Source organism: Strix aluco, chromosome 29 (assembly GCF_031877795.1).
Source record: "Strix aluco isolate bStrAlu1 chromosome 29, bStrAlu1.hap1, whole genome shotgun sequence".
Classification (NCBI taxonomy): domain Eukaryota; kingdom Metazoa; phylum Chordata; class Aves; order Strigiformes; family Strigidae; genus Strix; species Strix aluco.
This window is the reverse complement of record NC_133959.1, coordinates 1,834,467-1,935,914: the sequence shown is the minus strand read 5'-3', so window position 1 is coordinate 1,935,914 and position 101,448 is coordinate 1,834,467. Positions and strand designations below refer to the sequence as shown.

At 53.7% G+C, this 101,448-nt stretch overlaps 8 protein-coding genes across 12 annotated transcripts in view; 4 read left to right on the top strand and 4 right to left on the bottom strand.

Annotated features, from left to right (window-relative positions):
* The window catches only part of ISYNA1 (inositol-3-phosphate synthase 1), a 23,327-nt gene extending 20,106 nt beyond the window's left edge, over positions 1-3,221 (bottom strand). Inside the window, exons 1-9 of the mRNA XM_074808731.1 lie at positions 3,094-3,221; positions 2,107-2,231; positions 1,861-2,022; positions 1,289-1,418; positions 1,003-1,196; positions 760-909; positions 464-679; positions 216-380; positions 5-143 (exon numbers count right to left, since the gene is read on the bottom strand). Of these exons, the coding sequence (XP_074664832.1) occupies positions 5-143; positions 216-380; positions 464-679; positions 760-909; positions 1,003-1,196; positions 1,289-1,418; positions 1,861-2,022; positions 2,107-2,220 (1,270 nt within the window). The 5' untranslated portion in view covers positions 2,221-2,231; positions 3,094-3,221. The remainder of the gene's footprint in view (positions 1-4; positions 144-215; positions 381-463; positions 680-759; positions 910-1,002; positions 1,197-1,288; positions 1,419-1,860; positions 2,023-2,106; positions 2,232-3,093) is intronic.
* Positions 3,222-8,406: 5,185 nt separating this feature from the next.
* ELL (elongation factor for RNA polymerase II) lies at positions 8,407-64,384 on the bottom strand. Of its 2 annotated transcripts, XR_012621104.1 has the most exons (13): positions 64,218-64,384; positions 38,495-38,542; positions 32,858-32,979; positions 32,398-32,561; positions 29,224-29,477; positions 26,034-26,158; positions 22,570-22,666; positions 19,053-19,548; positions 15,949-16,015; positions 13,799-13,970; positions 12,849-12,893; positions 11,145-11,811; positions 8,407-10,259 (listed from the first exon to the last, which is right to left on the bottom strand). XR_012621104.1 is itself a non-coding variant. In XM_074808710.1 (12 exons), exons 1-12 carry the CDS (start codon positions 64,350-64,352, stop codon positions 11,707-11,709), a joined length of 1,830 nt encoding a protein of 609 aa, XP_074664811.1. In that variant the 5' UTR covers positions 64,353-64,384; the 3' UTR covers positions 8,407-11,706. The 2 variants fall into 2 exon arrangements, 1 of the variants encoding a protein (XP_074664811.1); XM_074808710.1 differs by having other exon boundaries at positions 8,407-11,811.
* Positions 64,385-65,039: 655 nt separating this feature from the next.
* Positions 65,040-71,005, bottom strand: FKBP8 (FKBP prolyl isomerase 8). Its single transcript, XM_074808711.1, has 8 exons — positions 70,521-71,005; positions 70,179-70,348; positions 69,911-69,999; positions 69,395-69,612; positions 69,148-69,320; positions 68,967-69,044; positions 66,503-66,640; positions 65,040-65,960 (listed from the first exon to the last, which is right to left on the bottom strand). Exons 1-8 carry the CDS (start codon positions 70,798-70,800, stop codon positions 65,874-65,876), a joined length of 1,233 nt encoding a protein of 410 aa, XP_074664812.1. The 5' UTR covers positions 70,801-71,005; the 3' UTR covers positions 65,040-65,873.
* A 240-nt stretch (positions 71,006-71,245) lies between these two features.
* Positions 71,246-73,603, top strand: KXD1 (KxDL motif containing 1). 3 transcript variants are annotated; one of them, XM_074808714.1, is made up of 5 exons: positions 71,246-71,572; positions 71,908-72,008; positions 72,104-72,256; positions 72,739-72,785; positions 73,155-73,603. In XM_074808714.1, exons 2-5 carry the CDS (start codon positions 71,914-71,916, stop codon positions 73,388-73,390), a joined length of 531 nt encoding a protein of 176 aa, XP_074664815.1. In that variant the 5' UTR covers positions 71,246-71,572; positions 71,908-71,913; the 3' UTR covers positions 73,391-73,603. The 3 variants fall into 3 exon arrangements, with proteins under 3 accessions (XP_074664815.1, XP_074664816.1, XP_074664817.1); XM_074808715.1 differs by having other exon boundaries at positions 71,246-71,652; XM_074808716.1 differs by lacking the exon at positions 71,246-71,572 and having other exon boundaries at positions 71,875-72,008.
* Positions 73,604-74,134: 531 nt separating this feature from the next.
* Positions 74,135-75,228, top strand: UBA52 (ubiquitin A-52 residue ribosomal protein fusion product 1). The gene is made up of 5 exons (XM_074808718.1): positions 74,135-74,208; positions 74,429-74,548; positions 74,632-74,718; positions 74,850-74,952; positions 75,059-75,228. The coding sequence occupies exons 2-5, from the start codon at positions 74,446-74,448 to the stop codon at positions 75,150-75,152; spliced, it is 387 nt and encodes a 128-aa protein (XP_074664819.1). The 5' UTR covers positions 74,135-74,208; positions 74,429-74,445; the 3' UTR covers positions 75,153-75,228.
* Positions 75,229-75,376: 148 nt separating this feature from the next.
* REX1BD (required for excision 1-B domain containing) lies at positions 75,377-77,834 on the top strand. The gene is made up of 5 exons (XM_074808717.1): positions 75,377-75,424; positions 76,022-76,104; positions 76,584-76,788; positions 76,895-76,983; positions 77,270-77,834. Exons 1-5 carry the CDS (start codon positions 75,422-75,424, stop codon positions 77,340-77,342), a joined length of 453 nt encoding a protein of 150 aa, XP_074664818.1. The 5' UTR covers positions 75,377-75,421; the 3' UTR covers positions 77,343-77,834.
* Positions 77,835-78,014: 180 nt separating this feature from the next.
* On the bottom strand, positions 78,015-86,147 carry CRLF1 (cytokine receptor like factor 1). Of its 2 annotated transcripts, none has more exons than XM_074808713.1 (8): positions 86,015-86,147; positions 81,314-81,592; positions 80,521-80,650; positions 79,944-80,113; positions 79,511-79,668; positions 79,251-79,419; positions 78,795-78,977; positions 78,015-78,640 (listed from the first exon to the last, which is right to left on the bottom strand). In XM_074808713.1, the coding sequence occupies exons 1-8, from the start codon at positions 86,085-86,087 to the stop codon at positions 78,624-78,626; spliced, it is 1,179 nt and encodes a 392-aa protein (XP_074664814.1). In that variant the 5' UTR covers positions 86,088-86,147; the 3' UTR covers positions 78,015-78,623. The 2 variants fall into 2 exon arrangements, with proteins under 2 accessions (XP_074664814.1, XP_074664813.1); XM_074808712.1 differs by having other exon boundaries at positions 78,799-78,977.
* A 5,245-nt stretch (positions 86,148-91,392) lies between these two features.
* On the top strand, positions 91,393-98,764 carry TMEM59L (transmembrane protein 59 like). The gene is made up of 8 exons (XM_074808755.1): positions 91,393-91,607; positions 93,289-93,394; positions 93,672-93,766; positions 95,564-95,710; positions 95,806-95,899; positions 96,258-96,372; positions 96,532-96,649; positions 96,917-98,764. Exons 1-8 carry the CDS (start codon positions 91,452-91,454, stop codon positions 97,076-97,078), a joined length of 993 nt encoding a protein of 330 aa, XP_074664856.1. The 5' UTR covers positions 91,393-91,451; the 3' UTR covers positions 97,079-98,764.
* Positions 98,765-101,448: the final 2,684 nt, after the last annotated feature.

Genomic DNA, 101,448 nt, shown 5'->3' with positions numbered 1-101,448 from the left:
TAACACCCCCCGCTCGCCCCCCCACGCACCTCACACGTGTTGTGGATGACGATGGTGTTGGTGCCACCCATCATGATCTCCGACGTGTACTCGTCCAGCGCCCGTTTGCTGTCCCCCACGTAGGGCACGTACTTGATCACCACCTGCGAAGCCACGTCCCCGTCACGCCCCATCGTCACCGCGTGTCCCCCCCCACACCCCAACCCCCAACTCACGCAGTGGTCGGGCTTGTCCTGGGGGCCGTAGAGGACGGGGTTGGCCTGGACCGTGTCATCCACCACGTTGCTCTTGGAGATCTCCTTGGAGCGGAACTGCTGCGGGGCCGAGAGGTTCTTCCCGTCGTTGTTGCCCAGGTGGTTGTAGCTCACGATGGACTTGGTCTGGGCAGGGGGCACAGGCAGGTCACACCCCCCCACATCGCAGTCAGGTCCTCCCCTCCCCACCCTGCCCCGTCCCTACATACCTTCAGTCCAGCGCCCACCAAAAAATCCACCAGCACCGACTTGAGTTTGGTTTGACCCGACTTAAAGTCGTCGCCGCAGATGAAGACGCGGCGCTGGGCGGCCAATTCCACCGCCCCCGGCACGAAGGTGTTCTGGGGGGAGCCGTTGATGTAGGCGCAGCCCTCCAGGATGCTGGCCACGGCGAAGAGCGTGGACGGGGACACCTCCAGGCCTCGCTGCGGGGACACGGGGCGGCTCAGCACCAGCAGGGCAGTGGTGTCACCCCCCCTCCGGTGCCCTCCCCTTGTCCCCTGACCTCGATGGCCCGCAGCAGGTTGTCGGCGGTGTCGTTGAGCCCCGGCACGACGTCGCAGAAGCGCTCCGTGTTGGCCGTCCAGAGGACGATGACTTTATCCACCCCACTGCTCTCCCTGAAGTCCCGGATGTCCCTGCGGATCTGCTCCACCTGCGACAGCACCGAGGGGGACACATCAGCGCGATGGCATCCCCCGTGACCCCCCCCCACTACCGCTGCCACCACCACTGTCCCCCCCAGGACCTGCTCAGCCATGGAACCCCGGAGGACGTTGTCCGCCCGCTCCTCCTGGTTGGCGGCGATGAACTCGGGGATGTAGATGGAGGGTCGGGGCTTCATCTTCTCCAGGTGGGGCCAGAGCTGCTCCTGCAGCGGCCAGTCCAGCACCTCCGCCCGCTGCATGGCCTCCGCCAGGTTCAGCGAGGAGATGTCCCAGCCTGGGGGACAAGGGGTGACCCAAACTGCTCAGGGTCCCCTGCCCCATTGCGGGGTTCCCCCCCCACCTCCGACTCCTCCGTGTCCCACCTACCATCAAAAACGATGTCGTTGGGGTGCACCATGGGCAGCAGGTCCCGGAAAGGCACGTAGACGTCACCGCTGGGACCGGTGCCCAGGCAGACGGTGGAGGCTTGGAGCAGGGAGCCGTAGTAGTTGGCTTTCTGGGATGGAGAATGCAAGGATGAGCTGCCAGCATGAGGAGGGGGGGTCCCCAGCACCCCCAAACCTCACCCGCCGTGCTGGGGAACCCGCTTGCGCTCCCCACGCCACGTGCAGGCGTGTGCGTGCCCTTAGTGTGTGCACACGTGTGTGCATGCAGCCGGGGGGGTGTTACACGAGCTGGGGGCCCCCCCACACCGTGCCACAGCCAGATCCACGCCCCCCCGCCCCCGGTGCTGCCCCCTCCCCAGCCTGGCGCCAGCCCCATGCCCCCCCCAACACCCCCAAACCAGGGGGCTGAGGCTGCAGCCCACCTCCGCAGGGGCAGGGAGAGGGGGTGCAGCACCCGGGTGCAGATGGGAGCAGCTGAGCTCCGTGTCCTCATATCCCTGTGGGACACCGGGGCCCTGGGACCTCGCTGGGGTCCCAGGGGGTGACACCCACCTTGCGCCCCGTCTTGGTCATCCAGGACAGCCCCAGCTTGTTGGCCAGCACGGCCGCTGTCACCGTCGTGCCGTTGTTGCCCCCCCAACCCACCAGCATCACCCCCAGGCGAGGGACCTGCCGCCCCGTCCGGAAGGTGAAACGGGTCGAGCACGGCCGCACCTACGGGACAGAGACGGGACACATGGGGACGAGCAGAGCCACCACCAAGCCCCCCTGCCAGCCCCCTGCCCGCCCTGCCCCTACCTTGGTGACGCCGTTCTCCTTGCAGACGTGCACGGTGCTGTACGTGTACTTGGCCTCGATGAAATCTTTGCTGTACGTGACGTCGGGGCTCTCCACAAGGAATGTCTCTGCCATTGTTCCTGGAGCTGGAATTGGAGGAAATGGGTGTCAGCCCCGCAGGCCTGGCACGCTGGGGCCCCCCTGGTGTCCCCCCCCCCCTCTGCTCCGGCACCGCTCCCTGCCAGGCTGTGCCGCCGGTGGGGACCGTTGGCTCCCTGCCCCACGGCCCCCCAGCGTGGCGGTGGCGGAGGGGCTGTCACTGCTGCCCCTTCCCACGCGAGCCCCGGCACTGGTCGCTGCCCCCACGACAGGCGGGGATCGGGGGGGGGGTGTCATCGGGCCTCCCCCTACCCAGACACCCCCCCCCCCCCGGTCCAACCCAGGCCCAGGAGCTCCCTGAGCCCCCAGCAAGCCGGGAGGGTGCAGGGTCCCCGTTCTGCTCAGGGCAGGCAGGAGGTTGTCCCTGCTGTCCCCTCCCTGGGGGTGGCAGGGGGCACAAGGAGGGCATGGGGGACTTGGGATGATCCCAGGGGACATGGGGACAAGGGCTGTCGCCCCTCCCTGGGGTGGCAGGGGGTACAGGGGACATGCGGTGTCCCCTCTCTCTGGGGTGGCAGAGGGTGCAGGGGACATGGGGACAGGGGCTGTCCCCCCTCCCTGGGGTGGCAGGGGGTGCAGGGACTCCCCAGGGACTCCCAGGCTGTCCCCACTCCTTGGGGTGCAGGGGACATAGGGAGTCCTTGCACCCCAGGGCGGCACAGGGGACATGGGGACAAGGGCTGTCCCCGCTCTCCCCGGGGACACGAGGGCCAGGGCTGACCCTGCCGCCCCCAGCGTGTCCGGGGGCACGGGGGGACACGGACACGGCCCCGGGGCCGCCCCCACTCCCCGGGACCGAAGGACCAAACCCCTTCCCGGGCCGCCCCCGCCCTCCCCGCGGGCACTCACCGGGCCGGGCCGGGCCGGGCGCGCTGGAGGCGGCGGAGCCGGTGCCGGTGCTGCCCCGCGGGGGATGATGCGATCGCGGCTGCGGCCGCCCCGGCTCCCGCCGCTTAATCGGCTCCCAGGACCCGCCCCCCCCCCGCCGGCCCCGCCCCCCCCCGGCCCCCGCGCGACCCCCCCCCCCCCCCCCCCCCGCACGTGCCCCGCCGCCCCCGGCACCGGCGCCCCCGGGACCCCCCCCCCCCAAACCCACCCCCGGTCCCGGCCCCGCGGCAGGTGCGGGGCGGCCCCGGGGCCCCGCCGGCGGCTTTTACCGGGGCGGGGGGGAGCGGGGGGGGGGGGGAGGCGGAGGGGAGCGGCCGGTGACCCGGGAAGGGGAAGTGGCGCCGGGGCCGGGGCTCGGGCCGGGGCCGGGGGTCCCGCCGCCGCCTTCCGGGTATTGAGTGTCCCGGGCCGGCGGCTTCCTGCGCTGCCGGGGCCCTGCGCCTTCCCACGGGCCCCGGCCCAGCCGCCGCTCCCACGGTGCTGCCAGCCCCGGCCCGGCGTCCTGCAGCCACCGGCTCCCCGCAGCCCCCCAACAGGGGCACCCCGGCACCCTGCAGCCCCCCACATGGGCACCACGCAGTCCCCGGCACCCCGCAGCCCCCGGCACGGGGACCCCAGAGTCCCCAGCACAGGCACCCCCGAGCTCCCGGCACCCCACAACCCCCGGCAGGGGCACCCCAAAGCTCCCGGCACCCCACAACCCCCGGCAGGGGCACCCCCGAGCTCCCGGCACCCCACAACCCCCGGCAGGGGCACCCCAGAGCTCCCGGCACCCCACAACCCCCGGCAGGGGCACCCCAGAGCTCCTGGCACCCCACAGCCCCCAGCATGGGCACCCCAAAAGCCCTGGCATCAGCACCCTGCAGCCCCCCAACGTGGGGACCCCAGAACCCCTGGCACTGACACCCCAGCATCCTGCCGTCCTCAACATGGGCACCCCAGAGCCCCCCAGCGTGGGTACCCCAAAGGCTGTGGCACCACCACCCTGCCGCCCCCCAACACGGGCACCCCAAAGCCCCCAGCACCCCAGAGCCCCCAGCATGGGCACCCCAAAGGCACCACCACCCTGCAGCCTCTGGCATGGGCACCCCAGAACCCCTGGCACTGGCACCCCGGCATCCTGCAGTCCCCCACACGGGCACCCCAGAGCCCCCACACCCCGCAGTCCCCAGCATGGGCACCCCCAAAAGCCCTGGCACCAGCACCCTGCAGCCCCCCAACACGGGCACCCCTGAACCCCTGACACTGGCACCCCATCACCCTGCACTCCCCAACATGGGGACCCTGCAGCCCCCCAGATGGGCACCCCAAAAGCCCTGGCACCAGCACCCTGCAGCCCCCCAACACGGGCACCCCGGCATTCCGCACCCCATGGGCATGGGCACCCCAAAGGCCTTGACAGTGTCACCCTAGAGCCCCCCCATGTGCACCCCACAGCCCCTCCTGCTCCCCCCCTCCCCGGTAGCCACCGGCGGTGATGCCGGGGGGCAGCCAGGCCCCGTGTGAGGCCGCACCCCACATGTCGGCCATGGCAGCGCGGGGGTTGCCCGGGGGCCGCTCCCGGCCGCCGCAGAGAAAAGGGCAAAGCGCAGCAGCGAGGGGGCCGTGGCTGGCACCCCGCTCGGTGGCCCCCCCCAGGGACCCGGTTGCCTTTCAATGGCCAGGCCCCGCTTCAAAGGAGCCCCCGGAGCAGGAGCAACGCCCGGGTGGGCCCCGGCCCCTTCCCCACCCTCGCTCCCCGCAGACGTGGCGAGGACACAGCTCAGCTCCGCTGCCACCCACCCACGGGGACACGCTGCCACCAGCCTCCCAGCACCGAGCAGGATGGGACCCACCGAGGCCAACCCCGGGGGGCACCTGCCGGGAGCGGTGGTGGCAGACATGGCGGTGCTGGGGTTTAGGGGGGGGGGGGGGTCTGGGGGTGCCGCGTCCGGCCCCTCGGCCATGGAGGAACAATGATCCCTTGGTGCTGGGCTGGAGGACAAAACGAGCCCCGCGCTGGAATGCCAGTGCCTCAGCAAATTATTGAAACAAAAATAACATTTCTTTGTACAATAATCCTGGGGCGGGGAGGGTCTGGGCAGCGCTGCCAGGGGCCTAGAACTGGTATTTTTCCACTGCTTTCCTTTTTTTTTTTTTTTTTCTTTCCTTTTTTTTTTTTTTTTTTTGCCCCCCTCCCATAACTCCCACCATTGTTCCTTCCCCCCACTCCCTTCCCACTCCTCCCACGCTCGGCACCGCATGAGCGGGGCTCCCTTGTTCCCGCTCGCCCAACGCGTCCATGGGCCGGGAGCCCGGGCCGGCGGCCCAGCGCCTTCGCTCCCCAGCTGCCGGGGGCTGGCGGGGGGCCAGGCGAGCCACGGAGCCATAGCGACCGGCCCGCTCCCCCAGCAATGGTGCCCACCCGCCCTGTTCCACCAGACACCCCCCCCAAACCTTTTTTTTTTTTCCCTCCAGGGACGGGCATCCGGGGCCACAAAGCGCCCCCCCTGCCCTGGGACCCCCCTGCCCTGGGACCCCCCTGTTGTGGGATTTGGTCCAGCACAAACTCCCCGGTGGTTCATTATCAGCAGGTTCAGGGCCTGATTCTGCGCGAGCCGGCGGTGCTGGCAGAGATGCTCTGTGCACGGGGAAGGGCTCGGCGGCGGGGGGACGCAGGCAGGAGCCCCCCCCTCAGCCCCCCCATCCCTCCCAGCAGGTCCAGGCCAACCCAAGCAGCCCCAGATTTATGTGTTACAGACACAAACAGCCCCAGCGCTCCCTGGCTGCGTTTTCCTCCCTTCGCATTTGGGTTTTTTCCCCTCGTTTAAAACAATCCCCAGGCTCTGAGGCTTCGTTATCTCGGCCTGCGCCAGCTGCTCGCAGCTCCTTGTCCTCCTCTCCCTCCCCTGATGCCGTCACCCACCGGGTGCTACGTGCCCAAGGACAGACCCACGCATGGAAAGGGACGGACGGACACGGCCAAGACGGGCGATTGGGGGTGGTTGTGCTGGGCGGTGGAGGTGCAGCAGCTGCTCTGCAAGAAGGACCAGCACCATCGGACCGTGTCGAGGACAAATTATTCTAATGAGCTTGCTCCTGTCAACGAGCCACAAGCAAAAGGTGCACAGGAAAAACCCACCGCGCTTTCACCGCGTTTCAAGCAGTTTCAACCCCGAGCGAGGCCGCCAGGACGCTGCGGGGTCACCTCTGCCTTCCCACATGTGCGTGACCCTAATTTAAGGGCAGCTTGTGCTTGGTGCGGTGTAAAGTGACACTTTTCCCAGGTGTGAGCTGAGTTATCAGAGGTCAGGGCTCCTCTGGAACCTTCCTGGGGGGCTCAGCTTTGGCACGGACAGAGCGTGACCCCGATGCTGCCCTGTGTCCCCCTGGGAGGGCTGGCAGCCGCGCTCCTGCCGGGGTGCAGATAAGGAAGCAGCAGCAGGAGCTGGGCTGGCTCTGGCACAACAGCCACAGCCAGTAAATTTCCACTGGGGCAGCTCCGAGTTAATGAGCTCAGTGCGTGACCCCGGCCAGGGCCGGAGCTGCCAGCGGTTGAGAGGAATTCCCCAGGAAAGCGGGGACAGGAGGGGACGGGGACCCATCCTGGGTGAGCGTCCCCACGCACGTCCCCGGGGACAGGAGCTTTCATCAGCCCCAAGGGGGGAAGCTCGCACAAGTGAGGAAGTAAAAGATGGTAAAACAGGGGCCGAGGGCGTGGAGCTTGGCTCAGAGGCGGTATTTGTAACTAAAAACCTGATGATTTGGGGATTTACAAGAGCATCAGCTCGCCCAACGTGTCTCGGCTCTTGCTCTGTAACCGAGGGCCTCGTGGGAGCAAACCCAGGGTGGCCGTGGGAGCATCACCGCCCCGCACGGGTGCTCGGGCTGTTGTGTCAACTCCAAGGTCACGGCTGGTGAGACAGGGCCGAGCAGAGCACTCCCTGTTCCCCCCAACCTTCAAAAAAAAAAAAAAAACAACAAAACAACAAAACCACAAAACAAAACCCAAGACATCCCTAAGACGTTATTTGATTGCTGGATTCTTTTTACCTTCTCTATATCTTGTTATTTTGGAGGTTGAATCCGAAATCCTGCGCTAAAGCAAAGCGAGCGGCAGACGAACGCGGGCTCGTTACGTACAGGGGTGGATCAGGCAAGACCTGCCAGCACTTTAGTCTCCAGACCAGTGAACCTGTGCCTGTCATCCACTGCTGGAGGAAGGGATCCCCAGGCAGGCAGCACGGCAACTACTGAAGGAAAACAGAAGCTATTCAGAGGATATTACGCTACTGAGCAGTTACTGCAGCGTTTTTATACTCTGTTTTATTCTGCCCCCTCCAGCCACAGCGAGCAGCAGACCCAGGGATGCTGCAGAAGCCAGGGCCAGAGCAAGCAGCCATTGTGACAGCAAAAAAAAAAAAATAAAGTAAAAGGACAGTCTCAATACAACCCAGACTGTTTGATTCCTGAGCTTTAGGTGGATGATTCAGGCTGCGGGTAGAGGTGGGAGCTCCAGCAGCGTGGACAGGCAGCATTGACGCCAGGCTCGTCCCCACCTCGCTGCTCTGGCAGCAGCAGTGTCCCTGCTCCAGCTCCCCCCCGGGACGCGACTCACCCCCACGTGAGCCAGCTCAGACGTCAAAACCAGCTCAGCTCGTGGGGAGAAACACAGCAGCCCCTTCTGCAAAGGCAGAGCTGGCGAGGGGAGGCACCTGCACCAGGTCTGGACTCTGGCCAGGAGCCCCAGAGCAGGGCTGGGGCTGTCGGGAAGAGCCACCACAACCCAGCGCGAGGGACGCAGCGAGGACCTCGCTTGCCGACACCCCCTCCGAGCCCTCCTGCTGCTCCTGCCGAGCCCCCGGCTCCTGGGACTCCCCTCTACACCTCCACGCTGGCACCAGCAGTGGGTGCCTCTTCAAAAAGCAGCTTTTCCCCCCGAAAAAAAAAACCACCTGGGCGCTAATGCCATTGGAGGGGGAAGCCCCCCAGCTCCTGCCGCTGGACGGAGAGGCCGATCCCACCGGAGCACCAAAGGCCTCCCCACGGGCAAGGCTGCTCCGCCGCAGCGCTTCTGGGCCAGAGCTCTTCCCAGAGCAGCAGCAAGCAGCTGGAAAATGCAACAGCGATCACCTCTCCCTCCTAACACTCCTTACCTACAGCTCTGATACTTGAACTCACTCAACTGACTCGGTTCCTTTAACTCTCCTGCTTTCAAACTCCACGCCAACCATTTATCACCTTTCCCTTTTGAGTTTTCTTGCAGTAAGAAGCACTGAAAAGAAACATACAACCTTATTGTTTGCTTGTTTTCCAATACAGTGAATTTATTATATGTTGCAAAATCAGCATTCAGCTTTTTAGTGTACAAAAAAGACACTAGCTCTTAAGAAAAGATTAGGAAAGCTGAAGACTATGCTGCCTTTAAATTGTAACATTTTGGCAAAGTGAAAAGCTCTTTTGTAAACTCCAACTCCATGGCTCAATATAGTTTTATCCACAGTACAATATTACAAAGTAAAACACAGTATCAATAAGTTAAGATCATACTTAATCACCTAGAACTGGTTTCTATTAACCCAAAAAGCACAAAATTTGCCTAGCTTCATAATCCCTAAAAAGAAAAAAAAAAAAAAGGCAGATTCGACTACAATTCTTTAACACAGTCCAAAAGAAAAAGTGAAGCAGAAAGTTGTTGAATGCTAATTGGGTCTCACAGTTTGGATATTCATTAAATATTTTCAGTTTTTATATTCAAATTTTAGAAGTTCCAGAATATACATGTAAATGTACACAATACATCTTTGTATACAACTCTGTTTGCAAAAATATCTTATAGCAGATGTATAAAGATTGAGATCCATCTCTATCCCCCTGCCCCCCCAAAGCAACAAAAAAACCCCATTCAAAATATTAAGGATCAGAAGGAGAAGTGTTTCCATGGAAGAATTTACTCATCCTGGGTTTGTAGCTGCTGCCTCTTCTGCCATCCGAGTCTCGGGCTCCTCGCGCACCGCAGTGGGACACGAAGCCCCCCCCGAGCCCCGCGGCTCGGCGCTGGGAAGTTCAGCCTTGCCACCGAGTCGGTCACCGCCGCTCTGGCACCGACGGGGGTTTGCAGTGACACAGTGAGAGCGGGTCCGAGGGAACGTGGCGTCCCGGTTCCTCCACGCAGCCCAAGGCCCCCTCCCCGATCCCGGCGGCTCCGGTGAAATCCACCTCGGTGCACAAATCCACAGCGATGGGAGGTTGGTTGGAATCGGGGCCTAAGCCAGGCTTGAGCTCGGACATCGCCCCCAGCCACCGCTTACTGCTTAGACTCCCGCACCGACCAGGTGCAAGACCCCACCGAGCAGGAGGACAAAGTTTTCTGGACAAAAGCTCCTCGTGCCTTTAACTCTCGTGTATTTTCCAGCTTTCCCTGACGAGCAGAAGCACCGGAGGCCGGCAACGTCACACAAACGGACGCCCACAAGGGAAACGCTGCCCTCGCCTCCAGTTGTCTTCATCTGGAGAAGGAGAGGTGGGACCCAAGTGTTCCCCGAGCCCCGCGATGCTCGCTGGGGCTCTCCGGGTGCTCGCCCTGCGGGCCACGGCGCTGCTTGGACATCACATCTCTTCCCCCCCACACTCCTCCACCGCTCCGCTTCCGAACAGGTCTGGGTTCTGCAGAAAAGCGTGGCTGTCCGGGGGCAGTGCGCGGCCCGAGGGTCGGTGGGCGGGTAACACGCAGCTCAGCCGCGTCCCTTCAGCCGCAGGTTTTCGTTTGAAGAAGGGGATGGCAAAGTCCTGGTGAGCGCTGGGTGCAACGCGGCAGGGAGAGAAACTCAGAACATTGCAAGTGACAAAGCAAAGCGGTGGCCCTGGCCAGACGATGCAGCAAAACCAATCTAGCCAGAATGGAATTATTATTAATTTTTTTTTTTCTTCTTTTTTTTTTTTAATACAGCAGATGGACCCACTTTTTTTTGGGCGGAAAAAAAAAAATACTCCTTGTATAAGAACTGTTTCCCTCCTTAACTCTGCCATTCCGCTCCTTCAAAGGGTGAAAGACTCTTCAGTGCAACCTCCAAGGGAAGGAGACGCCACAGGAAAGTAATCCTTTACTTTGAGATAAACGGAAGCGGGAAGAAGTCAAATCACACAGGCTGGCAGGATTAAAAGGGGAGAGGGGAGAGAAAGAAATAGCAGAGTTAAAGGACACCTTTGTGCTTTTTGGCGTGTTTCTCACACCCTGGCCATACTCTAAAAATGTTCCCTTCAAGTCCAAAAAAAAAAAAAAAAAAAAAAAATCAAGAAGAAAGACCGCACCAAGAAGCTGGCTAGATAAAGCACAACAGTGGAAGTGACCCGCATGGGAAAACGCTACCTAACTTCTCTCACACTCAGGCGCCTGTTCTGAGAATGATTTTCTGCTGCTGCTTCTTTGGAAATACACAAAAAACAGGAGAAGAAAGCATCGCATCCCCCGCCCCCCCACCCCCTCCTCTCTTACGGGTCAGTACAGGTAATAAAATAACTTCTCTGGGTAACTATCTGATAAGCTTCAGTAATACTGCAGTTATAAGACAAGAAAGGTTCTGAAACACTTGGCCTAAAAGGAAAAAAGGGAGGCACAGTTTTAGAAAAAGATGCTTTTTTTTTTTTTTTATACAAAAATAGACCATAGTCTCATTAGCAATTAATAAAATTGGCTGCCTTGGTATAAAATTATAAAAGTCAAAGACAGACAGGTCTCAATCTTCCCAGCACTGGTACGTGAAGGTTAACGCAGGCAGGCTGGACCGCGCATGCTGGAGAGGCCACTGCAAAACGTTTACACCCGCTGCCTCCAAACGCACAAGCGGATTTAAAAAAAAAAAAAGAAAAATTGGTGTGGGGTTTTTTTTGTTGTTTTTGGGGTTTTTTTTGTTTTTTTTTTTTTTTTGTTTTTTAACATGAAGGATCCACCTCTGCACTGCACAAGGCACTCAGTGCAGCTCCCCGGGGCTGCTCCCCTCCTCCTGACACAACCACCTCAAGAGAGCACACACCGGAGATGACAAAAGCAGGAACAAACAACGAGAGCTCTGGGTACTTGGTGTATTTAACGCGGTGCCATGTAGAGCAGACAGCTTGCATATGAACAGTCGCAGGTGCCAGAGAAGGAGGTAACCTAGCAGCATTCCAGTTCCTCACCATTTGAAGGACAATTTGTAACCCAGTGGACCTGGGCCAGGGGTAATTACACTTCATGCCAAACTTTAATCCATGAAAACTACTGATTCTTAACCTTTGGGAGCTTCGTTCACTTTAGGCAACTTTTCCCTTAAGTGTCAAACGCTGGCTTCAAATAAGCAGATTTTTTTTTTTTTTTTTTCTCATTTGTTACATTCCGACATTCAGAGAGGCTAAAACTCAAGAGGACCGTGCGGGGCACTGGGCTCGTGACCCAGCTCAGACACGGACATGACAGATTCGGCATCGTAAGGAATCCCCGAGTTCTTCAACGAAGATGAATTAATGCTCGTCTCTGAAAGGAATCTAGTTGTATAAAAGGGAACGTAACGTCCAGGTGACTTTTTTTTTGCCCTACCCAGTCCAGATTAGTGCCAGCTAAAACTGCTGTTGGTCATACTCTGCTATCAGTTTTTTAATATGAGCCAGTTTGTTGTGGAGGTATTCGCAGCGGTTCTTCTCTTGGCTGTAATTGGGGTTAGTCTGTAAAGAAAAATGAAAATGCAGTGACAGAAGGCAATTCTCCAGAACTCGGCAACAGCTATGCTGAACCCAGACAAGGCCGTCAGACCTCATAGCCTAAATGAATGACCAAGGAGTGAAACTTTTCTAGCTGGAAGAGGAGATACCCATTTAAAATGGACCTACTCTGTTCAAACAAGGCAAAGAACAAAATCTCTTTTCATCAATAACCAGCTCCAGGAGCCTCAGCACAGGGAAAGGAGTGTACCTTGAGCAAGGCTCAGCCTAACTGGGAGCAGCTGGGCCAGGCACATTGGCTTCCAGCAAGCATCACCTGCCCTTTGCCCCCACGTCAGCAGCGAGTTGTGCAAGTTTGGGAGCTTTAAAACAAAGATGAACTTGCAACACGCAAGGAATCTCTTCAAAAAGCTCCTAAATCCCTCAGCGACAACAGGGCTCAGGGACGTATTTGTAGATTTAAAGGCCAAACCCACTCTTAAGTGTCTGGATGCCCCAGCCCGCCTCAGCCTTTCTACCTCATCCAGCTAAGTCATAAATCCCACCAGTCAACAACTCTCACTTTACGTGCACACGAAGAGATGTAAAATATTCTGTGTGCCCCACACACCAAAAAGCCCCGCTGAGCCCTGCAGGACTGTGCACCCAAGGGATTCCTACTAGAGACTGCGCCCAAATCATCCCAAACACACCAGCACACCCCAAAACCCGGAGGATCCCGTTATCACTCAGCCTGGGCATCTGAAACACAATCAGTTCTTTCCTCGAGGGGATAAAGGCACTAATCTAACATGTTTCATTCCTGCGCTAGCATCACACTAACACAGCGGAATGCTCTCGGGGATGCAAGGAGCAGCCTCAACTCCCCCCAGACCCCTTCTGATCCAGGAAGGCACCACTTGTTGGGCGAGCTCGAGCTGAACAAAGATCTGCCAGAATGCTTCAGAGACTGGGTTTTTCCACTTGGCAACTACCCATCTCTTTCAGTCACTACAGGCATCACTCAAAAGCCTTTTTTGTGGCTGATTATTTTTACTCACCTTTTTAATTTTCCGATATTCCTGTAAAATTTGATCATGGATGGTCTAAAAAAGGAAAATACAGCTCATTAATTTCAGAAGAGCCAACAGTCCTGCAACCTACTGCAGTAGGCAAGCATTTACTGACGGCTCAACATACACATTTCCTCCAAATACCAACCAAACTCTACTCCCTCCGCGACCTCCCCCGTGAGATCTGATGGCTACGACCAGCCTCGCTGACTCCATTCCTGTCCTGGTGCTGACACCAGAACCACTGGAAGGATCAGGCCCTGTTCCCCAGCCATGAGAACTACCTGTAACGGGCACTTGGGCTGGCAGGATAATTGACATTTTCTCCACACCTCAGACTAATTTTTCCCCGAGATATAAAAATTATTCAGTGAGGAATCACTGAATTTCTCAGAGAGAGGGGAAGGGTGTTTGAGGGAGGGACCAGTGCTTAGTACAATAGGTGCTCTGTAAAAATCTGCTTATTATACTCAAGGAGACTTACTTTCTCAAGATAATGAATAGTTAAAGCTCTTTTAAAATCAGTCTGACAAGTTGAATAATGCTACATTATTAAGATCAAAGATTCCAGAGAAACAGATGACCCCACACTAACTCCCCTTCCAGCCCCGATACGCTACCATATGTGCGAGTATGAGTTTTCTGGCTGGGATACACTAATAGCTTCCAGCAGCTTTTGGCTAAAGACACCAATTGTCTCACTGAGGCCTTTCCTTGTCAACAAGTACCATGATGTGTGCTCCAGCTTGAAAACGAAAGAACACAGAGCTGTTTTAAGAACAGTCTACAAAGCAGTCAGCTGTGTGCGCGTTCTGCCTCCGCCACTTTTGGGCTCTGGGCAGTATGTTTTAGACACCAACCCATCCCAAACAGCCCCGCAGACAGAGCGACTGAAGCTTGCAGAACTAGCTTTTCAGAAGATATATTTCTGTTTCTACCTTATATTCTTCAGAGCCCTGCAAAAGCTGCTTCAGCTTGGCGTCTAACTGCGTAAATCGTCGAGTTATCCTCTCTATCCGGGCGTGCAAGTCTCTGTACTCGTTGTATTCGGCATTGAAGTCATTTTTGTAACTCTGACGCTGCTCCGAAGAGGAAATGGCTGCGTATTTTCTGCAGGGAGAATAATTTAGTTAATTGGTTTATTAAGTCTTCTCTCCAGACAGCGCGAATATTGCAATGCCAAAACCAGGTGACTGCATTTGAAAACAGTCTCTTGTGATTTGCATTATAATAGCACGGAGGCAACTGTCAGGATTATTGCCTTGACCTCTGTGTAAAACAAGACAGTGTTTGCTCCCAAAATTTCTTATCTATGCCAGATAGGGTGGAATATGCAGGTACAGCAAAGCCTGGGAGCAGCTGAGGGTGTAGGAGGACATTCAGATAGTACTGCTACAGCTTTTCTAACTCCTGCTGTCCCGCAGAACATGGAGTTCTGCATCTGTGCCAGACCTTGGAACAGCAGGAATACGATTCTTCCAGTGTTAGAGTCTTTAAAGGCACACAAAAAGCATTCAGCTATCGTTGCAAAACGCTCACAGTACGATTATGTGGCAAGCGCACGACACGAAACCACGTTGAATAGCCCGACTGTATTTCCACCACCTCCTGAAGATACCCAACGTGAACCGAACACGAGAGCCCACGTTTAACAGCTGCGCCTTCTGAGGCCCTTTCAAAGTTATTCCGCTCAACAAAAAGCCATTAAACCTGGCATTTTGCAGAAAGCCCAGCAGCCAGTCCTCTCTGATAGTAAAACTCATCTTTCTGTAGGTGATGACTCTAATTTGCCACCTTACTGTCTGCAGCAGTGCCAGCGCCGTGCATGAACACGTATAAACTACCTTAGGTATCAGATTAAGGGAAAACTTTTACTCCGTTAACCTAAATAGGCTCTAGCCTTCAAGAACTGACTCCTTGCTGGTATAAATAAGCATCTACACAGGATATGCTGCTATGAGATAAGGAAGCTGCCCTCACTAGTATGAAACACAGGCCTCCATGATCACAACAGCAGTGACAGCTCTTGTCATTTAAGGAGCTGACCATCAAAACAGTCAGGTCGTACCAAAAGGTGAGGCAACGGACCTCAGAGGAGTTCATAAACTTTACACTATTTCTGTGGAGATGGACTGAGCAGCTGTAATATCCCTCTGTAGGGCGGATCAGCACATCTGTTGCAAGAAGAAAACCAGCCCAGCCATCTGCATTCTTGTGAAGGGCACTGGAAACACCAGCCCGAAGCGGTCGGTTGTACGGTCCATGCAGCCCAGCAAACCGCAGCTTTGTAACCATGCAGGGACCCTTTATATCCTCCAGTCAGCTCCAGGGACTGCTCCTGCAGAGCCAAGAGCCAACACCACCTCCTTCTCCTCTTCCCTCTGAGTGATCACAGCGTGGCCAAACCAGATCCGATGGCACTAAAAGCCCAGGCTGAGACGTGCACAGGGAATATCACCCACAGCCACGCTTCTCCGCTACCGAAGAGCTTTGTCTGTAACAGGTTGGGGTTTATGCAGATTTTTGGCTTTATGCACAGGGATTTTTGTGCTTCAGCAGACAAGTATATTGTTTAATTAACCTCAAGGGGATCTGATTAAAAAGTCAAGAGGTGAAACAACTCACATCCTAACCCACGGGTTATAACCTCCCCATGAAGAATATTTCGCTGGTTTATGTAGATGATCTTGGCTCTGAACAGGGGAAGAATTAGCTAACCTCTCAAAATCCTTTCTTGCCCTGTCTTCCATAACATTAAAGCAGATAATTTCCTTTCAAAGTTTCCAACTGTAACGTGGAGATGTTTAATCCTTTCAAACCCCTTCAAGCTATGCAATGTTTCTTGAAGTACTTGAACAATCTGTTTATAAGAAGATAACCTTGAACTCCACGAGGAGGTAAAGAACAGATTAAGTTTAGTCTCAGAAACTATCTGCAAAGTTGGGTTTAGTCTTTTTTTTTTTTTTTAAGGCCACCTTACAAAGTTCTACCCAGTAACAACAAAGTCCAACAAAAAACCCCAGCACATTGTGATTTTTAGCTTGAAACACGATCCCAAAGTGATGAAGCAACTGATAAATATACTTACAATAAATAATCTGGCATTTCTGAAGTTGATGTTGGTACACTAGAATTATTGCATGTTCCATTTAAACCTGAAAAAATAAAAACTTGTTTATAGCTCTATGCAATTAAATTGCAAATTCATAAACTTATCTGCAATATACAGGTTATTGAATTCTGAAGGATTCCTGTTTTGCTCTGAACTGACAAACACAGAAGATCCACAATAAGGTGGTTGAAACTTCAAGGCTCCTCTAACATTTTTGTCTGTCAGCAAAACACTATCAACATCAGCCAATGCACTGAGTAGCAAAAAAAAAACCTTAATTTAATTGGTTTATAAACATTGCCTGCAGGGAGGGATAACACTGATATCACCACTGCTACAGTGCGAGACACATTTATGAGTCCAGATGAGCAGAACAGAGGCTGAGCAAGGTGCACATTCTTTTCCCCTGATTCTACACTATATAGACTCCTACTATTAATGCTGCAGGTTCAGACTCCTACTATTAATACTCCAGACTCCCACAGGGTACCAGAGAGGTTTAGAAGACATGCAGCTTTTTCCTCACATAGCCCCACCGCCCTGTAGATGAATCAAAGTGAACTCTGCTCTATGAAGTTGAAGAAACATGAATCAAGCAAGGCTCAGCTAAGAACGTTAAGCAAAGGGACCTTTGGTCTTTGGTCCCCCTTAAGCAAAGGGACCAAAGACCTCAGGAGGAACGGGATTCTGAACATGAGCCTGAAACAGACCTCACCCTCACCCTAAACCAAACACTGCATTACTAGTTTGGAAGGTGAAAGCAGTCGGATACAGGTTGGAAAGGGGATATTTCTCATAAACTGTGTATTACATTGAAAGCCCTAATCAGAAAGTCAACTGCATCCATGGGAAGGCAGCAAAACAAGAGGCAAGTGGAGAAGGCTGTGAAGGATTTAACTCAACCCTTTGCAAAAGTGTATTTCTTCTTCCATCTTCTTTCCAAGTCTGTTACGTAGAGCAAGAGTGTCTCGGCTGCACAATTCCCCCAGATGCACAGCAAAGGGACGTGCAACCCCCACGACCCACCTGTCCCTACACTCACCTACACCAGTTCACAGTTATTGCCCCAGACAAACTGCAGGGAGCAGGAAATGCCCCAGTAATAAACACAGGCATATAAAAGCAATAACCTAATTATATATTTTTAAAAATCGATTTTTCTCTGGATTTCCGCGGAAAGGCTTTCCTGAGCAGAGTGGAAGAATGGCAGAAAAGACAGTGTCATTAACACCCCAGTCTCAAATTCCTACTGCAGACAATTCTGCTTTCATCCTTACGTGACCACCAGCGTGAAAGATGCTGAATGTGGGTAAGGCAGATCGTGGAAGAAAACGGGAGAAAAGAAAGTTTATTCTGCCTATGAGTGCCACCTACTGACTGCTGAAAGGACCCCAAAGGTCCCTCCACCACCTCTTGAACAAACCTCCCTGGAGAAAAAAACCTCTGCTTCCCCGCAGCCCCTGGCCCAAGGGGGACTTAGGGGAGGCTGTCAGCCATTTGCTGCGGACAAAAGGAGCAGGATGAGGCCTGTGCTGTCCGTATGAAGTAAGGTGGAGAAGGAGAGATCCCAGTTCAGATGTGAGCTGGCTGTACACGCTCCAAGCAGCCACTGACCACATCCTGTTTATGATTACTCCCAAGTCCAGCTCGGATTCGTTACCTCGCATACATCAGCTGTGCACCAGGAACAAAACCGACTCCTACTAATTAACAAAAAGCCAGTCATTAAACTGTTTTTAAAGCAAAGCAGAAAAAGATGGTAAAGGGTCAGCAACTTCATGAAGAAAGAATTCAGGGTATTTTGGTTTTTTATAAGAAACACTGACAAAAATATACATCTAGAGAGAGAATGTGTGCGTATCTATCTGCTACCACTCAAGACACAAGGTACATGGGGAAGAAAAACAACGTTCACAAAAAACCTACAAAAGTAAGATCAAAGGAGAAGAAGTATCTGAAGAGTGTGGTTCTGCAGTGCCACACGATGATCAGAACTACGGAGCGTCATTAAAAATCACCGGTGAGCAATCAAAATGCATTCTGCAGGTGCTACAAAGGCTGTGGGGAAGGAGAGAACTAGCATCATCATAACAACCCCAATGCCCTACAGAGCTCTCCCTTTCCAGGAATTCAACAAATTAGTTTCCAGTTCAAGTTCGTGTCCCTTTTGGGCCAAAACTGGATGATTTTCCAGCACCAAGCATGAAGAGGAACTTTGAAAGTAGTAATGGGGCAAAGGAAAACAAGATGGATGCAAAAAAATTTTAACAACAGATCAAGACTGCAATATTACTGAAGGCTGCAGGGAAGCTCCACTGCTCTGGGGAGTTGTAACAAATCCCGACAAAACAGCAGAAAACAGGAAAGCTGCAGACACTGGCAAGGGAACGGATCGCATCAGCCGACCTGTATTCCCTGCTCTAAGAGTACGTAGAACTGACTTAGAAATACACTGGTTTGATGGAAAACGTTTTCATTGCATCTCAACAGGTAACAGCTTCGCCGTTGTGTTAGTCCTTGAAGAAAGAAATTCAGAGTAATAGTGGGATACAACAGGGAAGCTCTTTAAGCCTGAAGGAGCTGGTTGTGTACTGCTCTAACAGCATTTGTCACAAGACTTATCTATCATTTCTTTTGTATCCAGTATTAAAAGCTTTTGTGACTAACTTTTCATTACCGAGTTAAAAATCAATACAACAGTCATCACAATACCCAACACGAGCAGAAGAGCTGTAAGTAATCAAGCAGCACTGCTTTTTCCAACAGATCTTGATGTCTGCCTTTCATCCCCATATATTAATACAGCTTTTAATTTAACAAGGAGAAACATGACACGGTCTGAGGCAGTTCCAAACAGCATGAAAGGTTAAACAGGAAAAACCTGATATCCTCTTGTGAGAGGAAGCGCATTTGTTGATTTGTAGGTAGGGACAGCGATATTATTTCGTTAACCACAGAGCCTCTGCGAGTGGACACACAACCTCTTTCCTCAAATAGATCTGGGGCAGAAACCATACGCAGCCGATACCAATATTATCTTAGCACGAGCCGTACAGGAGGACCTCTCGGACCATACGTACCTGTGACCTGTTCCTGGGGAACACTAACTAAGTCAGCATTTTTTATTACTTCACAGTCCTGCTTCTCCTCTTTGCATTTCTCTTCACTTTTCTTCTCCTTTCTCTCCTTTTCCTTGTCTTTGTGCTTTTTGGATTTTTTCTTGGTTTTTACATACGAGCTGCAATTGTGCTTGCTCGTTTGGGGACAGTCTGTTGACAAAGGATGAGTCAGTCTGTCAGCCGTCTCCGGGTTCTCACAGTCTCTGCCGTTGTGAGTCAGGTCATTGCTGACATCCGAAAGGGGATCGTGAGGCCTCGGCAGCTCCAGCACCGGGAGGCTGGAGCTGGAGCTCACCGACTCCGGCAGAGCCGGCGGCAGGGCAGGGGCAGGAGTGTCCTTCCCGTTGGAGGAATTCAGTTTCCCGTTGAAAGTGGGCTGAGTTCTGTGAGCCAAATGCGAGATCCTGGGCTTTTTGTTGGCCAGGGGATCAATAAATTCCAGAGGCTGGGATCGTTTCTGGGGAGGAAAAAGGATAAAAAAAAATCTTGAAGTCTTGAGGCCTCAATTTTGATGCTGTTACCACTAGGTGGTGGTGCAATACCAGAGAACAGGGGAATATCCCCAGAAAAAGAGCTCTGCTATCAACGAGAGCTGCCAGCCAGTGTCCCAGCTCAGAGGCTGGTCCTGGACACAGGCTCCAGGACCGCCAGGTCCTACAGAAGCTGATCCATCCCAAGCTGCTTCCCGACTGACACCGCTCCGGAGCTCACGGCTCGGTGGGGAGCTCAGAGAAACCCACCATCACATCAGCAATTACTGATCTGCACTACTCCTGCACAGGCCATGCAACCCAGTCTACTCTCGTGGCACCCTATTTCGAATCGAGCCCTTTAGAAGTAAAACCCCGTCCTTCACCCTCCTCCTGCCCCAGACACTTAAAAAATTGGAACAACCATAAAAACATCCGTCCTTCTAGTCCTGGCATGTCATTTAGAGCACCTCAAAGTCCCTGCGAAGGAAAGATGTGTTCAGACCTCTGGAGCAGGGAGGGATTCACAAGTTCTGCATTTTATTCCCAACTGATTTTACCAACTCTGTGGTCAACAGCTTTACCCTTGCAATACCACTCCTTCCTCTTCTCAAGAAAGAGACATTTCCTGGAAGAGGTGAGACAATGTCAACTGTTAAGTTCTCAGAATTTAAGGCAAAAGAGGACATTCGCAAGCAGTTTTAAAAGCCACGTCACACAGGCCAACATGACCTGAGTATCCCTTTTTTAAATAAGAAACAGAGAGAGAGAGAAGCGGTTCCCAACTGCCGCCATCAGCCCTACCCGGACAGTCACGGGCAGGGCTTGGAGAAGCTCTGGGTGCCCACACCTCCGAGCAAGCAGCTGCCTACAGACTGCGGGTTAGCCTGGGGAAGCTGCACTGTGGAAGGACCCGTCCGTCAGTCAGCAGAGAGCAGAGCTCAATGCAGAGCCAGAACTACGGCTGTCGGGCTCAGTCCGGCCTGAGCCAGCCAAAATTACCTTGGACAGCCATCAGTGCAGCGGTGTGTGCCCGCCTGGCAGCACAGGGCTGCACAAACTCTGAGGAAAGATTATTTAGTGCGCAGAGGGAAACAAGCGACAGTTCTGGTTATTTCTTTTGGCTATTTTATTGTTTTCTTTATGTCTCAGGCAGGACTGCGACGTGTTTGTAAATGGAAATTTTATTCCGTCACAGAAGTGCAGCTGGATGCACGGCTGCTTTGCCAGGGAGCCACCAATTCGCTCCTTTTCCCCGCAGTTATTATTTCTCTTCGCTAACTCCAGGGGTCTCAAGGCCACCGTTCAGTGGCACGAATCCTTTCCACCTGTCAAGGTAATTATGAAGAGGAGCTGCTCACAGTGCCGCAGAGCTCAAGGGGCAAAGACAGCATGTCGAACCGGCTTTGCAACATCCCCGACTGCCTTTCCAGCTCAGCACGAGCAGTGTCCATCTCCAACAGGAGGGGCCGTTCGCTGTGACTACAGGTCTCAGAACAGAGCTAAGAACTGCCATCTTTTACCAGCCTTTCTCTAAAGCCAACACACACCAGCTCCACCAGCTCTGGTTAGGAGGTGGGAAATGCATGCGATACCTGCTCTGCCATGCTTCCTCAGAATCACCAGACTAATCTTTTTTTTCTCCTTCGTTCTACAACTGAACTTTCCCAAAATGTTTTGCATTCCAGACTACCAGATCCCAGTCCTCTGCTGGGACTGCAACCATGAACAGGCATCCCTTCTCTAAATAGGGACTACAGCTATAGACTATCAAAAAAAATGACTGCTCACAATAAAAAGCTGTCTGTGGTTTGCTGTCTGACACAAGCCATGTCAGAAGCACTGCTGGAAGCATTTGTATTCCATGTTCGTTGCCCCTGTTTCACCAGCCTTTTCTAGATCCAATCAACCACCCAAAGCTTCGATTGGGTCATCTCAAGAGACCAGAAACATCCCCGACAGACTTTTGCGTCTTTCAAAATATGTACAGCCAGAAGCCAGATGAATTTTCAACCTACATTTTTTCAGAAGCAGGTTGAGAAAAAGACCAGCCTCATAACAGCATTGTGTCTTTCCAAGCTAACTCGAAGGGGATCATTCTTTATTCACCAGGAACATGCCCACAGCAGAGCAGGAGAGGATTTGGAATTAGCTACCTGGCAAACAAGTTGCACAGTTCTTGTTCTCAATAAAAAAATTGCCTCCCTCTCACTTCCAGAAAGCACATAATTTCTTTACCTGCTAATATTCTTTGCCACTAATCCTCAGTGCGTCTGTCCAGACAAGTAGGCATTACACATTCCACTGGCAGGAGGAGAATAAATACTCAACTTGTCTGGGCTGACCCACAGCAGAGAAGGGAAGCCGGCATTTCACAATGCTAGGGAGAAGTGCCTGTGCTAAGAGATACTGAGAAGAGTGGGGAAAGACTCTGCTTCACACACGAGCAAACACAGCTCCTTCGCAGTTTTTATCATCATGGAAAACCAGTCAAAAGGTACTTTTCACAGCTCAACAAATCCAAGAGCAGACCAACCTGCTTCTGACCTGTCACGGCAATTAGGTTGCAAAAGGTCAGGGTTTTTAATAACTCAACCGTGTTTGGGAGCTACTTATTACTGCTTCGTTCCAGTCAATTATTAGTAATGAGTAAAACACAAGCTCATTCTCCCAGGAACTCCAAGGGGGATGTAGGCACCGTGAAAAAAAATTTAGCCCTTAAAACTAAACCTAAGACGCACTGTCAGAGATCCTCCCCATAGGCCGTCACTGAATCGCATCCAGAGCAGAAACAGATGCTGAGGAAACCCAGAATTAGACTCTAACTTAATAAAATAGAAAAAAAAGCCCCAACAACCTACTGACCTAACAGCCTCCAGCAGCAGGCGATTACAGTGTGCAGACAGGCTGAGCAGCTCAGCCTGGACCTACGTCCATCAGGAGCAGACGGAGCCGGTTGCTGGCTCCGTGCTAACCAGACCCAACACCCTTGGAGAGGGATCACCCACCTGAGGAGGAGAGCTGGAGTTCACATTGTCTTTTGGTGGACTCAGGGAAGGCGCTTCTCCTTGAAAACCGCTACTGTTCTGGGGCTGACAGAGTTTCCTGAAAAACAGAATTTAGGGCTGTTCAAATCCCACGCTTGAAAAGCCAACAAATGGTATTTCAAATCTTCCTGCAGAGCAAAGAGCCCTTTTCTAGGCTCAAATTCCAACTGCTTGAAGATGCCATTAAAGTAGCTTGTTCGGAAACTTTCAGTTTCGATCTCGGACAAAATCTAGGAAGAAGAAATTACTACAGGAAAATATCAATCAACATATGGCAATTGCTTATCTCTTTCTTGCCTTCCCATGATTCTGTAATTCTCTGTGAATGGAGGTAACACCTTGGACTGACAGTGCTGGTGGTGTGGCAGGGAGGGAGGAGGCAGGCTGAGCTGTCAGGCACGAGAGGATTCCCCACCGAGGATGGAACTTAATTTCCAACAGTTTTACCTCTTTCCTCTTGAGCTGGTGACGTTAAGTATTACAACAAATTAATTACAACCTTAGAAGAACAATCCATATACACATTAGTAAAAACTGGCATTGAACTTTAGAGTGTATAGGATAAATATATTCTTGCTATTGACTGAAATACAGCTCAATAAGCAAGACATTATTTAAACTAATTTCTGCTGAGTTTGCCTCAGTTACAATTGACTTCAGGAGACAATTCAGAAAGCAAGCGCACCAAAAAGGGGCCGAAACTCAAGTTCAGATGTTGAGGATTAAGTTCTCCCACTCATTAGCACCATTAAAACAACATTTTACAGGAACAGCAGTCCTCTTCCAGAAGCTAGCCCCTCCGGGTGAAGGAAAAGCAGGATTGTAACAGGAACTGTTACAGTATTATGGGTTCACTAGGATTTACATTTAGGGCTTCATAATAATACTTCTAAATTGCATCATGCAGAACAGCGGTCTGTATTTGAGGTATTCGACAAACAATAGAAACCTCTCGTAGCAAAAAAGCACAACGCGAGTCATTCTGATCACGTAAGCGCGTTAATTCACATTCACGCGGGGTCTCTCCGCTCCCCAGCGCCCAAGGGGCTCTCCAGAGCTCGGAGTGAAGTCTCCCAGCACACCAGCTTTGCCCTACTCTTCCGACACCAGCCAGATTGCCCGTCTATTAATCACCCAGGAAAAACCACTGTTGCATCAAGTTGCAGCTGTCAAGCTGAAAAAAAAATTTCAGGGTTAAAGGTTTTAATAAACTAGCTCTGCAGTCATTTTGTCACCAGCTGTACAGCCCAAATAACCAACGTCTAAATTCTTCCACAAGAGGCTATAATCAGCTTTAAAGCACACACATAATCTTCCCAGTGTTTGAAAAATATTTCACATATAGCCCCCACGACTTTTACAAGATTTTAACCTGAGCTTGAACCTTCGGCCGTATTGCAGCAACATTTAGACACCTGCAGTTTTGCCTTCCGCTGCTGCTTTGTTTGATTTTATTTAGAACAATCTCAACAGCCACGGATCAACTCAAGACAAGTACTCAGAGACTGCGAAAACAGGAAGGGGAACAGTGATATTCCGTAAACACCACAGTGAAAGTGGCTTTTCGGATGCCATTTGACTAGACTGAGCAACCTTGTCACATGCCCTAACATGTTAATTATGGATTTCAAAAAAAAAAGTGAATGAAAGACGACTACTTTCAATTCAGCAGCTCTTGTAAGAGCAGAAAACCATTTCCCTACAAAGTGAAAGGATGGGAAACACAGACAACAGGAGGAGAAGCCCAACATGAGCACTGTTAGATACGGTTTTAATATTTGCAGATGTGCTAATTATTGCAGCCGTTGAACCATCAAGTGGCAACTGGACCTGAAAACAGAGAGAACATTTAACAATTGGCTGGATCCAGGCAACCACGCAAACTACCGCAGCCAGCTACGTAAAGTCCTACGTCTGGTGCCTGTGCCCTTTTTGTGAATGTTTTTCTACTGTCTTCAACCCTACATGTTTTTTCCATTTTGTAGCCTCATTACCTGCATTGGCTGAGTGGGTCTTTGTTTGTACAGTTGAATACATCCTTTCCAAGGTCTATTTTTAGACCTTCGCATAACTGAATGCCACAATTCTAGAAAAAGCAGTAAACATTGCTTTCTGCAGGGAGAAATTAACTTTTTTGAAAGCCATAAAGACTGCACAGCAGTTGTATTTTTTCCTTTTAATTATAATTCAACATCAAGGCCATTTAAATGAGTCTGATTTTTCCTTTAGCACGCCAAAGCACTTTAAGTGCAAGTTTCTGTTGGTTTAACAAAGCCTCATCTCCAAGCCAACTGTGCTTTCAAATCATGGAAACCGTTCAAACGGAGCATGCTCTACTTCATCTTAACCAAAAGTGCAATAAAGTAAGTCTCAAAATCAAGTCAAGTAAAATCTCTATCTGCATCTCAAAATCTGTACCAAGGCAGTAGAAACACGCTGAAAACCATGAGAGGGAAATAAAAACACTCAGAGCAGAATTCTCCTTTAGGAACTGGGAGATACGTTCTCTTTTCCTGCTGCCTGCCAGCCAAAAGCTTCCAAGCTTGGAGGCTTCACCTAAAGAAAAAATATCTGTAGAGGAAAAAAAATCTTTAGGAACCAGTGAGACAAAGCTATGATCTCAACCAACTCAGAGTTAATAAGGGCTATTTTCAGGAAGGAACGTCAGAACAGGTATCCCCTGGACAGTGATTATTACACTGTGTGGGCAGCAGGACAACCAGCACGTGTTTTAGGGGACTTCTCTCTCCCGAACGGCCTTGTGTTTTTTCACGCATCCTTTACTCCAATCAAATCTTAATCTTGCAGGGCAACGGTGATACTAACCGAATTTGCAACACAGGAAAAATGCAGTAAACAAACACCCAAACAACACTACAGAAATGAAGCAGCAAAGTCCAAAGCAAACAGCTCAAGGGGACGGGGACATCCACAGGAAGAGAGCACAAAGCGGCTGAGCATGACAGCTTAGGGGACGTGGCGGCACCGTAACGTCCCTCTCCCTGTCTTCAAACACGAAGCCTGCGCAGGAAGCCGTGTACCAGGTACAGAAAAAGGAAAGGAGAGTTTCAGTGGAGAGTTGAGCTGGACACATCTGCCCTAATCCATTCATCTCCCTGGATTTTAAACCACCGTTAACTTGTAACTGTAATAGCCTGTGTTCCCCGTTCAGATTCTTCTCCTAGGTTTTAGTATCATGACTTATAGGCAGCTTAGGATGGTCTGAAGAGTGCATTCACTCCGATAGTCAAGTTTAGTCAACATCTACAGCTGCCTGGATGATAAACAGATTTACTTTATGTTAAAACAAGTCAAACACTCAACTTACCATAGTTCTACTGACTTTGGTTACCCTGATTTATAGCAACTGACCTGGTTCAGTATTTTCAAGCTCCAGATGTTATTAACAAAGACGGAATAATTACCGAACAAGTATCCTCTTCAACAACTGCTGATCTCCTTCAGAGTAGCCAGGCCAGTCCTTCTGCACTTCTTTGTATACACAATCTTTCAGTGTGAAAGTGCTGTCCTTGGCACTCAAATTTGCCACCTGAAACAAAAGTAATTTGCAAAAAAACCTGTTAGGGTTTAATTTTCTCACTTGTTCTAACAAAAAAGATGTAGACAAAAATCTCAGGCCTGGTAGAAGTTAATAGTGTCAGAGAACAAGGAGAGAATTAATGCTTCATTTCCCAATTATTTGGATTATTTAATCAAACGGTGCCTTTCTTTTTGCCTCGTCACTGCAACAGTTTATTATGAGTTTCCAAAGCATATCCACTTTACTGGGAAACAAGTCATATCTAAACAGATTATTCAGCCTGCATAGTCTGGAATGGTACAACATCAGTTTATGGAAATATCTGGAAATAAAGCCTAATGGGAACAGGCCGTTCACTTATCATACCTGTCCGATAGCTAAAACGGTGCAGTTTATTAGCTGATAGAGGAACTCTTGTGGCAATAGCTTAGTTAACAATTGCCAGAAGATAATTTCTCACTAACAAGCCAGTAAAACAGGCGACAGAAAGCTACTTTCTCAAGGAGCAGTGAAGAGAATGCCTTATAGATAGAACGCATCAGGGACTTGCAGATGACACTGTGCGTCCGGATCATCTGCTGGATTTCACGGAGCAGAACTTTCCCGAGGACTGCTTCAGGGCAAGAACAAAACCTGTGATTACCAGCTTATAACCCAGGGTTTTACAATAAGGCACTGCACCTAAATCACGTGCTGCAGTTAGCTCAGTACACTTGCATGAGAAGCTTTCTGACATTTTATCCAATTCTGTCATGTGTAGTTTCCCCACAAAACTCTGTGTGGTGCCTACACGGATAGGAAACACTGCTGGAACCAGCAGAATTGTATTAGAATGGAAACAACTTGTTAAGAGTTATCCCACTTTAATCAGTCTTTCCACAGCTTGACTGAGAATTTAACTTCTTGCTGCTGGTTACAAATCTGAAAAATACAACGTTAGCACAAACCAAAAAGCCTCAATTAAGCCCTCGCAGATACTTAGTGACCCCTTCTTAGGTGACTGTAGAGCACTGCAAGTTTAAAAAGAAAACAAAGCCTTAAATTTGTTTTTACAGAAGGGACACGGAGGCAGAGGTGCCAAACGCTATGCCCACAGCAGGCTGATCAACCGGCAAAGCCAGCAACCACGTCCCAAATTCACCGCTTTAGCCGCTCAGTTTGACAACTGTATTACACTTGAAACTGGAAGATGCTTTTATTCAGTCAGTGGAGATATTGTGCATCTGTTTAAGGATTAGCGTTCTCCATTGCTCGCTCCATTCAGGAGACTGTGGTGCTTATGAATTTTTATTATCCATGCAGCAGCAAGCACAGCCTCAGAAAATCAAGTGGAGGAGTGGAAAGTCTTGAATTAACTGAAGATGCTGTTGATTCTTCTGCTTTTGCTTTAGGAAGACTACGACCTAATAATAAAACCCTAAGAATTTAAAAGCAAAAAGCTGCAGAACTAATACAGCAAAGCTCTCCTGATAAGCGAAAAATAGAAAGCAGAGTTATCAGTTTACATGACGAACACTTTGTTTTTCCTTTCAGTTCTGTCAGCTTTCCAAAATCCTGAGCCAAAATACAAGAAGAATTTGAGCTGTGTTTTACATTTAGATATCCCAGTAAACATGCCCAAGAGACAAAAGCAGAGCCAGGTTGTTTTTCAAAAACTCTGAGAATCTCTCTGGTTACTGCCTCTTTCTGCAGCGGGAGCCACGCTGCTCGGCAAGGCTTGTAGCCCAGGCAGAAGAACGACGCAGATTTTTCTCTGCGCAGAGGCTGAGAGCTGCTACCTCCTTGTTTTGCTGGTGTGGGGCTCCGCAAGCTCCACCCCAGGCCTCCCAAAAATAGAAGCCTTGCAAAATGAGGCAAAAAGGCCAGCAGGAACACAGAGTCCTATGAGATGCAAGAGTACAATGAAACCCACACCTAGACGTATTTAGACATGTAGCTTTAATGCAGCCTGTAATTTTTAGCTTATCTGTGTCTGCCTGTGGATGGGAGCCCTGGTAGTGCTGAAAGGAGATTAAGTTTACGAGCAATACATTTACAGCCAAATCAGCATTTAGCCCAATCAGGCTGACACTGTGGACACTGCCGAACACACCACCTGCCTGCCAGGGGGTTTTGAGAGCATCAATAAAAGGTGGTTATCAGAAACAGTATTTCTAATATTAAAATCTACTTATAGCATTCAAAAGGGTGCTCAAAAGAATTCAAGCGCTGCTGGAAAATTAAGGGCTACAGGATTAAAATCTAGGGAAGAAGGAAGTTGTGCCAGCAATAACTCCGTTTTCAGTATGACCTGCCCTGTGCCCTTGGGCAAGCTAACTCCTCGCTGTCTCATTCTTTTCAGCTCTGAAAAGGAGTAAAAAAAAAAAAATTCAATACAGAAGAGGGTAGCTGCAGCATTTAAATAAATATCCATGATGTGTTTTGCACCGTGAGAGCAATAAAGGTATTTACTGCAATTCCTAAAATGGCACCTTCAACATGACTCAAAGTGTTAAGAACTGATTCAGCTTGGAGACAGCTTTCACACTTGACATACAAATAATATGCTTTGCAAGAAGCTGCATGATCTTCACACCTAACAAGTTACACTTCTAAGCAGGAAAGGCATGGTCTGAACAATACAAAGATGTAAAGCTCAGGGGAGAGGAACGTATTTTTTCCTTCACATAGGAAACATTACTTGTATCAATACAGAACACGTTCCTTTCTGTCTACGTTAATAAAAATATAAAGAATAGATTTATAGGTTATAAATCAAACAGCTCGTAGATTCTCCGTTAGACAATTCTCCCCATGACCAACCAAAAGCGTTCCTCTTAAGTGACTGATGTGGTGAACCGAAATCATACAGCTTAGTTGCAAACACCTAAACCAAGGCTCACACCCGAGAGGGGCTTCTGCTGTGCCCAGAACAGTAACGTCGACTGCAAACTTCTGTCGGACACGGCCTTTAGAGAAACATTCAGCTGCAGCTCTGAGACACACAGGTTACGTTCAGACTAATACAGAAGGTACTGCCCTTCTGAGAGGACGTTTCCCTTTACCTAAATTGTTGCCTTCATCAGAGTACAAACCTGCTGCAGAAGGTTGTCCAGCAAATCCTTGTCCTGCTGAGAAAGTCCATCCTTCTGCAATCTGAGAATAAGTTCAGGTTTCTTATAAGGCTTTAGTGCCAGTAAGTGCACAACCCTATCTTTGAAGGGTCTCTGAGAAATCGCACTATTGCCTCTCTTTATTGCACTGGCAAGGTTGACTGGCGTTGGGCGCTTCCTGGAGGGAACAGCATCGGAAGCTCCTGGTGCAGGTTTACGCACCTGAACCTTTTTGCCTAAAATGAGATGAGAATAGTGAACTGCAGCAGTCACCTTGCAAAGGCCAGTGGTCTGTCAACACGTATATGGAGTTCATTACACCACCTGAAGTGCCAGAAGATGACAATGAAGGACAAACACAACCAGCACACCCCATCCGTTCTGATGCACCGCCGGAACGAGCACCCCGTGAGTTTTATGATTCATGACAAGCTTGTAACAAGTAAACAGCAACACCAAGCTCTCGAAACCTGAGTATTATTGGCCACAAGCTTACATAAAGCTCTCTTTGTTCGCCAGCTTTTCATTTATCCCAAGTGCGTGTATCCCCATGGTTAATCTAACCATTTTTTCCCTCCCTATGAGAAGAAAATTCTGCATTATTATGCAGAAGAGTCGAAATATGGAGTGGAAAGACCAGAACTGGTCAACGAGCGGCTCCCTGCTGCTGATCTCAGCAAAAACGCTACTCCAGCAGATGTTTCTGCTTTTAGAACAATAGGAACTTTATGGAGCTGAGTCCACCTCCCTTCCCCCCGCCAAACACAGCCACATGAATGGGGTCTAACGCTGCTGCATTGGCCTATTCATTAGTGTGCTGTCTATTCTAATAGAAAAACCCCTTCTACATTGTAGTAATAACTGCTCTGCCCTCCAATTGCATTTACGTGTACATGAGAACATAAAGCTGTCTCAAAAGTTCATCTCAAGCCCTCAGAGGCAGCTCCCTCAACTCCATCCCAAATGTGGTTCTTGGTTTCTGACGGCATTACACAAGAACTCATTTTTCCCATTCCTATCGAAAAACAGCTTTAACTAGAACCCTCACACAAGTCCCACATCACTTAAAGCGCACACCAGAGCATTTTACTATTCTGAATACAGAAACAGGTCACAAAGCCAGGTTCCTGCTACCAAAGGTGAAACCAGCAAATCACAAAGGAAAATAGTAGGTTCCAAGGTCTAAAACATGGAAATGCAATCGATAATCACTTCGGTTCAAGCAAGTGACCTTCACTAGGACAAACAACGTCCAGCATTTACTGCAAGAATTTTGGAGGTTTATTTCAGCATGGCAGCTCTCCACTGCTAGGAAGCAATGTTTTCAACTGAGTCATCTGAAGATACTGGTGATTGTCTGCCGTGTTTATTTTACTGAAATGTAGATTGCATAACTGAGTCCCCACTTCCTGGCTTCTTATTACGCACCATGCTGATGCAAGTAAGTACGACCCATCGTCGGCAGGGCTGAGTTAAGATGAGAGGGAGAAAAACAACAATTCACATGTTAAACATCCCAAAATTCAGAGGTCAACTGGACTTCATTTCCAGAAATGGGACAAGAGAAGATTCGTCAGCTTTCTAGAACTCCCTTAACTCTTGCCAGGTCATGAAGAGCAGAAACACATTGGGACATTTCCACTTAGGGCTGGAGCCAAAACGTGCAATGATAGGAAAAGAAAAAACCTAAGTTAAGCCAGAACATGAAGTCTTTTAAAATATTTATACATGTGCATATATATAGATGTACACATACACATTTAGTGTATATGTAAGCACACACATCCCCCTGCAGACATATCAGCTATCTATTTACATATATATTTGTTCAAGTGTTAGTTCACATCTATACTATTCCGTTCATCTCCAATTTCAACTTTTCATATAAATTCTTCCACATCTGAGCTGCCTGGAATGACTCCACTGACGTTTAAGTGCTGAGCTCCGTGTTCTCATGGAAATGTGAGCCAGCCTTCTCCCCCCAGAGCAGCCTGCAAGCGAATCAGCTGATGGTGCTGGCACACCGAGGCCATGTGTATCCCACAGGAGGACTGGCCTTACCCAGGCTCTTCTTTCTTGGACCAGAGCTTTCCTCCTGTCTTAAACACTGACATCTTACACATGCAGCACACACTCCACTGCTTTTTACATGGTTGCTCCTCCATTTCAGAGGTAAACGTTTCAGCAAGAGTATTTTTAAATCAAAAGTTTTGCTCTATCTTTCCGGGAAGCAGTTTGCTTTGAGAATCTTCTCCCCCACAAGCCTAACAACTTCATCCACTTACTGTAATGTTCTCAAATGTAGGCTAAACAAAATAATCTTCTAGTCTACAGGAAATCAATGCATTTCCTTCCTGATTACTATCTTATTTCTCAGCTTTGAGCACTTGGCTGATAAAACAATGAGTCAGGGTCAGTTCTACATTTTGCAACTCACCATTCTCATCACAGACATCCTCTGAGAAGAGACTGGCTACAGATCACATGGGCTGCAGAAAAAACAGCTGGCTCAAAAAACCAAAAAGAAACTCTGCTTTTCTGGTTAGCGTTTGGTCCTAAGTTTGTGACCAGACTGAGGTTAAGCAGGGACCTGAGCCCAAAGCTAGGTCTCTGCAGGCTCCTCCTGGAGCCCACTGATATTTGCCACGGTTTTATTTCCTCCCCAAGATTCTCCTTTCATTGTTTAAGATGGTTTAAGGCTGCAGTCAGCAGCACCACTTTAGTCTCTTTGTGTACGAACACAAGGGCTCTGCTATCCACATCCTAGACGTTGTGAGTTACGGTCTCAAGTGCAGGCACACACCAGATGCGTGTCAGCAGCAGTGGTAGGTTGTAGCTGCCTTGGCAAGGAGCACAGCCACTCCTGACGGATCGGCAGCGTGGTCTCAGCATCGCCGCATGACAAACACGGAATAATGCCAGAGAGAGATGTGACTGCACACAGACGATCCTCAGAGGCCACGCAAACATCACCACGCGTGTCCCAGGGTGAAGATGAAAGCCATGAAGTCTACAAGGAGAGCAGCACCCTAACAAATCACACACCCATAAGGAACTACCAGGCACTTATTAAAGATCTCAATGGTCAAGCAAACAAATACCAGCATTTGACTTCACAAGCTAGTGAAGACACCCCCAAATCAAGTTGCTGCTTACCTACGTATCTCCCCCCAGGTTTAATGACTATAGCGCTCCGGCTGCGAGTCTCCTCCTCGGCCTGTGCCATGCTTTGCCTCGCCTTCTGGTAGGAATCATCAGTAGCACACACGGTGATTTTATCCTGTATGCTTCCAAGGCAATCCAAATGGATATTGCCGTTGCTGCAAAAGAAAGGCAACGGAAAAGATAGTCCCAACACTGCAAAGGGGCACATCTGTCACTGGTGAACAACTGAGGGTGCGTTATCTAATTCATAAGAGGGAACAGAAGGAAGCTGAGCAGTAAACAGATTCTTCTGCGAGTGCCTCCTTACTCAAATACACACACGCACACAGATTAGAAAGTCTGTAAAAAAGGATGAGCACATATTAAGTTTTGTTCAGGTTTGCTAGGGAAAAGAGCCTACAGAAGATACAAAAAAAAAAAGGGCTAGATTTTCTTTTGCTGTACCACTCACCTAGATACATACTGCTGGATACAGTCAAAGCTCCCTTGGGGGCTGTCTTTGCCAATATTTGAAAGATAAAATGTGAAAGTCCGCACTTCCGCAGGTCGATCAGGCCTTGGAATTGTGATGTGCTGTTTGGAAGGAGAAAAATATTGGTCACTCGGGTAGTCCACACTAACACAAAATTCAATTCTTCAGCAGTCACCATGCTTTTAGCCATTTTGCAACCCATTACAAGTAAAGCATATGGATTACTGCATAGGAGACTATGAAGAGCAAGAAGCTACAAGAAGAATTCAAGTTAGCAAAACCGTATGCACTGAAAAGATAAGGTAACAGAGGTAGACAGATGTAAAGAACAGCTAAAGAGACAGCTATGTCTAACAAAACAGATCTGAGTTGCCAGCTCGCTGCCTTTCAAAGCGGAGCCCACAATAATCTTGTTCTAGGAATCTGACCCAATTCTATTGATCCAGGCTCAAACCAGACTTGCTACCACTGTTTATATTCAATTTAAAGCACTTGAGATTTGTTTCTTTAGAATTAGTGATCCAGCACTAAACATAGTACAAGCCAGGTCACTAGGTAGCATGCTTATTCTTTTTTAAGAGATTATAATTCCATAACGAGATTTCATGGCTCACAGTAGAGTGTGACGCTGCTGCTAAATTAAATATTTAATCAAGCATTAAGTGTGCTCCGCAGACAACTCTACAGCGATCTGCACTGTTTTTCTCCCCCCAGCCATTCATTTTTCAAAAGGGAAACTGTTTCCCCTCTGTGTTCAAGATCCAACACAAATCTCACCATCTGAGCTCTACTATCCCATCAATATTTGATAATTAAGATGGCTTCCAGAAAATGAGACAGAAAGAACATCAGCTTCAACCTATTTTAGGCTACTCTCTACCACACGGATTTATATTTAACCAGATTGCCACATATAAGCACAAAATATACATGCCCAGCAAACCACCTCGTGGCATCCACATGTGCCTGTGCTCCGTGAAAGATCACTGCTGGTACAGAAGGGTTTCTAGGTGGTTTCCCTTTGACCTCAGACGTCTACAGCAGCCTGGAAACCCAGTGCATCTGTGTCACTTTGCTAAACCACAGGGATGTTCTCAGCAGCAGTAAGAGACGCTTGTGTGACCGGCATCGAGCTGAGCCAGTGCAGCATTTTCCATTTACTCTCTGTCAAGACCAGCTCTCCTCCAGCCAGCCCTCAAACAGACTTCCCTTCTTTCGAAACGGCAAGCCAAGACACCCAGACTCGAGCGATACAGAAGGGCAAGTTATCCCCTGCACAGTCCCAGGATCCGGATCTAAAAATACTCGGAGCAGATTTGGTGGCGATCCGGGCGCTGACGGGCAGCGCTGACCCCCCAGCAGCAGCAGCTGAGCCCTGTTATCTCCCCTGCCAAACATGCGCCGGCAGCCTTGAGCCCTTAATCTGTCCCAGCACCCTCTGCCCCCACCCATCCAGAACAAATAAAATTCTCTTCTGCTTTACAAGCGAGCCGAGAATATGCACGAAGTCAAAGTTATGTAAACAGTAGATTGTGGGTATTTTACAGTTGGCACCGTTCACCCCCTAGTTAATTTGCTGGGAACGGGGCAAGAAGGTAAATGCAACGGGACTGTTCAGCTCCTAGTGCCGTTTGTTGGGGGAGCGAGGTGTGCTGCAGGCAAGGGTTTGTAAAATAAAACCCGGAGGATGTAACCAAATCATGTATTCACATACTAAAATAACCTGCTTCTAGCTCCTCATTTACCATTGTAAAAACCAGCTGCTCTGAGCGCCCCGACTTCGGCATTTTTGTAGTTTCTGCAGCTTCTTCAAAGGATGTAAAATGAGACAGGAGCGAGAGAGTCACTTAAGCGTTGAATGTTGCTCGTTCCAGTACTGAAAAGTGTAGCATATGCAAACTGGCCGTTATCTAGGAATTATTTTTAGCTGAAACAGAAGCTTTCTCAAGCCACCAAATCAGCATGGTAACTGCTTTGAGGGAGCCCTAATTTTGGTGCTGAGTATTACACCAGTAACCATAGACACTTAAAAATAGCTCGGTACAGATGTGACTTCTGTTTTTTTTTTTTCTTTCAAGTAATATTCATCCATGTACAGCTCACTCTGAATGGCAATTTCACCTTCTTCTATTAATACCAGCAGAAGTTCATCCCAAGAAACAGAGGAAAACATCATATTTTCCAATCACATCAAGTTAAGACATTTTGTTCCTAGCAGTCATGTTTAGGAAAGCTGCATGAACATACATGTATTTGGCACCCAAAGGTGTTTTTTTTTTTTCCCCAGTTCAGTTCCTTTCCCTACTCCCCCCACCCCAGTAAGCACCTGCAAATTTGACCCAACTTAAGCTCTAATTCTGCACATGCTCTTACCGAAATAGAAGCATCTTCAGCCTTTCTTGTACACTTATGGACACCAACTACCACCATTTGCAACGCTTTGGTACTCAAGCTCTTAAATTCTAATTTACGCGCCCGTTGAAACAAGCAAAATGCTCAGGACTCCACATAAACTTATAAAACTATCCAAGAAAACCCAGTTCACAATGAAAAACTAACAAAGAGGTGCTGCTCAAAGAATATCCAGAGAGTTCCACTTTAGCAACTCAACGCAGAGTAACACTCTGCTACTTATGACCAAGTGACTACTATTGAAATTCTGATTATTACATGGATTATTGCACCGAAAAAGTAATTAACAAGACTAGCATTGCTATCAAGAAATGCATCCCAAGGCAAAGATCATTTACAGTCCATAGTTTACAAAAACTCTCATGAAGATCAATGCAGAGCAGGATCCATCCAGGATGTTTCACCCCCTGTCACTGAAACATCCCTTTTATTTTGGGCTAGAAGCACCAACATCCTCCTTTCAGCACCTGCCTGACAGAGCTGCCACCTTGCTGACCCTGTGTTTTATTCCTGGCCAGTTCCATTCTTCAGTTAATTAGAGTGTTAAACATGAAAGTTTTCTTCTGTGTATTAGAAGCTGAGAGTATCCTTGACAGCATTCATTAGACTAACACTGGGAATTGGCAAAAGAGACATGGACACCATAATTTAAAGGTTTCTAGAGAATTAAGGAAGCAGCAGTTTGTTTTAAACTCTTATGTCCTGCCTCCCACAATCACCGAGTACTTCCAAGTTTTTCCTGCTTGTGAGAGGGATATTTACACAAAAAAAAAAATCACACTATTAAAATCTGATATAACTGGACGCTGCTTTAAATCATGCTCTGACATTTGTGCTACACAAAACCCACCACCCTCAAAAGTTAATGGGAAATCTCCATAGCAACATTTATTAGAAGGCAACAAATTGGGGAATTAAGGTATAGTGGAAGAAAGCGTATTTAAAAAAAAAAATAGTTAAACAAGTACGTTTTAATGTCATCATCTGAATTTGAGAACTTGTTAAATTACTGAAATTATCTTTTCAGTCCAACTGATAGAAGGCTCACTAGAAAGCCTTTAAAGCCCTGCCGTCAATCCCTTAAAGCAGGGCACAATCGTGACATGTATGAATCCTACACTTAAAAACAGATGGTTTCGCAGCTGCCAGCTTCTTGTCATACCCAGTAAAAATAATAATAAAAAGACAAAGAGCTCTTTCTATCTGCCCCAATTGAACTGGATCTCGCTTTCTTCAAAGCTCTACCTTTGGCCTTTACTCGACAGTGCAATTAATTAAACAGCTGAAAACGAGGCAAGCAGAGGTCAGCTCTGTGCCGCCAACATCCTCCTTCACCCGCAACGCCCCGGCGCTGCTCACACCGTGCAGGGCTCCACGCTTCGCTCTTTAAACGGCAACCTCAGAGGCAAGCGTGCTGCTTCGCTGCTTCTCCACGCGACCCCGACCGTAATTACAGGTGACTGGCAGCTCTTTCACCAAAAACTCTTCTCTGGAAGTTAAGGGCTCAAACACAATTAAGTGCATTAAATATTTATTTTTAATTTTTACAAGGAGCTGCATCATTTGGAAGTATGTTTAATTATTATAAGGAGCTGCATCATTTGAAAATAAGGTCTTTTTTCATTATTACAAGGAACTGCATCATTTGAAAATAAAGTGTCTTTTCATTATTATAAGGAACTGCATCATTAAGGTCTTTTTTTATTATAAGGAACCGCATCATTTGAAAATGGGTTTTGTTTCGGTTAACCTGAAAAAGCCCAGGTCCCTGCGCATCAGAGCCACATGAAACCCACTGCAAGGAGAGCACAGAGGCTGAGGGCAGTGGAGCGTTTTTAAGCTGTTCTGATTCATTTTGCTACATTTCCTTCCAGGAAGAAGATTAAGTAAGAGAAGGGGCATTTCTAGAACTTCAGCAGCTTTACAGGAACAGTTAGGTGCAGACCCTCACAAGGTGCTCTTCAAAGGGAAAGGAAAGCCTTTGCAGTCTTTTTAGCTTCTTTATTACATGCAAAGCTGTTTGCTCATCTCACAGCAACAAATCACGCACCCTTAAAAGTTTTCCTTGTCACTGGCTTCTAGTTTTGCCAAACTTCAGTTGCAGATTTTTATCTAAGCTTTCATGCTGAGCTTTCTGGGAAGTTTAATTGTAAACACAGTAAAAAAACCTGGAAATTACCTCTTTCTTTATTTCCCAGGACAAAAAGGTTTGTATTTTTCTTCTTAACTTATGATAACAATCATGTCTTTCCTGCTACATTTTGTTAGAGTACTACGTACTAATAGTGAGACTAATACCACAAGGTAAAATATGGGCAAGGAGAAATGTGCTGGACTTTAATGCCTACTTAATTCAAGCCTTTTTGAAAGTTTTATTGCACCACCACAAAGAATTAAGACATTATTTACAGCTGAGTTCAGATTCTTGAAAAAAAAATTAAATCCTTATGCAGGGCACCAAAGTTAAACACACACCTTCTTGTATCTAAAAGATATATAAATGACATTTTTAAAGTTCACTGAAGAGTTGCATTACTTTACCAGAAACACTACCAATTAAATCTCAACGTTGTCAGTAACTGGCATGACAGACGGTTTCAAGCGTCTATAAATACCCTGGAGGAGTTCAGTCATCGGAACAGAAGTTAAAGAAATAAAACTCCTAAATATAAAAAACTTTTGGTGCTCACAGAAACTGCACAGTTGTTTAGACATGCATATTAAATAAAGCTTCGGTACATTCGTAGCAGCCTCCAAGCGCTGCTACTGTAAATAACTGGTACCCATAAAGTCTTGCACCCAGTTTACCCGGCTTGGCGTGACGTTCCCTGGGGACACAGGCAGGTCTCCAGGGGCTGCTGCACCCACCACAGTACTGCCATTGGTGAACTTTCCCTTTCCTTGTTCTACCCACCAGCATGGCCTTATAAAACTAAATTTCACCACTGGCAACACCGGTGCTATGGATTTATCAAGGTTAGAAAATAAGAGGGGGGGGGGAGGTTTTTATGGAGAGATAACCCATGCGATCGATGAGCAAACACTCCTTCCTGGACCACATCTGGACATCACATCTCTCACTCCCAGAAATCAGAGCAGCATTCCCTGAACTGGAACAGGACAGGCATACAGAACAAATACCTTACTCAGATTAATTGTATGAGCCAGTAAGGAACTTTCCAAGCAACCCACATGCAAACTTACCCCTTGGCTTCCTTGAAACTGGATTACTGGTTTTGATGTCACAGCATCCTGCAAAAACAAGTGGAAAAAGAAAAGATTACCTTAGAGAAATTTAAAGCTCCAACGCTCACTGCCAAAATATACTCAGCTTGATTTTTCACCTATACTTTTTTTTAAAAAAAAAGGAAAAACGTTCAGGGAAGTATACAGAATTCCAACCAATACAAAACCTCCTGAAACAGCAGTTTGTATGTAGGGAAGGGATAAACCTACAACATCACCAGTGGTACCCTTACTTCAGAAAAAGCACAGCTCTGGGATGATACCCAGCTGGGCTGTGCTTACTTTCTTCCTGACCCCTAAACCACATTTCAGGCACAGAACAGCTTAGCTGTGGATCTTTGGTGCTTATGTAAGTTTTGAGTTAAACAGTGGATATTTGAGGGGAAAATTTATTACAGTTCTAAGTCCGAGAACACGCTAAGCAAATTTTTTCCAACAGAAAGCTGGCAATTCCTTGGGAAAGCAAACTGCAACTTTATTGCAAAATACTGTTGTTATGTTGCCCATTTCAACAATCGGCCTCTTCCTCCATACTAATTTGGTTACATTTCAAGTAGTCCTGCTAGCTCTAAAAGCCCTTAAATCTGCTCAAGACAGAAACAACACTGAATTTCAGCCTTTTTGCACTGTGATTGCAATTTTTGCTTTGCTGTGATTTTACAGAGATCAGGAAGGCTTTGGAATTCCAACTCTCACCTGAGGTTTCAACTACCGGGAAAGAAATAGCATATGCAATCCAAGCCACACTAAGTTTTTACTTCTTAAATTTCAGAACTGTGGCTTGTATTGGTTTTATTTCTTAAGTCACACAAAACATTCCAAGACACACTAAAAGGACAGGAGTTGTGCTCCACAGGGTGGAAAAACGTGCTGCGTGTGGGATCCCACCGTGAAGCCTTCCAAAGGGAGAGAAGAGTTTACAAATAGGTTGAAAAGTCATTTAGAAGTGAACACGCTGCCACATCAGGAGACACATTTCAATGGGAAAAACGCCAAGAAGAGTTTAAAAGTCCAAACGGCGCGTTTGTATCATCCTTTTTGTATCACAGTACCCGCATCTCCCAGCACTGGGAAGCATCACATGGACTTCCAAGGGATTACAGAAAGAGACATTTACATTTAGCAGCAAAGAGTTAACAGCTTGAAAGCCCATTAAGTTTATCATCTCTCATAAAACCTTTCCAAACGCTTTCAGCCCAGGAGTGAGGAATCTAAGCCACAATACGCTGACATTAACAAAAAAAATTCACTAGCAAGAAAATATCCTTCTAGCACAGATGAATAAGCTCATACCAAGACACAGTCTTCAGAGCTTTTTAAGAGCCCATCCAATACGATTTAACAGAGCTGCATCACACCCTAGATTGTTACGAGATATTTATGACGGTGAGTAAAGCAAGAATATGCTTGAAGCTGACAGCACTCGCTCTGTGTTGTGTAGCGAGTTTTACAGACCCGAAACAACCTTTATAAAGAAACAATAAACAACATCTTGCTCTTCATACAGAGATCACTGAATTCCTTGAGTGCCACGACACTGCATACCACAGCACACTGTTCATAGACAGACTGGCCAGCTTTTTGTTCACGGTGTCAGCATGTACTGTGCAATGTGTCCAGAAATTCATATGAACATACTTGAGCAAACAAGCATTTGAAACATTAAAAATATCTGGATTAAAAAAAAAAAAATCTCAATGTGGATCTTGTACTGCTAATTACAGATTTGTGAAGTTCTGCAATTAATTCTGGAAAATTACTTAAGGGGAATAAAAAGGTAATATGAAACACGTAAACAGAATAACGAGGCAGTAACAATACAAAAGTACTGTTACACAAATCAGGACAAGCTTTAATTACAGAACTTATAAATTCCCTCATCTACATACAAAATGGTTTGAAGTTCAACGTGTAATCTCAAACTTAAAACTGTGAGTTAAACGACAAGCTTTAGCTTTATTTCCTTGAAGCCCTGAAATACAGTATTTCTAGGTGCCTGGGGGCTGCTGGGTTTTGTGATCTGCCACGTAGGAGTATCAGTGTGGTAACTCCTCAGAAGGGATGGAGGGAAGAGCTGGATATTGGAGAGTTGTTGCACTGCCCGAGCTCCCCTTTTAGGGGGAAAAGGGGAAGGCTCTTGGCCTCTCAGCAACATCACCCCTGCACCTACACAGGCATCGCCTCCCTTCTGCCGATGCCCAACTCCTTGGCTACAGGTCATTTGAGGATGCTCACATGCACACCCTAACCCAATTAAGGGTATGAATTTAAGTACTTTTATTAAATTAAATTCCTACATGGACACCTTCATTCAGAATAAGAGCAAACAGATGAATTGAGCTTAACCAAATTAAAACATGTTTCAATTTATACCTTCAGTTTATTTAGATTAACTTTCCTGAATGTTCTTGTATGGACAAACCCCATTAAACAGCTCTTGCTACCATTTCCAAAATCACTTCATCATCTTCTAAAGTCACCTAATTCTTCTTCCTTAGTGATTCCAAGACAGTGAACTAACTTTGTTACAATTTCCTAGGAATGGCATCCCATCCACCTTCTGTGGGAACAAGGTCCTTCCCTCTTTCTGCCTTTCCTTCTAATTAAAACAAGTTATCTCCTCAGCCCTAGGACAGGACCGTGGTACTGCTGTGGGTGAAAGTGCCTTCTCCAGAGTACACCAACTTACAGGGTTCAGTAAATCTTCGGTAAATCAAGGATGCTGATGAAACCTCACCTTTGTGTTCAATTAAGAGGCAAAACAAGACAGATCTGTCCGAGCAACTGGGCCACCTGCACACCCTGATCTTCCAGTTAACAGACTCTAGCTTTAGTCCTCCGTGAGACTCACTATATTTAAGAAGAGCTACTAGAAGCTGATTGAGATAAAGACAAAAATTTAAGGAAAAAAACAACAGCTCAAGTATTTTACACCAGGTTTGCTGCTGCTGCCAGGTACCAGATGTTCACCTCTGCAGTTCACACCCTCATCCGTGACGGTGACAGCGCCGCTGAAGAGGTCCAAGTGTGAATGAGCACAATTGCTCCGACGTGTGGGACCAGAGAACAAGCGACTGCCATGCAAGAATAGAGCATTTCTGAACTCTGCATACACTAAGAGCAAGCAAAGCCCCTTCAAACACACCTGAGAGGGTGTCTGCTCCGTGCTCACTACTTTCAACAGAAGGCTTCCTGACGCAGAACTGAAAGGTCAGCAAATCATTACCACGTCTGCACTGTTTGCTAGTTCCTCCAATGGATCTTTAAGAAAACGCGTCAAGCGTCCTCCCATCTTACAGTAAGAGAAAATGAACTGTGTTAATCAAGTCCCTCCTGCAGTCGCCCTCAGCAATCCCCAAAGCTCCATAGGAATAACTTCCAAAGGAACATCCAAACGGCAAATGTGTGGCTGTACTTCTCCAAGATCTACCCAAACTCAAACCACCAGCTTCACCGGACCTACCCGACTTGCAAACAGACCCTCGAAAGGAGCCTGAGCAGACCCCAGCCACGTCAGGTGACAATTCAACATTTTACTCCATAAAAATTCACTGGTTTGCTATCTCGAAAGCGCATTTCTGTGCTTCTGCGCCCAGTTCACTGCCTTCCACAGCTCCTGCTGTGTTCAGGCACGGTGGAGAAATAAAGCAGCAAGCGTTCAAACACTAAAGCTCTGCCCTGGGATACCAACATGAATCAAACCCCACAGACTCAAGTGCTTTTTGTCAAATGGTCCTCCAGATACCGTAAGATTATTCCAGAAGTCATGAGATTAAACCAAAAAACCAAAAACTCAGCCCCAAAGCTCCCACAAAACATTTGTCTTTTATTAGCACGGTATTACGCTCATCTTCATCCTCGAGCTTCCCCAGGCTAGACAAGAGCCAGTAACCCTTAATACATACTCCAAAAGCTGACAGAGGCAGTAGCAATGCACAGACAGGTCCTCGCACTTAAATACTCCAGATCTGGCTCACGGAAGCTCGAGTAAAGAGTAGGAGGAACACAAAAGCTTCAATAAAACACACAAAAATTGAATGTAAAACTAATAAAATACTTCATCGAGTATCATCAAAGCTGTCATGAGGTTTTAAAAATGTTTAGTGGAAAAGCTGGATGGGATATTCCTACGCATGACCAGAAAGGACACTTGAAATCCTCAGGTCAGGTAACCAGTCAGAAACCTCCCCGTTTCTTCAGGGAAATACAAATAATTAAAGAATATGTTGTTTCGAGAAGTTCTGTTATGCATTTACTGGAATTTATACTGGAGGCAGTGTTATATGGAAAATATTTGCCTATACTTAGTATTGGTGTATTTGTCTGTTTTCTTGAATGTTAAGAGTCACAAATGCTGAGCAAACAGAGCAAATGAAAGCTTACTCTTATTTATGTTGGAACAAGGGAATTATTTTCAGAATTTAAAGCTTCTTGCAAACATTTAAAATTAGTAGCAAGAATTCCAATAAATACAGAGAAACTACAAAATCCTGGTAACCCCAAGGCTCGCATTAACGGGACATTTTGAACTGTCACGTGCAATTCCAGTCAGGCAAAGCTACGGTGCCTCAGAAGCCAGCTACAAAAGAGAGAACAAACAGAAATCAATTAAGATTCATAAACTTCAGACTCACTAATACCCCAAACTCAAAGTTCCTCTTTAATTCTTCGGTTATGACTAGCTTATGTCTCTTTTGCCCACGCAGCTTGGTCCAAATATTGGCATACTCCCTCCTCTCCTTCCCTCTGGCTTCTCAGCACAACTGGGCAAAGGACGTAAAAAAAGGGCCAGATCCCAATCCGGGAGGATACTCGGTTCAAGCAGACCTGGATACTTGAGAACAGGCGTCCTGCAGACCTGAACAGAACGTATCGATTTAGATTTCCACTTACATTTTCATTTTAAACACAACCACACAGACTCTGCAAAGTAAAACAGAGAGCAAAACCAAAGCAAATATATCCAGTGTCTCGTTGTGACAGACTCACAAGAGACACCTCAGAGTCCCCAAGTTCATTAGTACCAAGATATATAAATCCTGGGGGAAATAAATACCTTTGAATATACCCACAACTTCAAGTGACTCTGTGTGAAGTTTACTGGCAGTCAATTAGCCAAAGCTGGCCCAAGAGAGAACCACTGCATATTAGGTAGAGACAAAAAGACTTCTCCCAAGACATTCCACTATTTCAAGGCTTATATTTACCTCCTACCAGAAACACAGCAGTAAAAAGCCTCCTGAATATTCTTTTTTTATGTCACATCTATTACTTACGGAATTAAAATACCATCTCCCTGCAACACAATTTCCATCTGCAATTTAAGGCCTCCCAACAATCTCATTTGAAGTTGAGGTCACTGACAGACTGCAGATGGGATCGACTCTGAGACCTGAAAATTATAGATCCTATATAATTTTTGTTGACCTAAACTACAAAGCCTTCCAGACCTTTTTATACTACACATGCCTCAGAGACAAGCTACTGGTTTCACTACTCAAATACAACGTTCCCAGTAAGAGTCTTGGAAATTCCATGTAAATCCACAACTATTGAAGCAAAAGTTTAGCTTTCTACTCAAGAGAGGTGCCAGCAGCCATGGCAACAATGGCCAGCTGCTGAGGTGAGAAATGCAGCCACGAGGATGCTCCTGGAGGACTCAGGGGTCCCCCACATCCTTCCAGAGGTAGAGATCGGCACCTGCAAACCCCACTGTGCACAAGCAGCCTCTGTGCAGGAGCTCCTTGGGCAGCAATCCCCAAATTAACCAATGTACACGTTTGGTCACTCCTCCTCGCTGAGATTACCCCATTCATTACTTTGATGAGTGAAGAACAAAACCGCATCTGCCTGCTGGGCCCAGTTCTCCACTCTTCCACCCCATTTTCTTCTCCCCAGCACTTAAAAGAAATACTTCTTTGGGGCGGAAGCAAGTACTTGAGCTTTTAATATAAATAATTCTTAAAAACTGTGTATTTAATGAAGGTTTAGGAGCTGAAGACTTGCCAGTTACTATGAACTGTAGTTTGTATTATAATCTATTGTTTTCCTAATATGCATTAATAAATGCATATTATCACTGTAATATTAAGCACCTACAAATCCCAGCCAGTGCAAGCAGCAATAAAGCGCTAAAATGCTAAAATGTACATTTTAAAGTTTTTAATTGCTGAACTTCACATACAATTATGCAGTTATAAACAGGGAAGCCAGTATGTAAGTGGGCTATTACAGCACAAATGTCACTTCCTCAGTTGTTTAACTTTCCAGGGTCAAAAACTAAGAGTGCCCCTCTAAGACAGAAAACAAGTTTTATGAAAAATGTTAGCTTAAAAACCCCTCTACGTTACTGAAACTGTGGCCGAATTAGAATTTCAACACTCACAGCTCTATTAAGGAAGGATCATAAGCATACAGAATTCCACATCACTACACAATCTGAGCATTGAAGATACTGTCCCACTTGAAATACAGAAACCCCCTACCTTTGAGTAAGTTTAGAGAGCAAGACACATGATTAAGTTAAAAAAAAAAACTCTAGCCTAATCGAAATGCTTTGTGCCTGCAATGTAAAGCAGAAACTCAGTCCCTAAATGGACAATAGCTTGTATCAGCAAACCAGAAAGCAATTAAACTCCACTGTCATCAAGATGTCACCCCACAGGCACGAGAGCTGAGCTAGCCATGCAGTCTGTTCTCTCACGCATGCCTGGATCTTCTGATCTCGTCTAATCCAGGTTAAAAAGATCCTCCTGAATAAAACGCAATGTATTTGTTGATACGGTTCTTCGCTGCAGAATTCATTTAGAAACTTAAACCGAAACAACTGAGCACCACTTCCCCAGGCAGCAACGCACGGGCGAGGCAAACCCCCTCAGTACACATCCCTGCTGCACAGCAGCTTGAGAGCAGATGCCAGAAACCTTTCTTTAAAGAGGAACTAGGAGAAGGGAGAGACCGAGAAATAGTACATACAGAGCCAAACACCCATCCTGCACCCTCAAAACTCAGGACAGCAGACGGAGGCTGGCGCTTGCCAGCCTCACAGCGACAGGCTGCAGCACACGGCGCTTCGCCAGTATTTTTCACTATGCCGCTCCGAGAGCGGTCACCCAGCACTTCAAACCCGTCTTTCTTCATTTGTCCCGAGTATGAAGCTCCTCGGTGGGTCTTGTCTTTGATACCCTCCACAGCACCACACAATTCAAGCAAAACTCACTCCAGTGGTGTTTTACGTACAGAGTAGTTTAAGTTTTATGCTCAAGCCCAGTGAAATTTTTTTTTGTTTCACCTTGGTAATTTCAAGTAAAGATTTCCAGACATGCTTCAAAAAAAGTCTTTGCTTCTTAGTGCAGGACTAAATTAAGGGGTTTTTTGATCCTGTATTTGCAAAAATAAACCTTTAAACTCCAAAAGAACAGATGCCTCTGACACGAAGTCTGATACTCTGATCATCTGTAGCACCAGACCACAACTCTCGTGAAAGGTAGCTTTGGTAAGGGAGCTCCAACTCGCTGCACACACTGAAAAATCCTGGGACAAACCACACATCGCTCACGATCATTAAGCCAAGACGTTTGGCTAGCACAAGGTACAGTAGTTTTCCACTAGAAAGAAAAGCTACACATATATGCAGTTTAAGCAACGTCTTTCAGGAAGAAAATTAAAAGGAGGCTCAATTCCTTAGAGAAATAATTAAAGTATTGTCACTTGGTATCGAGTTCACTCTGATCACGGTGAAGCTGGTGACCTTGTTTGGCTGTACAGAGACCTGGCTGCAGCAAACAGACCAGCACGTCTATCGGACCGTTTCCTTCCCAAGAGCAGGAATCACCAAATGTCTCCTCGCAAACCCTATTCCTAAATTTCTACAGCAATGCAAATACAGGAACCGAGTAACAATTTTTCAAGAGCACCGAGATGAACACAGAACTGTTCTGCAATAAATACGAACAAATACACCATCTGAAATGGCTGCAAGAGATGCTGCAAGGATGCAGTGGTCTGTCTCCAAAGACAACGCAAGCTTTGTTTTTGCAGACACCAGGCCCTGGGACTTCCAGAGGACACTGAAGAGTTCAACCTCCCTGTCTCCAGAGAAGGGCTCACCTGTCGGGGGACAGGTTACTGCAGAGAGACACTGTAAGAGGAGAATAAGCCCCACGGACAAACACAGGCATAGCCGAGTTCATTTTAAAAGCCACACCACTTCTGAACACCGCTTGCTTTGAGAATGACCAGTCGGTCACCGCACGCCAGCACTGCTGCTTCCAAGACATCCAGCACCGCTGCTCGATGGGATCAGTATCACGCGTCCGCGGCTGGGCAAAGCAGTGCAGTTCCACACCAAAATAGGAGGTGACTTGTAGTCTGAGGTCAAAGGGAACGGATATTGTAAGAAACAGGAAAAGATCAAAGATGGTTTTGTAGCACCAAGGGCTCCTAGCTCCCCATTAACTCAGACACAGCTACGCATCTTCAGCACTGATGCAGAAGTCAGCCTCATTTGGGAATCCAAGTTCAGAGACTACAGGCACATTTCCCAACGGTACAGCACTCCTTTTTTTATTTTGTGTTTTTTCATCTTTGCTTTTCTGGGGCGTTAAGGGAGACCTACTCATTAAGTCTAGCAAGAGAAGCAATAATCATAACGTCTCAACTCTTTATGCCTGACACCAGACTGCCACAAGAGCTTAAAGGATGATTATCTGCAGTTTAATCATCACAAACTCCCACCAATTTCACTATTAACAAGACGGGGCTACTTAGGGAGGTTTTACTGTCAGAGGACCAACGGCCAACCTCCCACGATTTCCAAAGGAAAGTCTTTTTTGGGGAAAAAAAGAACCTTCACATCCCCATGCAGATTTCAGTGTCTAGTACAACTGTTCAGAGCAGCCTGGTAATGAATTAAAAATGTCTGTAATGAAAGAGTTATCAAATCACAAAACATCATGCCCATTTTTTAGTGGAATAACCCAGGAGGTCTCCATCACTCCAAGTAAAAACCCCATTAATTTTGACACCATTACTGTGTCTCTCCAAAAAGGAAGTTTCATTTTGTGTTACTGGATTTTCTGCATCCATTACTCATTACAAAAGGGTGTTCCAGACCCTCACTGAAACCAAGAACCAGTAGCCCTCAAAGCTATTTTTACTTTATTAGTCAGCATTGCATTCTTTAATCAAAACTGTCCATTCATTTAAATGCCCTTGCCTTCTCTCAGGGTCTCATCCCGTTCTCCCCAACCCAATCCCCAAGAGAGAGGTCCAAGTATCCCTTCCCCTTTTCCACAAGCACACTAGAAATCAGCAGAATTCTGCACAAATGGTTATTTTTATTACCCTTTTTCCTGAAGGGATTTTTCTTCTGTAACTCAGACTAAAAGCAATAGAAGGTAAAACCAGGAAAGCCTAAAACAAGTTGAAACAACATTTCCCAAAGCACTCATACAAAGATAATGCTGTGCTGGCAAATTTATCGCAAAAATTTAAGTACAAACCCTGAAATAAGTTCCATTGTTTCGTTACTCATAAGCAACCGAACAGAATTTGGGGAAAAAGTCGTTTTATGTTAAATTAACACATCCCAAAGCCCACTCCTTTTTAAGAACAGCAACCCTACAGTTACTTGCTTGTACGGGAGGAAAAAAAAATGTTTTCAATAAAAAAAATATTAAGCCAGAATTTAAGTTTGCTCACATGGCCTGATCTATTCCTTTCTTACAGGGCAGTACTGCATATCTTTCAGCACGGCTAAGTCTGTCAGCAGACACAACCGCCACACTGTAAGGTAAAGATAGGGTAGAAAAAAGGAAGGTAAATATTGGTATTTCTAAAGTGCAGGCAAAGGAAAGCAAACCCTCTTAGATTTGTTTTTTGAACACGTGGATTTGCTTTGAAACAGTTTTCAACATGAAACACTATTCCACAAAGAAATTTCCTGTTCTGCCTACGTACAGTGGAAATACTAATAAGTGTAATAATTATTAAATAATCTCTTAAATTCAGCAGCATGGCTTCAGCAACTGTACACATTTGCATTACAAGACAATTTAGAGACCTTAGTCTGGCAAGAATCCCATTAAGACATCCATGCTCAAAATTCCCTGGGTAATCATCGCTTGCATGCAACACTGCTTGTTTTTACAGCAGAATTTTATTGTAGCTATCAGATGATCTTGTTAAATTGGGAAAGGACTGAGAAAAAAAATCTGGCAGAAGGAAACCGAATCATCCAAAATTCCCAACTCTGCTAAAGGTGAACAGCAGTTCTGGTTTTCCCTAAAGGCTTTATTTAAACAGTTTCATGAGCCAAGAATCATTAAGGGGTTTTAGATTTTCTCAGATTAATATTTTAAAAGACATTCCTCCAGTACAAGATACCTTGAATGAAGGCTTCTGTGCTTCCCCTGAAAGAAGAGGGAGGTTTGCTAACCATTTACTAGATGCTGGAGATGCAGCCACCTCTCAAAGGAAACAAAAAAAACTTGTGAAAATGCACAGGAAAACAATTGCAATCATGGAAATCACTTGGCTCACCACCATCTATCTTAAAAATAGTACTTTTCACTGATTAGCCTTTCTGAAGCAATACAAGCTTTCGGTCTGTTTTGACAACGAAATCAGGTCTGTGAAATGTGAAGATGGAGGCATTTTTGGTCTGATTTCCCAAAAAGGATCACGGCGACTACCCAGCATTTCTATTCCTGACCCTTCCCACCCTCAATGGGCTCAAACTTGAAATGTGGACACAACTGAAAAATGATGATTGCAAGAAGCTTCAGTGAAAAGATTTAGAATGAACTATTAAATATAAGGAAGACCAAAATTTGTTTCCCCTCCGTGGGGAATGGGAAGCAGAAGTCAGACAATACGTACCCGCCTGGCAGCGGCAGCAGGCTGGCCATTCAGACACCCCCAGTTCTGTGGGATGAAACTTCCCTGTTCCTGCTGCCCGGAGCCCAACATCCACCACGAATACTCACCTGCTCTTCTGGCCAGCTACACTCTGTTTAAATGCTCCTCTTATTTCAAACTTCACGTGTTATTCTGCCAAGCTCCTCTCGTGAACTGCTGTGTGGGTCAGCAACTGAAGTCGGAAAGGTCTTGTACCACTGCAGAGGGAACTGGAGCAACTCACCTTTGATTCTCACATTGCTACATTAATACAAGACAAAGGTTTTTCCAGCCAAGCATCTTCCGAAACGCCATAAACTCATCATTCTTAGCCCAAGACAGGAGTTAATGTTTTCTTCTGAACTGCTACCCTACAAAAGCTGCTTACGGACAATTCTTTATCTGACTGGTCTTTACCTTTAATAACTATAAAGCAACACGTCCCCACTGTGTTGGTCAGACCCAAGACAAGGATGAAAGTCACTCTCATGCTTAGAGCTGAGAGTAGTTAAATGGTTAAAAGAAAGCTTTTCCATAACCAGCTGTAGCAAGTAGATGTACGACAAATATTTCGGTTTTAGCTTTTGCATTGTAAAATCCCCAACTATCAGAAGAAAACGTTTCCCAAATTAATATAGAAAAGCGTGTCATGATAGAACATCTTAAACAACTCCCCCTCATCCTCATCATAAATAAAGTTCCCATAACTGATTAGAACACCCAAGCTCCTCCATCCGAGGCTGAAGGCTACACTGTGGAAGTGATGTAAAGCGACTACAGAACCAGATTTAGAGTTGAGACTTGCTCCATTTGCCCTCCATCAGAAGCTTTCCTTCCGTGACCTTACATAAAGCATTTCACCTCTGGGTTGGTGAGACACATCTGTGAAACACAGCTAATATTTCCCAGGCGGGATACGGAGACACCGCTGCTTCATGCGGCATTTACTGGAGACCATTCAGGTCTGTAAGCAAGAGCTGGCTTGCACTGGTACCTCCAAAACCAAGGGTTTCCAGCCCAGCGATCCTTAGATCCTACAAGAGGTTCACAGAGCAGCAGGAGACACACGAAAGTAGAAAATTCAGTGTATTAAGAACAGCTTAACACAACAACTTGCCATTCTGGAAAACTTTTGAGAGATGACAGCTCAGGCAGAAGTTTAAAATAACAACCTTTAAGCTATACTGAAAAGTAAGAATTCATTTAAATACCATTTATGCAAGAATGCCTAAGTATTCCAGTAGTGCTAGCTAGCTCAAAGTCTGTCTAAAAGAAAGGAGTAAGGATACTCTTAAATTACACCAGGTGGATTTCACTGAACGCTGAGACACTCCGGCTCAGACTTCAAGCACCATTCCAATAACAGTCTTATAAAAATGCTGAATGGGTACAGTCAGCTAGAACTCTCAGTTAAAAATAAATATTTTAAATTACTTCCAACATACCCACTTTACTGTGTTCCTCACCAATCTGCGGGTTTACTTTTTTTTTTTTTAAAAAAAAGCTATTTTTCTTTCACCCATCAGGTTAAAAAGCCACTCAGATAAAGAGAAGCTGGTTAATTACAGCTAGAAAACTGGCTGTACACAAACTGCCAGCAAATGTACAGTTAGAAAGAGCTTGTGGAAAAAAATCTGTCAGTTTGGCATCTTGGGCATCACATGTAACAAACAGGTAATTCACCTTTTCAGACACAATCAAGGTAACGTTGCTTCTACAGCCAAGATGTTATTTTGAGCAGTTTTACCAGCTCTACTATGTCAGGCTGCTCATGCAGAGCAAGATGAGACATTTCATATGTTAAAATGAAAGCAAGCGATTTAACACAGCAACACGGGGTTACAACGTATAAAACAGGAATAGTGAAATATCAGAAGCTGACAGTTGTATCTGACCTAGTTTTAACTGGAGAACAGTCAAAGAGCCGAAAAGACTGAGGCGAGGCTGAGGGTGCTGAAATTCCAGTACTGGAGCTTGAAGTGCTGGGGAACAGGATTAGAGCAAAAGCCCTCAGACATTCAAACTACCAACGAAGCTTCACAGAGAACAAGGAACTGAAGGTTCAAGAGCTTTAGTTCAATGTCAAGTGACATGCTGGGGAGGAGGGACAGGAGGGTTTAAGCAAGACAGTGATGAAGTAACAGGCGTCGGAGGAGCTCCTCGCCGCCTTGCTGAACGGTGGCTACGGGGCAGCGAGGAGCCGAGGCTAGGAGGAGATAACCTCAAGTTCTGAAACACGGGGAGAAATCATTTTCAAACAGCGTGCGTGTATTTTGGAAGATATTTCAGTTGCTTTTCTTCTGAAAACCCGAATGCGCTGTCAAACACCTGTGCTCATTTACATAACAAGAGAAAAATTAAAACCCCATTACGCAAGTGAACTGCAAGTACTCGGGTACCCAGGGCTACCCAGAGATACAGGGGGGTGGTGCAGCAAAACTGATCCCATCCCTATAAACTGTTCACACGTCTCCCTCCTGCTCCTCTATTTTGCTGCTCAAGAGTCGAATATATTTCCACCAGGCAGCTACACAATGGTTTTAAGCCTCATTAAGAAGCAGTATGTTGCTGGCCTGACATGTCAGATTTTTAAACGACCTTTGTACCGAGAACAGCGTTACCAAGCTGCTAAGAACAGAAAAAAAAAAGTCCGTTTCCATGATTAGGAGAGGTACGTTCTGGCTGTTTACATTTATTTTAGTTCAAAAACCCACCTGTCAGTAAATCAAGCCATAAAAAAAAAAAAAGAGAGCAATTCTCTCTGAAGGGCAGCTGTGACGGCATCAGCACTGTTAGCCATTCTTAACGTTGTACTTATCACACAAGGTAAACAGGAATGACTATCAGTTAATGAACAACACAACCCTAAGGCTGAATTTTAAAGAGTGTTTTCTCCACTGCAATCTTTTAATGAAAATACAGTTCTAACCCACCAAATTTGCTTACGAAAGTCTATTTTAGGACGTATTAAGACACCAGGGCTGATTCACTTGCCTATGTGCTCATAAGATGGCTTAAACGAGCTGCTGAAACATCAGTATGATCCTTATCTTCCACACAGCTTTACTACTTTTCTTGCAAGAGAAAAATATAGAAAGGCAATTTAGAGATCAGATTGACGAACTCGTTCAACCATCCCAGAACAAATCTCACCTAACACACACACTGCTGAGCCTAGGAAAACAAGCCTGGACCAGTCTTCTCCTTGTGCCCAACGATATCCTATTGACACTTAAAGGGAAGCGTAATTACAAGTCTGCCAAAGTTCTATTTAACACGATCTTCAGACCTTCCTCACAGAGTCAGAGCCAGCCCTGCTGAAAGAGGCTACGATAAACCAAAGCCAGCAGAGCCTGGATCGTAAAGGAATCCCACCACCAACACCCCACAAACCTGATCAACCCCAAAAGCTAAAAGCAAGATGCTCAGACAAGGCTTCTTTTGGCTTTCAGAGGTGCTCCAACGCTGAACGGGACTCTGGGTACACAACCCATCAGAAACTCAAGATTCAACACGGGCGTCACTGAAGTTTCCTACCACCTTCATGGGGCAGTTAGCGATAATCACAAACACCAGGTTTTTTCCATCACCAAGGGAAGCTGCCCACAAAAACTCCAGCTGAAAGCACTGAGCAAGACAACCCCACTAGATTTTCTACCATGTTATAACCTCATCGTGCTACATACCCTCTGCTAACACGGCACTGCTAACAGCTTCCTCACAAACACCATCTTCCAGGGGTGCTTGCTTTCTCCGATAGAAAAGTGAAGGCAGCTGCCTGAAGAAGCCACTACCGAGTTAAGGCGGTACTCCCTTTCCTTCAGCAAGAAGCACAGAACCCACACTGTTTCAACTACGTCTTTATTTGCACTGCCAGGCTGGTTGGTAACAAACCTGCTCCAAAAATAAAGCGACAAACAGTAAAAGAAAGAACACACTCTTCTAAACTGGCAAAAATCTACCTCCCCCCAAAAAAAGTCAGATGTTTCTTTGCTCCCCGCAAGGACACCTGTGAAAGTTCAGGTTACAACAAATTCCAAAAATGAACATGAAAAATTTTCAGATAAGAACAGTAAAAACATACCACCTCCGCTGACTAAATAGAGATTGACCACAGAGCTGCAAAAAGACTCCCTGGGTCCAAGGCCCAAAGCTCTGAGAGATTTCATATATTAAGACAGAGAATCTCTCTTGCCTGACAGAGTGAGTCGAGGCAGCTCATACATGCAAAAGAAGCGGTATGGCCACTGAGCCGGCACTTAATTGTCTGACCAAAATTTTTGGTCTAAATATAACAATCCGTGCAAGTTTAGCTAGCTGAAACGGTTTAACTGAGCCCATCTGAGGTTAGAATAAAAGTGCATTTCTTCCTGCTGTCAGAGTCCATAAATTTAGTCTTAATGACAAGTAAAAGGCCTTTATATTGAGTTAAATAGCTTTAATTGTATGAGAGGGGTAAAACTTGTAGCGAGATGCAGGGGACACCTACATCAGATCATCTCCGGTGCAAATCACTGCAGAGACTCAGTAGGAAGGTCATGGAAACATGCCTGACACTACAATATCAAGCCTTCTAGGTAATAAATCTATTTTTTCCCTTAAATTAAGAAACCCAAAAAGAAAGTGGTTTAGATTTTAATGCAGTGATCACTACTGTAGCATTTTAATGCATTAAGAACAAAGTCCTTAATTCATAAACGATTCCAGAATCACACCTCTAGAAAAACATTTGCAATAGGTTTTAATCACCAATACGTTCCACATCAACTAAAGTGCATATTTCAAACAGATCCAAGATACCTATTTACGTTCATAAAGGTCAATTGTGTTTTACTTTATCTTCTATCCATTACTGCCCTCCCTTTCCCATTTCTACATTTCTAAAGATTAAACGAAAAGCCGCTTCCTTAGCGAAGCTGGGTGTTTCAGGACTTTCCCTCAGCACGGGTCTGCTCTTAGACTCCAGGCTGGGAGAACTGGTTTATTACAATACACTTGCTTGGTTGCTTCGTTCTCCTTTAGAAAACCACACTTTATTTCTGGAATAAAGATGGGGATCGGTAGCCATCCATTACACGGGTCAGATCATCTCTGAGGTGCATCAGACCCAGGAGCTCTCAACCCTCAGCTCCTCAGTGGTGTGAGGGAACGTGGACCCCACGAAGGCAGGAAGCATTTCAGCTCTCCTGTTTGCTTCTCCTGCTGTGAGACGTACCAGCAACTTCCCTACCAAAAAATCCTGACCATGAAGAACACCTAAGTACACAGGCAACTAAAGGTTCTTTTTATTATTCAATACCTGTTGGGAGAGAAGGAAGCGGGTGGACAGGACCACTACGCTCCCATCAAAACACGGCTGCCCTGGCAAGCTGGCAGAGGGGAAACAGCGAGCGAGGTCGCTGTCACAGGTGTCACTGAAAGCACTTTTCAAATGAAACTGGTCAGCAGAGCTCCTACGCACTACTTAAGAGACTATTTACAGGAGCAGAAGTTGTTCTTAATTCTGTGAGAAGCAGCAGAGGTCACGATTCAGGCTTCACTGGCTCTGACGGCTGAACACCCCTGCAAGCACGAACAGGTGCCATCAGTACTTTCAAAAATCTATTTTAATGACATAGGAACTACCGTTTCAGAGCAAAGTCCTGCTTGGCCCAGTCTGTCATCAGCAGCACCCTCATCAGAAACTGCTGAAGGAAATGAAGAAACCCTGTGACAGAAGACTGCTCCACTCTGACCTGCATAAACTTCGTCCCAGCTCCAGTCATTTTATAGCAGTTTCATTCTGAATCATGAGTTTACGCCTTCGTTTTGGGACAGCGTGCTAAAGCCCCACAAGTCAGGGAGTTAATGAGTTGCTGCGACCTAATCGGGCCTGCCACACCACACCTCCGGCGAGTGTCAGACACACAGGGAACAACTTCAAAGGACCAGCAGACCTTAGGCTCTCCCTGTGAGCAAGGGCTGCTCCCTTCTCCAGCCTGCCAGTGGAAAGGTGAGCCCAGCAAGAGCCGACTGACTTGCCTTATATGGCTTCCAAGGCACAATTTCCGCTTGCCCAAGCTCAGGCAGGGTGGAAAAATTTGCTTCCTTGCTACTCCGCCCATCCTGGGCTCTGAAAAGCATCCACTGAATCCTGGATCTGAAAGGAATGGAAGAATTTACACTGACATTTGCACGGAGCTCAGCTCCCTGGAAGAGGTAAAGCCACGGCTTTGGCAACAAACTGGATCACCTCAAACACCAGGGGACAGATGGGAGCCCCAGAGCCGATACGCAGACAGAGATGCGTGGAGAAGTTGTTACCACAGCCTTTATTCTTTACATACCATATGACCAATTTTTCTTCCTATTCAGATGCACTTAAGCCTTTTAAATTTCATGCCAGCAAGCTTTACAAGTTAATTATGAGTTGGGAACATTATTTCCTTTCACCGATTTATCCATAATACACTTTACTATGTACCAGCTTTGTTTTCAGAACCAAATGAATAGAGTCTCAGCTCAGGTTTACACACTATTTTCTGCACAAGTCAGTACTTCCTCTGGCAGTTGCTGTTAAAGTTACTGAAGCTTGTCCTACCTTCTGGCCACAGGAAGGTTCATGTAATCTAGGTCTGTGCCATTATCAACTTCTCTGAGCATCACAGAGAAACTCGAAGACTCACCCAGCACAGACCAAGCCTCCTGTTCACTGAATGTGAATACAGACACATCCACAGTCCTGAATATCTGCAAGAGCAAGAAAGCTGCTGGCTAAAAATGAAGCCCAGTAGTTGCAGTCAGTTAAAAGGCTGCTTCACTCTCAACAAATGCTCTTACTTTGTAGATTATCAAGGTTTTTTATTTGTAAAAATGCGTGAGGATTGACTTTTTCTAGCCTTGATTGCCTGTACCAAGATCACACCTTTATTCACAGATTTTTCTCAGTGCACGAACCAGGGAGAGATTTGCCTCCAGCCATCAGTGGTTTGTCTTTGGTTTTGTTTGCTAGTCACCAAATGGCACAATCCAGCTCATACACACACACATTCTCTCAGAAGAGAGAAAAATGGTGGCAGAGGAGCTTAAAAAACTGAGTTCTGCCAATTCCCTTGTTCCCTTCTTTTTTGGGGGACTGGGAAAGACAGAAACACAGCCCATTTGATTTTCTCATAGGAACCAGGAGCCAAAAACAACTGAAATCAGCGCCGGAGCTGGAAAGGTACAACAAAACTCATACAAACATAAAGTCTAGACACTGAAATGTGGAAATATGATTCAAATAACCACAACTGGCACATAATGTATTGATTGCAGCCCGTCACAGAACAGGCCCTCAGTGGGTAAGAATATAGAAGAAAGATTAAATTAGCGTCTTCCACCTCGGTTGTAGAAAATACGGATCCTTGGGGCACAGTGATAGGGATTGAGCTAGCATTTCTTCCGTCCTGCTGGGCTTTTTGCTAGGCTTTTAAGTAACACATCTGCTCTTGCTAAATAATGACAATTAGCTTGAACCATCCTCACAGCACTGACCCTGTATGAACGAAACCACCACGGGTGTCAGGTGGCTGCTCTTATCAAAGCATGGCCTATCAGCTAAACTACACGGGTCTCAAAATATTTGAGCCAAGTAGTCAAGAGGATGTTTGTACTGATGAAATCTAAATACTATAAAGGTTTAGGCGACTAGCTGTTTTTAGGAAGTTTCACAGTACTTGTTAACCACCATCACGTGCAGACACCAACTTAAAAGTCTGCGTCTACCATTAAACCCAACGGTGTGATCCGGAACAGGGGCCAAAGTCAGCAGCACAACTCAAGCCTTTGCTCGCAGTGCTGCACACAGATCATCTTTCAAGACGCTGGCTCCAGCCTTCTCCCCGCGATGACCTGCTTTCCTGCAGAGCAGTATGCCCCAGAACCATGCCCAGAGCCTCCCTGGATGGTTGCAGGTTCTGCACGTAAGAAGAAAGAGTAACTGGTGATGGCAGCTGGCCTGAAGAGACGCTGAAGTAAAGCATCTTGGTTTTCCATGAGTGCCTTGGGCTAAAGTATTCTCTCCTGCATAACAAAAGCCAAGAAAAGTTCTGCTGCACAGAGGGAGAGCAGAGGGTTAACTGCAATCGGACTGTACCAGATCAGGGAAGACTCCAGGTGGGTGGAGGTGGGCAGCTAACTAAAGTCATGCTCACAAGCAGTGACCTCTTTTTGAGTTAAACAAATGCTGGTTTCTTTAAATTAAAAAAGGCACTAGTCCAATATAAAGAAAGGAGAGACCGAGTGCACGGAGCAGTGTTTTTTCTAGACTGCCTTTTCGCTGGAGCAATGCAAAAAGGATTGGATTTTGGAAGTCTGCTTTCCCAGTGCAGTGATACACACCACCGCTCTGCAAACCAACTACTGAGGGGTTTTTCATGCTCTTTATTATAAAAATTCTTGGGGAAAAATCCTCACAAAAAAAAACAGTCAAAAGGCAATACTAGGTTACCATGGTGTGCAGAAGTTGCCTTATGTACATGGGATGTTTCTAAGCAACACATGAGCTACTATAGAAAACTCTTCTTATCAGCAAATCCAAGCTCCTTTCCTGGATAATGCATCTAGGTCAAGCTAAGGCATGTTGAATGTAGAAGCCTAGTTTTGGTGATGTCTCCTCTGTATCCACCCTGTATGAAATATTAGCATAGTTCAGATTATCAGGCTTTTTCTTCATTAAGTTCACTCCAGATAATGGTTCCTCCAGAACCAGCATTAACCTTAATTATTCAGAGGTAACTTGATCTCAAACTTCCTGACTTTTATGACGCCGGGCTGATGACCACTTCCCCCCCTCAACTTCTCCTCTCATTCCCCAAAACCCAAATAAAGCCAGTACATTACACGACCGTGTTCACAAATTAGGGTATCGGGTACAGGATCCCAGACATATGGTATCTCTTCAAAGTCTACCTAAACCCGTGCAGCCACTCCATCCATTCAAATGCATTCTCTTGTGCATTAGCAGCAAAACCACTAAGTCAGCCAAAATGTATTCTTCTCCCATGGATTAGCTGGCACAAATTAGTACGAGAGTGACGCATGCAGTCTGTCCCTTCCCATTTTTCAACATGCACAAACACCAGGGATTTGGAGACGCTTCATAAGTTTACGCTTACAAGTTACAGGCAGAACCGAGTTTAAATTGTTTGAAATGCGCAGCTGGTTTCGGAGATAATACATTCGTTTACTAACGAGACCTCAAACGCTTTCTCACACAAAACTTGCCCTCCCTCACCAGTCATAAAGACTCTTCTGCTATCCCAACAGTCGGCACTATGCAAGTGAACTATTTCAACAGTCACCAGCCCTCTGCCAAGCAGCACTATGACAAAAACTAACTAAACAGGACAGAGCACTTCAGATGAGTTCAGAAAAAAAAAAAAAAACCCCTGATGCTGGAGGATCACCCGTAGACTCCAGGCTCTGCGAGTTGACTGGCTCCCGGCGAGCGCAGAAGCCACTCGAGGCAGGACCTGCTGCAGCACACGCTGGCCAGGCAAGAGGTCGCTGGCAGGTAGATCGCTCTGAAGAAACTCGCCTGCACGCCGTGTTTGATCAGATATGCTTGACAGAAGTGACAAAAAAAATTTGTAATAGCTTTCCTTTCTCCCTTTACCGCTGTTTAAGTGGAATAAGAAACCAAGTGTAGAATATGCTGAAAAGGAGCAAGGGTTTAGTCTTGCTGGGTAATGAATACAATCGCCAGGATCCAGCTGCTAGAGCCATTGATACGAGTGCCAAAACACTCCACTTGCATATCTTAAAAAAATAACCTAGCCTCATAAAAATAATCTAAGGGGTTAATCTTCAAGGTTGCTTCCCCCAGCATTGCTAGAGAGCAAAAGTTATCAACGCCCAAATACAGCTTCTCCTGTTAATGGTGTCGTATGATTTGCTGATAAAAAGCAGATCACGTTTGAAAAAAAAAAAAAAAAAAAAGCACTGTCGGTCATAAGGATTCTGTCACAAACTTTCTATTTTTCCCTTGGCACATCACCAATTAGACCTACTTCTGTAGTCTGCTACCACCAGTATAAAAAAAAAAGCATAATGGGTTTATAATTTGCCACCGAATCCCATAGCAACTGTACGTCACTTTAGATGTAAATTACAGACAATTCTTTCCCATGCAATTTGAAAACTATAGAGATGAATCTATAATTTGAGCAGATCCAAATGGTATATGGTTGAGAGAAAAAGCTACCCTAAATAATTGAAAGGAAACTGCCACAGGCCAAAACATTCCTCATGCACATGTCTCTTTGTCCCTTTCCTTCAAATGGGAGGTGCCACATTCAGGTCAACATTCAGAACATTTAGCAGGAGTTTAGCAGTTCAGTATGTTCTGCATATCCTGTCCCATTTTTGCTGATTGGGAGGAAGATCTACGTGTACAATGAGCTTCCTCTCCAGCCAGCCTCCTCTGATTCATTTAGTCATGTCACCGACTCATGTTCCCGATGTCGTAATAGCTTCAATTTTGACGGACTACAGCATCAGTGAATTAATAGGACAGGAAAAAACAGGTTACAGGAAAGGAGGAATGATGCAAAAAGCTTTAAGATAATTCAATGAATTTTGATTCGAAAGCCGGATTGTTCTCCTCCTCCTGACACCTGCAAGCAGCTTTCAATTCCCAAGTCAGCATGAATACGCATTACCCTAAAGACCCTGTAATGACAGCAGGAGCCTTCATTTTGTATTTCGTGCTTTAAACACAGCAAGATGAAGGCATCTATAACAACCTGCTCTGAAATCAAAGTCTGAATAAGTTCTTTCAATAAGCGGTGACTACAAGGGGTCGATTTAACCCCAACCTTTGAGAAATAACTTCTGTCACAGTCGGTTTAAGAGCAGCACAGAGAGCACGGGGAAGATGCCTTGGGAAGCCACGTCTGCCAGACCACAGCTCCAAAATTCAGTTCAGCTAGTAGAGCACAGGGGCAATGTGCTTTGGTTATCTCAGCTTAGCCCCCAATAAATATTTGTGCATCTGCCAAAGTTCACCAGTGAATCAACCGGTGGCTTCAGTTCAAAATACTCCATGTAGCAGGGGCAGAGAGGTACAAGGGGAGCAGGAGGCACTGGTCAGCTGCTGCGTCACGCACTGACCGAAGCAGGGATGCTACGACCTTCTTTACCACCTCCTAAAATCACGAGGCTACCACGCAAGCCAGGCCCAGGGCTGGCAGCTGAGTTGAGCCCGGCCTCCATGAGCTACGTTAAGCCAACACATAAGCTACAGATAATAGAGAAAGGTGTGCAACTGCAGTCACGTCGCTCATTATCAAAAGACGATCCATCACACGAGCTCACTAGTATCGCTCCTCAAGCCACAAAGAGCTTTTAAATAAATATGTGAAAGTTGGGAAATTCCCAGGTAAGGGTTCCAGAAACAGCCCTACCACTGCTTACATGTCGTCAGCACCTACATCACAACAGCATGAGGAGAGGCACCTACTGCCAAGTGACATTCGGGTCTGCCATTTTAAATCATGTGTTAAGATTTCTACTTACCCAGAAACTCCCATGATGTTGCTAAAAAAACCATGAAAAGCAAAGGATGAATGCCATGGACAGAGACGTATCTAGGTGGATTAGGCAAGGAGAGATACAGCATCTCGTCATCAAGTGTGGAGGACGAGGTCCAGGATAAAGAATGAAAGAGAAAAACAAAGCAGGGGCATGAGGCGTTCTCTTGTGCCTTGACATGGGCAGCAGGGATGCTGGAGGCAGACCAGAAGAGATGGGGAAAAGTCATGCCCTGGTTTTTTTTTTTGGGTTTTTTTTTTTTTTGGAGGTGGGAAGGCCTAAACAGAGCCCGTACACACACCCAAAGGGAACGCAGAAAACTGCAAGCTAATACAGAATTACACTCCTTGGAGAACCAAGAGTTGTTTTAGGCTAACACACCAGACCGGCTCCATTTCATCAGTGGACAAATTGACTTGGGACACATTTTCCACCGCTCAGCCCTCAGCTGCGGAGCTCAGCAGTCAGCGCTCAAGAGTTTCACAACTGTGTGGAAGCGGTTTCAGGGGCAGCAAGTTTCACAAGGAGCAGATGGGCAACATCTTAAAAGTCTCCCCTCTGAAGCTGGCGGTTTTTTTAAGACTCTTATTTCTTTCAGGTGAGCGTACCCCTCTGCCACTGGAGAATGAAATACTTTTATAGCCTGCAAGGAGCCGGCAGCCCTGGGATCTGGACCTCTTCAGCAGCAGCCCCACGTTCTCAGAACACAATGGAGGAACAGCTTGCTGAAACACACAGTTGGGCATCAATATGCGCACCCACGACCGTTTTCTTCACCAGGACACAGACAATTTAGCAGAGACCCAAGCGGGAGACACTCAAGACGACAAATATCTGTTTCTCCATAGTCCCACTGCCTGATCCACACATGGTGCAGCTCCACACCAAGAACGCAACTGCTCTGGCACAAGGGACACTAAAAACAAATGGCAGCTCGCCCGGCTGGGTGATCATTTTTGGATTATGTAATCCCAATACATTATTATTAGACCAAGAACAAACTCAAGCAAGCAACTGAAGACATTACCCTGCCTGTTCTGGCAAAGAGACAGAGACTTGTCGCAGAAATCGCACCGACGTGCTACCCCGATGCATAAAACAGGTCAGACTGCACACATGTTGGACTTCAGGTAACACAAACAGCAGTATTGGATTCCAGGCCATTATACATATTACACAACACTGTCGTCAGTTATACCACATTTAAAACCAAACCGAGCAGAAGAAGCCTGAGCAAATTTTTTCCATTTACCTACTGCAGACCAAAATTAAATCAGAGCCTAGACTGGACAAACACACGCTCCGAAGGTGTGTTATAAAGTCGTTTCTTGGCATCGCCATAGCCGAGCGTTTCAGAGGAAGCAGAGACGTTCAACAAGCTGAAGAAACTGTTTATAGAACAAATGCAGAATGAGCATATGTGTTTAATAGCCCACTAATTGTTGCGTTATTCACTATACAAACAAGTGAGCTCTTCTGCCCTTATCCTTTCCTGCCCATTTAATCACCAGTAGCCTTTGACTATTTCTCTTTTGGGTGGCGGAGAAGGAAGCAAAGTTCATTAGTGGCCATTGGCCACCAAACAATCTAGAGACCAGACTTCATTTAGAAAATAAACACCACTATTCATGTGTGACACGGACTCAGAATAGCTTCCCAAAATATTTAACACAGCTGCCTGTAGTCTTCCTACTCTCCCTCCCCCAAAAGAAAAAGCTTTCCTAATATATAGGAAAGCATTTATTTGGATTTTTTTTTTTCTTTTTTAGAGGAAAAAAGCTAATAACTCAAGGTATCCAAGGCACTGTCTTCTCATAATGCTGATAAACACTCATTAAAATATAAGTTGATAAACCCTGGTACAGTAATTACCTTCGTCCTCATACAGAAATTGCCCAATTCAGTGATGTGATGTAACCAACACCCTAAATTAAAAATAGTGTTGTGACAACATATGGTTTATCCTACAGAAGCTGGCAGGCAGGACGCTCCTAATGACAAACGGGTTAGGTTCCCAGCTTCCCCCAGCTCCCTGGCAAGGTGAGGAGACAGATACGCTCTTCGCAGGATCACAGGCAGAAAGAAAAAAAAATGAAATTACAATAAAAAGGACAGCTTTTAATCCTTCTCCGGTCCATCCCAACGACAGATGCCAAGTATTGCCATTATTCTTTATTTACATGACTAATAAGCTCTCTGGATGCATTTCAAGGAAATATCTCGGAAAAGACAATCTGGAAATTTCAAAATACAGCCCCAGCCTAAAGCCACCCCCCCGTCCCCCTCCGGGGAGCAGAGCACCGGGCTGGGGGGTGGGGACACACACACACAACCGGGTGCGCTGGGGAGGGTGGCAGGGAGGAAGGGACACCTCCCCCCCCCCGAAATCCGGGATGCCAGCACCGGGGGTGGACCCACCCCACCCCCCCCATGACACGTCCCCGGGGTGAGACCGGCCCCCCCCGGCCCTGGAAACCCACGTCACATTCACGAGGTGGGGGGGGGGGGGGGCCGCACCCTCTCCCATGCTCACCGGGCTGGGGGGGGGGTACCGACGCCCCTCACCTCCCCCAGCCACTTACCGGGGACCGACGGCGGCTTCCAGTCACCTACCGGGAGGGACACCGAGAGCCCCCCCCCCTTCCCCGGCATTTACCGGGAGGTGGCTGTCGGGTCCCCCATTGAGGGGGGGTACCACATTAGGGTCCTCCCAACAGTTACCGGGGGGGATACACCGACACCTCCCGATCCCCCTCAGGCACTTACCGGAGGATCATGACCCCTCCCCGGTCACCCACCGGGGGGGCCCACAAGGGCCCCTCAAGCACCAACAGGGCGGGGGACGGGACACCGGAGTGTCCCCGGGGCGTTACCAGGTGGACACAGAGAGCCCCCCCCCACCGTTTCCCCGGTGACTCACACCGAAGGGGGGGGCCGGGGACCCCCCACATCTCCTCAGGCTCTCACCGGGGAGGGCCTCCCACCGAGCCCCCCCCCCCCAATTTCCCTGGTCATCCGCCGGGGTCCGCCCCCCACCACACACCCCACAGCGGCCGGACCGAGCCCCCCGCCGCCACGAGGAGACCCTCCCCCCCCTCTCTCCCCTCACCCAACAACGACGCCGGTGCCAACCCCACCGGTGCCGCCCGCGGGGCTCCGGCCAGGGCCTCGTGGCGACCGTTCGCCCGCCGCGGGGCCGTGCCCACCGCCCTTCGCCCGCCGCCCCTACCTTACAGGCCTGGTAGCTCTCGAAAGCGCGCAGGGCGCTCTCCGTGAGCTTGACGTGGAAGACGGAGACGCGGGTGCCGCGGCCGAGGCGGCCGCAGGACAGCCCGTACCCGCGCTCCGGCTGCAGCGCCGCCATCTTGGGACCGTCTCCCCCTCCGCGCCTGGGCCGCCGGGGCCTCCCGCCCGCCGCCACGCCCCCTTATGTATTATTCATGAGACGCCCAACCGCCTCTCCGCCGGCCCCGCCCACCGCGCGGCGCCTGTTGCTGGGGCGAGGCGGTGGGCAACGCGCGCTCCCATTGGCTAGGCCCCGCCGGCCGTCGCGCTGGATTGGATGACAGGGAAAAGAAGGCGGGGATATGCAAATGAGAACCGCGGGGCATGCTGGGGAAGGTGGTTTGGTGCAGCCCTCCAGCGCTGGAGGAGCCCGGGGGAGGGGGCGGCGGACGGGCATCCCCCGGCCATAACCCCCCCGGGCACGGCCTGGGGGCGCGGGCCTCCCCCCCGGGTAGGGCCCGTAGGCCTCCGGTTCCCTTCTCAGCCCTGGCAGGGCCGGGGGGCGCACCATGGCGCGGTTCCGTGCTCACCGGGCCTCCCCCAGCCGAGCGTCCCTCGCCTTGGAGGTTGCTCCCTCCTGCCACCGCTACGGCAGAGCTGGGGGGGGGGTGTGTCTGTAAAAATTCCCCCCTTGCCCCCCAAATTAAACAGCCGCTCCCGGCCTCTGCTGCAGCCACGGATGTGATGTGAGAGGGGGGGTGGACACAGCTGAGAGGAGCATCCCTGCTCGCCCCGGCTCTTGCCGGCAATGAAGAGGCCCGGGTGTGAAGGAATTGTCCTTTATTTGGGAAGTTCACAGTCGGTTTGGGGCAGGAGGACAGTGCTACACCCCCCCCCCCCCGCCCCCCGCCATGATCTGAGCTGGGACTGGGGCAACGGCTGACCCCAAGCTGGAGAGAGCTGCAGGGCAAAGGGGGACCCCGAGAGCTTGGACCTACAAGAGAGCCTGGAGAGGAGGTCTCCAGCACAACCCTCACACCGCGGGTTTCTTTGGCTTTCTTTGGACATTGCACACTCTGGGGAAGCACCGAGGAGGGGAGCGGGTGCCCGCGGGAGGGCTGAGCCGCCGGCAGCCCCCCAGGACACGGGGGAATCTCGCTGGACGTGCCCCATGGTACATCTGCACCACTTCCCTTCCCGCGGCCGGGTCCAGCCGTAGAAACCGCTGTGCCCGTCCCTACCCACGCGGCTTCCTTCCTTCCACGGGCCTCCCCCTGCCCATCCCACCGTGTCTGCAGGACCACGATGCCTGCTGGGGGTCACCGGGCTGGGGACAGCGACGGCGTACCAGTGTGCAGGAGCTCCCGCTCCCCCCCAACGCGCTCGGGGCTGGGGGCTGAGCCCCTGATTGCCGGGAGGGTGCTCGGGGGTCTCTGCTCTGCCTGCGGCTCCGTCCCCGCAGCTGCGCCCCATCTGCGCCGGGAAGGACATGGGGGGACGGCGGGAGGGGGATCCGGCACCTCCAGCGGAGAAAGCATCTGTGTTTCTGCAACTGCGAGTCCGTGGGGAGGGGTCGGCGGAGCCCCAGGGAAGCCCCTTGGCAGGAGAGAGGCACATCCCGGCGCAGGTCCTGTGCCGCGGGGCCGCCCCGTCACCATCCTTAGTTCCTCGCCGCGATGACCACGGACAAGGCCACGCCGCCGAGCGCGATGGCTGTTGCCCCAAAGAGCCACTTCCAAGGGATGGACTGAGGAGGAGAGAGCGGCGAGGTGACGGGGTGCACGGGGTGTGCCGTGAGCCGTGCGGCCCTGCCTGCGCTGGCACGGGGCCACGGGGCAGCGCCGAGCTCCCAACGCTCATCCGAGATAACGCAGCCCAAAAAGGCAAGTGCTGCGTCGGCTCTGGCCCGCACGTCCGCGGGGACAGCGTGTGCCGCCGGCAGCCCAGCTGACCGCGCTTTCCACCGGCGCAGCCAGCGGGCTCCCGAGTGCAGCAGCTGGGAGCAAAGTCCGGACCCTCCAGCTGGCATCGCCGGGATCCGGCGGACAGAGCCAGGAGTGCAGCCGCAGCTCTTGGCGTTTTCCTGGCAAAGCTGCCGGAGCGTGAGCCCCCAGCTCCCACCCGTGGGTCACGTCAGCATGCCCCCCGCCCGGGAGCACGATTGTGTTGACCCCCAGGGGCCTGGGGGACACAAACACACCCCCTGTGCCCAGCCCAGTGCTCCCCACCCCTTGGGGTGACCCCCACCTGCTCTGCCACCCCCCGCAGAAGGTCAGCACCAGCCCTTACCCAGGGCAGTTTGTCTTTGCATTTCCCCGGCGTGCCAGCGGCGCTGGGATTCCCGAGCATCTTCCTGTACATCTCTGTCTCCACGTTCTTCTGGTCCGCGTGCTTCTTCACCAGCTTGGAGAGCTCAGCGTGGATGGTCTGGGGAGGAGAGAGCGGCACTGCGGTTATCAGCCCTGCACCATCCTGCGGTGCAGGGGAGGGGACGGGGACCGCAGTGCCACCAACACCACATCTGATCACCCCAGGGCCCTGCAAGAGCTTCGTGGAACAGCTCAGAAGCAGCTGGGGGGGGGGGGGGCTGATGGGCTGATCCTGCCCTCCTCCCCTGCACTGAGGGGCTGCACCAGTCCGGCATCGGACACCCAGGCTGGGTGCCCCACAGGTCTGGGTGCCCCCCTGTCCTTTTTGGCCACTCACACTGTTCCCTGCCTGGCAGCGGGGAGCAGAGCCCAGGGCTGATGCCAGACATTGGGAAAAGGATTTTATCCTTTAACCGAGAAGGAAAAGTGTCTGCCTTGGGGACAGACATGCCCGAGCTCTCCCACTTTTCTGTCTGGAAGCAGGCTGGGAAAGCGGGCTTAAACTCAGCCCAGTCTAAAGCAGGATTGCAGCAAGACCCAGCAGCGTGTCGGTACCTGCCCAGCTGTGCCAAGCGGCAGCGATGGCTGGGGCTGAGCGACCGCCACAGGAGAAAGCTCTGCATCCCGCACGGAGCTCACGGGCTCCCAAAAAAGCAGCACGAAGCACCGTCGAGCCGAGCACGGCACTGCCAGCCATTCCCTGAGCTGGTGGTGGCAGGAAGGACGATGCGGTGGCCACAGTGGCGCAGCCGCCCGGTGCGGTGGCCATGCTGTGCCCTCTGCTGGGGACGCCACGCTCTGGGTGGCTCCGACACCTCCCCGAAACACTGGCACTGGTGACCCACACTTGGCTCTGGTGACCCACACTGGCACCAGCGACCCACACCAGCGACCCACACAAGCTCCAGTGACCCACACCAGCACCAGAGACCCACGCCAGCTCGCCCAGAGACCAGCCAGGGCTTCACCAGACCGCACCACGCTCAGCACCGCTTCCTTGAACGTGAGACTTGGGGTGTCTGGAGGGTGCAGAGCACCTGCAGGCACCCCCGAGGGCTGGCACATCAGTGTAGGACAAACGTTGGCATCCCCCCTGCTCCCCGAAGGTGTGTTTCCAAGGGGTCAGGAGAAGGGAGCCCAGCAGCTCACGGTCTGTAACAGCTGAAAGGTGCCACAAGCCCCAGAGAACCAGGTTTCCTCATCTGAGGCAGGTGGAGCCGAGCATTTCTCGAGTCTGTTTTCACCACCGGCAGCCGTAGCCCGTGACTCACCGACGCGTGTTTAACGCTGCCGTCTGGAGCGGCACGGCCACTTCCCCGGGAGTCCCAGCCGTCAGCCGGAGAGGCCAGTAATTTGCTGTACTTGTGGTTTCACTGGTAACGTCACTGCCGGGCATTTTGATTTTTCACCCCTCTCCAATTAAAAGCTTTGTGTGAATGGGCTGGCGAGCAGCAGCCCCGCCAATAGTGACGTGGGGGAGATGCGCAGGGGGAAGGTGCTCCCGGTGCCACCTGAGTCGCTTGTGCTCTGCCCACCCGAACCTCGCTGGGAAGCAAAGGGTTTGAGATCCTGCTCACCCTTCCCTGGGGGTGATCTCAAACCACGAACTCTGTGGGTGCTGCGGGACCACCGAGCACCCGCTTTCACAGCGCCCCATCCTACCCAGGACCTTCAGGCACCAGATCGTGACACAAATCACAATGGTCTGGTGAAGCTTCCAGAAAAGAAGCAAATAAAACACCAGACCCAGTCGAGGACTAAAGCTCAACTGTAGAACCAAACCCCCTGCCTCAACCTCAGCTCGCTCCTGCTGCAGCCATTTCCTCGTACGGGCTTTTAATTTCTCCCGAGGCTCTGGTCCTGCAGCTGATCATTAACTGACAGGAAATTCCTGACCCAGAGCTCGCCCTGGCCAGGGCGCTGGACCGAGGTCTGGGCTGCTCCCGCCGCCCAGTGAATCACGCTCCGAGCAGCTGAGCGAGTCGCTGGGACTCAGCTCTGCTCCACTTCCTGTAGCCACGGCACGAGCCGCTGGAGCTACCCGGGGAAGCCGGAGTGGCCAGGACTGTACACACAGGGATGGGCTGGCAGGGAGTCCTGTCACCGCCAGGACCAAAGGGCAAAGAGAGAGTCTCGCAACGTGGAGATAAGGGACCCGCCAGCCCAGCCACACTCAGGCGTTGCACCACGGGGTGCATCACCCCACAGCTGCCCAGGCCCTGGGGGCTGTTTCCAGCCTCCCTTCATGGAGGAAGCTGGGAACAGCTACGGGTGGCTTCATCCTTCCACGGGGAACACCGAGGTGTGCAGGGACACAGAAAGAGGAGAGCGTCCTGCAGACACTCAGCTCGGCAGGATCGCCGGTGGCACGCACAGCAGCCTACCTTGTTTGAAGGCTCCAGCTTCAACGCTGCCTTTAAGATGGGGATGGCCTCTCTGTATTCACCCTGCTGAGCCAGGACCTGGAAGGTGAGATATGGTTTGAGCAGGACAGCTGAGGTCTGTCCCTCGGTCCTGCCTTCCGTGGAGAAGGGACGGCAGCGCCTGCCACACGCCCGGCCTCACCTTGCCCTTTCGGAAGAGAGCCTTGATGTTCCCCGGCTGGTGCTCCAGGACGAGGTTACAGGACTTCAGGGCCGCCTCGTAATGGTCCAATTTAAGCTGAGAGGCTGCCAGGTTGTTGAGACATTTCACCTTCACGTCCAGCAGCTCAGTCTCCTCATCCGGACTGAAGTCAACTGCAAAGACCCCAAAGCCAAGTTACAGCAGGAAGGGAGCCCCGGCAGCCCTCACCCGGGGCGGCAGCAGGTACCTTTTGAGCTGGAGCCGATGATTTTGAGGGCAATGTCGTAGGAATTGATGGCCAGCACGTAATCTGCCTGCTGGTAGAAGAAGTTGCCACGCTCCCGCTTGCGGTTGGCCAGCTCTATCTTCTCCTTCCCGCTGAGCAGCTCCAGGTCCGGCGCGTCCCGAGCCGCCAGCAGCTCCACCTCCAGCGTGAGAGCTGCGTTGGGTGGGACGTTGGGGCTCCTGCGCAGAGAAGGGCACAAAGCTGTGGCACCGCTGCCACCTCTGCCAGTCCCACCAGCCACTGGGCCATGTAGATTTAGCACCACAGCCCAGAAATCAGAGCCACGGAAGCTCCCTAGGACAGGGCACGATGCAGATCATTCCCAAGACAGGAGACGCTGCTGTTCCCTGCATGTAGCAAGCAAGCTGGGTCTCCTTGTCTGTGGAAGCTGTGGCTTGCTGGCTGGGCTGTCACCGGGAGAGCAGGGGACAGCTTTCACAGCCCCGTTTGGGGCCATCCTGAGTCCTCCCCGCTCACCTGCCCTGAGCGCCGTAGCAGTACTTTGCATCTGACACGATCAAAGCCGTCTCCCCCATTTCCAGGAGCTGCACACACAGGTCCAGAGCCTACAGGGAACAACACCGCAGGGAGGGAGCATGAGCAAGGGCAGAGGGGTCGCTTCCAACCTGCAAACAGGGACGTCACTGTCCCCAAACCCTCCCCACGCCCCCCAAGGCAAGGTCCTGCTCCGCAGGGCAAAAATAAGGCAGCGATAAAGCTGGGCAAGCTTTCTCCCAGCCCTGACCTGCAAGACGTCGCAGTCCCCCAGCGTGAAGGTGAGGGCAGGGTTCTCCTCCACCACGCTGCCATCCTCCAGCGTGGCCTTCAGGCGGATGGTCACGTCCTGGCCCTTGCGGGGACGTGTGTCCACCCCCTGGCCCGGCACCAGCGTCTTCTTCTTGAGCAAGCCACTCCCTGGGCAAGGAGAAGCCAGAGGCACGTCAGCCCACAGCAGGGAGGGAAAACCTTGGCTCCCACCGCCCTGCTCCGACTCCCGGCCAGCCTTCACGGTGCGGGGAGTGCTGGCTGAGCCACGGGGAGGCCCTGAGGCCCCCCAAGCCCAGCGCCCTCCTGCCCGGGCTCTCACCCAAAACATCGAGCCACTCCTGGGGGTCCTCAGCCGCTTCCCCCCCGCCCTGCTCCGGGGCCTGGGTGTCCTCCCGCGGCGGGGCCGGCGGCCTGCCCACGTCCTCCAGCGGCGGCAGCTCGCTCAGGTCCTCTTCTTCCTCCTCCTCCTCCTCCTCTTCCAAGACCTCGAAATCCTCCGCCGTGTCCAGCTGAGTAGCGTCGGCCGTAGGCGACAGCTCGGTGCCGGTGCCTGCCCGGCCCGGGGAGCTGCTCCTCGGTTCCTCCCCGCTGGAGGCCATCGCGGCGGAGCAACCTGGAGCGGGGAGAGAGAAACGGGGGTCGGGCCTGCGCTTACCGGGGACGGGACGGGGACGCGACCGGCGGCCCAGACAGTGCCGGGAGCCAGGCCCGGGGCCCTCGGGGCGGGGGGGGATGCGCGGCTCGGGCAGGGGAGACCCCGCCGGCCCCGGGGAAGGATCGGGCCCACGCGGGGCCGGGGGGGGGGGGGGCGGGGGGGAGACGCGGCCCCGACCCGGTGCCGGTACCGGGATGGGCCGCCCCGCGCGCGCCCCCCCGCCGCCACGTGCCTTCCCCCCGCCCGCGCGGCCCCACGTCACCGTCCCCGTCACGCGCCGGGACTCCCCTTAGCAACGGCCGCCGCGCGCCCCCCGCCGCTCCCGCCGGGCCCGCGAAACAGCGGCCGCCGGCCCCGCCCCACAACGCTCCTATTGGTCCGGTACCGCCCACCGCGCTGACGCTATTGGGTGGTGAGAACGCTCGTCAGCGAAGCGCCCGACGGGGCTCGTTCGCCGCCTTAAAGGGGCCGCCGCGGGGCCATGGCGCGGGGGCCCGTGTGCTGGGATACCCCGTGATACCGGGGACCGGGGGCGCTGTCCCGGTCCCTCCCTCCGCCAGCCGCCACTACTTCCGGCTCGGTGCCGTGACGCACGGGCGCGCTGACGCCACGGGGTCGCGCTCAACGTGACCCCGCACCCGGAAGCGAGGTGCGGCTGCCGGTGCCGCCCCCGGTGTCGCTCCCGTCATGTGAAGCGGCGGGACGGGCTCCCCCAGGTGTGCGGGCGCTGCCGGCGGGAAGCCCCGGGGCCACCGGGAGAGGCCTAGGCCCGCGTCCCTCCCCCCGAGGGAGCTCGGTACCGGGAGGGTGCTACCGGGGCCGGGAGCCGGGGGGCGGGCAGGGGGATCTCGTTACCGGCGTTGGGTGCGTGTGGGGCTGCCCCGGGACCGGGCACGGCGGCGGGGAGGTGGTGTAGCTCCGGTACCGGTGGCATAGCAGGGCGGAGGGGACCCCATTACCGGGGATGGGGTGGGGGGGGTCTCCGTTACCGGTCCTGGGGGCGCGGGAGGCTCCCGCCCCCCCGGCTGAGCCGGCCCCCGCGGTCCCGCAGGCCGCGATGGAGCCCACGGCCTCGCAGGTTTTCTGCGGGCGGGTGCTGGGCATGGTCAACGCCGAGGACGTCAACGCCATCATCCTGGCTCAGAAAAACATGTGAGTCCCGGGGGAACCGACCTGCGGGGACCCCGGTACCGACACCGGGAACCTCCCGGGATCTTTGCTGAGCTCCTCCCGCTTCCCCTGCTCAGGTTGGATCGATTTGAGAAGACCAACGAGATGCTCCTCAACTTCAACAACCTCTCCAGCGTCCGCATGCAGCAGATGAACGAGCGTTTCCTCCACCACACCAAGACGCTGGTGGAAATGAAGAAGGATCTGGACAGCATCTTCCGGAGGATCCGGTGGGCAACGGGAACGGGAACGTCACTGCCGGCGGGGAGCGCAGGGTGGTTCCTTGAGGTCTAGGTGGGCTGCGGGGGTGTTAAAGTAGCACACAAGTGGGTGATCTCGGAAGGAAAAACAGTCAGAGAGGGGAAAATACGCGGCCAAGCGACGCGTGGAGGCAGCAGGAGAGGAGCCGCGGAGGGCGGAGCTTTAGGATTCCTCAGTTTTGCTCCAGCGGGGTGGTCTGTGCTCCCCAGGGCAGCAGGAGGGACGAAACGTTTCGGTTACAAAACGTGGGACTCGGAGGAAACGCCTGATGTGCTGAGAGGGAGTGACGGGAGCGCTCGGGGGGCCAGGGAGGGAGCCCCTCGCTTCGGGGAACCCCCTGGGATGGGTTTCTGTTGTCCGTGAACACCGGTGAGCAGAGGGAGCCGACCGGCCAGCTCGGCTCTGGATCTGTCAGCTTCCCCGTGGGCTTAGCTTGTTCTCTCCCCCCCAGGACGCTGAAAGGGAAGCTGGCGAAGCAGTACCCGGAGGCTTTCAGCAGTGAGTGATTCCTCCCAGCGCGCGGGTCTTCCGTTGGTTTTCTTCCCATGCGAAAAATCCCTTTTCCTAAGAACGCGCGAGGCGGCTCTCGGGAGTCAGAAGCCAACGAGACGCCCAGGCGCTGCGCTAAAAGCCTGGAGAGCTGCTTGATTCTATTAAACGCGGTTGAAAGAAGTTACAGATGGCTGCTAATTTACGTGGCATCGTTTGGGTTTTTTTTTTTTATTGATTACCGCTGCAAGCAGACAAAATTTAGTTAGAAATCAGCAAATTGTTCTGCTGGGGTGTCTCGTACCTCGCGTCGCAGCGGCAGCGCCTCGTCTTGTGTGGCTGCAGCAGCAAAACTAACGTTTGCATCTTCCCTTCCAGACATCCACGAATCTCCCATCCTAGAAGATGATGATGACTTTGACCCTGTCCCGAAAAGCACGACAACCACCATCGCTACCTCTGAGCAGAGCACGGAGTCCTGCGACACCAGCCCTGACATCATCTCTCCCACCACGAGTCAGGATTTTGAGGATTTATCCCAAGGCCAGTACGATTTACCGGCTGTGAACGGACAGACTCTCACAGATGAAGACACGACCAACGACCTGGACTAGGTGTGCGGGTCCTGCGCCGCCACCGCCCGCCCCTGGAGAACTTTCTATCCTGTATTTATATTTGTGTGTTTCTTTTTTTGGGAAGAGGGAAGCAAAAGCTGGGAGAAGCGATGGCCGCGTGAAGAAGGGCACCCTTCTGCCTCTAAACTGCCACCGTAGTGTAAACCCCGCGACTCGCTTCGGGGGAAATAAGTAAAATGTGGGTTTGAAATGCCTCTTGTCCTTTCTCATTTGTGCGAGCAGGAGAGCGGCAAAACCCCACCTGTGACGGAGACTTTGGTGCAGAAGAGCCGGTTTGGGGCACGGGTGTTTTTTCTTAAGAAATGTTGTCTTTGAGGCTCACGGGGGTGCCCATCAACGCTCCGGCTTTCCTGCGGGTCCGTCCGTGCTGCTAACGGACTGGTGCTGGCTGTCCCTGCGGCCGCCGTGTTTCCCTCCTGGGGGAAGAGCCGGAGCCGGGTTTCCTTTTGGCTCCCGCCTGCCCCGTATCGCCCCTCAGCCCCTCACAGGGCCGCGCAGGCCCGTTCCCATCGGCTCCTCACGGTGTCCCGGGGAGCGGTCTGGGCTCCTCGGGCCTGCAGGGGGCTGAGGGGAGAGTGTGGGGCTGGCGGGAGGCCGCGGGGCCTGTCCCGGGTCCGTGAGGCCTGTCCCGGGGCCGCGGGGCCTGTCCCGGGGCGCGGAGGCGGGCGGGGGCCGTTCGCGCCTGCGCCCTGCGGCCCCGCGGCGGAAGGGCGGGGGGGGCGGATCGCGGCCGGTCGTGACGCGCCGCGGGCGGGTTCCGGTTCCGGTCGCCCCTTTTCTCAGCAACGAGGCGGCGGGTGCGCGCGGGGCGGCTGCGCCCCAGGGCCCGGGACTCCGTGGGGGGGTGTCGGGGGCGGGAACGGGGAGGGGTGGGGGGGTCGGGGCATCGCGTCCTGGCTGGGGGCGGGCGTGGCGGCGGCGAGGCCTTGGGGGGTGGCGGGAGGGGACACCCCCCCCCCTCCCCGGGGCCTCCTCTCTGGGCCCCGCCGGGGGTGACGCGGCCGCCGCTCTCCGCAGGCGCGATCGGTGCCACGATGCAGATCTTCGTGAAGACGTTGACGGGCAAAACCATCACCTTGGAGGTGGAGCCCAACGACACGATCGAGAACGTCAAGGCCAAGATCCAGGATAAGGAAGGTACCGGGGGGGGCGGGCGGGCAGCGGCGGGGCCGCCCCTGCCGCCGCCGCCCCCCGTCACCGCGCTGGTTCCTCTCCCGCAGGGATCCCCCCCGACCAGCAGCGCCTGATTTTCGCGGGGAAGCAGCTGGAGGATGGCCGCACCCTCGCAGACTACAACATCCAGAAAGGTACCGCGGCGGTGGGCCGCACCCCGGGCTTTATTTATTTTATTTTATTTTTTCTTTTTCGGGGGGGTGGAGGGTCCCAGCTGCTCCCCAGCAGCCCCTGCGCTCCCCGTGACGCTTTTCTCTTGTTTCAGAGTCCACCCTGCACCTGGTGCTGCGCCTGCGGGGGGGCATCATCGAGCCTTCCCTCCGCCAGCTCGCCCAGAAATACAACTGCGACAAAATGATCTGCCGCAAGTACGTCCCCCCCCTGTGTGTGTCCCCCCCCCACCGTGGGGACTCTGTTCCCACTCTTTTCCCCGCGGGAACGGGCTTTGGGTGACACTTTTCCCCCCTTTCCCAGGTGCTACGCCCGCCTGCACCCCCGCGCCGTCAACTGCCGCAAGAAAAAGTGTGGGCACACCAACAACCTGCGCCCCAAGAAGAAGGTCAAGTAGAGTGGGCAGCGGCGGCCCTGCCTGCGCCCTGCCTGCGCCCTGCCAATAAAGCATCGCAGCGCTCAAGCTGCTCCTATTTTGTGTTGAGTTTTTTTGCCTAAATGGACGTGGTTTTTAATAAAAGGGGGGCGCGGGAGCGGAGTGGGGGGGAACCGGGGTGGCGATACCGGGCGGTACCTGCAGGTGGCGGCGGAACCGCGCTGCGCGGCCGCGCTCCGCCTCCGCGCCCCGCCGGGCCTGCGCGTTCCGACCGGGGCCGGGGCCGGGCCATGGTGAGCGGCGGCACCGGGGCGGGGAGGGGTCCCCGGGGGCGGGGGACAGAGTCGGTCCGGTTCGGGTACCGGCAGCGGGGCGGGCCGTGAACGCGTGGCGGGGGGGGGCGGTGTCCGTCTGCGTTGTGTTTACATGGCGGGGGGGGGAAATCCGGTGCGGGTCAGGGTGGGGGGGTCCCGATACCGGTCCGGTTTGTGCACGCGTGGTCGGGGGGGGGGTCCCGGTCCCCGTCTGTAACGTGTCGGGGGGGGTCCCGGGGTACCCGTCCGGTCAGTGCACGCGTGGCTGGCGCGGGGGCCCGGTGCCGGTCTGATTGTGTGCACATGGACGGGGGGGGGGGGTGTCCCGGTGCCCGTTGGTTCACGCGTGGCCGGGGGGGTCCCGGTGCCGGACTGAGCTCAACACCGCGGCCGGGCTCAGCCTGGGTTCCCCCACAACCAGCACTTGGCGGGGGGGGGGGGGGGGGGGCGTCGAGGCCCCGGGCCCGTTAACGGGAGCAGAGCTGCCCCGTGAGGCGGTGGGCACCGGCCCGGTGGCACCCTTGTCCCACGCCACCGTCGTGCCACGCCGCCGCCACCGTCCCCTTCTCCCGGCAGACGGGCGAGGCCGTGAAGGCGTTGCTGCGGCGGCTGTGGGCGCTGCAGGGCGAGCGGGCCGAGGCGTACCGGCTCTTCGAGGAGTGAGTACCGGGAACCGATGGGGACGGGACCCGCCGGGGCGGGCAGGGGGGTCCCCAGCAAGGAACTGAATCCCCCATCCTGATTTTTTTGCATCCTGATGGGAAGAGGCTGGCGGGGCGGAGCAGCGGCTGGCGGGGTGGCTGATGAGCTCCAGCTGGCAGAGGGACCCCCGCACCGGACACCTGTATCCTATTTTAGCATCCGACAGGAGATGATGGACTTCCCAGGCTTGCGAGCGAAAAGGAAAAAAAAAAAAAACCCAACACCCCCCACCCTAAAAAAACAGCTGCCAAGCCCGTCCTGTGCGAGGGGTGAAGCTGCCTGGTCGTGGGGACTGAGCGCTGCCAAACCTGCGCAGGAAAACCCTCCCGGTGCTGCAACGGGAGCTCAGCACCGGGATGGGACCACGGGGTGTTTCCGTCCCGGTGCCCCCCCCGGTGTGGTGACAGCGGCTTCTCCCCCCACAACCTGTCCCCAGGGGCCACCGCGCGTACCTGAGCAGCGCACCCCACTATGACTTCCCCCGTTACCGGCAGCTGGTGCACGAGATCACGGTGGCCTTCAGCGGCATCTCCCGGGAGGTGCTGTGCATCGCCGGGCGGCTGCGGGACGAGCTCGCCCGCCCCGACCTGGCCCAGCACCTCGCCCGCCTCCAGGAGCGGGAGCAGGAGAAGCTGCAGCTGGTGAGTGCCAGGCTTGGGGGTTGAAGGTGGGGGGGCCCACACTGCTCCAGGGCAGAGCTGGGGCTGCTTTTGGGGTGTCCCAGCTCCCGCCGTGTCCCCGCTGCAGACGGCGCAGCTCCAGCTGGCCCGGCAGCAGGCGCAGGACCAGCCCGACGTGGACGCCCATCAGCAGGAGGTGCGGGAGCTCAAGCACAAGTAGGTGGTGGCCCCAGTGCCGTCTCCCCCCATTTTATGGCACCCACCCCCCCAGAATAGGAATCCCTTCCCCACATTTCCCCTCCCTCCAGCCCAGGGGGGCCCAGATGGTGCCTTCAAAAGCGCTCTCGGCCGCAGCCCCGGGGAGGGTTTGGCGATGGCGCGCGGCCGCGGTCCCCTCGGCCTCCCCGGGCTGAGTGTTTCATAAACAGCGCGGGGAAGGCGAGGCGGCCCAGATAATACGCTCCATATGGGCTTTATTTATAGTTTCCATCCGCTCTCCTAGGCTAATTAAAACCATTGAGGCAATCAGCGAAATTCTCCAGGACCTCAAGTACGATTCGGAAGAAGTCGAGTGATGGGTGTCCCCGTGGGAACAGCTGGAGGGGCCGGCCGGTGGAACAGGGGCCCTGCTTGCCCCCCCTGGCCCCCACCCGCTCCCCGTGCGGCCCCCTGGGTACCTCCACCACCCCAGCAAGGTGGGCGTCTTCCCCCCAACCCCTTTTCTTGAGCACAGGCTGGAAGGGGTGGAGAACCCCCCTCATGGGAGAAAGGGGGGAACCCCTAAATCCTAAGCATCCCTCAGCAGAGGGGTCCAGCGTGGGGCTGGTTCCTCTGCTGGTCGTGCCGGGGCTTTGCCCAAGGCAAACCACAACCCCCAGTGCCAAGGGGCCACCTTGCTTTGACCCCTCTTGAGACGGGCACTGCCTTTGCTGCCGGCTGGAGCCCCACAGGCACCAGCCCCCCCAAAAACCACCTCTTGGAGATGAGCTGTGCCCCCAGCCCCATGACGGCTCCGGTGTCCCACAAGTGCCCTTTCTATGGTCACCCAAAATAAACCTGTCCCCGGAGAGCTGGTGTGAGGTGAGTGATGCAAACGGCTCGTGTCACCCCCCAGTGCCACCCTCTCCCCCTTGGCTCGGTCCCCTGGGAGCCCTGGGACAGGGTGACAAGGGACACGGGTCCCCTTTGGCTGCCCGCTGCATCCCCGTCCCTCCGCGCTGCTGCTGCTCCGCTGACGCAGACCCCGGTGGGGTTTCAGAGGTTTATTGGCATTAAGCTTAAATCTGTTCCTAATTGACTGAAATGGAACCAAAATAAGGCTGGTTTGAATCAAAATTGGAGCAGGCACTGGGCAAACCCCAGCAGCCTCAAACCAGCCCGTGTGGCTCCCCGGGGATGGACACCCCCCCTCTGTGCGCTCGCACGTGGGTCCCCGGGGAGAAAACAGACAAAATTGGTTCCCTAGGGTGGGGGGAGCTGTGCTGAGGGTGGGGGGGGACACCCAGGAAGCCCCCACTGCCCCATTCACCCCAGGGGCTGCTCCAGCTGGCGGTTAAGAAGCAAAACCTCCGTCCCCCCCCCGGCTGGGTGAGGTTGGGGGGTCCCCTCGCTGCTGTGGGGTGCGAGCGGCAGGGTGGGGGGCCGCAGTCCCACGGGGCCAGCGGCACGCAAGAGGCTCCTGGAGCTGGCCCAGCCTGCCCCCCCCCATCCCATCCCCGGGAGCTGCGGGGCCACGCTTCGCCCCGGCCGCCTTCCTGCTCCCCCCCGGCAGGGCCGGGGTGGGCGCGGGTGGTCCCAGGTGGGTGCCGGGCGCCCCGTGTCATCCTGCCGGCGCTCGGTCCCCCGGGGGCTACAACTTATCGCCGGGAAGAACCTGTGGAGAGGAGCAGAGCCCCGCGTCGCCGCCGGCCGCTCGCCCCAGCGTCACCCCCCTGTCCCCCAGCATCCCAGGGGTCTGTGTGTGTGTGGGGGGGGTGACCCCGCATCCCCCCCCGAGCCGGGGAAAAGAAGTGTGAAAGGCTCCTTACCTACCTGGTTGCGTGTTTTGTGCGATTTCTGCAGCCACACGCGCCACTGGTCGTAGAGCTTGATGCCGAGGTTGGAGCAGCCGTAGGCGTGTTTCTTCACCCACCCGAAAAACTGCTTCAGCTCCCGCCGCAGCGTCGTGTTTTGCTCCCCCCCTTTGGGGTCACAACCCCCCGCCGCTCGCTCTGCAGGGACAAAGGGGTCAAGTGCCACCGTGGGGGGGGACGTGCCTCAACCCCCCCCATCGCTGCCGCGCGGTAAATAATGGTGGGCAAGAGGAAAAGAGCGGCTTTTTGGCTCCCAGCTGGGAAAGCTGAGCTCCGAATTGGCTCCTTTGCAAGAAATCCAGGTGCCGGGCACGGGGTGGGGAGGGGCCCCCCCGCTCCTGCACATCCTGTGTGTGCAGGGGAGAGGGAGCACCCCCTCCCTGCCCCCCGAGCGATGCCGGGGGCACTCACCGCTGCGTGGGGTGGAGGCGGCGGTGGGGTTGCTCCAGTCGCTCCAGATGCCGGCTTTTTTGGAGCCGTAGATGCCGAAGGGATTACAACGCACCTGGACGAAGTAGACGGTGCCGGGGCGGAGGCCGGCCAGGCGGCACGAGGTCTGGTTGCCCACGTCATCCACCACCTGCAGAGGCAGGGAGGGGGGAGATGGCAGCGCCAGCGTGGTGAGGTGTCCCCACGCTGTCCCCCACCGCCGGCGGACGATGCCGACCCACCTTCCACTCCGAGCTGTCCTCCACCCGGTACTGGATCTGGTATTTGGCTTGGAAGAGGAAATCCTTGAGGGCCGGGGGTGAGCTCCAGCGCACGCTCAGCTGGTCCTCCAGGTCCCCCACCCGGCTGACGTGCACGTCCGGCGGCGGGTCCGTGGTGACTGCGGGGACAGGGCAGGGGCTGGCGGGGCCGGCACAGGCAGCGCCACAGAGCCGCGGGGGTTAAGGAGCCGCAGATGCCAAAAAAAAAAAAAACCAAACCCCAAAGCTGGGAGAAAACAGCCTAATTCGATTAGGAGCAATTCTGCTCACATATCGCCCATTTCCTGCTGGCCCCCCCACCTCCCACGGCGTGAACCCGCCACCCGCTCCCCCCCCACACCCCGCCGTGAGGTCACCACCGGCGTGGGGGTGACATCACGCCGCCGTCGCTCACCCACGTCGAGGATGTCCAACATGACGACGTCGGAGACGGCCACCCCCAGCCGGTTGGACGCCTCCACCCAGATCTCGTAGGGCGTGAAGAGGGCCAGGTCCTTGGGGATGTGGCAGGAGTAGGGCCCGGCCGTGTGATACTCCTGGCACGTGTTGTCGCGGCCGTACCACCTGCGGGCAGGCGCTCAGTGCCGGTACCGGTACCGCCGCTTACCGCGGTCGAGCCGGGGATGTTCACCCATCCCCAGAGGAAACGGGGACCGCGGCTCATTTATCTGCCACTCAACACCAAGAGCGTGACGCTGGTGAGGTGTTGGGTTACCGGCCCCGCGGCCGCTTCTCCTCACCCTCCTCCTCTTCCTCGTCCCTGGCACGCACGGAGCGTGGCTGCCTGCCAGCGCTCGCGGCAGCCGAGACCTGAGGAAACTCATCACGCCCAGCGCCATCCCCAGAGGGGTCCGGCCAGGAGGCATCGGGTTCCCCATTCCCCACCAACCCGTAAGACTTCAAAACACAAATCAGCATTTGTTTTTTTTTTTTTTTTTAAGAATAATAGGATTTAAGGCAGGCAGCCCCACCTGAGCTTGTACTTGAGGGTGTAGTTGGTGTGCAGGAAGGTCTCCCCTTCTGTCCCCGGTGCCCACTTGCAGGTGAGGTCCTTCATGTTTTTGGACCAGCAGGTGATGTTGACTGGTTTTTCTGGGGGTACTGGGAGAGAAAAAAAAAAAAAAAAAAAAAGAGGCAGAGGGGGATGAAATGGCGCAGTGGCAAAACCAGCCCAAAACTGGTCCCAGTGGGTGATGCCACCACAGTCCCCAGGTTCCAGCCCCGCGGCTGCAGATGTGTCTGCTGGAAGGGTTTAAACTCCTGCCTGCACTCAGCTCCTGCCCACCCCTGCCTGCACCCAGCTCCTGCCCGCACCCGGCTCCTGCCCACCCCTGCCTGCACCCGGCTCCGGAGCTGTTTTCTTTCAGCAACAACAACCCAAAAAACAAATCCAAGCTGCATTCCCAGCTAAGCCTCTGTATTCCTAGGACGCAGCATCGTCCTTAAAATAGCCTGAGATAAAAATCTTACGATTATTGATTCGGACAAGTGCAATTTTACCGAGGGTTTGCCAAAACAGCCTTTCTGCTGCGCGCTCCTGCGAGCCGGAGGCCGCGGCCGCGCGTCGGGGCACCGGGCACAAACCACGGGGAGGTTAAAACCGAGCGGCCGCCAGCAACCGCTGCGAGCTCACGGCACGGTTTGGCAAGAACCGGGGCGTTCACCCCCGCGGGGATCCCCAAATCCTCCCCTGAGACCGGCCGGCGAGGACACCCCGGCACCGAGGGCTGGAACCCGGCACGTGGAACCGCGCCGGCGACGTACGTCCAACGTAAAGGCAGGAGCCGGCCAAGATGCCGCCGTCTCTGCTGTGACACACCAGGTTGTCCCCCGACTGCTGCTTGGAGCCGTTGAGGCGGGCGAGGGCCACGCTGAGCGTGGTGGGGCCGAGGGCGGCGTAGGAGGCGGCGGGCAAGCGCCGGCCGTTCAGCGTCCAGTACAGGTCCTCGGCTCGCAGGTGGAAGTCGGGGCTGACCGTGCACGTGGCGACCAGCGAGGAGCCGATCAGCAGGGTGGGGTCTTGGGGCGAAATCACGGCGGGGTCTGCGGCCGGAGAAACAAAGGAGGGGGGGGGGGGAAATCTAAAAAATTTGTATATTTATATATCTATTTTACATACAGTTACCTGCAGTCTATATCTATTTTATATAGTTACCTGTAGTTTATTTTATATATAGTGACCTGTAGTTTATATCTATTTTATGTATAGCGACCTGTAGTTTATATTATATAAAGTGACATGTAGTCTATATAAAATAAACTACAGGTAACTATATATAAAATAGATATAGTTACCTGTAGTTTATATCTATTTTATATACAGTTACCTGTAGTTTATTTTATATATAGTGATGTGTGGTCTATATCTATTTTATATAGTTACCTGTAGTTTATTTTTTATATAGTTAACGTGTAGTTTATTTTATATATAGTGATGTGTAGTCTATACCTATTTTATATATAGTTACGTGTAGTTTATTTTATATATAGTGGCGTGTGGTCTGTATCTATTTTATATAGTTACCTGTAGTTTATTTTTTATAGTTGTGTAGTTTATATCTATTTTATATATAGTTACGTGTAGTCTATATCTAATGTACATATATTTAAATGCATTCTATATATTCATATATATCTATTTTGTGTCTTTTAAATCTATTTAAATATATTTTCTCTCTTTTATGTATTTTCAATATATATTTTTAACGCACACACATTTATCCCGGCAGAGCCCCTCGCCGCAGCGCTCGCCCTCCTCCGAAGCGGAGGCACACGAGGCGCCGGGCTCGGCCGCGCTCCCCCCGCGAGCTCGGGGGCTCCTCGGCGGAGCCGGGGGGGGGTGGGGGTGGGTGGGTGGGTGCGGGGGGGTTCAAGCTGGGAAGCGCCGACGGCCTTCGGGGAGCTTTGCGGCGCGAGGCGGGGGGGGTCTCGGCGACGCTGTGGTTTTTCCAGGGCTGGGTGGGGGCTGGGTTGTGGCTTTGTAAATTTTTCGTGACAAAAGGATTTCAAACGCAACTATGGAAAGTTTGGGGTTGTTTTTTTTTTCTTCCCCCCCCCTTTTCCGACAACACAGGCCAGCAGCACCCCCCCGAGGGCTGAGACCAGCACTGACCAACCCCCCTAATCCCAACCATGTGCCACCAGGCTCTGCCAAAACCCACCACTTGCACCTCGACACGTGGTCCCTGCGCCAGGACACCCCAAGGGCCCCCCCAAGGATGGTCCCCACCGGGGAGCCCCTCCGTGATGGGAAAGCCCCCCACGCTGCTTTATTTCGAGACCTCTCCGCCACGAGGCTTCAAAGAAAAGGCTCCCCCGACCCCGCTCCGGGGTTTTCCGTGTCCATCAGCCTTATCGGCTCCATCCGCACGCGCCAGGCTAATATCCCAAATTACCTCCCGGAAAGTGCCGCGACCTCCCCTCCCCTCCGACCTCCCTGGCCCCGATCGCCTTTCAGCACCCGCCGGCCGCTCCTACTCCCACCCCAGCGCAATTAATGCTCCAAAATCCTCGTTACCCTGGAGATATCTTAATTAGCAGTGCCTCCCGTCGCTCAGGGGATGCTGTTGGGGTGGGTGTAAAAGCATCCAAGAGACGTCGCTGCTGGGTACCCCGGGGTACCCCGAGCATCTCTGGGTGATGGCATGGCTCCATCCCACCCACCCCCAAAACAAACCCACCCTTGGGGGGCTCAGCCCCCAACTCCCCATCGTCCAGTGAGGCCTCCGAAAAAAGCACCCCCAGCTCCGCCAACGAGCCCACCCAGCACCGGCTCCTCCGTGAGCCTCCGCGGAGCCGGGGCTGCTCCAGCTCCACCGATAACAGACCCGGCGCTCCGGGCCCTAATTCTCCTAAATCTTAATCTAAACAGCACCAGAAACACACACGAGCGCCATAAAACAGACACGTTTCCCGTCCTCCAAGCAGGACCCTCTGGAGGGGCCAATTTATTTTTTTTTTAAATTTTTTTTTCCTGCAATTTTTTTTTTCCTCCTCCAAGCAGGAGCCTCTGGAGGGGCCAATTTTATATATATTTCTTTTTTTTTTTTCCCCTGCCATTTTTTTTTCCCCCTCCGCGCAGACACAGCGCCGAACATGTGTTTTAAAAGGGAAAAGTGTGAAGTTTTCAGATCGGAGAGGAAAGGGCCGGAGAGACGCAGGCAGCCTGTGGAATGTGCAAGTCGCAACGAAAATACCTGCTTGGGGTTTTTATGGCTTTCCTATTAAAAAAAAAAAAATAAAAATGCTGATCAGGTGCTAAGTAATGCTATAAAGTAAAACCACATTTCCAAGGTGTCAGGAACGTTTATGCTTTTCTTCCGAAGGGCCGGATTTCATTTTATTTTTATATCAGTGTTTTAAGGGGCTGGGAAAGAAAAGAAAAAACCCTCCGATAAGTGTTGGAGATCACGCAGTTAAAGATTTAAGATGTGCAGGGGGTTACAGAAAAATAATATAAATAATTGCCCTGAAGAACAAAAGGAAATTTGGGCAGCCCTGAATTCTGCAAGAAAAATAAATTTTTAAAAATAGATATTTAGAGAATTCTTCTAAAGCTCAAGCAACGAGGTTTGCAAGTGGACACAGCACCCGAAAACACTTTTTTCCTCCTTTCCACTTTTTTTTTTGGCTTTTTCTTCTCCAACTGGCATTTCTCGTGCCCATCCCTCAGCTCGAGGAGGGATTTATAAAAAGCCCAGGCATTCCAGCGAGCACGACCGAGCTGAACCGAGGGGAAACATTCGCTCTCTAAAAGGAGATTTGGCTTCGCCTTTCCCCAGCGCCGCACGTCGAGGGGCCACAGGGCTGCACCGGACCCCGACGGGGGGGAAAAAATGGGGGTCCCGGGGGGGTGAAACTGGCTGCGAGAGGCACCGGGGTGAGCTGAAGGGTGCGGGGTCAGCCCTGACACGGGGGTCTGGCCGCGGCCCCGCGTTGTCCCGGGTGGGATTAACCCCTCTGGCCCCCGGGAAGGGCACGGGGGTGGGCACCGGCTCCACACCGAAACCCGCCTCGGTTCCGAGGCTCTTGTTAACGGCTCCTAAAAGGATTTTTGGAGGATTTTTCCTTCCCTCTCCAGTGTTTCTGCAATTCCTGCCCTAATTATCGCTCTCGGAGACTTCCCCGTTAACGACACGTAGGGGTCAGGGGTAGGAGACCCGGGTGGCCGGGCCCCCGCGGTGTCACCGGTGCCGGGGACGCGGGAGCGGGGGATTCTCGTGGCGGGACCCCTCTGCCCGTCGGAGCCACCGACCATCGCCCTGAGAAATTCCCACCATAGGGAGGAAGCCAAACTTCCTGCAGCGGGGAACGGGATCTCGGGATCTCGCCTCCCCTTCGCTCGGGCCGGAGGGGAAGCAACGAGGCGACGGGTGGGACGGAGGCTAATTCGGGTTTAGGGCCCTGTGGGGAGGGGAGGGGGGAGCCCTCCCGTGTCCGTGTGCCCCCCCACAGCGAGTGGGGACCCCGATCCCCGCGGGGCTGAGGCCGCCCACAGCTCAGCCCACAGGTGGCACCTCCCAGACCTGCCAGCGCCAAGTGGGACCCCCAAAAGGGCATCATTTGGGAGCCCCCCCAGGGGTATTTTTTTTTTTTTTGGGGTGGGGGGATTCATTGTTCTCTGTGGGGGAGGGAACTCCCTATTGTTCTGGGTGGGGAAAAGGGGATTCATTGTTCTCTGGGATGGGGGGGGGGGGCACAGTTCTCTGGGGGGAAAAGGGGGGTCCCCGTTGTTTTTAGCAGGAGGAGGGGGGTCTCAGAGACTCAAGGGGGTAGAAAGGGGGGTCACCGCTCCCGGGGGTGGGAGGGGGTCACATGGGGAAGGGGTTCGCTATTGTTCTCCGGACGGAGGACGGGGGTTTCCATTGTCCTAGGTGGGGAAGGGAGCCGCATTGTTCTCCGGGACGGGGGGGTCTGAACGGCGCGGGGGGGGCCACAAGGAGGGACCGACCCTTCTCGGGGAGAGGGGTCCCTCTTCTCCATGGGGAGAAGGGGCACTCGCTGTTCCCAGGGGAGGAGGGGGGGTCCCTTGTGCTCTCAGGGATGGGGGGGTAAAAAAAAAAAAATTCCTCTATTGTTCTCTGCAGGGAGAAGGCGGGGGGGGGGGGGGTGTCCCAGCTGGGCTGCGGGGTCGGGGAGGGAGGGGGCTCCCGGTTGCCTGCCGGAGGGTGATAGGGGGTCGCGGCTGCTCTCGGCGGGGGGGGTCCCTGCTCCCCTGCGACACGCAGCCCCGAGGTGCGCCCGGCGATGCCCCCGCTGCTCCGCATCCCCGAGGGGGGAGGATGGGGACGGACACACCCCCCCACCCCCCCCTCCCCCGCATGGACCGGCACCGCCCGACCCGCAACGATCGGGGGAGACCCCCGGGGGGCTCCGCGCCGCGCCCGCCCCGGCCCCGACGGGACCCCCCCGGCCTCGCCCCCCGCGCCCACCTTGCGGGAGCCGCCCGGTGGTCCCGGTACTCACAGGCGAGCGGCTCGGCGCGGAGGAGGCGGAGGCAGAGCAGGAGCAGCGGGGGGAGCAACGGCAACGGCGGCATGGCCGGCTCCGGTGCCCGTCGGTGCCCGGGGCGGCGGAGCGCACCGGCACGTCCGGGGAAGTCCCGAGCAAGTCTGAGCAACCCCCGGTTACCAAAGCCCTAAATGCCGCCCTGGCCCCGCCCCACCCGGCCCGGGCCCGCCCCCGGGGGGGCAGAAATGCACCGGCCCCGGGGCCCCGCCGTCCCGCTCCGGTACCGGTCCCGGGACCGACCGCCGACACGCGGCGCCCGCCCGGCAGCGCCCGGTGCTACCGCGGGATGCTGCCCCCCCCACCCCCCGCCGGCCTGGGGCCGGTGTCCCGCTGCCCCCCCCCGCCCCGAGCCCCGCGGTAGGTGAGTAAGAGCCGCCCCGGGGCCGCCTTCCCACGGGTGACTCACCCGCGGCCTCCACGGACCCTCCCGTGCCCCCGGGGCCGCTCCCGGCGCTGCACAGGCGGCCGGGCCGGGCCCCCCCGGGGGCTCCCCACCCACAACTGTCTTTACGAGTCCAAAATCGTGTTATTATTTTTTTTTGGGGGGGGGGGGGGGTGAAAATGGGAATATCTTCCCATAAATCCCCACGTTTTCTATCGAATTCATCATCTCTGTTTTTTCCCCCCAAAAGAGTCCAAAAAGGTGGGAAAAACACTGCAAGTTGCTTCAAGACCCCCCCCCGGTTTCAAGCTGCTGGGGGTCCCGGGGCAGCCCGGCGGTGGTGACGTGTCCGGTTGTGCCACTGTCCCCGCGGCAAAGCCGCCCACTTGGGCATCGCACCCCCCTCCCGGTGCCCCCCCTGTCCCCCCCCCCGGGTCTCGGTGTCACCCAGAGCTTTGCAGACCCCGGGGGGGGTGGCAGAGCCCTGGGACAGCAGGTCCTGGTGGTGGCCAGGCCACTGTTCCCGAGCGTGGGCTGTCCCCCTGCTGCGTGTCCTTTAGGTCTGCCTGAGCTTTGGGGTGCGAGGTGGGGTGCAATGGGGTCCCCAAAAGCATCCCGTGCTGGGGGGTGCCCGGGTCATGTTCCCCCCCCCTTCAGTAGAGGGGACATGGAGGGTCCTGGTGGCCTTGACCCTGAGGTTGGGGTGGGGAGCCCTGAGAATGTGGGAGCACTGCTGCGGCCGAGGTTTGGGGGTGATTCTGGGGGCTCAGATCTGGGGGGGCCGTTCCCAGCCCATGGGGACATTGTCCGGTGGCTTCCCCTGTCCCTTTGTTCCCTGCATCCCCTCGGCTGCGAGGACAGGGACATCGCTCCCTGCAGGGGATGGAGCATGGGGGGACAGAGCCGGGGGTGGCAGGGGACACCTGGGTGGTCCAGGGTGCCCCTCCCAAAGGGGTGACACCATGGATCAGCCCCTGCCCCATAGCACTGGGGTGGGGGGGCTGAGCCCCACACCCCTGCGGGGACGGGGAGGGGGGTGACACTGCGTGGGAGTAGCTGTGGGGCTCCGAGGTGTTGGGCACCGGCCGACGGGATTGCATGGATTGGAAAATAAAATAAAAAAAGAGAGCGGGAGGGAGACCAAACAATGCCTTTTCCCATCGTCCTGTTTTTTGGAAGCTTCTGAACTGTTTTTGTTGAAATTTCCCAAAAATGTCAGGCTCCGGGAGCCACCCAGCCTGAGAAACTTCAGCCCCCAGTGTCCGCAGTCTGGCCGAGTGAATCACGGCTGCCCCGGGGGCTGGCGGCCGCCCGCGATCCCGACCCACCGCCCGCATCCCCCCGGGAAGCCACCCTGGGGTGGGAGCCAGCGGTGGGTGCTGGAAGAGGGAGGGGGATGAAGGAGAAATCACCCCCCTGGAGCAGGTTTGGGGAGCAGCAGCCGCCCTGGCTGCCCACCTGCGCTGCCCACACGGCTTCCCCCGTCTGCCTTCTCCTTCCCTCCGCGTCCACCCGGAGCCAACGATAAAGTGGGATTTAGCGCGGCTGTTTGGGGAAGCAGGGGTGGGTGGGCTCCTGGGGGGGGTGACACCCATCCTGGTGCCGGCAGAGGGGACATGGCCAGCTCTGGCATCATCAGAAGGTGGCTTGAGGCTTTGCTGGGGGTCAGGGGGAAAGTGGGGGGACAGTGGCGTCGGGAGGAGAGGGGAGCATCGGTCCCACTGGTGTCACCTGGGACGTGCCCAGGGTGTCACCGCAGGCAGCTCGGGGTCCCTCCCTGAGCCACGGCAGCATCCGGACTTGGTGCTGTGGGATGGGGACAGGGTTTGGGGACAGAGCCAGCCCTGCCGTGCCCGTGGTCCCCATGCCAGGGTGGTGTCAGGACCCGGCCGGGAGCAGCTGGGGATGACAGAGCCGCTCTCCCCCCTTCTGAGTCAGCGCGTCGCTCTGCGGCCGACGTGGTCAGCGGGCAGATGTGCTCAGCGGGCAGATGTGGTCAGCGCTGCCCTTTGACAGTGACCTTTAAAGGGCTGCTCCCTCCTGCCCACGAGCCGCAGGCACCGGCCGGGCTCCCGCGGGTGGCCAAGAGGCAGGATCTGGCCCGGCACCCCCCGCTGACCCCCGGACCGGGCTGTTGGCGTCAGCGCGGTGGTCCCCTGGGGGCTGACGCGGTCCGGCTGCCCCCCCCCCCGTGGCTCCGTTCCCAGGGCCTCTTTGCCCTGTTGCGGTGCAGGATCTGGCCGTGGGGCCCAGCTCCCCAGCAGCGGGGCCCGTACAGCCGCGAGCTCCCCGCTCTGCCCAGGCAGGATGTGACTCCCCCCGGATGGATCTGGGACCCCGGGGTGGCCTTAGTGACATCCCCAAAGCCGGGCTGAGCATCCTCGCTCCAGCTTCCCACCAGCCATCACCCTCCTGCCAGCCCTCCATCATGTGTCACCCCGGCCGGGCCCAGCACATCTACCCCGAATTAATCTAATTACTTGATTTCCCAGCCAGAGCTCGCTCCATAAAGTCCTTGGACAGAGACAGCATCTGGCTCAAGGGCCAGGGTGTAAAAAACAAACAACAAAAAAACCCAAAACCCCAGAAAAAGCAGGAGGAGAGGCGCAGCGGAGCTGCCTCTGACTGCCTGCATCCTTTTAAAGTGACCTGGGGGAAAAATAAAGAGGCTAGAAATGCAAAGAATCCAGCAGTCAGAGTTTTCTTTATATTCCTCTCAGTCACATTTCCACATCCATGGGTAATTTATAACCCACTTAACCCCTTCCCTGCCACCCCCCTGGCGCAACCCCTTCGCTCAAGAGCATCCTCGTAGCGGGCGGCCGCACCTTCCCGCCTCTGTTTGCTTTGGGAAGCACAAAAAGTCCCGTGACGGAGTTTGCTGATCTCTAGAGGGGGGGGAAAAAAATGTGGTTGATGTCGAGGGGGGTGACTGAGCACAAGGGATGGGCTCTGCGGGGTTGGGATGTGGGGTGACATGTCCCCCTGGCCCTGGGGGGACCGTGGGGACACCGCGGCCAGCGTGGGGGGAGCCTGCGGCTTCACAAAAGGCTCCAGAAAAAGAATGTAGGTCAGTAGTGATAAATGCAAAAGGCATCGAGTGTTTCTGGAGAGGGGAGGAGGGAGGGCAGTAAATATTTGCCAACTCGAATATTATTGCCTGGGAAAGGGTTTTTTTCTATTAAAAGGTGAGTGGCTGGAGCACGGGCCGGCGCCAGGCGTGGTGGGGGCAGGTGCGGTGGGAGCGTTCAGCCGCTCAGCCCTCGCTCCCGGCGCTCCCAGCGCTCGCTCCGGTGGGTTTCGGTCCCTGTGGGGGGGGGTCGGGGCTCTGGCTCTGCCCCTCCCGGCCGATGGAAACCTCACCTGCAGCGCGGTGCCGTGATTTACGGTGACAGCCCCCAATCTATCCCATTTACTTGGCCATTAGTCACCGGTGCCGGACACGAGGCCGCGGGGCTGGCGGGGCTCCAGGAGGGGGAAGGGGGGAGCAGAGCCGACCCCGCAGCCCCGCCAGCCCGGCCCGAGCACATTTTCTCCCGGCCCTGGTTTGATTAACAAGATGAATAAGCTGGCGGAGCGCAGCGGGGCGAGGAGAGGCCCCACTCCCTGCTCCCGGGGGGGCACAGGGCTGCGCTCCCCCAGCCATCCCCGAGGGGATGCGGCCACCCCCACCCCTCCCTCCCCTGCCCCAGGGTGTGGAGCACCCCTCAAACCTGAGCTGGGACTGGGAGACACCCCCCCTTCCCCATGCCAAGGTCCTGCCATGTGTTCCCCATTAGGGCTGGAGGTTAGCGAAGCCCCCAGCCCTCCTCCTCCTCCTCCTCCTCCTCCTCCTCCTCCCCCCCCCCCGGGCCCGCTTTGGGGTGCTGCCATAAATAAGGCTAATGGGGAGGGCAGCGGCGAGGCAGCACGCGGGGCCAAGCCTGCGCCTTTTATGTCTTTTAAACCCTGGGAAATCAAAGCTGTAAATCTGGGGTGTCAGGGAGAGCCCAGCGCCCTGGCCGGGAAGGGGCCCCATGGAGCGAGGGTGCAGGTGGGGTGCACAAAGGTGACTTGGGGAGGCCCCAAGGGCCACAGGGGGTGACATGGCTGGGTCTAATGCTGGCAGGGGACGAGGGGTTTGTCCCCTCCTTGGGGGGATGGTCCCTGTGGGGGTGCTGGCCCAGGGGGAAGTGAGACTCCGGTGCTGCTGCAGACCCATCCCTCTGCACCCCTGTCTCTGGGTGACCCCAGTGCCAGTGTGCTCCTCAGTCCCCATGTGCCCCCCGCAGTCACTCTGGTCTCCCCAGTCCCTCTGTGCTGCTGGTGTCAGTGGGGCTCCCCCCATCCCTCTGCATGGCCCAGTCCTGCTGTGCCCCTTTGATCCCTGCGCATCCCCTCGTTCCCCTGCATCCCCCAGTGTCCCCCTGCATCCCCCAGTGTCCCCCCACAGCCCCCAGTCCCTCTGCATTGCCCAGTGTCCCCCTTCATCCCCCAGTGTCCCCCCACAGCTCCCAGTCCCCCTACACCTTCTGGTCCCTGAGCACTCCCCGGTCCCCAGCCCCCCCCCCCCCCATCCTCCCGCATCCCGGGGTACCCCTGCATCCCCCGGTGCCCGAGCATCTCTCGGGCCCAAAGCCTCCCCCCTCCTCCCGCTTCCCGGGGTACCCCTGCACCCCCCCGGCTCCTGAGCATCCCCGGGTGTCTGTACATCCCCCGGTGCCCCACCACCTCCCGGTCCCGAGGCCCCCCCCGCCCCTCCTCCCGCATCCCCCGGTTCCCGAGCATCCCCCGGTGCCCGCGCACCCCCCATCCTCCCGCACCCCCCTCTCCCAGCATCCCCGGGGCCGCGCTGCCGGGGGCTGCCGGTGCCGGCGGAGCTGCGGCAGGATGCGGCGGCTCCCCCCGCCCCCGGCTCCCCCCGCCGCCCCCGCCCGGCGCACGGCGCGTCACGGCGGGGCCGGCGGCGGCGGCGGCGGCGGCGGCGGTGGGTGCGCTCCGCTCCGCGCCGCTCCGCGCCCCGCGCCCGCCATGGCGGCTCGCCACCCCCGGGCCCTGCTCGCCCTCGGCCTGGCCTTGGCCACCGCCGCCACCGCCGCCGCCACCGATCCCTTCTCGCCCCAACTGGGAGATACCGCCCGGTGCCGCGGGCAGTGCGGCCGCAGCCTGACGCGCCGAGCCGCCGCCGTGAGTCCGGCCGGGCACCGGGGGGGCACCGGGGGGGCACCGGGGGTACCGGGGGAATCGGGGGGTACCGGGGGTATCGGGGGTACCGGGAACATGGGGAGCATCAGTAGCATCGGGAGTACCAGAAGCATCGGGGGCATCAGAGGGGGACTGGGAGCATCAGGGGGGGACTGGGAGCACGAGAGAAAATTGGGAGTGTGGGGGGTATTGGGGGCACTGGGGGTATTGGGGGTACTGGGGGTATCGGGGGGTACTGGGGGTATCCGGGGTACCAGGAGCATGGGGAGCATCAGTACAAGGAGCGTCGGGGGCACGAGGGTGGACTGGGAGCACTGGGGGGACTGGGAGCACGAGGGGAAATTGGGAGTGTGGGGGGCACCAGGGGTATTGGGGGTATCGGGGGGGACTGGGGGTATCGGGAGCATCAGGGTACCAGGAACATCGGGGGCATCAGGGGGGAACCGGGAGCACCAGGGGAAATTGGGAGGGTGGGGGGCACTGGGAGCAGTGGGGGGCACTGGGGGCACTGGCCCGCCCGGCTCGGGCATTGCCGCCGCACAGCCCCACAGCGGCCACCCCCGAGGGGGCAGCGGGGGAGCCCCTGCAGTCGCCTCCACTGTGGCTTTGGGGTGCCCCCGGTGAGGGCATCCACCCCAGTTTGGGGTGCCTGCGGTGTTTTGGCCTATCCCAGCTTTGGGGTGCCCCCCAGCTCTGACCCACCCCGGGTTTGGGGTGCGCTTGGTGACAGTGGCAGCCGCCCCGGGTTGGGGGTGCCACCGGTGAGGCCCTGCTGGGGACGCAGCGGGTGCTTGCCCCCCAGCTGCCTTCCTGGCCCCCGGCCCCCGCGGCGGTGGCAGAGGGGCCAGCGGGGTTGGGGACAGCCAGGACGAGCGGGTGACACTGCCACAGCAGCGTGGACCAGCCCAGGGCCGGTTGCTGGACCCGGAGCATCATGGAACACCCCAGATCCGAGCTGTCACGGCCGTGCCGTGCCGGGGGGCCGCACGATGGCACCCAGGGCTGTCCCCGAGCCCCCGCGGTGGCAGGGCCGGATGTAGGCCAGCGCCTTGGCAGGAGCCCACGCGGCCTCCGCTGCCGGCGGTGGGCACGGAGTTGTTTTCCCATCTGGGCTGGAGCTGCCTCCCTGCCAGCACCCAGCCCTGCCCGCACTCCCCCGGGCCCCCCCCCCGGGCGAGGGGACCCCTCACCTGCACATGCAGACGCACGCAGGGACCCCCCGCATAGGCTCAGTGCCCCCCCCAGCATCCTCCCCAGTGTGTTCCCAGCCCCACCAGTACACGCACCCCCCCCATGCACACCCACCCTGGTGCAGCCCCCACCTCCTGCCAGCCCAAGCCAGGGCCCGGCCGGTGCCAAGCGCCCTGACAGAGATGGGGGACCTGCCACGTCCTCGACGGGGACGAGGCCACGTGCACACCCCACCATTGGGTGCGAACGGGGTGGGGGGACGTGAAGGCAGCTCTCCCTCCCCCAGGGGATGCCATCGCCCCAGATTTGGGGTCCCAGTCCCTGGATTTGGGGTCCCAGCCCTGGCTGTGGTCCTGCAGTGGTGCCCAGTGCCCCCCAACTGGGTGCAGGGGGGCGGTGGGGGGGGGTCCGGCGCAGCCACGGGGCTGAGCTCGGTGCCAGCTTCGCGCTCTCCTCCTCCTCCTCCCCGCAGGATGCTGTTCTCAACGCCTGTTACCGGGGCTGCCGGCTGTTCTCCATCTGTCACTTCGTGGATGCGAGCGCTGAGCTGAACACCACCAGAGCCCAGTGTGAAGCAGGTGAGGAGCTGGCGGCCCAGCGGCCCCCGCGCCCCAAACACCATCCCAGGGGGGGGTCCCCCACATACTGCCGGCACCACCGCGACACCTTCCACCCTCCCGAGCATCCTGCCTCCGCTCTGCCCCACGCTGTGACCCGGGGCTGCATCCGGACCCTGCTGCAAAGCAAGCGGGGTGCAGATTTACACCCACTGGGTGTAAATCGGGAGGGGTAGGGGGGTTCTGGGCTCATCAGGGGGATTAATCCTCACCCCCCCGCCCCGCTCCTGCCTCGCAGCCTGTGCCGAAGCCTACAGCAACGCAGAGGAGCAGTTTGGCTGCGTGACGGGGTGCCGCAAGCAGCTGCCCGAGGTGGAGAGCAGGAAGGAGAAGGTGAGGGGCTGGGAAGATGGGGAGCCCCCGTTCCCCCCCCTTAACCCCCCCAGCCTGTCCCTGGTTGCCAACGGCCGTGGCTCTGCCCTGTCCCTGCATCTGGCTCCTTCCCCAAAGGGTCTGTGGGCAGGAGGTGGGGGCTGGATGTGTTCCCCCCGGGACACCCCAGCTTCTCTTTCCCTGGGCCGTCACCTCACGGGACTGACGGGGACCGGCCGGGGGAGGCATTTGCCTCCGCGAGGAGCCGTGGGGCTGCCCTCGGGGTGGCTCCTCCGGCCACCTCGGCCCTCACCTGACCCCCAGCATGGGGCCATGGGGCGTCTCGGTCACCCTGGGCACGGCTGGGACCGAAGTTTGTCCAACCCCAATGCAGTGGAGACGCTGCTGAGCCCCCCGGCCACCCCCTGCCCGGGACCCCATGGGGGGATGCTGGGACGTGGTGACTTGGCCCCTGGGTCCCATTTGAGGAAGGATCCCTTCGTCCCGTGGGAGCTCAGCCCAGTCCCTCCTGTCCCTGGGGATGGAGGCTGTAACACCCCACAGTGCAGCCCATCCCTCCCCCCCTCCCTCCCTCCCAGCCTGGCCTCCCCCACCAGCAGCCTCGCTGCCCAGCGAGCCCCGACGCGGGGACCCGACTCCCCTCGGTGCTTTCCCAGCCGGGTCAGGGCCAGGCACGCTCCCCGCACGCTCCCCGCACGCTCCCTGCACGCTCCCACTGCCCAGTGAAGCTGCATCTTGCTTTATTTTATGTCCTGTTACTCGTGCCCCCGTGGACGGGGGCTCTGGGCGTGCTGGGGGATACGAGCCCACCGCCAGCCCGTCGTGCTGCATCATCCAAAGCTTAAAAAGCAGATTAACTGGGCTCGACCCAGGCTGCTGCAGATTTGGGCCAGGCAGGAGGATTACGCCGAATTCCCAGGGTGGGAGGTTCTGACCGGTGATTGTTGCAGATTCTCCCAGTTTGGATCTGTTATCCTTCCCAGCAACTGGCAACGCTTTTTCCTCCTACATTTAATTCATTCAGCTTTTACCCAATTAATTAAATTAGACTTTGGCCCAAGGTAGAGGCTTTTGGCTTTGTACACGTGCAGTTGAGGATGAAAGCTGCAGCTCCTTTGAAAAAACATTTTGCAGCTTGTTTTTAAGACCTTCCCAGTGTCTGATCCCATTTCCCGGCCCCTCGCCGAGGTCAGGGATGAGCATCAGGGGCGACCGGCTGACAGGGAGGGCCGTCACCCCCTTCACCCACCCAAAGCATTTTTTCCTTCGGGTTCCCAGACAAGCAGGCAAAGCAGATTTAGCATAATAATTAGATACAGAATCTGACCTATTTATTTCCTGTTTGCTGGTTTGACCGTGCAAGGGGCTGTCGGAAAATGTTCGAAGCCAGTGGCAGGGAGCAGCCAAGCGGATTCCAGCAGGGATGCTTTAAAAATAACAAACCGCCGCGACGGCCAAGAATCCAGGGCACGGAGAGGCTGCCAGGAGAGAAACGCCCTCGGCATCTCGGCCACTGGCTCCTATTGTTTAAAGCGCTGGTGTGAGCGCGGGGGGCTGCCGAGGGGCTGGGTGATGGCCCCGGGGCTGGGTGATGGCCCTGGGGACCGCAGCCCCCGGCTCCGTGACCTTCCCGGGGCCGGACCACGGGTCCTGCACGTCCCCATTGCTGGGAGAAGCAGGCTGAGCCCCAGCGCTGAGCGCCCGGTTCAACCCGGCCACATGCTCGGGGTGGGACGTTGTCCGCCGGGGTGGGTGATGGGGGGACAGCGGTGACACGATGTCCCTGCTCCTTTGCAGAGCCCGGAGCTGAAGGCACCGTCGTTCTCCATGTTTGATTTGGTCTCCACCTTCTGCAACGACATTGTCAGCTCAGCCCAGAGCTTCATCTCCTCCACCTGGACCTTCTACCTGCAGGCGGATGATGGCAAAGTCGTGGTGTTTCAGGTGGGGGTGTCCTGCGTCCCCTCTCTGCTGAGTGCTGAGAGCGGGGGGACCCCCTTGCTCACCACTTTCTCCCTCTTTCCCTGCCGCCCTGCCAGTCCCAGCCCGAGATGGAGTACCCAGTACCCGAGGTGCAGGAGACCCAGCCAGCACAGCCGGGACCGGGCCCCCGCGTCTCCCAGCCCCACACAGGTGCGGGGCGGGGGGGGGGGGGTCCGGGTTGTTGGCTTGGGGGGGGGCCCAGGAGCCACTGCGCCCTCTTGGCTCTCATCCAATTTCTCCAGAGCTCAACAAATTACCCTCTTCTCGGGTGTGATTAACTTCCCACACCCCGCACCCACGCAGAAAGGGGTGAGTCCGGACTTGGGACCCACTCCAAGGAGCTGCTGGAATCCTCTGTGCCCCCCCCCTCAGCGGGCAGAGGGTCCGTGGGGGGAGAGGGGATGACCCGGCACCCCTGCACCCGACCACGTGCTGGCAAGGGGATGGGGAGCGGGGCAGGCGTGCCCACAGTGGGTGCCTGGGGTCAGCATCGTCTCGCCCCCGCCAGGCCCCCGGGCAAAGGGGGAGAAGCCCCCCGTGAAGGAGCCGCGGGGCAAAGCCAAGGCGCAGCACCCCCCGGACCCCCCGCAGCCGGAGCACGACTTCCTCGGCTGCATGTCCAAGTAGGTGCAGCGGGGCTGCGCAGGGGCCCCGGGGGGGGGGGGCCTGGCACTGCCGGATACGCCGGAGCAGATGCTCCCCCCCCTGCCCCCAGTTCCCACCCCGTGCCCTGCCATAAACTCGTCCTTTTTCTTTGGCGGGGGGGGGGTGGGGTGTTACAGGCGCTCGGGCCTTCCTCGCTGGATCCTGGCCGCCTGCCTCTTCCTCTCCATCATGGTGATGCTGTGGCTGAGCTGTGCCAGTTTGGTGACTGCCCCCGAGCAGCACGTCAAGACCCAGGTACGGGGTGAGCGGTTCTCAGCGCAGCCCGGGGGGGGTCCTGGGGGGATCCCCAGCACCCTGGGTCTCCCCATCACGGCTGGGGGAGCTTTGCGGGGCTGAGCCATGGCCATACAGTGTTTGTGGACCCTGGCCACCATGCTGGGCTCACCGACGTGTCCAGGCTGTGCGCTATGTCCCCAGCCAGCCCCGGTGTTCCCAGTCTGGGGACAAGGGGGTCCTGTCCCTTGCTCTGGGGCTGCACCATCCCCTCTGCTTCTCTTCCAGCCTCTGAGCATCAACGGGGACAAGGAATACCTGGAGGACCTGGACGGCCCCGGCACCTTCCCCCTGCCACCCGTCATCGCTGTCACCCTGTGCCCCACACACGGTGGCGAGGACGCGGGGCCGCTGCCCCTCAAAGTCGACCTGGACAAGACCGTTCTGTAGCGCTCCCACCCCTTCCCGTCACCTCCATGCCACCTCCCCATCACTGTCCCCATGGCATCATCCCCCATCCCGCTCCACTGCCCATCCCCGGCTCCTGGAGGGGCATCTCTGGGTCTGGCATGGGGGGGACCGGGGGTATGATCTGGCTCAGTCCCGCTCTCCTCCCCAGGGATGGCCACTGCGGAGGAGGCTCCTGGGAGCCGGGCAGTGGCTTTGCCTCCTCCGTAGATGTGCTGTTTGCTGGGATCCTGGTTTCCAGCGCTTGAGAGCCAAGAGAGGAGCTGCCAGAGCGGGGAGGCTGGGGGGAGCCCGTCCTGGCCGTCTGTCTCCTCCCGACCGGAGCCCCCGGGGCCCCGCAGCCCTCCGGGCATGGGTCCAGCGCTGGGCAGGAGGGAGCCGGCTGCGGTGGGGGATGGAGAGTGTCTGCAGCGTTCTGGGCTTTGGCTCGGCACATCCCAGGCCTCCCACCTTGGGCTGAGCCTCCAAGGCGCCGTCTCCGGCCCTGGGAACTCCCTTCCGCCGGCCGGAGCCGATTGCCTTGGGGAGCCGAAACGTGGCGAATGGATTTGGCGTTGGCAGCCGGAGAGAGGAGCGGATTTTGCCGCCTCCGTGCCCACGCGAGGACCCAGCCGGCCCCTTCCCGGAGCTGCAGAGGGGCCCTGGGGTGGCTCCTTCCCCTCCCTGCTCCATGATGCCTTTGGGGCGGCTGGTCCCGATGCCGACGGGTTGTTGGTGGGACTGAGCAGGGGACAAGGCGACATTTCCCTGCCTTGTGCTGCTGCGGCGTGTCCGAGCTCGGGCAGGAGGTGGGAGCTTCCAGGACGCCTCCATCCTGGGCTCAGCATCCCTGCCCGATGCCGGGAGCGGCTCTGCCTGCGGAGCTGTAGCTGATGGCAGGACCTAGCAGGCAGCCGGCCTCCGGGTCCCCGTGCTCACAGCACTGCCCTGGAAGCGGGGGGCCAGCCCTGGGGACCCCCTCAGCTTGCCCCGGCACAGCCCTGCTGCGTGAAGGGGTCCCCTCCCTCCCCCTGCTCCACATGGCTCTGCTCCAGGGCATCTCCCCCTCTCCCCGCTGTTCTCCATCACTTGACTTCGTGCACCATTTCGTGGTTTGATTTGCACCAGCATGTGGTTCACCGGCCCCTGGTGCCCTGTGGGGACATCCCCACACTCGGGAGGGACGGCTCGGCGGTGGCGGTCCCTGCCATCCCCACATCCACCGACACGTCTGTACAGATTAACTTATTACCCCCCACTCCCCACCCTTGGGTTTTTAGGCTCTCTCCGTGTGTCAGCTGCTCCCTGGCGCTGAGCGGTCTAGGGGGGCCATGGCGTGGTGGGGTGGGGGGGTCTCGTCCCCATCCTCACTGGTTTTGTGCTGCTCCGTATCACTTTCACCCGTGCGACATATCTGGGTTTGGGGAACTGGGTTGGGGGGGGCGGGAGGGTCTCGTGTCCGTTTTGGGGTACACTTTTCATTGTTGCTTTTGGCCGCTTGGCTCGGTTAAAGCTCGGTGGAGTCTGCGGTGTTGTCCCGTCCCTGGGGTGTGACCATGCCGGGCTGTGAGCTCGGGGGGGCAGAGGGGCGGCCACGGAGCCCCCCCAGCTTCACTTCCAAAGGGCAAACCCAGCCCCAGGCTGGCTGGGTGGCGCGGACGGAGGGGAAATAAAAGGTTTGTACCAGTCCCGGATGAGTCAGTGGCTTCCCAGGGTGCCCGTCACCAGTGGGGGAGCAGGTTTGAGCCCCTGCGTGGGGCCGGTGGCGCGGTGCAGGTCTGTTCCCAGCTCGCCAGGATGGTGAGCAAGCTGAGCCAGGATGAAACCTCCGGCAAACCGGAGAGAAATCCCCTGCTTGGGCTGTTTGGCACCGACACGGAGCCACGCTCCTCTCTGCTGCAGGTTCGCTGGATCCAGAGATTCAGTGTCAAACGTAACAGGAGATGCTGTGTTCCCTGGGGAGCGGGTACCAACGCCCGTGGGGTGGGTGGACAGGGGACCACCGTGCACCCCAACACCTCCACCCATCAGCTGCGAGGAGGAGGAGGCTGAGCCAGGGCAGCGGGGAGGACTGCGTGCCCGTGCTCACGTGTGCACGTACAGGAGGGCTGCGGAACGAGGGCTTTTCCCCACCGAAAATCGCCTGCTGACACTTGGGCGCCCGTTTTGAGGAGGAAAAGTGTAAATCAGGCCGTGCATGCGCGTGACACGTCAGCGTAACGCGCCGCGGCCGCCCGGGGCTCGAGGGCCGGGACGCGCTCGCACGTGCACGCGCCCACCTTTCCCCCGCGGCGTGTGTTTTTCCTGGCGCGGCGCCCGCGTCCACGCCACAGTCGAGCTCTCCCCATGCCAAGCACGACACAAAAGCTCACGCAAGGGCCTGGAGGCTCGTTTTTAGCACTTCAGTAGCTCAGCGGGGTCCCGTCCTTGGAGCCAGCAGCAGCGCGGGGCCCCCGAGGAGCTGGGGCTGGTGCTGGCCTCAGCTGCTTGTTTGCTCTGGGATGTGGAGCTGGGGACAAGGAGGTGCTGCCCGGACCTGGGGGGCTGCGGGTGGGTTCTGGGGGGGTTGACACGAGTCCCAACCAAAGCAGGATCTCCAAAGGGGATGCAGAGCCTGGTCGGCTGCCTGCCAGCAGCCGCTGCTGCCGGAGCACAGCCCCCGCCCGTCCCTAAATTGGGGGTGCGATGTCACCCCCACGCAGCGCGGCAGTGCTGGGTGCTGGAGGGGGATGCTGTGCTCTGCGGGCTGGGCTCAGCTCGCTGAGCAGGGAGGGGGAGAGGGGTGGTGTTTTCAGCTCGCTGCCTGCCCTGCCTGTGCCCTGCGGAGGGTGGGCCGGGCAGCCCTGGCTGTGCGGGGCGGCGTGGGAGGCAGAGCCTGTGCCGTGGTCACATTGCCCAGGCGATGAGATTTGGGGGCTTGCAGGGTGTTCTCAGCAGGCAGCTGGGTGCCTCGGGGTCCTGGGGTGGACAGAGGGGTGTTGGGGAGGATTTGGGGGAGCATTTGGGGGAGGCACAAACTGATGACCCAGAGGCAAGAGCCCCTCAGCTGGGGCCAAGCCACCGAGTGCCCCCCGGATGACGTGTCCCGGGGTGTCTTTCTCCAGCATTTTCCATACGTAGCCCAGGGCATCACCACTGAGCCCCGTTACGGGCTGGGCAAGGATGCTGCCAGCCGCTTGCCCCCAGACCCCCTGTGGTGATGGAGCAGCAGTTGGGTGCGAGTGGGAGCAAACAGGGAAACCCCCCGGGATGGTGCTGCTGGGGGCGAGACCCCCAAAACCGGGCTCTCCGCATCCCCCTGCCACGGGCTGGTGCAGAGGGAGGTGGCAGGGCACAAGATCGGTGCAGACAGCTGGTAAACCCTGCCCGCCGCGGGCAGCGGCTCCAAGCGGGTCCCCTCCTGGGATGGCAGCCGGGCTACAAACCGTGGACAAGCTCCTCGCCTTTAAACTGGAATAAGATTCCTTGTTGCTGGCTCAGGGGGCAGGAAACCGTGCCCAGGAGCAGGTGAGGAGGGACCCCACTCTAACAAGAAGGAGACGCATGAAATTAGCTGGTTCCACTCCCCCAGCAGGCAGCCGGGGTGTTTTCCATCCGACGCCTTTTTCTTCTCACTCCCTCTTTTATTTTTTCACGGGGGAAGCAAAATTCACGGTGTGTGGCCCCATCGACAGCCCGTGGTGGACTCGCACCCTCCCACCAGCGACAAGGGCACCGGGGACTGTGAGCCCACGGCCGGTCGCGTCCTCACGGCGAGCATCCGCGCGCTCACGCTCGCCCGTCGCGCGCCCAGCCACAGGTCGGCAAGACGTCGCAGACTGGTACGTGGGGACTGCTAGCCACGCTGCGGTAAGAAGTGGCCTCAGAAAGCAGGGGGAGGCCAGCAAGCTGCCCCCCCACCCCGCGACCACGGGCCCCCGCAGCATCTCCCTGCTTGTGTGATGCCGTCGCTCGGCCCCTGTGCTGAGGGTTGCGGGGGTCTCGCCGGCCGTGGTTGGGGTCGGTGGCCCCCCCCCGGCTGCTCTCTCTGTGGCTGCTGTTCTCACCTCTGGAAAATGCCCCCTCCTTTCCCCCCCACCCGGCAAGTCTCAGCTGCTGGGAGCTGGCCCGGCTCCACCACCGCTCGCACACTCCAGCTGAGGAGCTGGGCCACGCGGCGAATGCATTTGCGCACGGATTTCCCTCCCCTCTTGCCGTCTGCTCCCAACGGTGCTGTTTGCCCCTATTTCTCACCGTGCTCTCCAGTGCCGAGGATGACTTCGGGAGCACTCACAACTCCTTGTCCCACTGCCGGGTGCCCGGAGCCCTGGGCCGCATCCCGCCGGGATGTCTCTGCTTGGGAAGAGCATTGGGGTGCCCAGGAGTGGGACAGC

Bases quoted from the DNA above. Each gene is read 5' to 3' on its own strand.
- TMEM59L (XM_074808755.1), top strand. From the start codon at position 91,452: ATGGCGGCTCGCCACCCCCGGGCCCTGCTCGCCCTCGGCCTGGCCTTG. The intron at 96,373-96,531 runs GTAGGTGCAGCG...GGGGTGTTACAG, and splicing joins TTCCTCGGCTGCATGTCCAA to GCGCTCGGGCCTTCCTCGCT. The intron at 96,650-96,916 runs GTACGGGGTGAG...CTTCTCTTCCAG, and splicing joins AGCAGCACGTCAAGACCCAG to CCTCTGAGCATCAACGGGGA.
- UBA52 (XM_074808718.1), top strand. From the start codon at position 74,446: ATGCAGATCTTCGTGAAGACGTTGACGGGCAAAACCATCACCTTGGAG. The intron at 74,719-74,849 runs GTACCGCGGCGG...CTCTTGTTTCAG, and splicing joins AGACTACAACATCCAGAAAG to AGTCCACCCTGCACCTGGTG. The intron at 74,953-75,058 runs GTACGTCCCCCC...CCCCTTTCCCAG, and splicing joins GACAAAATGATCTGCCGCAA to GTGCTACGCCCGCCTGCACC.
- CRLF1 (XM_074808712.1), bottom strand. From the start codon at position 86,087: ATGCCGCCGTTGCCGTTGCTCCCCCCGCTGCTCCTGCTCTGCCTCCGC. The intron at 81,593-86,014 runs GTGAGTACCGGG...CTCCGGCCGCAG, and splicing joins CCGCGCCGAGCCGCTCGCCT to ACCCCGCCGTGATTTCGCCC. The intron at 79,669-79,943 runs GTGAGCGACGGC...CTGTCCCCGCAG, and splicing joins GTTGGACATCCTCGACGTGG to TCACCACGGACCCGCCGCCG.
- REX1BD (XM_074808717.1), top strand. The intron at 76,789-76,894 runs GTGAGTGCCAGG...TCCCCGCTGCAG, and splicing joins AGCAGGAGAAGCTGCAGCTG to ACGGCGCAGCTCCAGCTGGC. The intron at 76,984-77,269 runs GTAGGTGGTGGC...CCGCTCTCCTAG, and splicing joins GTGCGGGAGCTCAAGCACAA to GCTAATTAAAACCATTGAGG.
- FKBP8 (XM_074808711.1), bottom strand. From the start codon at position 70,800: ATGGCCTCCAGCGGGGAGGAACCGAGGAGCAGCTCCCCGGGCCGGGCA. The intron at 70,000-70,178 runs GTCAGGGCTGGG...TGTTCCCTGTAG, and splicing joins GGGACTGCGACGTCTTGCAG to GCTCTGGACCTGTGTGTGCA. The intron at 65,961-66,502 runs GTAAGGGCTGGT...TCTCCTCCTCAG, and splicing joins GCAAAGACAAACTGCCCTGG to TCCATCCCTTGGAAGTGGCT.
- ELL (XM_074808710.1), bottom strand. From the start codon at position 64,352: ATGGCGGCGCTGCAGCCGGAGCGCGGGTACGGGCTGTCCTGCGGCCGC. The intron at 29,478-32,397 runs GTAAGCAGCAAC...ATCTCATTTTAG, and splicing joins ACCTGGGGGGAGATACGTAG to GCAAAAAGGTTCAGGTGCGT. The intron at 26,159-29,223 runs GTTTGTACTCTG...CTTTTGTTTCAG, and splicing joins TGGACAACCTTCTGCAGCAG to GTGGCAAATTTGAGTGCCAA.
- KXD1 (XM_074808714.1), top strand. From the start codon at position 71,914: ATGGAGCCCACGGCCTCGCAGGTTTTCTGCGGGCGGGTGCTGGGCATG. The intron at 72,009-72,103 runs GTGAGTCCCGGG...TCCCCTGCTCAG, and splicing joins ATCCTGGCTCAGAAAAACAT to GTTGGATCGATTTGAGAAGA. The intron at 72,786-73,154 runs GTGAGTGATTCC...CTTCCCTTCCAG, and splicing joins GTACCCGGAGGCTTTCAGCA to ACATCCACGAATCTCCCATC.